The sequence below is a fragment of the Dermacentor andersoni genome, chromosome 9 (assembly GCF_023375885.2).
Source record: "Dermacentor andersoni chromosome 9, qqDerAnde1_hic_scaffold, whole genome shotgun sequence".
Lineage (NCBI taxonomy): Eukaryota > Metazoa > Arthropoda > Arachnida > Ixodida > Ixodidae > Dermacentor > Dermacentor andersoni.
The window spans coordinates 51,535,740-51,675,414 of NC_092822.1; the positions used below are offsets into that span (position 1 = coordinate 51,535,740).

At 46.9% G+C, this 139,675-nt stretch overlaps 2 protein-coding genes across 2 annotated transcripts; one reads left to right on the plus strand and one right to left on the minus strand.

Annotated features, from left to right (window-relative positions):
* The first annotated feature begins 9,961 nt into the window (after positions 1-9,961).
* On the plus strand, positions 9,962-59,895 carry LOC126528531 (protein lifeguard 1-like). Its single transcript, XM_055069084.1, has 11 exons — positions 9,962-10,082; positions 14,403-14,586; positions 26,227-26,305; positions 28,641-28,691; positions 30,683-30,776; positions 33,581-33,618; positions 41,164-41,209; positions 50,821-50,862; positions 53,830-53,919; positions 55,553-55,600; positions 58,453-59,895. Exons 2-11 carry the CDS (start codon positions 14,442-14,444, stop codon positions 58,612-58,614), a joined length of 795 nt encoding a protein of 264 aa, XP_054925059.1. The 5' UTR covers positions 9,962-10,082; positions 14,403-14,441; the 3' UTR covers positions 58,615-59,895.
* A 22,597-nt stretch (positions 59,896-82,492) lies between these two features.
* LOC129384031 (protein lifeguard 3-like) lies at positions 82,493-134,347 on the minus strand. The gene is made up of 8 exons (XM_055069085.2): positions 134,160-134,347; positions 128,140-128,296; positions 123,054-123,132; positions 120,013-120,066; positions 115,300-115,390; positions 88,873-88,962; positions 87,051-87,098; positions 82,493-82,917 (listed from the first exon to the last, which is right to left on the minus strand). Exons 2-8 carry the CDS (start codon positions 128,255-128,257, stop codon positions 82,756-82,758), a joined length of 642 nt encoding a protein of 213 aa, XP_054925060.1. The 5' UTR covers positions 128,258-128,296; positions 134,160-134,347; the 3' UTR covers positions 82,493-82,755.
* Between the last annotated feature and the right edge of the window lie 5,328 nt (positions 134,348-139,675).

Below are 139,675 nucleotides of genomic sequence, written 5' to 3' on the forward strand. Positions count from 1 at the left end.
TCGTCTCTTTCGCATACTATAAATTCAATTTTTAAGACTCAGTCATTCCCATGACAACTAAAACGAGGTTATTGACATCTCAGTGCTTGGGAAAGCTTGTAGAACAAGCATGTGAAATAATTTTTCCATTAGGGTTCCCTCATGTTTAGTAATATAATCAAGAAACGTATTATATATAATATATTGTGTCTAAAACTGCTGAGTAAATTAATCACACTAATTTGGGAGCCAAACTTCACGCTATTATCATTTTTAGGCCTGCTTTATTACTAATTATTAGCTGCTTCTCAAATAGACAACAGGCTGCATTTATTCAGTTGAGACGAAAAGACTATGAATACTGTTTAAGGTGTTCCGCAACGGTCATTACCCGGCCAAGATTTATATTTGATTCTGATAGATGTTCTCCCTCAGATTATTAATAAATGTGAATCTTCACTTTGTGCAAACAGACGATGCGTCAATACTATATTCTGCTGAATTTATTTGCTCTGAGACTAATACCCAACAAAGAACTAGATGCCATTGTAACCTGGAATATATTCATTATCTTCCATTTATATCACCACGTTTTTTTATATTATTCCATAGGAAAACATATTTTCTTTGCTTCATGAATACTCTTCCCTTTATAATTTTTGATGCGAACTTGAAATATGCTATGCGTTGTGCGCACTTCCGAAGGAAAGCAGCTGATGGCGTTATATATATATATATATATATATATATATATATATATATATATATATATATAATGGCACTTGTGGCACGTCACTTGTGTAACATTTTCCACGACACCTTTATTCACAGCCACATTACCTATTGTATCACAAGGTCGGTCAGTACTCATCTCATGCGATTAACTCTTATACTGCGCATAAAATAGCTTGACATTAGAATATTAACGTTCAGTTCAAATCGCAGCAGTGCGTCTTCGTTGCTTTACATTTTTATTGTGCTCTCAATTTGTCGTCTGCTGAAATGTCATCTTCCCAATGTAGCGGTCATGCAAGCGAATCAGCTTACTCCATGAAGTTTGCTTTCCATTGTTGTTCAGAACGGTAATCCTTCTAGATTTGCGTCAGATAGACATTCTTTCATAATGTAATACGGGTTAGCAGTGGTCGACATATCAATTATTTCTCTTCTTTATCTATTTCGAACGCTCTACTATCTAAAATTGAGCATTCTTTATCACTTGACATATTTTAACAATATTATTTTTCTTACTTTTTGAATTATTGGAAAATTACGTTTCCTATTTGGCTCTCTACAAACTGGTCCATTGCTTACAATCTTAGCAGTGCCGCCTGTTTCACTAACTTTTCTGGTTCTAATACTAGAAAGTTTAGTCCCGTTTAATTGCTGTTTTAACATTATTCTATAACCTTTGACAGGATGCCACCCTAAAGCTCTCAGACATACTCCTGCGTACTAATTCGTATGTCGTTTCCTTCTGTGAACCTAATAAATTTGATTGTGATTCTGACCTTGAATTTCAGTCAGTACATAGTTGAGCGTCATATTACGTATAATGGTCTATGAAACGTGATACGAATCCCAGTTTTTTCTTATAAGGGCACGTAACACTGATCACGAAAATCTTACTGCCACTCAAGTCTTCAGTAACGAACACAATGATCATAGATAAAAACTGAGCATTCTTAATATCTCTTTCGTTGTCGTGAGTCATGAGTATGTGAACTGACGACTTGCTTCACAGAACCCCTATGCATTTCTCTCAAAAGTAGCAAACAGACACAAACAAGAGCGCATTTTGCAGTTAAATATGCAATAATTTATTGACTGCAATGTCAGCCTTGATGCCGGTCGATTCGAGCTCTAAGTACGCGGAAGCGCAGCAGCACTGTGGCCGTTATTCTAGCTCGACGTTTACGTACAAAGTGTCGTTACAAATAAGTCCTCTGCTTTCGATCTCTTCCAAGCTCACTGGCTTACTCTGGTGCCCCCTGTTGCAGCAGTCCGGGGCAGGTTTCTTCACAAAGTCGCAATCGTCGCCGACGCACACGGTCAACCTGATGTCCTTCTCCTGATCCTCGGTATGCGCGAGGATCACCGTGAGCTCCTTGGCGAACGGCCAGTCGAGATAATCGTCCCATTCTCCGCTGCTCAGAAACAAAACGAACAATGCTCTCACTTCGCCCGCGTCGTCCTTCTGCAGCTTGCACTGGATACCGAAAGTGTAGCCGCCTAGCGTGTCCGTTTGGCTCTCGATCGTCTCCTCCACATTGCAGCCCTCGTCGAGACGCCGAAGCTTGTCGCGTATTCCGGCGATCGGGAACATGGTGACGAAAGTTCCAGGCTTGGAGGCACATCGGTACGGGCCTGGAGTGATTGGCGCTTTCGTCGCTGCTTTAGCCGACAACAACTGTTGCTCGCTGCAGTCTTCTCGCTTGGCTTCGGGTCTCGCTGACTCGGGCATAACCGGGCAGCTTGTTGTGCTCGCCGGAGCAGGCAAAAACACACAGCGGCGGTGGAAGTTCAGCAACAGTGGCACTTCAGTGCTGTCTCACCTGCAGATTGCTTCTCGGGCCGACGCGGTTCTAATATAGCCTTCACGTGGCCAGTTGTGGCGTCATCCAGTGTTTACTCATGTGACGCTGATCTAGGGCGCCGGAGTTCTAGGTCCTCACGCTTCGCTATAGTAACCACCTGCCTGCACTCGCTGCCCATATCTACCTAGCGATAACGACTACGAACATCGCGATACCGTGTAGCGTGTTTCACGGCCGACGAGCAGATATGGTATATGCTGTGCGGTTACCTGTTTCGAAAGGGTAATAAAGCCGTAAATTCCAGTCACCATTGTTTTTTTTGCCATATGACCATAATGTCATGGGTAACAATGCAGGTATCAGAAATTTCGGTCATACTCTCAATGTCCTTTTCATTTACGGCGTTCACTGGGAGCACTTGGCAAACAACACGCTGCCTTGTTGCTTGCTCTCTGCGTCAGGGCCACATGCCGCGCGAGCTTTACTATCTTTTAGGCAAGGTATCGCGTAATGCGGTATTCGATAACAGAATGTCCGACAGCATTAAACTCACGAAGCCAATACTAGAAGCGCAATAAATTCATTCATCAAGTCATTCATTTGCAAAATAACCAGCCTCGGTATAAAGACTGGAACTTGTGGGTAACAACGTGCTAAGGAATGTACAAGGACGGTTCAAAACGAAAGTAAAATATAGAACGCACTGCCCGATAAAGTAGCACAACAGGAGCGGGCGCGATTCATGGCGACTATAGGTAATGTTCCACTACGTTTTCTCGTCAACAAAGCAGTGCATAAACAATCTTTTAGAGCTATTCCTTCACAGCACGGGGCTTGACACGAGGCTGTGAAAGTAGATCTGTAAGATCATTTATTCATATTCACATTCTCACCACTCATAACCATCTTTGGGTCCGGTTTCCTTTATCTCTGCGCAGAGTAGCAAGCTAAAGGAGTCAACCTCAGGGCAACATCTCTGCCATGTCTTAACGAACTTCTCTTATGAATTTGACTCGCACCAATAGTGGTTTCTGCAACGTCATGCGTTCTCAGCGAGAATGTAGGCAACACTGCCTAGAAAAAGTTCTGAGCTTATTTTACTACCTGTAATAATGAATGATGTACATTCATGCGTGTGTTTGTGCCTAAGTTATGAGTCAATTCAGAGAACATGCGGGTAACCCAGCCAGCAACCCTGCCGGTAACCCTGCAGATCGTGCCTTCAGCACGCAAAACCTCAAAATGTAATTTTTAAGCCAGTGGTTTGAGACACGTGGCATGTTAACCGTGTTCGTAGCCGAAATTCGCTATGGCGCTACGGCGTATTTCTTCAAAGGTAGACAAGACGTGCCTGGCGATTTGACACGTTTTAATGATGCTGAAAGAAGTTTGCTTTCTCTGCAAGGTCCACCATGGTGGCTGAGGGACGCGTTTGTCGCCAAAATGTGCAGCACGCCTCTTGTCCGAATAGCTCACGTTGCATGAATACTTTGTTTAGCGCAAAACGACAGAGACAAGAAAGACGACAGGACAAGGCGCTACTCTCAACTGACATCATTTTATTGCGTCACTCCTTTATAGACCGCTCAAACCAGAGGAACATGCGCAGTGAGCACCATGCGGTGGAGCCACCAACATCCGATCCCAAGAGCGCACTCATGCGACAGAATCCAAAAAACCAAATTCAGCGCTGTACAAGGTTAACGAAGGCACACTAATGCACTGTGACCCCACTGACTGAATGAAAAAAGCTTCCGATAACTCTCGGGCGGTGGTGTCACGGCTCTTTTTCAAAATCGTGGTATCACGAAACATGGGTTTGCACTTGCATGTTTTACAATGCTCAGCCAAATGGGAACCTGTGCCTGTTGGTATGTCAATTTCAATTGTCAATGGCAAAGGTTTAACTTTCACACATGAGCTATCTAGGGACGGTAAACTCCAGTTTTTAGATTTGCAGCTATCCTTACAAACAGGCCACGCCTGTTGGATGTATTCGCCACGTGCACGTAAGGAACTTTTACCTTACGCGTCTGCGCACTCAAAGACTGTGAAACGCGCCATTGCTTTGATGTGTTTAAAATCTTCCTTAATGAAATCTTGTCATCACTCTGCGAACATGAGTTTCATTGCTCAGTTAAATAGGCTGCAGGCTGCTGGTTACCCAAGTGTGGTGGTGACGTCAGTCTCGGAGGTATTGCTTCAGAAACTGAAAGGGAAGCGGCACAAAAGTAACCGCATCACACAAAAGAAGAGGCCTGAAGTTGTGCCGTATTGCCACAGAGTGGCTCACAATCTAAAGAATGTCGCCACTAGATACCAAATTCCGGTAGTGTTTTCCGCTCCTCAGAAACTGTCAATGTTGTGCAGCCGTATTTCTAAAACAAGTAAAAAACCTGATTGTGAAAAGAACCACGTGAAGTTTGTAGATTGCAGAGTCGGTGTGGTTTATAAGATTCCCTTGTCATGTGGCAAAGTCTATGTAGGGCAGTCAGGCCGCTGTGTTAACGAGCGCCTTAGAGAACATGAGCGATCCATACCAACAGGCACAGGTTCCCATTTGGCTGAGCATTGTAAAACATGCAAGTGCAAACCCATGTTTCGTGATAACACGATTTTGAAAAAGAGCCGTTACACCACCGCCCGAGAGTTATCGGAAGCTTTTTTCATTCAGTCATTGGGGTCACAGTGCATTAGTGTGCCTTCGTTAACCTTGGACAGCGCTGAATTTGGTTTTTTGGATTCTATCGCATGAGTGTGCTCTTGGGATCGGATGTTGGTGGCTCCACCGCATGGTGCTCACTGCGCATGTTCCTCTGGGTTGAGCGGTCTATAAAGGAGTGACGCAATAAAATGATGTCAGTTGAGAGTAGCGCCTTGTCCTGTCGTCTTTCTTGTCTCTGTCGTTTTGCGCTAAACAAAGTATTCATGGATTCGCACCAACTAGCCCGCCAACGCATTGTGCTGAGCTCACGTTGCCTTGTTGCCTCATAAAAGCTTCGCGCAGATCGATTTCTAAATTTCTTGGAACCTACATATTTTTTTTTTGCTCACTTAGGAAAGTCTCTAGCACCAGTCCATGATACTCTCATACTGCAGTATTTTAGATCGTGTTGATGAACACTCGACCCATTAAACTGTATCCATAGATATATTTAAGTACACTCTTAATATCAGTTCTGGGCCTCATAAAGTCAATATATCGATTATTGCTAGCAAGCTAGGACACTGTGTATAGTTTATTTGTGTCAGTGAAATTGCTCGGCAGATCTATCCCGGTGTACCCCGCTCTATGAAAACAATTGTTTATTTGCACGTAAATAAAATATAGTGTATGACACCCATTCCATGGCTTAAGTCATGTGCTTGAGTGACTAAAGACCGAAATTATTGCAAGTGCTTACTACAGAATTACTCTTTATCTTTGTTCTTGTTTTTTGAAGGAAGGACGCTCCTATAATGTACCCACGTATTCTGCACAAAACTGACTGTTCAGGAACGTTCAGGAACATTCCCTTATTTTTTTTTATTCAGAAATATCAGATGATATAGCAACTATGCATCACTCGGCCACAAAATTTTTTCGCAGACTGGCGAATACAAGGCGGCCAGTTCAACAGACGAATCCGTGGCCGGTTTCCGAAGCCCTAACTTCGCCATGCTTACACTAAAATGTGTGCCGTCATTCCAGTGTGACGTGGCTTGTTGTATCCATGAATCCCGATACCACTGTCTGCCGCCCGCGTGTTGCCTTAGCGGAGTGTGTCACCGAGTGCGCCGCACAACCATGAGTTAGTTACTTGGAGTTTAATGGCGCACAGGCTACTCAGGCCATGCTCCGCCAGGCATGGCTGGCTACAAAGTTAATGCCGGCAAAGGTTCTTTCTTAAACTGGCCGAGCTGCAGCGTTGCAGAACTCAAGGAGCTCTACGGTCAGGTAATTAATACGCGAAAAACCGTGGCACAAGTACATAAAGAGCCAATAGAGCGCAACCTTAAAAATTTAATGATCGTAGCATTGTCGAGAAAGGTCAAATTGCATCGAGCTTTCATTGTTTGTCGAGTCAGCGTACACCTGGACTCTCTTCAAGGCTGTTTTCAAACTGCTGAACTCGTGTCAACCACCAACAATGCCGTCACGTTGACCTCGCGCGTCTGTATTCAAAATTAAACACGAAGCGCGGCAAACGAGTCACGTAAGCTCACATAGAAAGAAAACAAATAGTAAACCTGGCCAATGGTCAAGGATTTGACCTAACGGTCATCGAGTGGGGAAGCCAGTTCTATTTTAACAGGAACTGACCATCGCTACTTTCATTTGGCCGCAAGTTTATCCACAATGCGTGACTCGAAACCGAGGCGCGTGTTTGTCACCCGGCAAACATTTGCTTTCTGCCGATGGTTTGCAAGCGTTATCGTATGCTTAATGTGTGCCTGCTGCGTCATGCAGCATAAATGCTTCAAACATGTGACCTATACCTCCGCCGTGCAGAGTCCTTTCACCCAGCGTGAACGAGCAGTGATAACAGCTAGAACCGTGACAGGAGTCATTTAAAAAGCTCCGTCAGGCATAAAAACTATCCTTTCGATGACGCGCACCATGAGCGCAGCGCTAATTTTTCGAGCGTCGATCGTCTCCCACGCCCCTTCACAATAAGCCACCGACACACCACCTGAGCTTTTCAACATCAGTTCCTTGTCTTCCGTAATCTCAAGTGAAGAGATAAGAGATTAAGATGGGACTAAAGGCTTCGAAGTCACCCACTCCAGGACCCTTTCGGCCTGCCAGCAAGGGTGGCGCATTCATCACGACGATCGGATTTCCCGACATCTACGACAAATTTCGCTCCCTCAGCACGAACCAGTCCATTACGGACACGAAGACCTGCACTCTGGGAGGTTACACGCTGGCCGTTCAGTGCAAGCTGACGATGGACGAGAACGGAGCTGTGACGGTGCTGTTCGTCGTGTACCTGAGAGACGGCGAGTGGGACAACCACGTGGTGTGGCCCTTTGAAAAGCAAGTCACGCTCGTCCTCGCCCACCCCAGGGACTACTCGAAGGACATCTCGTCGCCGATACTGTTGGACCAGAAAAGCATGGTGAGGAAACCGGAGCCGGGACATGGAAACCCCGGTGGTTGCAGCAGCCCGGTGCAGTGGGAGCAAATTGATTCTAGCGGCTTTATTGTCAACAAATCGGTGTACGTGAACATCGAACTCAAATAGTGCCCATAACGTTGTTCCGTTGTTTTTTTGATGAATCATCTGTTTTACTGATTAAAGCAACTGCATCCAAGGGAGATTAAATTTTGGCATTGATGTCTATACCTTCGTCTACACACCGCTAATATTCTGTATACGGCTAAATATCCGCATGATAAGTGAAATGCTCAGTGAAAAATGCTTAGTGAAAAATAATTCCCGCCATGCCCGCCGCATTCCCATAGCGCGAAATGCCAAAAACGCTCTTGTGCACTGCATTGGGTACACGTTAAAAAACGCCAGCTGGTCAAATACGCCTCTCCACCCATCACGAAAGAACAATGGGAGGAATCTCTCAAGAGCAGCAATCTCCACATTCAACTCCAGGCTGTCCAGAGGGCCCACGACATTGCGGAGGGACTTCATCTCCCGGTCCCCTTGTGGGTGGAGGCCCCGATTTGACCTTCGGGAGCCTTCGGCTTTGGCTCCCCAAGATCTCAGTCCCTCAGGTCTCAAATAAAGTTCCTGTCATGTCATGGTCAAAATACTCCGGAGCCCCCAACTGTGGCGTGCCTCATATTCAGATTGCAGTTCGGCACGTAGAACCTAATTTGCTTTAATGCATTGTCTGCGAGTAACTTACGTTTCGGAAAGTTTATGCGACCACGCATCAATTTTTTTCGGAAACCAATTTCGAATAATTACGACAAGGACATGAATAACATGTACACATTCGAAATGTTCTGAAACAGGCTAGCGCGCTGTAGCAAATTCAACAAATAATTTATACGTGCGGTGCCATCGAAGTTTTGCAGAAATTGCGGCGATATACCTGGACTCGTGCCACTAGTGGACCCAGGGCTCGCAGCTTGGCTGAAAAAAAAAAGTTGCTTTGTGCTTTACCAGACTGCAGGTCCCATGCCAACTTCCCCTCCCCATTAGGGGCAGGTCCTTCCAAGCGGCTGAAAATCCAGCAGTTGCCAAGCACCTTGCCGGGAGCGGGCTTGTACATTTTTTTTATTCTTTTTTTTTTACTGGCGGGTACTAGGTGGCCCAAATCTTCTGCCATTAACAGCAGCGGAAGATGCTCGACTGTTTCACCGAAACTGTGGCGAGGCAGGGGGTGGCCAGAGACCTTCGCAAATCTCTGTAGGTCCCCTCCCCCCTTTTCGAGATGAAAAGCAACGTAAACAAACGAGCGCCTGGTCGTGGTACGTTTCAACCATTAGAAAAAAAAAGGCAGTGTGTTTTCGGCGGCACCAGGATTCGAACCTAGTACCTCCCGCATACGAAGCGAATGCTCTACCATTTCATCACCACTTTTTCTTTTTGGTGGAATTCATTACAGTAACATGCTACACGATAAAACATGCATTCACTAATTGCGCATAGTCATAGAACACGGTGCACAATCACAGTGGCGCTGACGCTGGGCCGGTTTTAGGTACGAGGGTGCATTTCATACAGATGGCTGTGCACATAAAACATGTTTATGATGAATGTGATTTAGAACTTACTGGTACTCCATCTTGAAGAGGTGCTTATCCTTACCACCCTTCTAAAGCGGTGCCTGCATGACCTCCTAGAATTTCACCACCCCTGCGGCTGATGGGAAAGCGGTTGGAGACCCAGCTCGACAAGCAGACGGCCCCGAAAACATGGGTGAGGTTCCCAAATTATGCCAATAGCTCTAAAGAAAGAGAATCATGAGCCATTCCACTCTGTGAATGTGGAAGACCAGCGAAGCTGTTTAGCACATCACAAAGAGGTAACACACAATTTTGAACAACGATACGAACGCCTTTAATGGCTTGATCGGTAGTCATCGTGACGAAACACATTTATTTTTATACATCCGCGTTCATTCGTGTTATACATTGGTTATATACATTCGTGTTTTCATTTCGGGAGATATTGAGCCAAACAATTTGAGACCGAAATCACCGCAACGACTGGCAGTGGGCCAGTGCCGTCAACGCCTTTGCAGAGGGAGGGGCAGTATGGGAACGCTGGTATGACGAGCGGCAACGGTGCGAGCTGTGGAAGAAGACGACGACGAACGCGCGAGCAGTGGCATGAGCCGCTGCTGATGATGATAGTTATTGCTCGCACATATTTCTTGACGGACACGAAAAATACACGGAGCCCCAGTCATAAGTGGCTTCACCGTAAGGTACAATCCCTACTGCGACAGAAGCGACCACAGTGCCATATTTCCCCGGAGTGATCTTGGCATGAAATTCTGCTGTGGGTGTGTGCCATGAATGGAATTCGCGAGGAGTGAGGAAGACAAAGAGACGCCGGCTGCCTAGTCCCACTGTTCCACCAGCGGATTGCAGCGTCGGTCTACTGACTTTACCAGGTGAGGCGTTTCCGCTTTCCCTTCCTCCAGTGCAGGGTAGCAAACCAGAATCTTATCCGGTTAACCTCCCTGCATTTCCGATCCCTTTTATCTCTCACGGACGCTGGGTCCTGGCATGGTTTCGCTATGAACACGCGTCAGCCATCACTACACTCCACTCAAACAGTCTACTAGAGAGTTTGCGACCGTTTCTGGTCGAAGACTAGAGGATGTCTATGGATAGCCTAAAAACGTACGATCTTACACTTTTTACCAGCTGATATCTGCAGCTATTCCGTATGGAATCTCGAAAAAATACCCTTCGACAGTCTTGGTATCGAACCCAATCTACTTAATTGATGCACTTCAGACCAACAGTATCGTGGAACCGTTTCGCGGCATCGCCGTATTGCTCTCGTGAGAGGATTATCAAGTTTATTAAATCGCCAGTTGGATACAACCCGTTAGCGCTTCGCCACTAGATAGCTAGTCGATTTTTGCTTCAGACATAATATACTAATTGTTCAAGTCTCGCACATAAAATTATTTACGTTCCCAGCCCGCACACCACGTGGTTTTTTCAACTCTTAGGCCTTTTAGCAGATTAATGGCTCAGGTAATGATTTTAATCAATCATTTTTATGTAATGGCACAGAATAAATACATAAATGTCGATCATTGTCAGGGGAACATTCAGTGATAGAGAGTATGATCGCGACTGAACGAGGACGTAGAAACAGACACACCAGAGACAGCGCTTCACTTTCAACTATAGATTTTATTTTCACCCGCATCGATGTATATATACCGTGTGAGCGGAAACAACCGTGACAGAAAAAAGAACATTCAGTGGTGCATATCGATGAACCGTACACGTGTGCAAGTCATGGTGAAAACACATACTGCAATGGTTACAAAGATAAATCGAGGAACCATATCTCTTTCAGATAGCGACACCGAAGGCTTGCTCACGCACCTTTCCTGTAATTTCGCAATTTCGTAGGCTTCCACAATCTCCCTTGTCATCCTGCTTTGAGCCCTATAAAGAATGGCAGGAACAATCTCGGCAATGAATACCCAAATGACCCGAGATTACCCTAGTGACTTTATATCGATGCTCTTTTATTCTCTCATTGATGTCATCTGCCGGCTTGACCAACATACGTTCTTTCACACGAAAGCAATGGCATAGACAAAGTTAAGAGTGCAAGTTACAAATCGTTTGCCATGTTGAGTAGAAAATGCGCGCCTTTTGTTATTCTCTGTATTAACCTGTTTGCATAGCTTTTGAAGACGCTCAGGGGCAGAGAAAGCCACGTCCACCCCCAATTTTGCCGCCATTCTTCCCAAATTATATGAAATGCAATGAATATATGGTACCACAGCAACTTTCTTAGTTCCAGAAGTGGCACTGCTTCCATTCGATGCATTTTTACACTTCCTGCTCAAGCCCTCCGCAACAGAGGTGAGCATATGCATCGGGTAACCAGAATCTGCGAGGCGTTTGGCCTGATCTTTGAAAGTGGCTTCCACTTGTGGTCACATGATTTCGCCAGTGCCACTGCAGGAGCTAAGAAAGTTGCTGAGGTACCATACATTCATTGCATTTGTCGCATTTCATTTTAGTTTGGCCGTTGACTGTCTTATAAAGCATCACGAGATGGTGTAACTTACGGCGCTCATACAATGTTGGGAGACTAGACCTTCAACGGAGATCAGAGAGTGACTCTTGTCTTCAGAAGGCGCTAAAGGTAAACCTTAGTGTTCCTTTTTGTACTCTTTCCAGTTTATCTGTATCAGTTTTTATGTGTGCGTCCAAAACGACATGCACCATATTTAAGTAGAGGACTCACCAGTGACGTACAAGCAACTAGTTTTGCATTACTCGTACAATGTTCCAGACGTTGTCGAAGCAACCAGAGTCTTTTTGAGGCTGAGAAACTGTGTTTTAAGCACAAAATGCTCGTGGTCCATTGTCAGCGACCTTCAAATGACCTTGAGCCAAACGCCAGAGCATTCATTAGTGTCACTCAAACGAGAACATCCGGGCAAGTTGCGAGAACAAAGCGAGATCATCCGGGCAACCAGTCAAGACCGCATTACATACGCTAGCTTCTTCCTAAACAAGTTGCAACAGATATTGCTTCCGAGTTCTTCCAAATGTTTATTCACAATATCGCTCAAACTGTAACTTCTAGTACGCTGAAGTTTTATTTGTCATTTCCAATAGGCGACATTCAAAAGGCATATACACGGCACTATACACTTGATTGTCATCTTTTGGCGCTACGACAGAGTTGCCTGCGCTCTTTTCAACGCCAGCGATCCGTGAGGTCCGTGGCGCGTCTGGCAGTGTCCAAGCCGGTACCGCCCGGCCCACCGCGGATGGCTGTTTGACCGAGACGAGACTTGTAATGAGGCTCTGCCTGAGAAAGGAAACTGTTGCGTCCATATGGACCAGTGCACAGTATGGCGGGGTACGGTGTTGTGTGGTGGGGTGTGCCGTTGTAAAAGTGACCCATTTTAAGATTGTGGCTAGTATGATTTCCAACCAATCTGCTTTACCGGCAGCCATTTCATGCTTACATCTACTCTCTATTACGGGAGAGGCAGCCTTTTTTAATTATATTTACGCCTGTCGACAGGCATAACGTCGACATTGATAATTATATATGCATGCGATAGTCGATTCCTTTTTATTTCTATTTCTTCGTTACGGTCACATTGGAGCACTTAGGGATATTAAGGCTCATCCTCCAGGTGTGGCACCGGTTATAAATTGATGTTAGAGAATTGCTTAACAGCAATTGATCCTCTTTATATGCAATGGCCTGATATACGATGCACGATTCGCTTAGGAGTTTTGCAACGGCGCCCACATAGCTGAGGAATCAAAAGCAACAAGCGATTGCTTGAATACAGTAGCTTTTATACAACAGCTCGCCTTCTCCAGTCAATCCGCCATTCCATGCTCAATATTCTGTTTGTCGTCCAGTCACGTAAGCTACGCAGCATCGGGTTCAGTCAGTACTCGGAAGTGAGACCGTGAGACCGTTTAGGATCACCGAGTGCTGATGACGCCCGTCTTGTACCCGCCGCGGTATATATATATAAATATATATATATATATATATATATATATATATATATATATATATAAACGAGAAGAAAGGGGGTGCGTTCGGTTCCCACCTGCGGCAAGTTGTTTTTTCATCCACTTTAATTTCCATTATTTTATCGTTACTTTATTTCATTTATTACGGACATGCAATTACGGACATGCAATATATATATATATATATATATATATAATACTGCACCAACAATGGGGCTGCCCGGCCTTCCCAACTTGGCTGTATTATAGCGCCTTACAGCTTGCTTACGGATTGCCACACAGGCTAACCTGAATGAGCAAACCTGAATGCGCAAGTTTTCCTTGCTGTAAATTTGATGCGGATGACTCGGTAATTCGAAGCAATCCCTACTTTGTTCGAGCGGCCGGCAATGATTCTGATGGCCTTCAATATATTCGCGGTGTTAGAGAGCACAAAAAATGCAGAAGGCTATGCACATAGTTCAAGGCTGCGTTGGGCAGAAACCTCAGCTTGGCAATTATGAAGCTGGTAACGATAGTACGACGCCCAGATTGCGTACTTCTGCGAAAGTATGAACCAAGGAAGGAATCGCAGTTTAATCTGACCTGTTGGCACATGTGTGCCGATGCAGTTTCTTTCTCCGGGATTAGGGTAGAGCATCATGGGGGCGAGAAGAGGGTGCAGACAAGGAAGGTTGTAGATATACACGGAACGGGTCCTGCTGCCTGGGAGTTCGGGGGGCCCCCGTTGCGTATTGCATGCTTTCCGTCCTGCTTTTTGCCGGGAAAAGCTTGTTGCCACTATACAATAGTGACGCGTTATGGTGACCACACGTCACTAAGACGTCAACGGCTTTTCGTATGCTCCGAAATCACATTGCAGCATCATTTCCCTGAATCTCACGTCGGCGAATTGGTGTGCGAATCCAAACGTGGTCACCGGGTCCGTATTACACAAAGCGTCGTCAAAGATGGTAGTGTTGAGTACTCGGTCGCATGCTCATTTGTGATGCGCCAGTCGTCAAGTTGTCAAGCTTCTTCGGTGCGGGAGTTCGGCGAGAACGTTCGGCTAAGTCCCGATACGTGACGACACCTCTTGCGCCAAGCGCTATCAATGTAGTTCCTAGCTGGCGAAAAACAACCACTGGAAAAAAAAGAAATGCATGCGCGCGATGGAGTGCTCTTTTTCGTTACCGTATAGTCATGGTACAAAATGACGTCTTCTGTTTTGCCCGCGTACATTACAGATTCGTCGCCTGGGACGCTTCTCTAAATTTTGTATCAAGATGAGACAGCCCGCCCCCGCCTACGGCCGCGCACCTGGCCCCGGCTTCGTCCAGAGTATGGGGAGGCCATCTGATGTCGAGATGGGCATACCTCCCGCCGAGCCCCCCATGGAAAACCCCTTCGCCGACAAGTACGTGCGAATGGGTGAGTTCGTGAACATCACTCCTCTTACAAGTCGTTCTTAGTTCCACGTACAGCCGAAGACTTTCCGTAGGCGGAACGTTGGTGGGCGAGAAGTGCTCTCGAAAACGTTCGGCCCTCGTCTTCCGGACGCAGCACCCATTTGCCGATCGCGCTTGTCCACATGCAGCAAGCGGACAGGCGATGCGCCTAATAGGTGCGTGTCTACAAGATGTTGCGCAAAATAAGAATCACAGATATACCGGACGATGAGCAAAACGAGAACAAGGCGAAAGCAGGAGCCAACGTTTTGACAAGTGGACTTGTCTTCTTCCGCCTTGAAGAAGACAAGTCCACTTGTCGAAACGTTGGCTTGTGCTTTCGCCTTGTTCTCGTTTTGCTCATCGGCTTCAATTTCCATCTCCCGCCTTCCCCGTGTTTTCCCTAGATAGACCGAAGTACTTTGTCATACCGCTGGATCTCTCGAACTAAAATTTTGAGCATTTCGTGACATTTCGTGGTGGATTGATTGCAACGCGGCATTTGGGTTCCTTGCTTGCCTGTTTCGCGACAATAATTAAGAAAAGGTACTTGTGGCGATGCCAAACGGGGAGTGTGGAATTGCCACAGGCATTTGAGCGCACACTCCTGCTTATTATTCTTTAACGGGACCCAAGGCCACTCTTGGTGGCGGCAGAGAGCCCCTTTGCATGTACACGAACCAACAGCAAAGGGACGGCGCTCTGCGCTCCTCTGTGACGCCTGCATGACCATAACGTTCCTGCATACCACCAGCACTTACTGCTACCGTGCCGACCCCCGCAGGGGCGCCTGCGTCAGCAGGCGTTTGGTGTGCTGCGACACCACGGACCCGAGCCCACGAGGGTTGGGCCCTCCCGCGTGTAGCCGTGCGTGGCTTAGCCGTGTCCGGAGAAAGGGGGATCCTGGGGGTTGAGCCGATGCCGGATGTTCGGACCTTTAAGGCCCCCCGGCGGAGGCAACACACCTCTTTGGCCTCTGCTTCACGTAGACGGCACCCCCGGACTGACCCACCCGGGGGAAACCGGTAGTTGCCTTTTCCTGTCTCTCTCTCCCTCCAGCCTTCGTCTTTCTCTCACTTTTCATCTTTCCTGTCCTCTCCTAGCTTCCGCTTGCTTCTAATTTTTCCAGGCAGCAAGGGTTAACCTTGTGTGAATAGCCAACATAGGTTATTTCATATTTGGTTATAGTGGTAATGTACAGCTGGCGTTTGCAGGCCGTGTTTCACAGGTCCTGCAGCGTCCCCTTGTAGGACTCCACGGTGGGTGGCTGGCGTACTGCCGAAATCTCACATATCTTTATGGATAGCTCCTTTCCTTCACTCCCTGATGCCCTCAGAAAAGAGGGCGCACCGATGAAGTGTTTCAGTTTTCCGGACGCCAAGTCCACAACTTCCCACGTTTCCATGTAGTTCACTCGGAAAAACCCAGCAAACCAGTGCGCACCATTTCACCGTTCCTTGTATAAAAGACTTTGATTGATGTTTTTGGAGCCGGTTATAAAGCGACCAGGATGGCAAGCGGTGATCTCCTCCTGGAGCTCCGCGATAAGAAGCAATACGAGAAACTGCCGAAACTAGTGTCAATTGGGGAGACCCAACTAACAGTAACCCCGCACCGTACTATGAACACCACCCGCGGCGTTGTGTCGGACGATGACTTGCTGGAGCTCACTGAGGCTCAACTCTTGGAGGGCTTCAGTGAACAGAATGTAATCAATGTCAAAAGTATTAAGATTAGGCGAGATGGCAAAGAAATCCAAACCAAGTACTTGATAATCACCTTTGGATCAAGTGTCCTGCCCGAGTCAATCGAAGCAGGGTAAATCAAGCTCCGTATTAGGCCATATGTGCCCAATCCGCTCAGATGTTTCAAATGCCAAAGTTTCGGCCACAGTTCGCAAAGCTGCCGAGGCCGTCAAACCTATGCGAAGTGCAATGCCCATGAACATACTTCTGAAGCTTGCGAGAACACTCTTCATTGTTTAAACTGTGAAGGGGAGCACGCCGGATACTCGCGGTCGTGCCCACCCTGGAAAAAGGAAAAAGAAATTGTGACGATAAAAGTAAAGGAAAACATAAGTTTCAAGGAAGCACGCAGGTGGTTTTCATACCTACCCAAAAAAACCTTTGCCGATGTGACGCGTCAGGGGGCAGCGACACAACGGCTTCCGGCGGCTGGCCGACCCACAACCAATGAGTCGGCAGTTACGCCATCTGCCCCCGCGGCGGTTGCAGCTAGCGCTGCTCCGTCAACCCAGAAGAAGGGACCATCGACCCCGAAGGTGGGCGCAGCCAAGGCTGCCTCAACCTCCGAGGCCCCTTCCAGCGCTGGCAACAGCCGGCGTAGCCCAATCCCACAGGCAGCCCCATCGACATCCGGGCTGGTGGGCGCAGGGGCCTTGCCCTCCGAGGCGAGGCTCTCTCAGGAAACTTCTCGCAAGAGCGCGTGTCCTGCGCCTCACAAGAGGCAATGGACGCTACACCTATCCTCACGGCGCACCAAGCGCCTAAGGGGCGGCGAGGTTCCCTCGAACGCTCCAAAAAGAGCAAACTCCCCGTTACAGGGCATGGAAAGAGCTCTGCAATCTAAGGCATCACTTCTATTTCCGTATACACAGCACCAATTTACTTTAAATATGGATACACAAATCAATGTAACGTCGGAGGTCAACTTAGAAACCTTGATGACGTGCAAGAACTCATCCACAAACACAATCCAAAAGTGCTGTGTTTGCAGGAAACACACTTAAAATCCAAACACACCAACTTTCGCTGAAAGTATGTTACGTTTCGCAAAGATCGCGATGATGCCGTCGCATCATCGGGTGGTGTTGCCATTGTCGCTCATAAAAGTATAGCGTGTCAACATTCACAGCTACAAACGCCCCTTGAAGCAGTGGTGGTTCGAGTTGTCCTACTAAACAAACTCATCAGCATTTGCTCGCTTTTCTTACCCCCGAATTGCCAACTAAACAAACATGAATTTCCGTCCTTGATAGATCAATTGCCAGAACCTTATGTTGTTCTTGGTGATTTCAATGCACGCAGCAGCCTCTAGGGAGACTCTCGTATAGATGCGCGAGGTTGTCTCGTTGAACAGTTCCTTTTTTCTACTGGTGCGTGCCTGTTGAATAAGAAGCAACCCACATATTACTGTCTTGCAAGCAGAACCTTCTCTTCAATTGATATTAGCATAGCTTCCCAGTCTATACTGCCTGAACTTGAATGGGAAGTTACTATAGCAATCCTTGCGGGAGCGATTACTTCCCCATACTGCTTATCATCATCAGCCTGGTTATGCCCACTGCAGGGCAAAGGTCTCTCCCATACTTCTCCAACTACTCCGGTCATGTACTAATTGTGGCCATGTTGTCCCTGCAAACTTCTTAATCTCATCCGCCCACCTAACTTTCTGCCGCCCTCTGCTACGCTTTCCTTCCCTTGGAATCCATTCCGTAACTCTTTATGACCATCGGTTATCTTCCCTCCTCATTACGTGTCCTGCCAATGCCCATTTCATTTTCTTGATTTCAACTAAGATATCATTTACTCGCGTTTGTTCCCTCACCCAATCTGCTCTCTTCTTATCCCTTAACGTTACACCTATCATTTTTCTTTCCATAGCTCGTTGCGTCGTCCTCAATTTAAGTAGGACGCTTTTCGTAAGCCTCCAGGTTTAATGAGAGCAGCATTCCGGGCAAGTTGGTAATCCATTGCTTAAATGATATTGCGCGACATAAAAAACGACACGGACGTGAGAGAAGACGACACACGTCCGTGTCGTTTTTTATGTCGCGCAATATCATTTAAGCAATGGATTACCAACTTGCCCGGAATTGGTGTGTAGTCTTCTCTCACGTCCGTGTCGTTTTTTATGTCGCGCAATATCATTTAACCTCCAGGTTTCTGCCCCGTACGTGAGTACTGGTAAGACACAGCTGTTATAAACTTATACTTATAAACTCATACTTAAACCCATACTGCTAAGATCACCTAAACAAAAAGAATATCCACCACAGGCTCCTAGGTGGAAGATTGATGCAGCTGATTGGGAGAAATTTCGAACTCCTACTAGTATCTCATGGCCTGACATGTCTTCGTTACGAATTGACGCTGCACTGGAGTATTTTACAGAGTTCATGATAGATGCCGCATCTAAATGCATATCTGAAATGGCTTGGCTTGCAAACGGCGTGTTCCGTGGTGGAACGAGGACTGTAGAATCGCTCGTAGGAAACAGAACAAAGCGTGCGAATTGCTACGCGCTTCTCCCACTGCAGAGGATCTTGTCAACATTAAGAAAGTAAAGTCCCAAGGCAGGAGAACCCGCCGACAGGCCTGAAGAGGGAGTTGGCAAAAGCTTTTATCGAGTATCAACTCGTACACAAATGAGGCCAAAGTCTGGAACAGGGTTAATAGGATAAGAAGGCGACAAGCATATTCACTCCCTTTGGTAAACACACAAGGCGATACCCTGCAAGATCAGGCAGACTCACTTGGAGAGCACTTTGAGAGCGTGTCGAGCTCAACCCGTTATTCTCAATCCTTTCTCATATATAAACAAATAAAAGAATGCAAGCGAATCATACGAAAATCCAGACAGAATGAACCCTATAACCGGCCTTTCAGTACTTCCGAGTTGAGAGCTGCCTTGAACACATGCAAAAGCACTGCACCGGGACCTGACAGAGTCATGTATGACATGATCAGAAACTTACATACTGACACACAAGTTACACTACTCACACTTTTCAACACTATTTGGGCTGCGGGATACCTCCCATCTACATGGAAAGAAGCGATTGTGCTCCTTGTTCTGAAGCAGGGAAAAGACCCTACCTTGGCAGCAAGTTATCGTCCGATAGCTCTTACAAATTGTCAGTGTAACGTTTTTGAAAAAATGAATAATCGCAGACTCGTACATTTCCTTGAACTCAACAATATGCTCGATCCCTGTCAGTATGGCTTTAGACAAAGGCGGTCGACAACCGATCATCTTGTGCGCATTGAAGGATATATCCGCGATGCATTTGTACACAAAGAGTATTTCCTCTCGATATTCCTCGATATGGAGAAGGCATATGATGCAACATGGCGTTACGGTATCTTGCGAGACTTGTCGGGAATGGGCATCTGTGGAAATATGTTGAAAATAATTGAAAGCTACCTGTCCAATCGTACTTTCCTTGTAAAAGTCGGCAATGCACTGTCACGTCCTTTTACGCAGGAAACTGGTGTACCCCAGGGAGACGTGATTAGCTGCACTCTTTTTATCGTTAAGATGAACACACTACGGTGCTTCACCACCGGCCATTTTTTATTCCGTATACGTAGACGATATACGAATAGGCTTCAAATCCTGCAACCTCACAGTATGCGAAAGACAGGTACAGCAGGGCTTAAACAAGGTGTCCAAATGGGCAGACCAAAATGGATTTAAAGTCAACCCCCACAAAAGTTCTTGTGTTCTCTTCATAAGAAAGAGAGGCCTGGTCCCAGATCCTTGGGTAGAACTGGGCAGACAACAAATTCCTGTGAACAAAGAGCACAAAATTTCTTAGGGTTATACTTGACTCCAGGCTTACTTTCAATCCTCACATAAAATATCTTAAAGAAAAATGTCATAGAACAATGAACATACTTAAAATCCTATGCCACACAACGTGGGGTAGCGACAGACAGTGTTTATTGAATATTTACAGGAGCTTAGTTCGATCACGACTGGACTATGGTACCATGGTTTATCACTCTGCCGCACCGAGCGCACTAAAGATGTTAGACCCCGTTCATCATCGGGGTATCCGCCTGGCCGCTGGCGCCTTCAGAACACGCCCTGTCGAAAGTCTATACGTAGAGTCAGATGAGTGATCACTTCATTTTCAGAGAACGTACATCAGCTTTACCCATTTTCTTAAAGTTCGCTCAAATAAGGAACATCCGTGTTTCACAACCGCTAATGACTTGACATTTGAAACACTGTTTCGTAATAGACCCTCCATGAGAGCACCTTTGTTACTGCGTGTAAGAGCGAAGAAATGGATCCCCCAATTCTCGAACATCGTTTAATGCCTCCAGCTAAGCCATTACCACCCTGGGAGTGGCAGGTGATAGACTGTGACGTGTCCCTTGGAGAGGTCACAAAGCACGCACCTGACCTTGAAATCGCTATGCATTTCCGTGAACTTCAATCGAAGTACTCGTGCTCAGAATTCTACACAGACGCGTCAAAATCACATTCTGGCGTATCTTTTGCTGCTGTTGGTCCCTCATTTTCTGAATCTGACGTATTGAGTCCCTTAACAAGTATCTTCACTGCAGAAGCCTATGCAGTACTGTCTACAGTAAAACATATAAATAAATTAAAACTCGATTGAGCAATAGTATTTACAGACTCGTTATGTCTTGTAAAAGCGTTAATTTTTTCACAAAAACATACAAATCCTGTCTTCAATGAACTCTACTCTCTCTTATGCAATATATCTATCACATAAACATGTAGTAATATGCTGGGTGCCTGGCCATAGCAGCATCGAGAGTAATGTACTAGCTGATAAAATGGTCACATCACTGACATCACTAACCACCTTTCCTGCGGCTGCTGTCCCTGTCATAGCTCTGAAGCCTTTTTTAAGAAAGAAACTGCGACAACACTGGCGACGCATGTGGAACGCAGAAACAAACAATAAACTGCAGGTTATAAAGCCACAGTTAGGTTTTTCGCCCTCCCCAACAAAATCTCAGCGAACAGATGTCCTACTCTGTCGCCTCAGAATAGGGCACACATTTGGTAACCACAATTTTCTGCTTACTGGAAATGAACCGCCAAACTGTAGTCGATGTGGTGAGAGGCTGACCGTCCTCCACGTCCTCTTGGAGTGTCGGAAAACCGAATCTGAAAGATAGAAACATATTCCTCTTGCATATCATTATTGCGTCCCTTTCCACCCAGCTATGTTTCTTGGTAAAGAACCGGTTTTTAACACCAAAGCAGTCCTAAATTATTTAAATTATGTCGTCCTACATGTTATCAGCTCATTAAATTCGTAGCGCATTCTCTTTCCAGAGGATGCCGCTGTGACAGTTGATTTGTACAGCGCATGCCGCCACGCCCTTGTGTCTCAAGGGCTCTTACGAGGCAGTGGTGCTCTAGGGAATTTTAGCATCTTACATATTTTTATATCGTATCGTTATTTAGCAATGCACCTTAATGCTCATAGTACACGTCATTGGTCATCGCCATAATCTTATTATGCGTACATTTTACACAATTTACAGCGACTATTTTTAGACCCCTTTACAGCCACGTCACACCAACTTCATAGAACCCATCACTCCACCGCGAAATCATTAACCCTTGCGTGGCGCTCTTTGGCCATACCTGGCCCTTGCGCCAATAAAAACCACACATTCATTCATGCTACCATGCCGGCCGCCTTCCAGCTTAGAGTGTGCTAGCCAATCCATGCCAAGTCCGTCCCAGCCCGTAAGCTAGCTTCTTCTGCCGTCGTCGAGCTTTGAGCGCGTTAACTGTTCCACGTTAGATGCCTCCATCTGGCGTAGATCACCTCATGCACGCAAAGTAGGGATGTAGACGGTCCTGTAACGGTAGAGGGATAGAGGTCGTAAACGAAAGCGAAAGGTCGCTATTGAAGATGCACTGTCGAGTAATCTATGTTCACTTCCATTGGTATAAGCCCCTCTAGAATGTCCCAAAACATCCACTGTTATCTTGGTGGGAACATTGATAACTCCGAAAACAAGTGTATGTTCAAAAGATGAGTCGCGAAGGCTCCTTGAAGTTCGGTCATGACGTCACATATATTCATAGCGTCTGCTCAAGCCTGCATAATTTCCTATACATAAAGATCGACAAGGCCGCATCCTAAAGGAGTGAATAATTGGGCCGTTGCCACGACGACCCAACTACAAGAATGTAGTTCGATGTTCGTGTCTTCACGGCGACGTAACAGAGATGAGGTTTCGGTACAAAGTAAAAAAAAAACGTTTTGCCTTTATTTTCCATTTCAGTGTGCTAAATCCGGCCATAAAATTAAAGAACACGAACATTTCAGAGAATATCTTCTCGGATTAAAATGATTTTGTCTTGGTGTGGATAGTGTGTTCATACTTCCAAGGCTGCATTTTAATCGTGATAACACACTTGGCCACGATATTCTTCACTCTCGCCAAGCGGCGAATCACGGCAGCGACCGATGCTTGTGCACGTCCCGCTTGAAGACGCAATGTCAATCACAGGTGCGTGGAAAGTCTGTGCCAGATAACGTACGAGACAAAGCGGTAAGTTTTGCAGATAACCTTCAACAAAGTTGCGGACATAAAATTTTGCGCGGTAGTTTTCTGGGCAATAGCCAATTTAAATTAATACATAATTGCTTAATGATGGACACAAGAGACATGTCGTGGCAGAGCTGAATTGATACACTGCTCAATGCATAGCCATTCGCTATTTAAGGCATTCCCATTAATTTTTTTTTTACTAATAGCCACAAGAAACGTGCTGCGAAATTCATTTATGTGCCATATAACTGTTTTTTTCGGCGCACTTCTTTTTCTCCAGAGCGAGAAGATAATTACCGGTAGGGCAGTGTGCGATATGTTTGACTGTGGATCTCGAGTTCAAGGTTCTCGAAATTTGGGCAAGCCGCATAGTTTCTACCAAGGGAGGTTATACGTTCAGCACTGGCTGGCTTAAACTATGCAAGGCCAAGATTATTTCTAAAATTGATTACTTAGGCTCTATATAGCGAATTTGCATACTTAAGATTGTGTTGGTTATCGCACAAACTGTGATGTCCACCACTGGTTATATAGCTTGGTCAGTAAACATTACCCTAATGTCTCAAATTCTCGATAATATCGAGCTGTAGACCGTCTCAAAAACCATTGTTATATTTCACTCCTTCCTTCCATCCTGTTTACGCGCTATGCAGCACAGTCAGTCCGATTCGCAAGTCCGGGCCAACATGTACGGAACAGCACAAGTTATATTTGGACATAGGCTGTAGCTTTATTCAGATGCACGGACTCGAATCTCCAGCATTTGTACCATAACTTCTTTCGTTCTAATTCCTATCATTATTTGCGCCGAGTTAAGGAAGGTGATGACTCTCCAGGAATTTGCCTGGAACCTTTGCTACAAAACTGTGCTTTCGCTACAAAATGTTAGAACACATTATCGCGTCCCACATCTACTCTCATCTTGAAGACAGCAATTTTTCTTACCCGCAACAGCGCCGTTTCCAAAAACGATTTCCTTGTGAAAGCCAACTAATGGAACTCAAATCAGACTTCCACGTTGACATGAACAATAATAAACAAATTGACTGCATCTTTCTGGACTTTTCGAAAGCCTTCGATCGCGTAGCCCATGGTCGCTCGATATCAAAGCTCTCTGCGATTAAACTCGACTCACTAACCCTATCATTGACTCGTAATTTTCTTTGCAATCGCGAACAGTTCACTGTTGTTGACAACTTTTCCTCTCCCCTGTCTGACGTTACCTCCGGTGTACTGCGAGGCAGTGTACTGGGACCTCTTTTACAGTGAAGCTCTATATGGCTAGGATCTTTGAATAAAAAAAAAATGTGTCCGAGATGATTACAAGAAGAAGACGCGGCTGTCGCTCTGAATGTTGTGATCTTCCATCTACGTATAAACTGCATTACCATTTCCGCGTGATGCCACCGGTCGCGGCGGTCGCTCTGAACATTGTCGTCTTATCGACCACGTCATGACGCATGACCTGCATGGCTATATATAGAGCTTGGGATGGTGGCGCTGCTTCGCTTCCCCTGTAGGGTCGAAAAGCATAATAAAACGCAACAGTGTTCCCACCAGTGTTCCCACGTCTACCTAGCGCACCCCGATGGCAAGTAGATTGTGTCCTTCCTGTTGGAACGGTTTGGAATTGAGTGCCACATGGACGGCAATGTCCCTTCCACGAGTCACCGGTCGTGTATAGATTCAACCGTTGGCGAGAACGTGCTTAGCACAGCGGTACAACCGATCGCGGTGTACCACAGCGACCACTACGCTACGGTTACTGTGATAACAAATCGGACAAAATAAAGGCTGAAAAAACCACGAAGTTACGTTTATACGTATTTATTCAATCAATGTAGCGATAACCGTATAAATCAAGATAGTTGTTAATATAGGCATCCCAGTACCGCTTCGCTGGTTATCCTTCTTCACAGTGTGGAAGGGCACTCACTTTTTTAATTTACATAAGCCACTTACCGAATAATATATCCTCTGCTGTACGATTATTTCCCGACGACTGCATTGTATACCATTCGATTAACGGTTCCGCAGATCACGTGGCCATCCCAAATCATCTTGTACAGTGATTGGTGTGCTACGTGGCACACGCGGCTAAACGTGTCTAAGCGCGAAGTAGTTTCCTTTTTCTCGAAAAACTGTTAACTGTCACTTTTCTTATCAGTTCCATTCTAATGTCACTTTTCTTATCAGTTCCATTCTAATATAGTCGACTACACGACAGAATATAAGTACTTTGCCGTTCTCCTTACGCTCAATCTTTCGTGGACCAAGTACGTCACCTCCATTTCAGCTAACGCCTCCAAATCATTAGAATTCCGGCGCCGCAACTTAAGAGCTGCGCCTTCTCCACTGCGAAAACTGGCTTGCATAACTATTGTATGGTCACAAATTGAGTTCGCCTCTTGTCTATTGTCTCATCATGAAATATACGTCATGGAATTCCTTGAGAGCATGCAGAATAGCGCTAGCCATTTCATTCAAACAAATTATGATAATCAGTCAAGTCTAACCCCAATAAAACTCGGCCTTTCGTTGCTGCCAATAACCAGTCGCCGTGATATTTCCCTTCTGTTATTATTTCATGGATTCCTTCACACAGTCGGCTTATCCGTATCAAACCTGAAAGAAAAGCATCCTCGACGTCTCAAAGACTTAACAATCGGTTCAGCTACACCCCGATTTATGGTAATACTACACAGGCCTTTAATTTTTCAGCTTTGCCCCGTGCGGTCCGTTTATGGAACGCTGTCTTTCGCAATCTTGTAATCGATCAGTATCATTTCAACCGTTTAGTACGTCTTGCCTTCTTTTCTTTTCTTTCCTGCATTTCTCTACAAGCTAATCAAAGGATTTCAGTGAACCTGATTCGTTATTTTTTTCTGATATTGCAGTTGCTATTATCGTATGAATGTTCCATACTGCTACAGACAAAATGATTATAATGCTGTTTTGTAAACGTGTTATTGTGTTTACTGTTTTTAATGTTGCTGCTCTTAATGTTGCGTTTGCTAATATCGTACTGATGCTTTATTTTTTGTTTGCTTCCAAATTCCTTACGAATATGTTAACGTACTTCTCCCCTTACACAACACCTTCTAGAAGGCCTGTAAGATGTTTGTAAATAATATAAAAATAAAATAATAATGAAACAAATATTGCGATATCATAGAATGCAGTGACATAAAGAACTGCTTCTGCTAAGCAAAAAAAAATAATACCGTACATAGTTTCCAATACTAAGTTGTGTCTCGAGCATAGCTGCGTCAGACGAAGCATTCCTATTCATGAGCTTCCTTTTTTTTTTTTTTTTTGTTACGCAGGTTTCATCCGGAAAGTGTACGCGATTCTCTCCGTGCAGCTGCTGCTCACAACGGCCCTTGTCGCTGCTTTTGTGTTTGTGTAAGTAAGCAACACCGTTAACACATTTGTTTTTTTTTTTTTTTTTTTTGCGTACCTGAGTGTTCGTAAACAAAGAAAAAAACGAATATAATGATGCATATTAAAAAGAAAAGCGTTGAGTTCTATATCGAACAGCAACTATTGTGGCAACATAAAAGCGACACTCAGAAGAAAAAAAATATCTTCCAATCAAATAATACCAACGTTATCTTTATCCTTTGTAAGGGTAATTGGGCAGCCTACATTAGTTTCAGCGAATGCGTGATGGGATCTCGCGTAATCGCACGAGAGCGACAACGGACGGGGAGCCGGCGGCAGCAAAACCATTTCGAGAGATTCTAGGCGTAAACTGGCCGCCGGTAACATCAGAAAAAGAACTCTGCGTTAGCTGCGCTACCCAGTTTGCGATTTATAGGGATGATGCCGCGGTGGCCTTCAGGAAAGAGACAAGAGCTTACTTGATGAAAATCGAGATAACGAATCGCAGGCTTCCTCAAGGCGGAATTCAGAAGTGTGATAACCGCGCGCCCTTCTCAAGGGTCGCAGCAAGATAAGGACAGCCCAAGAAGCGATGGAACGGGAAATGATAGGCGCCACGTGGGGAGACTGTCGCGGTGATACTATTGGAAAGCACACGCACGCAGCTTATATCTTAGATAAGATTAGGTGGCACACTTTATCTGTCGAGCTCATATCTAAATGCACAGGAACAAAGAAATTGCTTGGCTCGGCATCCAATGCGCCGAACTTAATAAAAGAAGGAAGATAGTCTTCCGACCTTATGGAGACTATTTATTTCATTTTGGTCAATTTTTCACATAAATAGTGGAAAATTCGAAAAAAATTCCTACTGAAGCACTAAGTTTACGACTATGTAACCTAATCAAGAAATATCGCAGCCCTGTGAGCTTTCGCTATTCAGACGTATAAAGTGGCCGACAATTACGTAACATGCATCGCTATAATTATATACCTATAATTTGTGAGTATGTCTCTTGCGAAACGCTCGTAAGCATTGTTACAACTACAATTAAGCTCTGAACTCAAAAATTATATTTGTCCTGATAGCTTGATCTAACAAATGGCAGTAAACAGTAGCGATATACCTGTGATTCGTAGAGTTACGAATTTCAATATTTGTGCTCCAATTTTGTTACACCGAATTTCGACAGCATTGCCTGAAAGAAACTTTAGCCCTAAATTAAATCTTTGTTGCCCACAATCGGTTGAACTTAATTCCTCCGTTTAAATGGACTAAGTTTTATTCAAATCACCTTAGTCGCTGTCGAAATAGAGTATTGCTTGGTTTCATATATCATTGCATAAAGAAATTCCAGTAGGCACCAATGTAAAGCTACGCGGACAGGTCATTTAATGCGTATACAATAGACATGCGCCGCCTATAAGGGCAACTTAATGAACGTCAAAGGACGGGAAGCAAAATACAGAGGGCAAGCAATTAGATCACGTTAGCGCTGCAAGTTCATGTTAGCGCTGTGAAGCCACTCTGGGTATTTTTCAAGGACATCAGGATGTTTCCATTAATAACACGGAAATAACTACCATACTGAAGATGAGAAACTGAAGGTGATCATGGGATGATCAAATGATGATTCAACAATGGTTGTCGCACGTATGTGCTAAGGCCAGTTTTTTATCATGTTCGATTGGCTTACTTGCTAAAGTACGTATTTGTAAGCACTGGCAGGTAATGCGGATTTCAATGCGTGGAAAGTCAGGCGTGGATCAGAGCGCAAACGGGGATAGCTGCCAGTATAGTTGACATTACGAGAAAAAAGTGGAGCTGCGCAGGTCACGTAACGCATAGGGTAGATAACCAGTGGACCATTAGGGTTACAGAATGGGTGCCAAGGGAAAGGTAGCACTGTCGCGGACGACAGAAAGTTAGGTGGGGTGGTGAAATTATGAAATTAGCAGGCGCAAGTTGGATTCAACTAGAGCAAAACGAGAGCAATTGGAGATCGCTGGGAGAGACCTTCGTGCTGCATTGGACATAGAAATAGGCCAACGATGATGATGATGAGGATGATGATGATGAGGATGATGATGATTATGATGATGATGATGATGACGACGACGACGACGACGACGACGATGATGATGATGATGATGATGATGATGAATTCTCGCGTGCATAAAATTAAACAGTTTAAGTGGGAACCATTTTGGTTGTGGCTACACTTCCATCTTTAAGCTTGTCTCGAGTGTCTCGTGTGTCTAACATGTAGCCCAGATGCGCTGGGGCAATGAAGACAGTCCGCACAGAGGTCGTGGTACCAACGTGGTTAAGCAGTAACTTATTTGTCATTCGCAGGCCGGAACTCAACAAGTTTGCGAAGATGAATGGCTGGATTAGTCTTATCTCGTAAGTAGAACGAGTTTTTACGTGAACTCTAGGCCCCAGCATCTACGCACCGCTGCGGCTTTTGGAGGTTAGCGCCAGCCGTACACGCCGGCACCGTGTACTTCGCAATGCGGCTTCCGAGGTTACACCGGTGCTCGTTTCCTCCTTGCGACGAATGTTTTTACAGATTGGGCTATACGCTAGGAGACTAGAAGGTTACGCGTAATCAAAGGAACGAAGCCATCATTCTATGATGATGATGATTGGCATTCTCGTTAGAACGGTGCGGGGACGAATGTACGCCTTGCCTACTTATTTCATTCATGTTTTACTGCATTTATCACCCCCTAGCATTCTGCCTATTCGATCTCCATCTTTCGTATCGGAAGCCTCCATCACCATATTGTCGATCATACCTACGCTTGCAACGACTGCGGTTCTGTCAAACTTTTTCCTGCTTTTTTTTTCATCAATATTCTAAAGTGCTCACGAGTGAATCCTTCCATTTTCTTTGAATCCCAACGCCTTTGGAAGGTGGACATTTCCTACCGGTCTCGCTAGGTGAATACCTTGGCATTAAATTACGACGTGCTGAGCCCTTCCCGTGCTTTTTATTATTTTTTTGTAGCAGACATTTTCTTCATTCTGTGGCGCATAATCTTTTTCGGCAACTAGCTCGGGCCTCAAAAGGCAAGGCACTGTCCTTTTCGTTATCAGATTCTTCCCTCCCGCTTTCTTTCTTGCCGTCTTTGTAAATCTCTATTGACATTGTTGTCTCCATCTATTGCGTCCAATTTACACTCTTTGTTTCTCTCACTTGCTGTTTTACGACTCCTGGTCACTTTATTTGCACTTTCAGTTACCTTGTTCATAGTTGCTAATTTTCATGACTTTTTCCTTCATTTGTATTTGCAGATATTTCTGCAGATATTTCTGCAGATATTTGTGGACCTTATCCGAACATTTATTTTCATCCATGTTCCTCAGTATTGCTCTGAAACTCAGCTTGCTCTGCGCTTCAATGACTTTGAAAGAAGCCCAACCTATATCCTCCTGCAAAGCCTGTTTTTACTGCAGAGTTGCTATTCCTTAACGTCTTGCTTCTATGTTTTACAAGCTTATCAATTTCCGGCAATATAGATAAAAGGATTCAGTCCATAAGTTGAAATTCCATTTTGAACAGTCACTAGAATTTAACCCGATCTTTAATATGCGACAAATTTAATTCAAATCGATTCAGCGGTTATTTAGACAAGCGTTTCTGCACTTCGGACGTACTTGAATATAAAAGTGGCATTGGAGCTAAAGCTCTTGTGTTTAATCTTGCTCCCGAAAAGTTGTACGGAAAAGCTTGACTTCAACCGTCTTACTGTTTGCCATGACATTTTATTACACTTTCCTGTGCTATCTCTTCGTCTGATCGCTGCAGCACGTCTGAGAGTGGAAATTTTCTAAACAAACCTCCTTGACTTAGTGCAGGGCAAATCTATGCGAAACAGAGATGTATTGTAGAGTTTATTAAGTAGTTACATATCGAAATTCGCGCTAGCTTAACGTTTCTTCTACATGTAAGACTGTCGTAGAAGGTGAGAGCGGGCTGGCAGAGGGACGAGTGATATTGCCGCCATTCCGTTCTACAGCATGCAACACGCCTACTCACGCCCACTCACGCCTACACGCCTACTCATATGAATAAATGTAAAGGCAATCGGCTCGACATCTAGATGTGTTATCCGAGTAATGGGGCACACATGACTTGCACCAAATGAAAGGGGCGCAATTCTGCCATCTGTCGCAGGCGATATTAAAAATGAGAGAAATCCGTCTTCGGAACCTGCAGCGTTCGTAAAGAAAGTGACAGTTCACGTAATTTAGGGGGTTTTCGTCAATAGAAGCTTTTCGCGAAACGGTTCACTTATTGTGTGGTGAAACAGGTGGGCTGCTAATTCGACCCGAAGGCTTTTGCCGTGCGACGTCACCACGCTACACTCCCTTCTCCTATTTACTTCCAGGTTTTTAGCAGGCCTCGGTCTGCTGCTTGTTCTTAGCTGCTGCGGGGACCTGCAGCGCACCTTCCCGATCAACTTCATCCTGCTCTTTCTGTTCGTAAGTATTACCGATACGCGCCGTGGTTGCTCAGTGGCTATGGTGTTAGGCTGCTGAGCACGAGGTCGCGGGACCGGATCCCGGCCACGGCGGCCGCATTTCGATGGGGGCGAAATGCGAAAACACCCGTGTATTTAGATTTAGGTGCACGTTAAAGAACCCCAGGTGGTCGAAATTTCCGGAGTCCTCCACTACGGCGTGCCTCATAATCAGAAAGTGGTTTTGGCCCGTAAAGCCCCATAATTTAATTTTTTTTAAGTATTACCGAGAGGTAGGGGGAGGGGGGGGGGGGGGGAGGTCGCACGAACTTTGCTCGGAAGTCACGTGGCAGCCAACGAAAGATGGAATGCAATAGATGATATGAACAAAGTTAAAGGGACTTGAACAGAGAGAAATGTCAAGTTACGCTGGATTAGTACAAACATTGCATGACGTTGGATAAAAACCCTAGTCTTAGTGCAATCGTAGGCTTGCTAAGTCCTTGTTTCAGATCGTGTTTTGCCAAAAACCAGAAATTGATGGTACGTGGTGGTCTTACATTCGAGCCCCCGCTCCAGGTTTCTGTGACGTCATAGTAGTCTATTCAAATTTATTCTCCAGGAGAGTGTGCTTTCTAACTGCAAAGAAGAACGCCATAGTAATTGCACTCAAGACAACTTGGGTACTTCCGAGTACTTTTACTGCCCAGAAGCGGCCGAAATGCGGGAAAGTGTCGTGAAATCATCGACGTGCTGGTGATTTTATGTCTATAGGTTTGGCGCGAGACACGAAGAAGAAAATTCCTACTCCATCGTTTTTTATTATTAAGCAGTTGTTTACCGCTTCCTAAACGCCAACGTAGATGCCGCTGCTTTGTGTAAGTACCTGATGCAATTAAACAGTGTCACGTTTGGTAGACCTCGCACGTAGACGTGGTTGATGACACTGCCTCCTCTCGATGCGAACCATCATTAGCTGTCATCAAGCGTAATTTAGCAACGCCTACGCAAGGCGCGACGTCGCTGAATCATCATATCCCAGTCTGGCAGATGATGTATCGGAGCTCTTGCCTGCTACGACTTCGGGCAAGGTCACGTGCTTCCTCCCTTATTTCACTGTCATCCTTTCAAAGCGCTGTTGGCAGGTTGCACGCGATATTGGTTTCGCATTAGCGCTCTTGTTTCGCGCAAAACTGCGCGATTTGAGCTTGTCAGAAGCACCGGTAAGTAACCGAATCGTCGTTCTTTTGTTGGCCACACGATTCGTTGGCTACATAATTCCGTACGCCTCGAATTGTAAGGCTCTCGGTTCTCCTGGGATCTGCGACGAACCACTACAGTCGGCGCTTACCGTGGAGCAGAAACCGTTCGTGTGGTGCTCTGATGGCAGCGTGCGAGCAGCTTGCATGCCAAACGTAAACCGCCGTGTTGCTGCGTACGCCGCTGCAAGTCGAGTTCCGCGTGCTCGTCGTCGTCGATCAAGAACTGCAGCAGCGTGTCAGAGGTGTCATGTTCAAGAAGCGCGCGAAATGCGGTGGCGGATGCGGAAGCGAGATGACTGTAGATGTGTCCCAATGTTCGAAACTTGCGAATAACGAATCGAATAGCGTCCTAACCGATGCCGTCTTCGAATCGAAGATTCGTAAATGCCAGTACATTTTAGAACACTTTCCAATTGTTCATAAAGTCACACTGCGCCAGCCGAAAATAAAATCTGAGCAAAAGTACGCAGCGCGGTAACTTATTGCGCCCCTTGCAACGTTGATAACGCTCGTGCAATTCGTGACCGAAAGCACCGGGCGCGCAACCTTACAGAGAGGGAAAGTACGCTAGATAGATAAATATTGTTTAGGGACAAGAAAGGGTGTTTCTTTACAGTGTGTGCACTAAATCTTTTAACACCCTTATAGGCGCATAAAGTGCGGCTATGTATACTTAGTCGCAACATGACTGCTTGTTGGCCTAGTTAGTGCTTGCTAAAAGACATGTTTTTGCCGCAAGTTAACCGACAGAAAAAGAAGACACATAAAGACAACGCGGGCAGCACTTCCACCTGGTTTAATTTGGGATGTGACCCATGAATATATATACACATACACGCATACGCCAGCTGTTCACAAGTCTACGTTACCCAGCGGTCAAACAATCTTGCTTCGTATTTGTGGAGCACGATAGATGTATCGCTAATGCAATTTGAACCTTTCTTTCTTTATATAGTAAGCTTCCATTAGCTCACCAGTTGGACCAGCTGGAAGTGCTGCCCGCGTGTTGTCTTTATGTGTCTTCCTTTTGTGTCTGTTAACTTGCGGCAAAAAAACTCGTCTTTCAGTATACTTAGTCCATTGTATAACATCTTCACCTCTTAAGTGTAAAGCCAACCCCGTGATGGTGGCAAACGAAGTCTTCTTTGTGGGCGACGTTTCCGCAGCAAGTAAACACGATTACATCTAGAACAACCGACACGATAACTGCGTGAAATACACTTTAATAGATGCGTATGTTAGACTCCCGTGTCAGATGCTCCGGTGTGCACCTTATTACCAGAATTATTACCCATTTAATGCAAATAGTAATAACTAAGTATAATTAATTTTCTGTACCGTTTTTCTCATCGAACGTGTAGTCTGGGTCCCTGTCGCGTGCAATAAACTTTTTCTAGCGTTTTGGGTGAGGAAATTGGCCGTCGCAGAAAGCAGCACCTTTAGCAACGTAATTTTTGAGAGCTGGCTTTATCACTCGAGGGGAAAATTCACGTTCATTTTGTCCAATAAAACCCGGTTCAGAATCCCATAATCCTGCACATTTCTATCGCTTCTTTTCTTGCAGACGTTCTTCGAAGCGCTGGGATTGTCCATCGTATGCGTGTAAGTCCGCGCTCAATCTTCGCGCAGCCCTGCTTAAGGACGCTGGAGACACGCGAGCGGCGACGTAGGTTGCTCGTAAAAGGTTCGCAAGGTGCATGTAAGCGCGAGAGAACGGCTGGCATAATTGTCCTCTAATTTCGAAACGGTGATAAGAATAGCGAGCGTAATACAGATCGCCGCGACACCCGCACTGGTATTTCGCTCGTGACATCTTGTCCATTCCAGCCGTGGCCTGCTGGACCTCACGGTCCGTGCGATCGACTTTGGGGGCAACGCTTGAGCGCACTGAGTTAATTGTCTTAAAGGAGCACTCGTACATAATTGCAAAGTTGAACTTTACCACATGCATTTCGCGCATAAAATGATCACACTCGGAAAGTCTGAAGGTTGCTAAAGCGATTATGGTAATATAGTTCCGGGCTCAGATTGGTCTCAAAATGCCGAACGGTGTGGGGTCGACGTCACTGTGACGCCATCACATTCTCTCTCCATGTAGCAACGATGCTGTCGTATAATACGATTTCCTACCAACGCTGTCTTCCGATACTCGCCGTAGACGGCAAAGTAGACGGCTGAGCCGGCATTCTCATTCCAACACTGAGAAGGACGTCAAAGAAGACCACTAAGGTGGCTGTTTGGGCATGTTGGAAACATGAATGCAGCTTTTTGCGCACAAGATGAGGACATACACGAGCACAGGCTTACAACAAATTTTGCAACTCTTCGCTCGTGTGCCCCAGCCTCTCCTTCGTCCTCGTCTTCTGCGCAAAAAAGCTGCATTCATCAAAGAAGACGTCTTCGCCAAGACAGCACCGAATTCCGAAACTATGCCAGCTACGGCGTATTTTTGAGCCCCTCAGATTGCAAGAATAACCTAAATGAAGATGAGGGAAACCCGCACCACCAAGGTATAGCAGGTTTAAGCCAATCAAAATTAAATGAAGAGGGGTATAAACCCAAAGTGTAATTTGAGGAAAAGCCAATTGTTGAAAAATAAGAACCGAGGTAAGCCAACAGAAAATGTATATCATTACAAGTAGGGGACAGGAATGAACGTCGGAATACCTGTCTGCATTGGCTTGTGGCATGTGACGTCTCGTGTTTCGTCCAATTCATTATTAGGTCACTGAGCATGAGGAAAAACAGCGAAAAAAGGGAAAATAAAGAAGAAAGAATTAGGACGGCAGAAAAGGGCAGGGCCAGAGGCGGGCTGCAGGTCCAGCAGGATTCCGGACATCTGGAGCAGAGCTTTGGGTAGGCCGGACTGTACAAGCCTGGAGACGTGCTGGCGTGTAGAAGGTTCCTCTAGACAAAACGCAGTGGTATACTCTTGAAGGCTCGTGGGATGGCGTGCTTTCCGTACATGTGACCGGAGGTCTCCGGTAGGTGCGACTTTATGTCAGGTATCAGAAGCACAGTGCAGTCCACTTAACTGCACCATGCTACAGTGCTACGTGCTGTGCAACCAAGATGGCGGCTTAGTGGCTACGGTTTCGCGCTGCTAAGCACGATGTCGCGGGATCAGATCCCGGCCGTGGCGGCTGCATTTAGATGGGAGTGAAATGCAAAAATGCCTGTGTCTCATGCATTGGAGGCACGTTAAGGTCCCCAGGTGGTCGAAATCAATCCAGAGTCTCCCACTTTGGCGTGCCTCATAATGAAATAGTGGTTCTGGCATGTAAAACCCCAGAATTCAATTGAACTTCTTATCAGAATGCTTAGAAATTCGATGGCAAGGTCGTCTGCGCACAAGAACGCGTAGTCACGGGTTCCTATGCGCTTAGTGTAAGTCAAATCGTGTTTTACAGCCAAACTGTTAACCTCTAAATGGTCGGTATTTTTCATGTCCGCGTGCGGGATTTGGCTCACACAAAAACAAACGGCAGCTAGAAGGCTTTGTGCTAAAGTTTCCGCGTAAAAGAATTGTGTTTTTCGTATATTCGAATTACAGTCCGATGCTATTGTGTCTGCAGGTTGGGCTTAAGGGAACTTTGCGAATTGTCTGACGCACTTTACTTCGATAAATTCAATTAGTTAAATAACGCACTTACGCCATACGAAGGGCCTAAAAGAATGAGGCTATATGCTGCGCTAACGGCTCCGTCACTTATTCGACTTATTCGAATAACCGAAGCTGTGATTTAAACAGCGAAGCTCTTAGTCGCCCGTTCCGGCGGCGAGCGTAGGCGTTATCCTGCACAAAAGACGGTTCTTTCTTTAGGTGGTTGTTTTTTTTTTTTTTTTACCATTCGCACGCGCAAAAAGATTTAAACTTCATAAATATCATATGCTTTCCATAGCGTCTTCCTGTCGACGCCACCTGGCTTCACCTCGCAGAGGTATCTTGCGATCGTCGTCTAGGCGGTTCCAGGCACCTTTCAATGCTTTGGCTCGAAGCTGTCGTTAGCGGTTTCCTTTGCCGTCTACGTACACTGTCTCCACTGTTGACCAGACTGGGAATACACCATAAAAATATATGAACGAGAGGGCGGCGTGAGCTGCTTCTCGTTTGGGTCGTGTGTGGCATGGTAACGATACACGGGCCAGGAGCGCACCGGTATGTGATGACGTCATTACGCGTCGAGCTCCTGCAAACTGAGACACACATTACTTCATATGAACAAGTAGCATAATTATTTTTAGCTTGGTCGTGGGTTTGAGAATATCTTAGAAGGAGAGTGCGCTCCTTCATTTTGTATCAGTTACTGCATTATTCATTTCCAGCCAGAAGTTATTACACGTAGATTGGACCCACAGTTGTTTCGCTTAAAAATAAAAGGTCCACCTCCATTCTAATTCCATTCCATTCCACCTCCAAATGGGGAGGTGAAGTGAAACTGTTCCTACGTTATGCAAGTACCATCACCACAAGTGACGTACATCACGCACGCATGCGCGTGTGCGGAAGTACAGCATACCTACTGATTCCTCTAGGCACCCTGCCGCACTTAAGTAATTCAATTTTTTCGAACTAAATTGCGTCAGACATTTCGTAAAGTACGACTTACGCACAAGCTGCAGACATGATAGCTTCGGACTGTAATTCGAATATGGGAGAAGAATGACATCGTCACGTGGCGACATCACCTGATAATGTAATACAATGAGGTCATCCCGTCAAACATGACGTCTTCGTCAGGTGGGGATGTCTCTTGATGACGTCATGTGCTGCCTTTTGGAGGAGCAGCAAACCGTGCGCTTCCCGCTTCTTTGCGCTGTCTCCGAGATTGGTCCATATTTTTGTGTGAGCACCGCACACGTGGACACGAAAAATCCCGGCCTGTAATACAGAGCTTTGTTGAGAAACAGCTGCCGATAACAAAGTCGTCAGTTATACATAAGATAGACTTAAAGTAACTGTCATACAATGTTGCCGTCGAAGTGCTCGTGGCAAGCGGCAACAAAAAAAAAAATGCATGTGCGGGTCTTCTTTCTTGTTAGTTAATTCGCTGTTACCTGTCTCAACCTACACTCAACCTCTTTGCTCGAAGGTTTAAGGCGTGTCATCACGCCTTAAACGGGATAAGAAACAGTTGAGGGGACGATATATAGTGTGCATGGTGGAGCAGAGCGATCGTGTTAGTACCGCTTCATGCGAAGCAATAATACCTACTGCTTTTTATTAGCCTTATCGTGGGATAATTGTTCATTCGTAGGACGCCGCAAAGCTACGCTGCCGGCAATATACGTGGCGTCATGAATAGCGGAGGACTCCAGATTTATTTGACCAATCGAGACACTTGCATTGCTTATGGTGAAAGAAAAGAACGCTTTAGAATTTAAAAAAGAATGAAAGAAGACAACCTGGAAGGAAGCAATCAAGTATTCAAGTTATTTTGCTGCCAGTTAAAAAGCAGAGGTTTCTACACTAATTACTAGCCGAAACTCTGGCACTGCGATCATTCAGACACCATGAGGGTGCTGTTTCCTACATAGATTGTGTGATCGGTGGTGTGCTTCTTGCAATCAGTGACCGATTTGAGGGCTTATGTGTGCCAGTTGTTTCAGATTTAGAAATCATCTGGTGCTGCCTTACAATAAAACTTAAAAAAACTACTAATAGGGGTTTGCTACCGATCACCCTCAAGTCCTTTCTCCTTTTGCAATGACCTGTATGACAACTTGAACCAGATAACAATACGCTATCCTGGAGTGCCAATATATCTAATGGGCGACTTTAATTTTCGAAACATCGTATGGTCCCACATAAGTTCGTTTTCCTAGACCTCGTCTACTGAATGTGATGAGTTCATTACACTTTGTTCTGACTGAACCCTACTATATCTGATGCGACAGGATTTTAAAAAATAATCGAAAATTTGAAAATTACTTCCTCCTGCGGTGTCGATGAAATCACCACCAAATTCTTAATTAGCACAGTTGAATATTCGTCTATCATATTGCAATATCTATTCTCGCAATCATATAACTCTGGCATGCTTCCGCTATATTGGAAAACAGGAAAAATCATTCCCATACACAAATCAGGTGACACTCATAATCCCTTTAATTATAGACCAATTTCTCTTACCTCAGTACCTTATAATATTATGGAACATGTAATCTACACGCATCTCATTAACTTCCTTGACGAAAATAATTTCTTTACTCCTCACCAGCATGGGTTTAGAGAAAACTTCTCTTGCGAAACACAGCTTATAACATTTACAAACGATTTACACTCTAACCTTGACGCAGGCTTCACGACGGACTGTATATTTTTCGATTTCGCTAAGGCATTTTACAAGGTGTGTCATGCCCTACTCTTACACAAACTAAGCATTTTAAACATGGACCCTACATTACTTAATTGGATCTGTAGCTTTCTTACATCGCGCTTTCAGTTTGTTTCTGCTAATGAATCTAATTCCTCTTTCGCCCCTGTCGGCTCAGGCGTCCCTCAAGGATCTGTCCTAGGCCCACTTTTGTTTCTTATACACATTAATGACTTACCTACTAATATTTCATCAAAGATATGTTTATTTGCAGACGATTGTGTGATATACCGCAAAATTTCCAATGACTGTGATGTGACAGCTCTACAAACTGACCTAAATAACTGATTGGTGCAGCACGTGGAAAATGCAACTTAACATTAAGAAGTGCAAAACTATGAGGGTTTCTCGTACTAACTGTAGTTCTCCTAATTATTCTCTCACTAATATATCACTCGAATGTGTCACCTCGTATCGTTATTTAGGAGTGACCATAACTAACAATTTGTCTTGGAAATCGCATATTGATATTATGGTGTCCAAAGCTGACCGCACTTTAGGGTACCTGCGCCGAAATTTTTCTCGTGCACCATCATCATTAAAACAATTACTATATACCACTTACGTTCGCTCGCAACTTGAGTATGCTTCATCAATATGGGGTCCCTGGCATTCATCACTAATACATACACTGGAAGCTATACAAAACCGCTCATCCCGTTTCATTTTAAATAACTTCAATCGGACAGCAAGCGTAACACACATGAAATGTTTATTAAGCCTGCCTCTCTTATCCGACCGCCGAAAACACTCACGCATTTCTCTTTTTCACAAAATCTATTGCCATAACACCTTTTTACACACTCTTTGGATCAGGCCAGCACCTTTCATTTCTTCTCGCCGTGATCATAACCAGAAAGTTAGCATATCTCATTTCAATACTATCATGGGCGCAAATTCATCCTTACCAATGACTATCAAAGACTGGAACTGCTTATCCCCTTCATTAACAGGCATAATTAATCCACTTATGTTTAGAAATGCACTTGAAAACGAACTTTTGTAATATACTTACCATTTGTCTTGCCTATGTGTATGTACGTTTCTCTATTGCAGCGTTTTCATCAGCATCATGATCAAAAAGTTAACAATGCATTTTGTAAATCTACTGTACATATGTTTTTCGAACCTCTTTACCATTGTGTACACCACATTTGTATTTGTATCTTTTGTACCTCTGTTAGTTATCATCGGATGTCAACTCAAAATTTGGAATTACTGCTGTTATTTATTTTGTTTGAGTTACTTTTACCGATGTTTACATTGTATTATCTTAGCCCCTCCCCTCTATAATGTACTATGTACCTTGAGGGTAAAATAAATGAAATGAAATGAAACGAATAGATTTATCTAATTTTCGTGCTTGTGGCTTCGTTTATTACGCTTTATCTGCCTTCACTGGCCCAACATTTCAAAGCAATCAATACCTTTTTTTTTCATCCATCGCGCAGTAAGACGCTACAAACACGCGTAGAAGGACGAACTACAGGCAATTCCATTTACTTCCCAGCATTCCCACGCTGGTTGAACTGCCCTGCTTGCAGCTACCGTAGACAATAGCGCCACAGTCCCCTCTAATAGCTCTATGATACTGTATACGTGGTTAAAAGATGTGCGCTTATAGTCACGTTGCAACAGACATGCCTTAAACCATGGCGCTTGCGTGGCGCCGTCAAAGTTTGTTGGCTTGCTCTATAGATGCAGAGCTTTCCTTGAGTGCGGCAGCAATTATATGGACCATCCAGGCGAATTTCCGGCGTCGCCATCGCCGTGATGTTCTGTATAAAGTCAAAGTGTGATGACATCGCGCACGTGCGCCGTGTGCTGTATAGTGCAATGGAAAGCGCGCGACAGTAAGCCGAGAAGGATGCCGGCTTGCTGCGGCGCGGCGCCTTCTCGCGCGCACACGGAAGGAAAGCAGTGAGGATGCACACCGATCTCTCGCATGGACAAGGGAGGGCAGAGGAGTCCTTTGCGCACAAGAGGGAAGGCGGCGAAGAGGGGCGGGACAACGCAGCCTGCGGCTCAGCCTCCAATCCGGCCGTGGCTGCGCACAGTGCGGCTAAGCGCGGCCGTACGTGTCTACAGCTTGGAGCTAAGCTGCAGTGGGCTCGAAAGCTGAGACACGAGGTAGCTGATGGCATCGTGTACACCCGTGAGCAAAAGTATACGGACCACAGGGTCTCCGAAAAAAACTAAATTTCTTTGCCATTCGTGTGCACAAAGTGAAATTGACAAGTAGACTGGAAAGTTCCCAATGCTAAGTTTGGACTGCGGTCCTCAGTTTCAATTTGGATTCGGAGGCTGTGTAAAAAATCGACTTTATCGCGCAATCGCTGGTCCGTATATGTTTGCTCACAGGTGTGCGTCGTGTTATTGCATGCCTCGTTCGCGTTGAAGCGAGAGGCAGCACGACTGGGAACTCGCTCGCCGCTGCTGCCGCTGTTCATCACGCCAGAGTTCTAACAGTTCTAACGGCCAGTGTCCAAGGTCGTCGAGTGAGAAGCGGGCCTGTGCGCGCGTGACAACGTGCTTAGTAATGCTTACACCAGCCCTACAATACAAATCCACTAACCTTACGGCGTATAGCTGCCTCATTATCTGCTATCGCAATGAATGCTTCAGCTTTTTGGTGAAACCGCGACTTTTTTTTTCTGTTTTTCTTTGCACCTATTTTTTGCGGAATTTTCTTGCTTAACTTATACAACATTGTCAGCGCTAAAAATGAAACGGGAGCGCATGTGATTCGGGATCACGTTTTCTTTTCCAGGTTTTACAAGCGCGACGAAGTTTTCATGGCAGTAGGAGTAACAGCGGTGAGTCATCAAAGGCGTGTTCGCATGGAACACCCATCACTGTCAGATTTACGTTACTATTGACGAGAGGGGAAATTAGCATAGCAGGGACGCAATAGCGTAAACGTACACGAGAATGCCAGAAAATGTGTCGAAGCCAGTATTTGTGGTTACACCTTGGAAAAGTATGTGCACTGAAAAAAATTCACTGGATTTTATTGCAGTGATCACAAGACTACTGTTGTTCTAACGCAAACGTGCGTCTATGGTAACAGCCGACTTTAAGCTACTGGTAAACATATTGCCGTTTATAGATTTCCGTCTCAGCAGAGCCATGGCCGCTCGCAGCAATGCTGATAGTGGCATTTTATAAAACAATGTCGCCCCAAAGCACCTTAGACAGGCGTCCAGCAGGGGCGTATGCGTTAGCAGTCATTTGGTGCGTTGCGACACCACGTACGCGAGGACGCGAGGATTGGACCCTCCTGCGTCTAACTGTGCGCGTCTTAGCCGTGTCTGCGGAAAGGATGATCCTGGGGGTTCAGCCAATGCCGGGTGTTCGGACCGTTAAGGCCTCCTGGTGAAGGCAACACACCTCTTTGACCTCTGCTTCACGTAGACGGCACCCCCGACTGACCCACCTGGGGGAAATCAGTAGTTGCCTTTTCCTGTCGCTATCTCCCTGCAACCTTAGTATTTCTCTCTCACTTTCCATCTCTCCTGTTTCCACTTCGTTTTACTTCCAATTTTCCAGGCAGCAAGGGTTGACCTAGCATAGTTTATCCATCCTTGGGTCTCTTATATTAGGCTGTAGTAGCTACGCACAGCTGGCATCCGCATTTCCTTCGGGTCTCGTAGCGTCCCCTTGTTGGGCTTGGTGGTGGGTGGCTGGTATAGCCTCCGAAATTAAACAACTATTTATGGATTTATCGTCCTTGCCCCGTCTGCCTGATTGCCCTTTTACCAGAAAAGGGGTGCACCGAAGAAATCCTCCCCATTTTTGGTCAACGCAAAGAAACCTTCCCACGATTCCACGTCATGCATAGTGAAAACCCTGAAAAGACACACATGAATGATTCCTCCCTTCACTGTTTCCAAATTTCTAATTGATGAGCCAGGTCACGGCTACAAGGTAACGAAATTGGCCAGCGGCGACCTCCTCCTCGAGGTTCGCGATCATAACCAGCATAAGAAAAAACGTACAAATCACAATTCAATGTACAAATCACAGTCAACCCACACCAATCGATGAACACATTCAAAGGTGTAATTTCTGACGGAGGCCTATTCACTTTGACCTAAGAAGAGCTCCGAGAGCGCTGGAAAGAAAAAACGTAACACAAGTACAACGAATCAAGGTCAAGCGAGACAACAGAAATTTCCACGAAGCATCTAATCCCCCCACATTTGGCTCCAGTACTCTCCCGAAACCCTCGAAACAGGATATACGAGAATCCGAGTAGGACCGTATATTCCAAACCCCCGTAGATGTTTCAAATGCCCAAAGATTCGGCCATGGCTCGCAAGGCTGCTGAGACCGACTGACATGCGCAAACTGGGCCGACCATGAACAAACTTCTGATACGAGTACTGGCGCCCTGCACTGTCCAAACTGCGATGGTGACCATGCAGCACATTCTCGATCCTGCCCTACATTGAAGCAAATAAAGAAAGACATCATCACACCAAAAGTAAAGAAAGACATGTTTCCAGGAGGAACGGAAGCGTGTTACTATTCTTCATACCACAGGGTATACTACTGTGGTGCATAAGGGGACAACGCCGCAGCAGGCTCCGGCATCAGCCCGGTGCACAAAAAGTGTGGCTGCGGCCGTGCCGTCATTCCCCCCGGGGGCAGCAGCCAGCGCTGATTCGCCATCCTAAAGGAGGGCCCATCGACCTCTGGGTTGGTGACCTCCGAGTCCCTGCTTTTCGAGGCAAGGCCTGCTTTGAAAACACCCCACTCGTGTGAGCGGAGGTCCAGTGGCTCCCAGGAGTCGAAGGACACAACCCGGAGCCAGACGGTGCATCCTGCACCTCGGGAGCGGCGACTGGACGCGGTTTCGTGAACTGACAAGTCTGCGCTGGGATGATGTCCATGCACTTAGTATAGACTACGCAGTAGCACATATAACAGCGTTTGTAATTGATGCTGCATCACTATGCATTCCCCAAACAAACGGATCTCCTTCGAAACGACGTATTTCATGGTGGAATGATGAGTGTAAGGAAGCGCGGAAGAAGCAAAACAGGGCTTGGAATCTCCTACGTAACGCCCCAATCACAGAGAACCTGATCAACTTCAAGTCGATTAATTCAGAAGGCAGAAGGACACGCCGCCGCGCTAAACGGGAAAGTTGAGAAATATACGGTGAGTAGCATCACTTCTTACACAGACCAACTAAAAGCCTTGAACAGGATAAACAAAATGAAAGGCCGCGAAACTCACCGTACACCTTTAGTAAATACACAAGGAGACATTCTTGAGGACCAGGCAGATTGTCTAGGAGAACATTGCGAGCACATTTCATGTACGTCCTATTACACAGATACATTTCTGAAATACCAACAACAAGCACAGCGACTGCCTCTGGGTCGGAAGGGGACATACAATGACGTATACAATCGTCCATTTACTATGTCAGAGTTCCAGGCCTCATTGAATTGCTGTAACAAGTGCGCTCCAGGAAGTGACAGAATATTGTATGATATGATCAAACACACCCTTAAACCCACAGGGAAATACTGTCGCCCTTTAGCTCCATGCATTCCTTCCGCCTGGAAAGAAGCAATCGTAATTCCTATTCTCAAAGAGTGCAAGGACCCTTCCTCGCCTAGTAGTTATATGCGTATCGCTCTGACAAGTTGTCTATGCAAGCTCTTTCAGAAAATGATTAACCGGCGCCTCATCCATCTTCTTGAAAGCAGTAAAATACTCAATACCTTGCAGTGCGGTTTTAGGGAAGGTAGATCCACAATAAATCACCTTATCCACATTGAGACAAATACCAGTGATGCGTTTCTGCGCAAATAGTTTTTCTTGTTGGTATTTTTAGATGTGGAGAAGGCGTACGACACAACTTGGTGCTTTGGAATCCTCCGCAATTTCTGTGAAATGGGTGTCTGAGGCGATTTACTGAATGTTATTCAGAGCTACCTCTCCTATTGCACGCTCCATGTTAGAGTTGGTAATGTTCTGTCTCATCCTTTTACGCAAGAGGCTGGTGTTCCACAAGGTGGTGGGCTGATCTGCATTCTTCTTATTGTCAAAATGAACTCGCTCCACACTCTCATACCACGGACTAAGTTTTATACTGTGTATGTGGATGACATCCAGATAGGTTACGAATCATGTAATCTAGTATCCGCGAGACACAAGTACAGATTGGCTTAAATAAGTTGTCTAAGTCAGCCGAGGAGAACGGTTTCAAACTAAACCTTCAAAAAAGTACGTTTGTCATATTCTCTAACGAGAGATTTATACAGCCGGGCCCCGTAACAGATCACAACGGAGAACGACTATCTGTAAGCCGTGAACATGAATTTTTAGGCATCATTTTAGACTCCAAGTTAACTTTTGTCCCGCACCTGAAGTATATTGAGGTAAAATGCCTCAAGACTATTAACCTACCGAAGCTCCTGTCACGCACCTGCTGGGGAAATGGCAGAAGGTGCCTTTAAACTTGTATAAAAGTCTAATATTAACACGCCTTAACTACGGAGCATAAGTCAATAATACTGCTCGACCTAGTGCTCCGAATTATGCTAGACCCTATCCACCACTTAGGCACCCGCCTTGCTACTGGCGCCTTCAGGACTAGACCTGTGCAGAGCCTGCACGTCGAATCTAACGAATGGTCTCTACACTTCCAAAGGGCATATATAAGCTTTTCTTATGCCTTTAAGGTAAAATCACCTGTAGATCATCCATGTCATCAAATTGTTCACCTATCCGCAGCCAGGCTGTTCCGTAACCGCACAGCCACTAGGCCTCATCTGTCCCTCCAGTTGGAAGCACTGTTAGAAGAAGCAGGCGTCCCTCTTTCAAAGGGTATCCTAATGGTTCCTACTAGGTTTCCACTGCCCTGGGAGTGGCAAACTATCCATTGTGACATCTCTTTGAAATATCAAAACGAGCACCATATACATTCGCATTTTCTTGAACCTAAGGGCGAAGTACTCCTGTGCTGAATTTTATACAAATGCTTCGAAGTCTCCTCCTGGTGCTGCTTACGCAGCTCTAAGACCATCGTTTTTAATATCCGGTACACTGAATCCATATACAACAATCTTTACGGCAGACGCATACACTATCCTCTTTGCAGTTAAACACGTTAAACAAACAAATCTCACTATGGTTGTGTTTACAGACTCATTGAGTGTGTTACGAGCCCTAATGAGTTTACGAAAATGTAAGAACAATGTTTTTAACCAACTATATACATTGCTACGCACTGCTTATATGGATAAACAAGTCATTATTCTTTGCTGGGTGCCTGGCCAGAGTGGCATAAAGGGCAATGAAGCTACTGGCGAGAACGCTAGCTCAGTAGCTTTTAGCGACACCGACGCAAACATGCCCATTCCAGCCACGGACCTTAAACCATACTTACGTCACAAGCTGAAGAAGCACTGGCAAGAACAGTAAGACTCCCAGATATCCAATAAACTGCACTTGATCGAACCCAATCGGGGCACTGTATATCGGAGAAAACAACACGATACCAGGAAGTGTTTCTTTGTCGATTAAGAATAGGTCATACCTTCGGCACCCACGCTTACCTACTGAGTGGAAGTGATCCTCGCTCATGTCGAAGGTGTGGCGACAGACCTACAACTCTCCACGTCCTCGTCCAGTGCAGGGACGTAGAAATTGAGCGTAAAGCATACTTTCATTCTATGTATCATCAGCGTATTACACTTCACTCGGCATTTTTTCTTAGTGACGAACCGCTTTTTGACCTGCAAACAGTTTTTAGCTTTTTAGATCAAGTTAGCATCTTAGAAACCGTTTGGCCGGGTCGTGTGCAGCACAGCCTCGCCTTTGAGGCTGTAGCTGCAGTGACATAAGTTCTTCCAGCACGTTCCTCTCAGCTCTTGCTTTACTTCAAAAGCCATGTGGAGGCAGTAGCGCTTGTCCGCATCCTTTAATATCAGTTCTTCTTATCGAAACTTTTATCCCCACCTTGTTTTTTATCGTGAGTCATTGTCATTACTGTGATACTTATATATATTTACGCAGTTTACAGCGACCCGTTTTCAGGCCTCCTTACAGCCACATCACATCTACATTTGCAACTCAATTTGATCGTTGCATACCCGCCGTGGTTGCTCAGTGGCTATGGTGTTGGGCTTCTCAGCACGAGGTCGCGGGATCGGATCCCGGCCACGGCGGCCGCATTGCGATGGGGGCGAAAACACCCGTGTACTTAGATTTAGGTGCCCGTTAAAGCTGGTCTTCTGCGGTCGTCAAATGGCTTCGTCCATCTTCTTGCACAACGGTCGGTTGCCCTTAGTCCAGGGCCCTGCTGGATGCTGCTGCCAGTTGTGCTCGCCGAATCAAACCTTCTTGGTCGACCCGGCGATCGCTGGAGAGCACTCCCTCCCATTGCTCCGCACTCAGGTTTGGTATAACGGGTACCAAGTCTATCTTTTGGCATTCCCACGTTATGTGATACAACGTGGGTGTTTCGTGGCACCAGGGGCATTTGTCAGTGTACTGTGTGGGATACATTTGGCTGAGTATGTTTAGGTTCGGGTACGAGCCCGTTTGTAGCTGCCTCCATGCGACAGAGTCCTCTCTGCTAAGGGTGTTGTGCGTTGGTGGAGAGAGAGAGAGAGAGAAACAACTTTACTGGTCCATTATGAAATGAAACGCGTTAAGCGTCTGATGGGGTGGCTCCCTCTTCGCGGGCTCCATATGCTTCCAGGGCCGCCTGGCCCCTGTGGATCAGTCGGAGCTGGTCTTCCAGGGCGGGGCTGGACAGCATGATCTCCCATCGCTCGTAAAGGGTGGGGATAGCAGGGGGGCTAGTTATGGGTATAGGTGGGGGGTGGTGTATGGAAAAATTGCACTCTCCTATGACGTGCCGAAGGGTGCCTAATGCATTGCAGTGAGGACATGTGTTCTTATATCACTCTGGGTATATCTTGTTCTGGAGGCAGGGGTGGGGAAAGGATCCTGCTTGGATTTGCCTGTATATTGTTTGTTCGGCTCTGGTCAAGGAGTGGTGGGGGTGCGGGAATGTCTTCCTGCCGTCCCTGTAATATTTGACTATATCTCTATAATTTGTGATGGGTTGCCATCCCCTTGCCTCCTCCTCGTTGGCCCGGGAGTTTAGCGCTCGGGCCTGTTGATGAGCATATTCATTGCCCTCAACTGAGGAGTGAGCCGGGACCCAAACTAATTCGATCGCTTGTTTAGGAGGCGTAGCTTTACCAAGAATTTTTAGTGCCGCAAGGGACACCCAGCCAGATCTGTAGTTCTTGTATGCAGCTTGTGAGTCCGTGACGACCTTGGTGACGTTTGGTTGCAGGAGTGCGAGAGCTATCGCTGCTTCTTCTGCTTCCTCCGAAGACGGAGTGTAGATTGATGCGCAGGTGACCAGCTTTTCTAGCCCGGTGACCACGACTGTTGCCCTCGTGGAGCGTTTCGATAGAGAGGCGTCTGTATATAATACAGTGTCGTCTTGCTCCAGGGTCCTGGAGATGGCTCTTGCCCGGGCGTCGCGTCGTCGGACATGCCTTGTGGGGTTCATGTTGCGTGGTAGTGGTTTGCATTCCAACTTCTCACTCAACTTTTCGGGTAATTGGTCGTGGCGGGTGTATTGCGATTCTTGCCATCCTAGCTTGCGAAGGACGCTTCTGCCCGCCTTGGTCTGGCTAAGGCGTACCCTTTGATTGGATAGGTGGGCTTCTACGAGCTCGGCTACTGTGTTGTGGACTCCCATTTGAAGTAATTTTGTCGTGGATTAATTTATGGGAATATCCAGGGCCTGCTTCGTGGCTTTCCTGATTATTGCGTCAAGTTGTAAGACGTCCTTCTTGAGGAGCTGCAGGTACGGCACTGCGTAGACGATTCGTGAGATAACAAAGGCCTCAACGAGGCGCAAGGTGTCCGCTTCCTTCAGACCCCTCCGCCTGTTGGCCACTCGTCTGATCATGTTCAAGATTTGGTCTGACGTGAGCTTCATTTTTCTAATCATGGCTGTTGCCCTGCCGTCTGCCTGGATCAGGAGACCCAGGATCCTGAGTTGAGGTACCGGGAGGATCCGGTTCCCTTCCAAAGTGATTTCTATGTTTTCTGCTTGTGTCCTTGATGCACGTGGTCTGACAATGGTCAGCTCCGATTTTTGAGGCGAACAGCAAAGGCCACATGTCTTCACATAGCTGTTGATCGTGTCAGCCGCTTTTTGGAGCGTGTTTTCCATCCAGCCATCCGACCCAGCCCTCGCAGTCCAGAGGGTGATGTCGTCGGCATATAATGCGTGGCCCAGACCATCTATTGATTCGAGAAGCTTGGGCAACGGCAGGAGAGCCATGTTAAATAGGAGGGGGGAAAGGACCGAACCTTGCGGCGTTCCTCGATCCCCCGGGAGATCGGTTGGGATGTCTCCTCTCCTATTCTGATCCTTGCCGTTCGGTCACGAAGAAAGTCTCGGATGTAGTTGTAAGTTTTCACTCCACAACCCGTGTTGCGCAGGTTGCGGAGGACGCTTTCATGTGTGACGTTATCAAAGGCACCTGTGAGGTCTAGCGCTAGTATCGCTCGCGGCGCTTGCTTCGTTGCTCGCTTAATTACCAGTTCGTTGAGTTGTACGAGAACATCCTGGGTGCCCAGGTGCTGCCTAAAGCCATACGTTGTCTCTGGCATCTGATCGGTGGCATCAAGATGTCGCTGCAACCTCTTAATTACCATACGTTCCATGACCTTCCCCACGCAGGACGTGAGGGATATCGGTCGCATGTTGTCGATGTGAGGTGTCTTCCTAGGCTTGGGTATGAAGCGGACTTCTGGCTCTTTCCATTCGTGTGGAAGATTGCCAGAATCCGAGACCCGGTTCATATACTCGAGCAGCTGTCTGCGGGCCTTGTGCTCGAGGTTGTTAAGTAACTTGTAGGTAATGGTATCGGGTCCCGGCGCGCTGCCCCTGTTGCTCTCGGAGATTGCCGACATCAACTCGGTGTCAGTGAATGGCTTGTCTAACGCTTCATTGGTAGGTTCTGCGTAGTCGGGAGGTGCGATATCACCCTTCTCCGTTTTCAGGTACTTGGCCTTCAGGTCGTTGATGAGTTTGTCGGCACCCCCAGTATAGTTGTTGAGGGTGCGCGTGAGGCTTCGATTAGTGGCGCTCTTGCTGCCGAGAGGATCGATCAGGTGACGAAGGAGGCACCACGTCTTCCTGGTAGAAAGGGTGCCCTGCAGTCCATCACACACGCTCAGCCAGTTCTCTCTGCACAGCTTGGACGCGTATTGCGTTGGTGGATACCGCTTTCTGCAGCCCTTGTAGCAATTTAGTATCGCTGAATAGTCTTGGGGTACAGGTTAGGTCCCCTCGAGGTCGCCTACGTGGGATGCTCGGTAATAAGTGTACTCTCGAGCTATCCTGTCCGCCTCTTGGTTTCCTGCCACTCCCGTGTGTCCCGGCGTTCATACTATCGTATGCCTAATTGGTTCTTCTTTTGCTTGTCGCCGTGTTATGTGGTCTCCGGAGCGGAGTATGCGGAGCGCTCCGTGCCCTATTCTGCCGCGTAGGTAGTTGCGGCACGCCGTTTGTGAGTCTGTAAGGATTGTTAGAGACCTGGAAAGCATGCGCGGCTTGGTGCCGGGTCGGCATTTGCCGCGACATACTCGTATTCAAACTTCGCCCCACATTTCTTTACGGGGCGCTGAACTCTGACGCGTAGTGGGTCCCGCTCGTTTCGACACTGCCTCGATTGCGCTTCGAAAATAGATCACGAATATCCCGAATTAGGTGCGATTTCGAGCGTTTTTAAAACGCGGGCGATCATTAAAATGTGACTGCCTTAAAATGTGCCATTTAGACGACTGCCCCCAAGGCACTAAAGCAGCTAATTATTACTTTGTTAATTAATCGTCTGAAGCGCACGTTATCAGCGGCAAAGTAGTCCACCTCACCCAGGAACTCGTATGTAAAAACGCAGCGTTCGCTGCAGTCATTAAGTTTTTATATAAAAAATATGTATGGTCTAAAATAAAGACATTGTATAGGGACAGTAATATGTCTGCCTGCATAGCGGCCCTGCGTGTACCTTCATATCTTCCCACCGCTACGCAAGAACTCTCTAGCATGCTTAGTCGTACACTGACCTTCCCATTGGTTGATCGCTGCCATTTTAACGTCAATTTCAGACGTCGCTTCAGTTCACATGTTTCCCTTAATTTTTTTTTCAAGAAATACTGTAGACCAAAACAAGACGCAGTTGTGCGCATCGCAATGACGAAAATTGCTTTTTTGAATAAGGCTGCATCTGGTGCGATAAGCCGCTGCAGTCCTAGCTCAATGACTTTAGAAGAGAACGTATTGCTAGAATCTGCAGAATGTGCACGTTCTGCCTTTATTGCGCTGTGAGAGCCTAACGGGACCACGCATCTCTTTTTCTCTTCACAGACAGTGTTCATCCTGCTGACGATTTTTGCGATGCAAACCACCGTAAGAACGATTTTGTACTTTTTTTTTCTTTCGGAAATGAATTGGCCCTAAGCCACATAGAGAAAGCGCGCACAGGTAAAACCTGGGCAGCTTACATGACCGCCGTTCTCAGGTAGGCTCCATAATTACACTTGAGCGCGCCATCTCGGAGGCCATGATCTCACTTTAAATCACCATTGCCCTCGTGCTGCATAACATGCAAACGAAAAATTTGAAGGACGCCTAAGTGGAATCTTTAGCTCAGGCCCAGCTCCTATGCGGCCTATTCAAATGCATGTAAAATGCAAAAGCGCGTTTCAGAGATAACGCCTGGACCAATTTTAGTGAAATTTGTTACATTTGAGAGAGAAAGTTAAATTGTAGTGATTGTCAGAAGCGGAATTTCGATTTAAGACCTGCATTTTCTTAAATGAATATTAAAGTATTCGCCAGTTCGAAAGACAGACGGACGAAGTTTACAAATTAATAGCTCTGAATCAAGAACAGATATCGCGGTTCTGTAAACGGCACCCATTAGATCGTTCAAAGTGGACAAATTTGATGTGTCAAATTATATTGTAGGTTAATTTGTTACGTTGCGCACAAGGGTTCTGCAAAAGTTGTATTTCCGTATTACCGATTTTTTGTAGATTCATACCCAACAAATCAATTTTGTTCGCTTTAGAAGTGCTATCAGATGCAATTCATAGACTTGAGATATCATTTTTCCTTGCTGAGTTCCAGAGTTGCGAATCTGATGGCTTCGTTTTATGAAGATTTTCGATTTTTGCCCATTTTTAATAAAAAATGTACAGCCTCAATCGAAAATTCGGAACTACTGGTCAATACACATTTAAAGTTGTTTTGTAAATGCAACAAGCCTCGTCAAACTTGGTGCAGGGGCTGCCGAGAAAGACGAATTCTCCTTTTACATGTATGTAGATAGGAGCACCCGAGCTAAAGCTTCCTCTTAAGCTTCGCCTTTAACAGTTGAACGCGATAGCATTCAAAGATCACTGAGTGCTTCTCACGCTTCCCGGCAACTTCAGCTTACGTAACCGTAATGTTCACCAGGAAACGCTGCATTTTTTTTTTTTTTTTTTGATGGTGCGCATGGAACCGAGGATGCCGCGCCGCTCCTACTTAGACGAACCTCAAACGGCAGCTGGAAAACGCTATCGTGCTAAAAGGGGTTTCTGTTTGAGTTTTCCCGTAACATAATTATGTTTTCTCGTGTATTCAAATTACAATCCGACACTATCATGTCTGGATGTTGTGCGTAAGTGGTACTTTACGATTTATTTTTGCGTATTTCGCCTTGAGGAATTAGATTAGTTCAGCAGTTTCCTTGCGCCACATGGAGGGCATGCGTGGTTGAAAATTCTTTCCGGCGACGCGACATCTGATGCCGACGCAGGAAATTCTGTGACACGAGGCCATTGCGAGAAAAGCACGCGAATTGTTTTCATTACGTCCGCGGTAGCAGCTGTGTGACGGGTGCAGCAACGTCAGTTACATTCTGCGCGCACACGTCTGCTCGGGCTCACCTGCGCGCAACGAGCATCAGCGGCTTCTTTATTGTTTTCGACCTTCCACCTAGCGCAAGTTGTCCATTGAGATCAAACGTTTAAAAAAATAAACTGGATCGTAAAATAGGCAGACTAGATATAAGCTTATGAGAGCCAGATATGATAGCTTCGAACTATAATTTGAACGAGTGAGCAGACATAATTCTTGCATAAGAAAGCTGAAAAAAGTAAAGGCGCCCAGGAAGACAACTGTTCATGTGTCGTCCGAAAAAGGTAGATTTATCATGTATGATTTACGGGATCCATATATAACTAACACTTGTATATATATATATATATATATATATATATATATATATATATATATATATATATATATATATATATATATATATGTGTGTGTGTGTTTGTGTGTGTGTGTGTGTGTGTGTGTGTGTGTGTGTGTGTGTGTGTGTGTGTGTGTGTGTGCGTGTGCGTGCGTGCGTGCGTGCGTGCGTGCGTGCGTGCGTGTGTGCTGACGGAATGTTTCAATGGGCCGAACGTAGGGATGCGAAGCAAAACTTCGCGGTTCTCTCCGTTTCATTTGCCCAAATGTTTCGCTCACCAGACCGATGTTTATATATGGACTTGGAAAATTTATCAATCTTGATGTAATAGTTCTGCAGAAACCCGCAAGGCGGAGAGAAGTAATTAATAAAGGAGAAATTAGCCATCCATTAACGTTTAGTGATATTGTTCAAGTGCTGTGCACCAATAAAGTATACGTGCCCATTGGTGCTTGAATGGTAACCCATATACGTGCTTAATGCGTTATCTGACAGTCTCACAATAGTCTAGATAATACGTCCTATGGACATACACGCTTGTTCTTACACAAATGGCGTGTACGCGAGAAGAAACAGTTAAGCGACCTGAAGATGTTGCTGTTTGATCAAGTATGGACGTTGAAGGGACGTTCGTGAGTTTACAGGGCAATGAAGCGCAGGTACGACTTCTGTCGTATGATGGTGCATTGTGTACATCCACGTGCGCGGAAGAAAATGCATGGCAGGGAGCATCTTACCAATGCACAGTGTTCAAGAACATTCTCTCAAGGAAAGCGGTATACAATCTAGCCAATTGACACAGACCACATAATGCTGGTTGGTGTCGGACCCCCAGCTTTATCAAAATGTTTCTTTATCTTTGACTTACCCCGTAACTTCGCCGCGTTTGTGGTGTGATGAAAAATAGTTAATTATACTGCTTGATTTCGTTTTTACCTAAATGCACAGTCACTATAACTGAGCAACATACATTAATCTTCTTTATCATGCAATGATACCACCCCGTCCGCCCTTCCATTTTTTTCATTCCTGGAAAGGCTTGTGCATGAAACGAATAGACAAAAACGACTGCTTCTCACAGCCGTCAAATCTTATTTAGTCCATAAGCGTCTTCTCTCTGTCTCTGTCTGCAGATCGATTTCACGGGATGCACTGTCGTCGCGTTTGTCACCCTTATACTCCTGACGATCTTGGGAGTCGTGGCTGCGCTTTTCCGGTCGAAAGTACGTACAATACGCCAAGAATTTAAACGTCTCTCACCATCCTCGCCTTGTTCCCTAAAAAAGACGCAAGGGTGACGTGAGAGACGGCGCAGTGTTTCGTAACTGTTTCCTTCGATGTCTTCATATGTGTGGATTATTCTTTTCATCATGAAGTCAGGCGGCAGAATTGATTTGCTCGGGGTATTTGTCAGGGAAGAACACGGCATCAGAAACAAACCTGATGATCTATGCACACGTTAGTGCCGAAACATCCATATGCACTTCAAGTAGAGTCACGGGTAGTCGAGAGAAAATTGGCGAAAGAATAAGAATAAAAGGAAAGCGTGTAAAGAAGCGGCCTGTACAGCACGCATTCAAGCGCACGTTTGATTAAGACAGGTTACCAGTTACTCGCCATGGTGGGGTAGCGGCTTAGTAGCCCGAGGTCACGGGATCGAATCCCGGCCGCGCCGGCCGTATTTTGGTAGGTGCTTAATGCAAGATGCGCCCATGTACCCTGCATCGGGTGGACCTTAAAGAGCCCTAGGTAGTCTCCCCCACTGCGGCGTGCTTAATAATGATATCAAGATTTTGGCACGCAAACCCTACAATATTCTTAGGAGACTAGTTATGCATAGCAAGGTTCGTAACAGCGCAATACAAGACAAGGACACAAGAAGGCATATAATGACACGGTGCTGATTTGAGCCGTTTTATACCTTCTTGTGTCCTTGTCTTGTATTGCGCTGTAACGAACCTTACTATGAATCCCAACCAACTGGCCCAACTTGTCGTTTTGATGCAGTATATGACTAGTCATGCAGTGGCCTGGGTGAATCTACGAGTATAAATATTCATTGGAGAACGACTTTGTCTGTATAACGACGCATTCGAATGCGTGATTCGTTTTTTTTCGATGCTTGTAACATGACTTCGAATTGATTAATATTTGCGTCCTTTTGTGGTACTGATATTTCTTTGCTTGTGTGTTGGCATGCGTAATTATTGCTTTAATAATGGATATCTCTCCCCTCCATCGCCTCTCAACGCAACGATAAATTAAACAAGTGGAAGCTGCTCGCGTTTGAGAAAACTTCGTATAACTAGCTTCCTTTTAGTTTCCTGCCACGCGCGCAAATTTCTTATTATTAGAATGAACATTTAACTTGATGTACAAAGGATCGCTAGTAATACTCACCCTAGTAGATGCACTGTGACGCAACGTTGTTACGTAGTTTTGTTGAGCCGTACTTGGGAAAGGTATGTCAGCCTTATTGTGCCCTCCCTAGCCTGATCTAATTCTCGGGCCTGAGTAGTTTACACTGAATAAGGTTTGAACGAACGCTCAAAACGAGACACTCAGAACATGGTGCACGTAACGAAAACATTGGCTTGAAACAACGCTTACTATAATGCAGACTGAGATTGTATGACAGTCCTCATTATTTCGCCAGCCCGGATTAGCAACGTTGAAATATATCAAAGTCGTTCCCGCAAATATATTTCCCTTTTTCGCGCCAAACAAATGCTTTTGAGTGGTAGTGCCAGAATAGCCCTACTGTGGTAGAAGCGGGAGTGTGTTTCTGCCTTGTGCGTGCATTATACACATACCCAATTAGTGCTTCGTGTCGCCTGCGTGTGTGTTCTCTTTCAGCTGCTTCAGATGATCTACGCCTGCTCCGGAGCTGCATTATTCTCCTTTGTAAGTTGACTATCTCATTTTGCAGATGCACATTGACAGTCTATAAATTCGAAGTTAATATGTTACGACCAGTCGCGAGGTTAGCATACAAAAGGAGCTCGTTCCGCCAACACCTGCTGCATATATATATAAGTGTTTTTTTTTTCTTCCGAGATACACAACGATGTTCTGCAACTTTGACACCAGCAAAGTACTTCGCCGCACCCTACATTAGCACTGTGCGCTGTAGTCCAGACTCAAAGTACGAGCTCAGGAGAATAATGCGCCACAATTGCACGTAGTGCTGCGCCTTGTTCTGTCTCTCATAACGTTTTGAGCTTGGTCACACGATGATGCTAGCTCAGTTCAGTTAATGAAAACACAATTATACTTAATGCAATGCAAAAATAGGAGCAGTAGACTAGTTGCCTAGGTCCTCGTCCAAAAACCATAGTTTGGTCAGCTTAGGGAACAAAAATGTGGACACACGTCCCACTACAATAGCAAAGCATTCAAAAGCAGCCCGTTTCGAAAACACCCGCTGCAGATTTTTCTGTTATATCGAAGCTGCATACCTCTACTCCACAAAGCATTTATCGTGTAGTGGGCAAAACCTCAGCCTATCACACTGAGAGGAACGTGCCGCGTATGCCGCTGCGTTCTTTGCAGTGCCACCAGATGACGCTCGCCTCCGCGCGTCGGCGGCGGCGCTGGCCGTGCGGGGGAAAGAAAAAAAAAGAACCAGAAAGCTTGCCTTAACGCATAGCGCTCGCCGAAAGCGTTTCCCGGTAAAGATTGCGAATGCATACGCTGCAGTTGCTAGGAAGTAGCAAACTGTGGCATACGACGCAGGGAGGGACGTAGATACCCTTCCACGTGTAAAAGAATCGTTATAGCGTTATTGAAAGGCCACGCATAGTTGGGACTATCAAAGAGCAGCGTGAATGCATGGTGAGTGGCGACGGGAACGGTAACGTCAATATGCACAACGGCGTCATGCTCGGGCTAGGTAGGACGCAGCGGTTCCTGCCCAGAGCAAGCCACCCCCACTCACAGTTAGCATGCCTGAAGAGCTGCGCGAATACGATGAGCGACAAACGGAATAGCAACGTCGATATGCACAACGGCTTCGTGCTCAGGTTGGGCGGGACCCAGTTTAGCGCTACGTCACATTTGTCTGTAGGGTCTGGTGATACCACAGCTTTGCTGGCCAACCAATTTTACAGCGTGGATAGGAGCCCCTTATTTATTTATTTATTTATTTATTTATTTATTTATTTATTTATTTATTTATTTATTTATTGTTCTTCCGAGATGCACAACGGTGTTCGACAACCTCGACATTAGCAAAGGACTTCGTCGCACTGTACATTAGCACTGTACATTGCAGCACCGATTCAAAGTATGAGCTCACGAGAAAAATAAGCATAGTAGTTTTATCATTGGTGTAACCTTGCAAACATTCGCTTACTAACTAAATGTGTAAGCGTGACTCAAGGAGGACGTAGAGCGGAAGAGGCATACAGGGACAGCACTGTCTTTGTGTGTTGGCTTCTTTCTGCGTCCTTGTTCAGTCAGTCACGCTTATACATTCTATCATGGATTGAAACCAACTAGCCCGCCAACGTTTTTTAACTAAATTAACCAGCACGGTGTCGCGCGCGCACAGGTAAACGTGAACGCATCTCGCTTGGCGAGCGCAGAAACTTGCAGTCACAATTCAGGCTAGAGTAAGGAATCGCGGTAGCAGTAAGTGAATTGGCCCTTGTCCATCTCTCGCTTCAGCGCGAACGAAACCTCGAAAGCACAGCGCATACGAAGTTACCGACACCACACGCACAATCAAGAACGTGAACAACTAGGCCACCGGATTTGCAGGCTTATTTATTGTCCAACCCTTACAAACGCCGCAAACCTGCATTTCGCTCTCCTTTTTCTATTTATAATTTCCTTATAGCGCCAGCTTTGAGGCCGATCCCGAAAGGTGCGCGAGCTGTCACCCGCCATTTCGCTTTGCCGTTAAAAGCAAGCTGCAACGTGTTTTCTGGACGCGCGTGAGACCGCAGCCACGAGCGAAACGGGGCGGAACGGGTGTGTCGAGTGGGCGCACTCTCGCCGCCGGTCAGGCACAAGCGAAAGACAAAGACGAGCAGTCAAATCGAGCTGCGCTCCAGCTATCGTAAGCCGCCGCAAACATACCGAGATAAGAGAGCACAACACATCGCGGCGCTGGCGTCAGTCCAAGCCGGTCTAGTCTAGACCATGCTGCGGAGCGTTCGCGCTATGGCTCGTTCACACCGGCGACTTGAGGTCGCGCGACCATTTGCGACTCGCGATCAAAAAGCGACCGAAGGCGACTGATGTTTACACCGGCAAGCCCGGCAGAGCGCGACCCGCTAGTCGCAATCCCGGAGATTATCGTTCTCAGCGAGAACTCTCGGAATTCGCGCCGAATTTGCCGCGACGCGCGAGGAGGTCCGATGTAGACATTGAACGATCACTTCCGGTGCTGAAAGATCACTTCCGGTGCGCCACTGGTCCAGTTTTGCGACCTCGGTCGCGCGACTGAAAAATCGCGCAGAGAGCGACTGGCCCAAAATGGTCGCTTTTCGGGAAAAGCGACCGTATGCGACCATTTGCAACTGGTCGCTTTGCGATCAACTTGGTCGCGCGACCACTGTCAGTCGCCGGTGTGAATGAGCCCTTAAGCGTGCTGACGGCTGTACGTGCATGCCTCGTACAGAGGATCGCGTGTACAATTAAAGAAATGGCTTAATGCACATATAAACGTAAACTGAGCTGCAATCGAGTAGCGGCGGCATGCAAGTAGATAAATGAATGAACTAATGAATGAGTATTGTTGCTGTACCCAGTACATCGTCATCGACACGCAACTCATCACGGGCGGCGCAAATCGGGCCTACTCACTATCGCCAGAGGATTACATCGCGGGCGCCCTGGGGCTCTACCTCGACGCCATCAACTTGTTCCTCTACATCCTGCAAATAATGGATCACTTGAAAGGCGACAACTGAATTGGAAGGGGGTGCTGCGGCCTTTGTCGCCGTCTCCACCTCCGTGCGCTTTGCGGCAGGCAGGACTCACTGCAGTGCCCAACGAGGGGGGCGAAGCATTTTTGGCGCCCAGTCGTCGTCAGCGCCTCCTACGATAAAGAAAATTTTAGAACTGCTTTGGTGCAAAAGACGCCCGTGATTTTAGTGAATAATTAGAAACCCACATAGCCCCTCGCCGAGTAAGGTTTCGCTCAAAGCACGCGCTCGGTTTGATTACCTGATCCACCCACGTTCTCCCTGCGGAAATATTGTACGCGATACATTGATGCGCAGTTTACGCGGTTCTGCGGTTTCCGCGAAGGTCGCACACTAAGCGGCAATCCTCTCCTCCGCGCCAGCTTGGTCGCGGCGGAAGGAAAGGCTTACCGCAAGGCAATTTTGCCTTTGCGTGTAGCTAAAGTTCTCCGATTCGATGTCCTTCCCATTTTCTTCAGTCGTAGATGATGTCGAACTGATACAGTCCACACGATTTTCCCGAGAAGTTTGATGCGAGCAGCATTTGGAAATAATAGGGTGCAAGTAAACTAGTATGCGTCCGAATCTGTGCCGTCGTAATCCCGAATATAAGCTTCTGGATTGATACCACAAATGGAACCAGGGTTCGCTGCTTCATGTATACGCTTGTTAGTGTGACTCAGCTTGACTGGAAAATGTCATAGTGCGCAGTGAGTGTTGTGGCACTTATTATACAGGAGGGATGAGATAAGCACGTTGGCAGGTAGGAAGGCCTCAGGCCGTTTGCATAAATGACTACAGAATTGGTAAAGCTTTCTTGTGCGCCGCCCAACTTCCTTTAGGCATCGGGAACAGCTGAATGGTGGAAGTTAAAGCTCTAGACGTCGGATTGTTAAAATGTATCATATAGCATTGTCGGTGGCATGCGTACATCCAGTACTAGTTAGTGCTCTGAAGGAGCGGTGGTTGTTTCGGAATAGAGTTGCGCACCAAAAATTCATGCACATCGAATCCTTAAAGACACCCTGAAACACTTCTCGAGGATAGTGAGAAAATGTTGCCGATCGGTCGCAGAGGGTACATACAGCACGGAATTTACAATCCGCTGTCAAACACAGCGAGAAATCGCTTGCTCTCCCTTCCTCACCGTGGTCACGTGGCGTCATCTAAAGCACCAATGATACAGCCTTATCTCGTGATCGCGAGAGCATTCTCCATTAATGTATAATCGCTAATTTGTGGATTAAATAAATGAAAAATGTTGACGTGTGCAATCGCACAAAGCTACGAATATCGTTTCGTCTTTGCATAGTGCGCATAGCTGCGTCGGATGTGTGCGGCCTCCGAGATGGCCGCGGCGCATTAGTCTACCGCGGCCGCCACTGGGTGTCGCGACAAGCCCTTTCGCTGCCGCGACACTCAACTTACGGCCGGGGCTTTGGCCTCTCTTGGCTTCTCCGCTTCCAGCGCACTATTGGCGGCGAGGAGTTACGGAGTCGCCATCTATCGGAAGCGCCTCGCTGACGTAGTATGAGGGATCACGTGGCGCGTTCCTCATAGGTTTTGCTGTCAGCGCTCACTGAAAACACCACGCACGAGCTCTCCCGGACATTTCTGTACGGACTTTCGAAACGAGAGAAGTTTTTTATTGTCTAAATAATAATCTTGGGCAAACTGAAAGCACAGAATCGTTTACAGACGCTATCTCTTTAACGATTACGTACAGTGGACGCCACTGCGCGCGGTCGCCGCGATGGAGTCTCCCGGACCGGCTTCTTGCGTGAAAGGTAGGTAAACGCTGAGAGCAAACTATGTGAAATACGTTCTTATAGTGTTTGTATAACTAAATGGAGCGTAATAGAATGAAGCCTCAATGCAGCGGTCACACAGAATTGCAGCGACCGACTGCGCATCTGCATGCTTGTCCGCGCAGTTTTGCTTTCGCCGCGTGCGCGTTTTCGCACCGCGTCATGAGCTTTAGGCTGCAGAATATGATCATTTGACAGTATACAAGCAACCATTGTTGCGTGGGCGCTATCAGAGCTGTTCAAAAATAATTTCATTGTAGAGACTTTGACGCCTTCGGGGACTGTGATGTGCCGTCGCGACGATTCAATCTTTTCTTTTTCTTCTAAATTCTTGGACGTTTCAACATTATTTCTCGAGTTGCGTCGCACTGTATGTTTATCGGTGTTCTCAGCGTGCGATTTCGCGCTGCCGCTTTTTTGTAATCCAGTGCATTAGTTTGTAACACAAACATGACCATACGTCATGCTTTTTTTTTAATGTGCTTCTTACCGCTCCCTATCCACTCCTGTAAACTTCCCAGTATCTATAGCATCGACAAGTTCATAGACCAAACCGTCTTGACATTATTCGGGCAGCGGACTCGAGCGAGCGTCTCAATGCGCGTTTTCCGAACATCGCAGACCCGGCGCCGTAGCAGAAATCTTCCTCGCGTCTGTGCTTGCTGCATACCCGAGTTGTAGCCGACGACTGTTTGTCGGTTTTATGTTTCGCGAGCCAAGCTTCACGCAGCTTCTTGTCCTGCGGCTACGTGTGAATAAGGACGACTGTTTGTCGGTTTTATGTTTCGCGAGCCAAGCTTCACCCAGCTTCTTGTCCTGCGGCTACGTGTGAATAAGGCTGACATGGGGCTCCGTTGCGTACGTCCGGTACTGCGGCACCGAGCAGTAGTCTACCATGTTGCGCGCCTTCAAAGGCAGCCACTACCTACTGTAGTGCTTTCAAGCATTGTAAAGGAGACACTTTAAGCGGGAAAATCTCGCCACTAAATTAGGTCCGCAGTGTACGAGGGAATTTAAACTCTCATTTTCAGCTCGCTTCGGCGCTCCCGAAGCAGCCGACGCGGCCGCTATGTCCACGTGATCCCTAATAGGACGTCACGCCGACGGTGGCGCCAGCTGTTCCAGTGGTGGAGCTCGAGGCCAATAGCGGAGACGAAGAGAAAGCTGTGCGATAAGTTCACTTATAGTGGAAGGATTCGAAAAATTTTTGCGGCATGAGGTTCGTGATATGACAGTCGTTTAATAGTGCGTTCATTCTTTATTTATAAAAGTATTTGAAGGCCTCTTTTAGATAAAACTTTATCTCGAGGGCTCCTGTCTTGATATATGGCAGCAGAGATCATTTTCCCTGGCAACCACTGCCCTGATTTTGGAGATTTGTCGCATTTAGAAGAACAATGCTAAATTTAGTGACTGTAGGAACCTGAATGTTTATTTCAGCGGGTATACATTTAGCAAAAATTGTTGGAAATTGCAAATTTTCGGAGAACGAAACTATCGAATGTAAACCATGTAGCTCTGCAATGAAAACTGTGACGTGGTTCTTACAGCGCATGGACACGATCCGAAAGAGACAGACTTAATGCTAAAATCAGAGAGGCCACCAAGCAAGCCCTCGGCATTGCAACCAGCACCAGCAACGAGAAGCTGGGGCACCTGGGCATGCACAACACCCTGGAAGAAATTGCCGAAGCCCAGCAGCGCGCCCAGCTTGCTAGGCTTTCGACGACGCCTCCGGGGCGCACGATCCTAGGGAAGCTAGGCTTTGCTCAACGAAACATAGAAAAAGACATTGCGGACCTCCCACGGGACATCCGCGCCAAGATCACGGTCCGCCCTATACCCAGAAACGTACACCCCGAAAACAACGGGGGCAGACGACAAGCGAGAGGACGATTCCTTCTTAACCAAGCCTTGGCGAACCGTGAACGCTCAGCTTTTGTGGACGCGCCTGCATACGCGGGAAACAAAGCGTTTGCAGTGGCGGTTGTGGACGGCCGCGGATCCATAAGACATACAGCCACTGTAATCGCAAGGAAGCCTGAGCAGGCCGAACAGGTTGCGATGGCTGTTGCGCTCACCGACGACAATTTTTGCCATATCTACAGCGACTCCATAGCCGCTATCAGAGCTTTCCAAAAGGGCACGATCTGCGCACAGGCTCTCAGAATTATTACAAAGAAAGAGATTAAGAAACACGTCATATACTGGTTCCCGGCACACTTAGGACCTAAAATCGGCGACGTCCCCAACCTTAACGAGGCGGCCCACGAGGCTGCGCGCGCGCTTACAGACCGCGCTGCTTCACCCGACCACTCGGAGAACAAGGACGCCCTCACTAAATACAATGAAATCATTAAACACTACTACCTACAACGTAGAGAGTATAGCACGCCACACCGCACGCTCACTCGAGCTCAAGCGGTTACACTCAGAATGCTACAAACAGACAAATACCCCACGCAAAACAGACTACACCATTACATGCCTGAGCTCTACGACAAGTCTTATTGCACCAATTGCAATAGATCCCTTAACGTATATTATTTACTCTGGCCATGCTCGCAAGCTCACATAAACTACGAACAGGAGAAGAGCAAGCTTGAAGAAGTAATCCGGTGCGAAGAACTCGCTCTCCAACTCTGGGCCGTCCAGAAGGTCCACGACGCCGCCAGGAAACTCAACCTCCCGGTTCCGTCGTGGGAGACACCCACTCCATAAGAGCCCAAAGCTATCGTGGCCTGCAGGACCTCTAATAAAGTTGATTTCCTTCCTTCCTTCCTTGTACGTAAATTTCCCATAGACTAAGCGCAGAATCGCTGGCGTGCTTCCTACATAGACTGTTTAGGCGGAGCCTATAGTGACGAACCACGCGTGTTCCTTGAGAACTGGGCCCACCATTCGGCGTCGGTGTCACCTGATGAAAAACGGTAGATCGCAGCTGCGATGATGATGATGATGATGATGATGATGATGATGATGATGATGATGATGATGATGATGAGTTGGACGCATACCCACTGACGGGGATCGGCCAAGACTCGGGCACAGTTTACTTGTGTGTTGAGGGGATGAATTTAAAATCTATAATTTTGTTGCATGAATTGAAGCGAGGAAAGTTCAAAACGGTTCAGTAGCCTGTCATTCAATCAAGGGGAAAAAAGTCCATATAATATAACTGAAGCAGTAAAGGAGGAATGAAATGAATCATACTGTCAACAGTGAAATCGGTTTGATTCAATAAGGACTCCGCTTGTCAAGCAATCATGATAGCAATGACGATTACCTAAAATAATATTGTATGAATATATACGGGGCTATATAAGCATTAAGTAATAGGAATGGCAGAGGAATCGTGCAGGATTGATAAAAGGTGGACGAACTATCTTGTCATGTTCGTTCTCTAAATTAGCTGATTCACGACCATTCCCCCACAGCGGGTATGCGCCAAAGTTACTCGGGACAGCAGCGAAAGCAACTTGGATGGGATAGGATAGGATAGGATAGGATAGGATAGGATAGGATAGGATAGGATAGGATAGGATACACTTTACTGCTCTAATTTACAGGATCATTCAGTGGTCAGACCGGGTACTTCCATCTTCTTGTCGATGGTGACTCCCGTCTTGCAGGGTTGGCGCCCCTATTCCAGGCACCACTGAGCGTGGCTGCTCGTCGGGGCATGGTGTACCAGCCCCCGTTGGAGGCATGGGTTGCCGCTGGAGAACACACTCTCCCACTGCTCCGCACTCGGATCTTCTATACTGTGGAATGTTTTGTTTTTGCTGCATTCCCACGTGATATGATAAAGGGTGGGTTTTGCGCCACACCATGGGCATATGTCCCATGGTGTGGCGTTACTGTATTGGTTTGAGAACATTTTGCTTAGTATGGGGGGGGTAGATTTGGGAAGGTTCCTGTTTGCAGCTTCCGCCAGCAAACTGCCGCTTGTTGATTAAGCATGTTATGGGGCGGGGAGTATTTGACCCTCGTTTCTCTATGATAATTTAGTATATCGGAGTACGTCCGGATCACCGTCATGAAGTCCTCGGGGTCTCTATTTAGGTCCGCTCGGTTACTCGCGAGCGGTCCTATCGGCCCTCTGGTTGCCCTCAATTTCAATGGGTCTCGGTATCCAGAAAATGTTGTGTCTAACTCGTCTTTCGTATATACCGTGTTCGCCTTGGTTGCTAGATATTTCTCTACATATTTTGTCCTAGCATTCCGCCTGGCTGCGTGTAGGTTTGGGTCCATGTTTCTGGGCAAGGACCCTACCCTGATGGTGCTGCGGTACTCATCTGGCAGGTTTGCCGTTCTCTATTTTTCCCTTTCTATTTCTTGATGTCCCAGCCTTTTTAGAAGCTTCCTGCCCGTCGTAGTCTGCTGGAGTCTGAGTATCTGCGACCCTAATTGTGCTTCTTTGAGCTCCTCGAACGTGTTATGGAGTCCGAGGGCTAACAGCTCCTCTGTCGAGGTGTTGGCCGGCAGATGAACAGCAGTTTTGTAGGCTTTCCTTATGACGGCGGCAGCCTGGTCCCTCTCGCCTTTGTTTGTGTTGTAATAGGGGAGGAAGTACGTGATTCGGCTGATTACGAGGCTCCTAACCAGCTTGACTGTGTCTCCCTCTCTCATGCCACTTCTTTGTGGTACACGGGTGATCATGCGCGCCACCTGTGTTGTCACTTGCTTGAGTAGGCTTATAGTGTGTGTGCAGCGGTGGTTACTCGGCACCCACATTTCCAGAATTCTGAATTTGGCATCACAAATCTTTTACGAAAGAAAGAAGAAACCCTACCGCTAGAATAGAACTGGCAGAACTTTCCAAGTTAATCAACAAGCATAAGATAGCTGACATAAGGAAGTATAATATGGATAGAATTCAGCATGCTCTCAGGAACGGACGAAGACTAAAGGCAGTGAATAAGAAGCTAGGAATGGGCAAGAAATCAGATGAATGCGTTAAGAGACAAAGCCGGCAATGCCATTACTAATATGGATACGATAGTTCAAGTGGCTGAGGAGTTCTATAGATATTTATACAGTACTATTGGCACCCACGACAATAATAGAAGAGGGAATAGTCTAGAGGAATTTCAAATCCCACAAGTAACGCCGGAAGAAGTAAAGAAAGCCTTGGGAGCTATGCAAAGGAGGAAGGCAGCTGGGGATGATCAGATAACAGCAGATTTGTTGAAGGATGGTGGGCAGATTGTTCTAGAAAAACTCGCCACCGTGTATATGGAATGCCTCATAACCTCGAGCGTACCAGAATCTTGGAAGAACGCCAACATAATTTTAATTCATAAGAAAGGGTAGGCCGAAGACTTGAAAAATTATAGACCGATCAGCTTACTGGCGGTTGCCTACAAAGTATTTACCAAGGTTATCGCAAATAGAATCAGGAACACCTTCGACTTCTGTCAACCAAAGGACCAGGCAAAATTTCGTAAAGGCTACTCAACATTAGACCATATTCACACTATCAATCAGGTGATAGAGAAATGTGCGGAATATTACCGACCCTTATATAAAGGTTTAATTGATTACGAGAAAGCGTTTGATTCAGTCGAACCCTCAGCAGTCATTCAGGCATTGCGGAATCAGAGTGCAGACGAGCCGTATGTAAAAATACTCAGATATCTATAGTGGCTCCACAGCCACCATGATCCTCCATAAAGAAAGCAACAAAATCCCGATAAAGAATGGCGTCAGGCAGGGAGATACGATATATCCAATGATATTCACTGCGTGTTTACAGAAGATATTCAGTGAGCTGGATTGGGAAAAATTGGGGATAAGAGTTAATGGAGAATACCTTAGTAACTTGCGATCCGCTGATGATATTGCCTTGCTTAATAACTCGGGGGACCAATTGCAATGCATGCTCACTGACCTGGACAGGCAAAGCACAAGGGTGGGTCTAAAAATTAATCTGCAGAAAACTAAAGCAATGTTTAACAGCCTCAGAAGAGAACAGCAGTTTAAGATAGGCAGCGGGGCACTGGAAGTGTTAAGGTAATACATCTACTTAGCCCAGGTAGTGACCGCGGATCCGGATCATGAGACTGAAATAATCAGAAGAATAAGAATGGGCTGGGGTGCGTCTGGCAGGCATTCTCAGATCATGAACAACAGGTTGCCATTATCCCTCAAGAGAAAAGTGTATAACAGCTGTGTCTTACCAGTACTCACCTGCGGGGCAGAAACTTGGAGGCTTACGAAAAGGTTTGTACTTAAATTGAGAACGACGCAATGAGCGACATAAAGAATGGTGGGTGTAACGTTAAGGGGATAAGAAGAGAGCAGATTGGGTGAGGGAATAAACGCGAGTTAATGACATCATAGTTGAAATCAAGAAAATAAATGGGCATGGGCAGGAGATGTAATGAGGAGGGAATATAATCGATGGTCATTAAGTGTTACGGACTGGATTCCATGAGAAGGGAAGCAGGGGGCGGCAGAAAGTTAAGTGGACGGATGAGATTAAGTTTTCAGGGACAACATGGCCACAATTAGCACATGACCGGGGCAGTTGGAGATGCATGGGAAAGGCCTTTGGCCTGCAGTGGGCGCAGCCAGACTGATGATGATGATGATGATGATGATGATGATGATGATGATGATGATGATGATGATGATGATGATGATGATGATGATGATCAAATGATTGCACCAATCTTTCTTGCGCTGCCAATGAGATTTGCGAAGAAGTTAGCATAGGGACCACGGGTCCTTCGGCGTCTCTTCGTCTTCCATCTTCCTCGCGCTTTCTATTCATGGCGCATGTCCACCGGGTAGTTTCATGTGAAGATTACTGTTACGGGAAATTTAGCACTGGGGTCCTTAAGCCAGAGTTAAGCCAAACTTTGAATCGAGTTTTTCTTGTCATTTAGCCTGCTAATAAAGCACGACGCAGTGTCTTTCACTACTTTTGGCTTAGCAGCTATGTGCCTCTGCGCCACATACCAAGGCTCAAGTCAGGAGTTCGGTACACAGCAGAGCATTTCGACAGGGACGAAGTGCGAAAGACGATCTTGCGATCACTGGACGAGTACTGACATTTCTCCCCCTTTACTTTCATCGCTTCGCCTATCCCCCACCGTGGGTTTGTGCCGTTGAATAAAGTATCATCATCAGCACAATTTACTCTTCTCTTGCCGAAGATGAATTCCCGAAGCAAAAGCATACTTCATGGCGCATGGCGCCATCTGCCTGTCAAAGTATTCAGTATGTACCAGCATCCTTGGTCATGACCGAAAGGAAATGCGTCAAACCGTGCATCAGTACATCATTGCTACGGAGAGGATGGCATGTTGAAGACCGTTTTTTTTTTTCATATTTCATTTGTAAACATTTTTTTTTGTACTTTCGCGGCTTCATGAAAATAGATTTGCATGATCACTTTTACAAATATTTTTGTTGTACTTATAAATAATGTTGAGATGTAGGCAACACCTACCAGTTAACGTAGCAGACAGGAAAGGATTCCATTATGTTTCCAATGCGAACCTCGGCCAATCTCGCTCGTGGATACGTGCCACGAGCTAAACACGGCCGACACCGACAATTTGACTTGGTTCCCCGAGGGCCCGTGTGACGGCAGAGAGGCTCGGCCTCTCTGTCCCGACGTGGGAGAGGCCCGCATCAGCCCCAGACTGATCCCTCATGACCTAAGTAAAGTCCTTCATACCATACCGACAACTTGCACACACATGTTAAAGAGCCCGAAGTGGCGAAAATCATTCTGCAAGCCTCATATCTTCACCGACAGGTCTTGCTTTCGACAGAGTTCGGGCTACCGTTTGCGCAGGTCGCCTTACTCGTCCGCGCTTTTCATACCGTGTCGAACGGTTAGCACTCAGCACGTCAGCAGGACGACACACAAAATCAGACACGCCATACAGGATCAGAAAGCAAATAACGGGTCGGCTTATAGTTAGCCACCTGTAGCACCCAGACACGCAATCGAGGGGAGGTGAGGGGGGTGGTATAAAGGCCCGGGTCCTCCCCTTCGCAAGCGAAAGAGAAATATAAGTGAAAGCAGTGATGAAGGCAGTTATCTCCGGCTAGAGATATACGCACCTGCACGCGTAAACAAATTTCTCCAACATTTTTAACAGACAGGCATTACCATTATATCTAAGCTCATCGCTCCGACCCTGGCAAGAGAGTCTGGTGTCTGTTTCGCAATTTCTTTTTTTTTTTTCCTCGAGACAATCGGAGGAATTTTGTTTTGGATGCACGCACAGTGACCGATTTCGGACTGAACTGCAACGTACCACGGAAGCATCGTCGGCGCACAGATATATCGGGCCAATTAGTCTTCCAGTTCTTCATAGGAGCACTACGGGTGAGCCTCGTCCATTTCCTATATCGAACGATTCGCGAACTTCTTTCGAGGGCCGCCTTGCAAGGCACCGCACACCGGACTACAACACTACACAGAGCTTGCAATTTGCCCTGCCAATGCACGCACACAAGGATAACCGTAAGTTGCAGTTGCAAGTGAGCAATGGGGAAATCACCCTTCCTCAATGATCAGGTTGCACGAAGCACTAGTGACGAGTCGGATAATGTATCAGCTCCCTTTAATTTCCCCCTCGATATCACAGCTGGAACGACTTGAGGTTCTGCACAGAAAGGGCCTGAGAAGGGCTCTTGGCGTTCCGCAGACTGCTCCTAACAGAGCAGTACTTTGTGAATCTCTATCGAGACCTCTTAGCCTAGTCGCTTCACAAAGGTTATTGATGCAAATTGGCCGCCTCAAACAGACGGCAGCCGGCCGAGCCCTTCTACAGCGCCTTCGAAAAAGATCTGCGTCCCGAGCGTACTTGGCACTAAATACTCTTGGTTACCTGGGTCTTGACACTAGAGGTCGAACTAAGAGGTTGAAACCACCTTGGTCATTCGCGAGCCTCGATTGTTCGTTGACAATTCCTCACATACGCGCTAAGCGGAATTCTCCTCTGGCGGCAACGCGTTCGCTGGTACTGGAACATCTTGAGTCTGAATATGCACGTCATCTTCAAATCTTTACTGATGGCTCTGTGGACAAGGTCAAAGGATCTAGTGAAGCTGCTTTTCACATTCCCTCTTTGAAGTATGATTGGTCGGTTCGCTTCACTGCAGTCGTGTCCTCCACAACGGCCGAAAGCGTTGCCATTGAGGCAGCTCTAAAGAAACTACGGTTTTGTACGCCTCAACCTGTTGTCATTCTTACAGATTCAAAATCTGCCCTTCAAAGGTTAGAGCACGGGTTCCCTACTGATGCCTTATGTCTTAGCTCCCTACGCTCGGTGCACAATCTCCATATCAAAGGCTTCTCCATACGTTTCCAATGGGTGCCCTCGCACACAGGTATCATAGGCAACGAGATGGCGGACAGCCTCGCCCATAGAGCGCTGTCTGGGAATCCATTGAGAAGAGTGCCTCAAGACGACAACAGACTCTTCAGAGAAGCAGTGTTGTGCCACCTCAGTTCTTTGTGGAGCTCACCTCACAAGCCATGTGTGATCAAGGGCCTCAAAAGAAACCAAGCCACCTTACTGCTCCGCATTCGCACGGGCTCTGCTCGAACCCCTGCGTGGATGTATAAGACTGGCCTGGCGTTATCACCATTATGTTCAACGTGTGGTGTGTGCGGTGACATAGAACATTACCTAATGTGCTGTACGGTGTATAACGCGGAAAGGAAGGTGTTATTCGGGTCCCTCAAGAAGACAGGAGTTCCTCACAGCTCTTTTCAAGACATTGTTTTCCCGCGCGGGAACCAGTTGTGTAGGAAGGAGGTCTCTCGCCTTCTTTTAAATTACCTACAGGACACAGATTTGGCCTCCACATGGTGAACTGAGGAGGGACCATTTGTATTTTGTGTGGTCTGTGCAGGCACGTACGCAGGATTTTTTTTCGGGGGGGGGGGCCCACCACCTCCATCATCATCATCATCATCATCAGCCTGTTTTATGTCCACTGCAGGACGAAGGCCTCTCCCTGCGATCTTTAATTACCCCTGTCCTCATCCAACCGATTCCAACTAGCGCCCGCGAATTTCCTAATTTCATCGCTCCACCTAGTGTTTTGTCGTCCTCGATTGCATTTCCCTTCTCTTGGTACCCATTCTGTAACCCTAATGGTCCAACGGTTATCTAACCGGCGCATTACATGACCTGCCCAGCTACAATATTTTCCTCTTGATGTCAATTAGAATATCGTCTATACCTGTTTGCTCTCTGATCCAAACCACTCTCTTTCAGTCTCTTAACGTTATACCTAGCAATCGTCGTTCCATCGCTCTCTGCGCTGTCCTTAAGTTGTTCTGAAGCTTCACTGTCAGTCTCCAAGTTCCTGCCCCATATGTCAGCACTGGTAAAATGCGCTGATTGCACACCTTCCTTTCCAATGATAATGTTAAGCTTCCAGTCAGGAGCTGGCAATGTCTGCCGTATGCGAACTCACCCATTTTTATTCTTCTGTGAATTTCCTTCTCATGATCAGGGTTCCCTGTGATTAATTGACCTAGGTAAACGTACTCCTTCACAGTCTCTAGTGGCCGACTGGCGATCCTGATCTCTTTTTCCGTTGCCCGGCTATTTATCATTATCTTCAACTTCTGCATATTAATATTCAACCCCACTCTTACAATCTCTCTGTTAAGGTCTCCAAACATTTGTTGTAACTCGTCTGCATTGTCGTTGAATAGAACAATGTCATCGGCAAACCGAAGCCTGCTGAGATATTTGCCGTCGATCTTTACTCCTAAGCCTTCCCAGTTTAATAGCTTGAATTCTTCTAAGCACGCGGTGAATAGCTCTGGAGAAATTGTGTCTCCCTGTCTGACCCCTTTCTCTATAGGTATCTCCCTGCTTTTCTTGTGTAGAATTAAGGTAGCTGTAGAACCTCTGTAGACATTCTTACGCGAAGGACGAGTCAGTAAGACGAGAAACTATTTACAGTATATATTTACAACAACGGTTGCAGCTCTGACCGGTTAGATTCACAGCGCGAGCCCAGTTCGTTCTTCCTCCTCTTTTCTGGAGTGATGGCGCCTACGCGCCTCGTTCAAACAAACAAATACCACACGCATGTAGCAATATTCTCCAAGCTTTTTACGTAAGCGTCCTGTACTCCTAGATTACCTAGTGCCTCTACGATTGCTGGTATCTCTACTGAATCAAATGCCTTTTCGTAATCTATATAAGCCACACAGAGAGGCTTATTGTACTCTGCAGATTTCGCGATAACCTGATTGATGACATGGATGCGATCCATTGTAGAGTATCCCTTCCTAAAGCCAGCCTGTTCCCTTGGTTGACTAAAGTCCAGTGTTTGGAGATTATTTTGGTAAATATTTTATATAATACAGGGAGTAAGCTAATGGTCCCATAATTTTTCAATTCTTTAACGTCTCCTTTTTTGTGGATTAGTATAATGTCTGCATTCCAGTTTTCTGGGACCCTTGCAGTCGATGGACACTTCGTGTAAAGCGCCGCCAGTTTTCCAAGCATTATGTCTCCTCCATCTTTGATTAAATCGACTGTTATTCCACCTTCTACTCCCGCTCTTCATCGTTTCATGTCTTGCAGGGCCCTTCTGACCTCATCGCTAAGTATAGGAGAGTTTCTGTATCCTGTTCATTACTGTTTCTAAGTGAGGTATCGTGACTCCTCTGGGTACTGTATACAGGTCAGCTTAGAATTTTTACGCTGCTTTTACTATATCTTCGAGATTGCTGATAATATTATCCTTCTTATCTTTTAGTGCATACATACATCATGGTTTGTCCTATGCCAGGTTTCTGTTTTACTGATTTCAGACTGCGTTCAGTTTTTACGGCTTCTTCAGCCTTTCTCATGTTATAGGTTCGAATATCAGTTATTTTCGCCTTGTTGATCAGTTTTGACAGTTCCGCGAGTTGCGTAACGCTGTGCGGCCGCCAGTCCCATATAACCGCGTAGAGCGCAGGACTCTGCAATTCTAGACGTACTGCGCTCAACTTTCGCGGTGAGCGCAGTACCCACATAAGCACAGCAGAGAAGTGGCTACGTGTGGCGGTTCGACCGATAACTGTAGAAGCGTCATTCAAAACAAGTAATTGTTCTCCACTTCCGGCGGCGTTTTCTCTACTTCCTTTTTAAATAAAAAGATGTTGCTCCATAAATATTCTCACAAACAACGGTTAACATTTTTAGTATTCGCTTTTGCTTGCAGTTCGGTTGTTGCCTTGGCTCTCTCCCTTAGTAGATCGCTTAATTTCTCAACTCCTTGCGATTTTTGTTTCCAGTTGCCAATTTTGCACGAAAAGTGCTATGCAGTTAGGGAAAAACAGACGAGGTAACGGGCGACATTGATCTTGCTTATGGGCTTAAGGGTTATTGCAGGGTTTCATGATGGACGCTCTTTCACATTATTTTATTTGCCACCTTATCTAACCCATACCACGTGTATATGGTTCCGGGCATCTGCCAGCGTCGCGGTGAGTCGTAACTCAAGGAAATAATGAAGCAAAGGGATAAGTTAAGCGCAATTGGCGTTCTCTCCCGCCGCAACTCGTTCCATGAGAGTACAGACCAGCTGAGTAACAGCCGCATCCCTCTCCTGGTCCGAGGATCAGCCTAAACAAAGAAGGTTGAACTAACAAAAGCAACAGCTATGCGCGTGACGGTTGAATAGATGGTGACAACTGAACACATCTCGAGTTAATCGCGCGGGTGCGGAATCTATGAGAAAACTGTCCTTCACATTGCAAGAGATGCCGATAACTACCGCCATCTAAAAGGAGTGAAAAAGGCAGCATAATGCTGACCGATGAAAAGCTACCAAGTCTCAACATTGATCTGGCGGCGCTTTAGGAATGTGTGAGGAGTGGTGGCGTGGGAGGGGAGGGGGGGGGGGGGTATGCCACTTGATTTCGGGGGGGGCCCGGGCCCCCCCGGGCCCCCCCTTGGGTACGTGCCTGGGTCTGTGTCTGATTATGCGATTTACTTATTTTAAGTGTCGCTACGGTGGAGCAATTGCCGGCAGCAACTGCAAGGCTAATCCCGCCAGTAGCCTACAACAACTCAACTCAACTCAACTCAACTCTGCGCAGCCTGCCTTTGGATTTTACGTCGAAGAAATGGGAACGGCAGCTGATCCCACGCTAAAAGGGGATTGTCAGGCCTGCATGCCGAAATCGCAGACCACTCGAGGCAAATAGCTCCGACGTTCGCTATACGCCAAAGAGCTGCCACGTAAGCTACGCGACGTACGCTCTAGTTCAATGCGACAAAGGACCTGCGCCCTAAAGTTCGCACACTCCTCAAATTATTGATAACGCTTGACACTGAAGAAGGCAAAACATGCTTGCGGATTATGACTGCTCGAGAGCGGCTTCATCGGCTGGATCTCATGTCCATTCACTGGGTGGCAGCCATTGTGGACGAAGTTACCTCCGTGTTTACGGGGAAGACGTGGCGTATGAAAATCGCGATGTGAAGCGAGCAGTCCATTCCGGGGCAAGAGGACATCTTCTCAAAGAAAACTGCAGCAGATCCAACAAGTTGGAATCTATACACAGCGAAGATTTGTGTGAGTGAATAAAGAGTTGAAACACGAGCACACTCACGCACGCACGCAAACACACACACAAGCGTGGGCGCAGACAAACCACACCAAGCTTTTTGTTAAGCAGAGTTGCTGACTAGTTGCGAACGCATTGAACGCATCATGGTTTCAGAGGCAGCGTGCACATACGAACGCAGCGCAATTCGAACCCATTCTATCCGCAAGAAGCGTTTACTTCGTCATTACTGCGCAGCGGCGAGTGCACGAAAGCGAGCTTTCTGGTTCTCTTTTTTTCTTTCCCCGCACGCCCGGCGCCGCCACTGCCACGGACGGACGGGCGGTCATGGATGGATGGATGGATGGATGGATGGATGGATGGATGGATGGATGGATGGATGGATGGATGGATGGATGGATGGATGGACGGACGGACGGACGGACGGACGGACGGACGGACGGACGGACGGACGGACGGACGGACGGACCGACGGTTGGATGGATGGATGGATGGATGGATGGATGGATGGATGGATGGATGGATGGATGGATGGATGGATGGATGGATGGATGGATGCATGCATGCATTCATGCTATGAGCATCCCCTTTGAAAACGAGCGGTGGGTTACGCCACCAAGCTTTTGTTCCTATTTTTCCTAATGTTGTGCACATATTTTTGACAAAATACACCAGCACGAAGAATTCCCTGCATCAAAATTTTTGAACTATCACTGGGAACTCTGTTTTTCTACGCCTCCATCGTTTGTGGTCTCCCTAATTTTCTGCCACCAAGCCTCCAATCACCTCTTGCTAATCTCTATTGCAGATATGTTTACTTTCACCCTGCTGACCCTGAACCCAAGGGTTTCAAAAAGGCCAGAGGAGCCTAAACCGGCAGCTGGGTAGATAAGAACGTGCGTCTTCGTCGTTTATAATTACGCATTCTAAGGCATCCTGATCTCGATTCGAAAAGTAAGGGCCTTCCCTTTGAGTTATCATAAATTGTTTGTTTCCAGATTTCGTTTTTTTTTCCTTCGAGGTAGTTACTCATAGCAAGCTTCTTTTCCATTGCCGACACCCAGGAGATTGTCTCAGCCTCGCTCACTTTGCGTTTGACGTTCTTTGCTGCCATGTTGCTGACCAACAGTGGTCGCATACTTGCTGCTAAGCTTCCTGGTTCTTTTTCTGCACTCGCAGTCAATGTTGTTACTGTACAAATAGCTGAACAGTCTCGCAACCCGCTTACTTTATTCCGTATTCTGCAGTCGTTCTTCAAAATCAATTTTACTCTCGGGCTTTCCTCAATTCAAAACTTCTCGAGCCCATATCAACCTGCACAGCTTCATTATCAGTCTTCCCGTGAGTGCTCAGTGCGAAGCACCCCACGGACCATTGGTTGTCATCGAGTACTAATGGCACCCCTCACTTCAAACAAACAACCGCATTTCCGTATGTAAGTCCTGGAACCATTACACCTTTCCACATAACCCGGAGCCCCTCGCGCCTTATATATCCCCATAGCGTTCTGTGTTTCACTATGGCCGCATTTCTCTTCCCTTTTGCCATTAGTGTTCTTTCCAGTGTCTTCACATATATATCTCCTTCGTTTACTAATACACCAAGGTATTCGTATCCTTTTACTCGACGCATTTACTTGCCTTGTATTAACCCTTTCAGACGCCACTTTATTCCGTTGATTGAAAACTTGCTTTCACCACATCTCTTGCATCTTCAGAATCATAGAAAGTGTACAGCTGCAGAAACGATTAAGAATTTTCAATTGTTTAGCGAGTTTTGTCAAGTTTACAAAATTTCGACTCCATGCGAAAGCTCACTGCAGGAACACAAAATATGAGCACATGTACTATTTCGTGTTTTGGAAAGCTTGAAAAGCGCTTATCCAGCCACTTGAAAATTATGCCTAGTGCATGACATTGTAAAGAAACAATGAAAGAAGTGAACCCGCTACATACAACATACTGACACAGAGTAAAAACACCCAGTCGTCTACCTTCCCACTCGTTTTGCTAAAACATTCTGCACGTTATTCAAAATTGTAGCACAGTTCCAATAATAAGCGTTTCAAGATGTATGAAACACATATTAAATAACATTACATTCATCAGTGCTTTTGCTATTGATGCGCTCTCCTGCCGCGCACAATTGTGTAGACAGCGTCTCAAAGGGTTAACACTGTCTCTTCACTGTTTTCATCGAATGCCATAAAACCTGATTTTTAAAGCTAAATTTGAATCCTAAATTCTCGTCTTCCCGACCACAGACATCAGCCAGACGTTGCATATCTCCTAGCTTGTTAGCAAGCAACACGATGTCGTCCGCGTAAAACAAACCTGGAAGCTGCTGCTCAACTACTGTGCCAGCTTGCTTGTACGAGAGGTTCCGATGTTGTTTCCATCTAGCGCCGTTTCCATCCTTATCACGTACACCGTAAACAACAACGGCGATAGAGGGCACCCCCAACGCAGTCTCTTGTCAACTTTCTGCTCGCTCCTCATTCCTTCCCCTTCAACAAAAGCGCTGTTTTCGAGGTAAATCTCCTTCAAGAACCGTGTGCAGTCATTGCCTATACCTTCTCCTTCGAGAATATCCCGCAAAATGTTGCGGTCTCCGTTGTCATATGCTCCTATAATGTCTAAAAAGGCCACATGTAACGGTCTCCATTCTAGTTTCGATGTTTCTAAAGATTGAGAGAGGATAAATAAGTTATCGGCCAGACGCCTACCGATTCTGAAGCCATTCGGAATTCTCCAAATATGCCATTTTGTTCTGCCCGTACCTTGCACTTTTAATTTAATTGCCTGCATTCCTAACCTGTTATTGTTAACATGGATGGATGGATGTTATGAGCGCCCCTTTGGAACGCTCGGTGGGCTGCGCCACCAAGCTCTTGCTATTTACTGCCTAAGGTCCTACCTAAGCTAAGAAAAAAAATCAAACGAGCGCCATCTGGTTCCTTTTAAAAGCGAAGCTTTTAGAAGGGACTGCATTAAAGGCAGCGCCATTATTGCAGTCATACTGTTAAAAGCACGTAGGTAGCAGACGGCTTGGCGTAATAGAATGATCGTGCCGTCTTGTCATTCAATATCCCAATGCCACTAAATCGGCAAGCGTATAAGTTGTCGCAAAGCATATATATATATATATATATATATATATATATATATATACCTTTGTTGGTGCTTTTGAAGCACCGGATCCGAAGAACTACTTATACATGTAGAGTTCAAAGAATACAAGCACGTAGGTAAACACAACCAGGCATTACTTACGTTTCAGCCGCGGTACCGGCCTTCGTAGGAGTGATTATTTATTTATTTATTTATTTATTTATTTATTTATTTATTTATTTATTTATTTATTTATTTATTTATTTATTTATTTACATAAACTGCGCCCCACCGGAAAGCCTCGCTACGTGCCTGGTATGTGGCCTAGGTAGGTGCCCTTTAAGGGCAACGTGTACTTATAGGGCGCCTCACCAGGCCACATATCAAGCTTTGGTTATACGCTGGAAGTCGTTACTTGCCCTTTAGGGAGTGTTCTACCGCAAGATTTTTTTTTCTTTTTTCAAATTGGTTCCTTGTTAGCCGAGATATAGTTGAGTGCCGCGAACACATGATTTCAGGAGGCGGGCGTCACCGTCAACATAGACGATCTGTCCACTTGCCACCGTCTAATCTCCGCAAACGAAAGTCCTTGCCTGCGTTCTCCACTGCCGGAGCTGGAGGATGACGTCACGCCTACGTCGCGGGTCCCGCCTTCTTTCTTTCTTTCTTTCTTTCTTTTCTCGCTTTATTGCTGTGCGGCGCACTTACGCCGACGGTCTCGAGCGCGATCTGTCGCGTTTGTGTCGTTTCGCGCAGCGCATGATTTTACGCGCTGTGCCAGCGCCTCCTAAGATAGCAAAAGGCCGGTGCACTTCGATCCGTGACGTCACGCTACTTTGCCCGACTGCCATAGAATCGAATGGAGACGACGCTCCCGAGTAAGCCAGCGTGGTTTTCACGTCACCGCTTTCGTTACGCCGGGCTTGGCAATGCAAATTTCGGTCCAAGTAGCACGACGTGTAATAAAGCAGGGTACACTGGCCTGCGCTCTAGGAGGTGCTGACTCGGCACAAGAACACCTGACTACACCTGCGCGAAAACACGCGATAAGTCTTTATTACACGAACACTGATACAGACGCAAGCGAATCACGTGACATTATGGCGCGCTGGAACACGGTAGAAAATTACATAATTTCGCTCTCTGCGCAGGCCACTGCGTGAACACGGAAAGAAGCAGACGAAGCGGAAGCACAACTCTCCTGCTACGGTACGAAGCAAAACAAAGACGCGAGGCATTCGTTTTGTAAGTTTTATTATTTCTCGAAACACTACTGAAGCGACAGATCACACAAATAAATTCCCCTCTCGGCTGGCGAGATAAAAGATCGAAGAACCCGGAACTGCTGTCGTAACACGTGACCGCGCAGCCGGTAACCATGGCAGCAGCTGCCGTGCCGAGATAATGGCGCGAGAGGAGAAGCCGGAGGGCAGTGGGCGGGCGTAATGGCGACTACACGAGCGGGCATCGTCCTTGCCTGGGCTACGCAAACAAAGTGACTGATGATTTTCGAGTACTGTAAGTTTTATTGAAACCAAGAGCAACCGCTTCACGGTACACCGCGCTATCATATCTTGATTTCGCCAGCCGCGAGGGCAAGGGGAACAGTTATCTTTGCCTGTGCCTGTGCCCTGTTGTCAGACTAAACGCCGCACTCAACAGCCGCATCACATCAGGGAGGAGCTTTGCTCCGATGCTCACTCTGTTTCACGCGCAGTCATGCGAACCAGAATTAGAATTTGGAGTAGGGTCGGAGCACACACATGCTAGAACTATTCCAAGTGAAACTGTGTAGAAATGCGACTGCCCCTAACTTTTGAATACAAACGCACACACTAACTGCAGTCAATTAAAAGTTAGTTATTCCATGTTAATTAATTGGGCTGCTGATAGCGATAATTATCATCTCACTTTGTGTCCTCCTGTCCACATATCTTTTGTGCACAGGTGGTCTTCACGTGCCTCCCAGTGCCTAATTTTAAGAAAACTATAAAGCTTAAGTTTGAACACCCGGTAGAAAGCGGTCGGTTACAGAAAAAACATAATTGCTAATTACCCAGCATTAATAGATCTTTTTTTATTATATACATCATGCTGGTGCATTATTAGGTAAGCATACCTAGAAAAAGTGCTACACATTGCTTTATAGAAATGCTTAATTTTTGTCTTATAATGAAGAATAATTTACAAGTTGGTTCGTAACATTTTAGTAAATCTAATGAATTGCCCCAAACGTGAGAGAAAGAAGTTCGCATTTTTGTTGTTTACCATTTAAGCCAGAAGTAGGTTTCGTTCACTTCTTACGACATATTTACAGCGTTAAAGCGGGAACACACGCGCTGACAGATAGGATTGGCGATATAAACAATTTTGCTGTAAACATAATCCTGCTCTGGTGAGCAACAGCGAGAGAAACTGAAAGGAAACACACCCACTCAATGCGCATGCGTACCCCGCAGGCGCAATCTATTTATTGTTTTATTTTTATTTTATTCTTACTTTATTTTTTTAGAGAGGGACAGGGCAGCTTAATGGACTTTCATGCAGGTTCAACTTCTTTTTTTGAACGTAGAATGCTGCATGAACATTATTTTGTAATCTTTAACAGGTACTTACCAATCCCGTGCACACTGTTCAATATTTATGCACGCTCGAACAATCTGCAGTCATATTAAATTAAACTACGAGGTGTTGCTTGTCATAACCGCGATCTGGTTATGAGGAAGGGTCGACGTAGTGGGTGACTCCGAAAATTCGAACGACCCGTCGTTCTTTAACGTGCACCTAAAGTTAAGTAGACGGGTGTTCCAGTAATATACAATATGGCCTAATATCGCAATAGAGGTCATCTTCGTCAAATTAAGAGTAAGCTTTAGCGTGGGCCCGACTCCGATGCCAACTAGTCAAATACATATAAAAGGCAGAAATGCCTTTGTCAGATAACCTCTGCACCGATGCGAAATGACGTTTGTTGCATTTAAGAAACAAAGTAATATTTTCGCGTCTCTTGAAGTCGAATTTTAATTTACAGCTTGAAACTATTGATAACAGTGTTTTTTTTTTTTTTAATTGTAAGCTTACAAAATAAATGGCAGCACGAAGCCTACAAGTCCGTAACTCCGCAACAAAAAACAGGTACCGCTTCTCTGTAAACTGCAAGCGCTATAGCGCCTAAAGAGTAATAATTCAGTGCAATCAAAGAAAACTTTATTCTGGGGTTTCACGTGCCAAAACCACGATTTCATTGTGAGCCATGCAGACCGTAGTGAGGCACGCCTCTTCAATTTTCACCAATGGGGTTCCTTAACGTGCGACCAATGCATAGTACGCGGCCGTTTTTGCATATCGCCCTCGTCGAAATGCGGCCGACATTCCCGCGCCATTGGGAGTGCGGGTCGCTGGGCCCGACGTTCACCAAGGAAGAGTGGGACGCGCTCCTGCGAAGTCCTGTCTTTGAGGATCAAATCCTGGCCGTCCAGCGCGCCCGCGATCGGGCCGGCAGACTAGATCTGTCAGTCCCGTCGTGGGATTAGCCGGGTGCGCGTTTTATCGCGCTTTGCTGGACCAAATAAAAGTTTATTCACTCACTCACTCACTCCCGCGCCATTAATAGGCTTAGCAGTGCAACGGCATAGCTATCACGCCACCACGCCGACTGAAATTCAGTATATAAATTCTACAGTTTGCGTGAATACGCTGCAATGCTGACAAGGGTCTTGCGGTAGTTTTACTCGCATATCATTGGGATATGTGAGAGCTATGTATATTACATCAATATTTTTTTCCGAATAATATGACCTATTAGAAGCTCTTCATAGTTATTATTGCAGAGCTGCATTGTTTACACTCTATAGTTTCGTTTTCAAAAATTTGCAGTTTCAACAATTTTTGATAAATATATATCCGCTTAAATCAAAATTCGGCTCCCTACAGTCACTACATCTTAACGTTGTTCTTCTGAATGCGACAAACCTCCAAGATCAGTGCAGTGGTTGCCACGAAAAATGATTTCTCTGTTTCCGTGTATCAAGATAGGAGCCACCCACCCCACCCCAGATAACAATTTCTCTAAAAAAAGGCTCTCAAATACTTTTCTAAACATAGAATGAGCCCACTATTAAAGGACGTCATATCACGAACCTCACGCCGCAAAAATTTTTCGAATCCTACCACTGTAAGTGAACTTATCGCACCAATGCCCATCTTTCGACGCGGAGAAGACAAGCGAGGCCAAAGCCCCAGCCGAAAGTTGAGTGTCGCGGCAGCGAAAGGGCTCGTCGCGACACCCCGTGGCGGCCGCGGTAGACTTATGCGCGGCGGCCATTTCGGAGGCCGCACACATCCGACGCAGCTATGCGCACTATGCAAAGAAGAAACGATATTCCTAGCTTGGTGCGATTGCACACGTCAACATTTTTCATTTATTTAGTCCATAAATTAGCGATTATACATTAATGGGGAATGCTCTCGCGCTCACGAGATAAGGCTATATCACTGGTGCTTTAGATGACGCCACGTGACCACGGTGAGGAAGGGAGAGCAAGCGATTTCTCGCTGTGTTTGACATCGGATTGTAAATTCCGTGCTGTATGTAGCCTCTGCGACCGATCGGCAACATTTTCTCACTATCCCCGAGAAATGTTTCAGGGTCCCTTTAAGGATGCGATGTGCATTAATTTTCGGTACGCAAATCTGTTCCGAAACAACCACCGCTCCTTCAGAGCATTGACTAGTACTAGATGTATGCACACCATCGACAATGCTACGATGCATTTTAACAATATGACGTCTAAAGCGTTGACTTCCAGCATTCAGCGCTTCCTGACGCCTAAAATAAGTTAGGCGGCGCACAAGAAAGCTTTACCAATTCTGTAGTCATTTATGCAAACGGCCTGACGCCTTCCTGCCTGCCAAAGTGCTTATCTCATCCCTCCTGTAGAATAAGTGCCACAACACTCACTGCGCACTATGACATTTTCCAGTCAAGCTGAGTCACAATAACAAGCGTATTCATGAAGCAGCGAACCTTGGTTCCACTTGTGGTATCAATCCAGAAATTTATATTCGGGATTACGACGGCACAGATTCAGACGCATACTAGTTTAATTGCAGCCTATTATTTCCATATGCTGCTCGCATAATACTTCTCGGGAAAATCGTGTGGGCTGCATCAGTTCAACATCATATACGATTGAAGAAAGCGGGAAGGACATCGGATTGGAGAATTTTAGGCACACGCATGGGCAAAATTGCCGTGCGGTAAACCTTTCCTTCTACCGCAACCAAGCTGATGCGGAATGGAGGATTACCGCTTAGCCTGCGGTCTTTACGAAAACGTGCAATCGCTTAATCTCGGCAATGTTGTACGTATAACATACAAATATTTCCGCAGGGAAAATGTGTGTGGATCAGGTGAACAAATCGAGCTTTGAGCGATACCTTAGTTGGCGGTGGGCGTATATGATGGTTTCTAATTATTCACTGAAATCACGGGCCTCTTCAACGCCGAAGCAGTTCTATATATATTTTTTTTTTAATCGTAGGAGGCGCTGACGATGACCGGGCGTCAAAAACGCTTCGCCCCCCTCGTTGGCCACTGCAGTGAGTCCTGCCTGCCGCAAAGCGCACGCAGGTGGAGACAGCGACAAAGGCCGCAGCGCCCCCTTCCAGTTCACTTGTCGCCTTTCAACTGGCTGATCATTTCCAGGATGAAGAAGAAGAAGTTGGTGGCGTCGACATACAGCATCATCGCTCCCACGATGTAGTCCTCGGGCGATAAGACGCCCGCCCGGTTTTTGCCGCCCACGATGAGTTGCGTGTCGATGACGACGTACTGGGTACAGTAATAATATCATTCATTCATTCATTCATTCATTCATTCATTCATTCATCTATTTGCATATTGACATGCCGCAGGTACTCGAATGCAGCCCATTTTAAGTTCGTATGCGCATTAAGGTATTTCTCTCATTCATTCAGTTTCATTCATTCATTCATTCATCTATTTGCTTATTGACATGCCGCAGCTACTCGAATGCAGCTCATCTTAAATTTGTATGTTCATTAAGGTATTTCTCACTCATTCATTCATTCATTCATTCATTCATTCATTCATTCATTCATTCATTTATTCTTCTATTTGCATGTTGACATGCCGCAGGTACTCGAATGCAGCTCATTTTAAATTTGTATGTGCATTAAGGTATTTGTCATTCATTCATTCATTCATTCATTCATTCATTCATTCATTCATTCATTCATTCATTCATTCATCTATTTGCATATTGACATGCCGCAGCTACTCGAATGCAGCTCATTTTAAATTTGTATCTTGCATTGAGGTATTTCTCATTCATTCATTCATCTATTTGCATACTGACATGCCGCAGCTACTCGAATGCAGCTCACTTTACATCTATATATATACATTAAGCTATCTCTTTAGTTGTACACGCGATCTTCCGTGCGAGGCAAGCATGTACGTGAGGGCACAAGAGCATGATATAGTGTCATGTTACAGATAACTGAAAAGCACCTTGAGAATTATACGAAGAGGTGTATTATTCAGTTAAACAAGCCCTGTAATAGAGCAAGGTTCTTCATAAAAGCCGATATCCGCTTTAACCTAGAAGTGGACGAATCAGCAATATTTGCGTATTCTAGAACGATTCCTTGTTGGGCTATAGTTAGTTTTGCTAGCTGAACAAGCAAATTAGCGCAGTAAAAGCGCTTGTCCTGCCCTCCCTTTCTCGTGTCTGTGTCTTCTATTGCACTAACGCATTTGTTCAGCCCGCAATATTTACGAACGAGCGCTCATGTAAATGAATACCTCATCTGCAAAACGGGCGCGCCAGAGAACAATTATGCGCATTTCTGCGCTACAGCATTTCGGGTGGCTAAAAGTTCAATTACTTGACTCTGCTGGAAAATGAGCTCTCGTAGACATTTCGATTATAATGTGGCATTATAGTTGGTGACAACCTAATAGCGCAATGCAAGTTTTAAGCATAAAACACGCAGTGCACCAACCATTGGCGTCCGAGTGAGAACTGCGCCTCGCCATTCCCCTCACCTGTGGGAAATGCTATATTGGCCAAACCGGGCGCTGTCTGAATGAACGCTTGCTAGAGCATCGCAGGAATGCTACTTCACTAAGTGGCGCTGGTCATTTAGCCGACCGCATTCGCCGTTGCTCGCACAAGCCAGCATGCAAGGCGTTTTTCGAACGAACATGTGTGTTGCGCAAATATAGCAATCAGAAAAACCGGGAAATTTTTGAAGCATTTTGTATCTCCAATGAAAATGATTACTGTGTCAGTGATCCTTCTGTTGTACTCAGGAAAAAAGAACTCGATTATCTCAGGGCAAACGGGTGTGTCGAATCAGCGAGCTAGGGCGGGAGATGAGCAAGATTGTACTGAGTGATGTAAAAAAGAGAGGGAAAGGGTTTTTTTTACTTTTTTTTCACTTTTTCCTTTTATTCCTTTCTTAGTTTGGTTTGACACTTCTGATGACTGTTGCCTAGACCAAGGAAATATTTTTGAGTGGTCCTGCGCACTAGCAACCCCCCACTCCCTCCCCCTGTGTACATAAAGCCCTGTTTTCCATGAATAAAATTCAGTTGAAGTCCGGCGTTCGTGTTGTCTTCCTCTTCTCGTCCGTGTTCAGTTGTGCGATGGAACGATGTTTCATAATGCTAATCATAACCAACTAGCCCAGCTGTCCATACTTAGGGGTTTTATATGCCTGAAGAAGTATACGGCGCAAGGCGCGAGCCTATCACAGGCATTCCCTCTCTCCGCAGGAGAAAAAGGGTGCGATTGCGAGTTCGCTCGCCTCGCGCCCGCCGTTTCTCGCCACTTCAGGCCCCGCAGTCAGATGGGAAGGCTGCGTTTGGTTAGTTCTGCCGAAGAGCAGGCTGCGTTGAAGGAATGGCAGCGGGAGCGGGCCGCACGCCGTGCGTTCGGCCGAAGAAGAGGCGGCGTTTCATGAACGTCGCCGCGGGAACTCGCTCGAAAACGGGCTCGTCGTCGACGTGCCGACCTCGCCGCGAGGGAGCGCGAAGCCGAGGCGTTACGACAACGAATAGCCGCGGATACCCACCTTCGCTTGCACCCCTGTTCCCGGTATACGTGAGGGGTTATCATTTTTGTTTTGTTTGTGTTATTTGCCTGCATGCGCGCGCATGCCCGTTTCCAATATTAATTCTCTCTCTATCTCTTTTCATCTTGAAATCTGATGCTTCGCCAAACGACGCTGCACAGCAGTGAGTAGCCTATCAGAAAGACAAGATCGTTGTACACTTCCGCTCGTTTTGCCTGAAATAGGCATCTTCATCCTAGCCTTAACTTACTGTTCCTGTAGTTGGCTGTTGAGCAAAACAAAAAAAAATGTCGGCCAATTTCAGTACGAATTTTTCCCAAGATACCTACATTAGATCTAGAGCTATGAGAACACTCGCGATCAACTGGAGACGAAAACGAAGGCGGCGTCTGACGCGGACGCCGAAGGAGAAGGCTCGAGATTTGTGTCGATACACGGACACAATCCTGGCGTAAATTTACAGCCCTTAGCAGCTTCGCTGTAAAAGTAAAGACAGAAACAACACGCATTTCCATGTCACTTCTGTTACTAACAAGTTGTCCGTCTACTTGTCGGTATTATGGGTTTTGTTAATATTAGTACGTCGGTAATCAAATGTTCGGAAAGTGTGCGTGCATCTTCATGTTGGCATAATCGTGGTGTACGTTCCTTCCCTTCTTCCTGCTCGAGCACCGTAGGGTCCTTGCGAGCACGAGCCGATTCTTTTTTTAGGTACTCCTTGTCATAGTAACAAAATCAGGTATTGTATCTGCCTGGGGGCAACCTTGCAGGGTTGCAACGCCTACAGTGACGAACGTTGCGAATGTTATACTCTTCTGTTCACAGACCAGGTACCACATTGCTCAGTGAACTTAATTATTCGTAGGCCACTTTCGCCTCGAGTAAATTACGGAGTTCTGAGGTAGTGCGCAGAAATTTCGACACTAACTTCCAACTTCTCCGAAAGACTCCACATGAATGACGTAGAACTTGTGCTCTACCCATTTCGTTCTAACGTTTTTTCGTTAGAGTCATGTAGAGTACACTGGCGCATTAAGCAAGGAACTAATCATCGTGAATTACAGCGCGCTCCGGAACGAGTACAGGAAATGACAGGAGCGCAAAGCTCGGTGCTTGGCATTTCTTGTCCTTGTGTACGGTGCGCGCCGTAATTCACAGTAGCATGGAACAATAACTAGCCTCGTTTCTGACTAATAACCGTTCGAACTGAAACCGGCTCGCAATTCTATTCCGCCAGCGAACGTTTTGCGCCTTGCTGAACAAACTCCCTATGCTTAGGCTGAAATCTTGTGTCATGCCATGTATATGAAGCTTTGTCCCGTTTGTTTTGTATTCAAGTCGACGCCACACCACGTGAATATTAATTGTCGCTTGTGATGTACGTTTTGTTCAGAGCACTTTGCTATGGTACTGGGATGTGTATGCGCATTTCTTTTGAATTCCCTAAGCTGACCAAACTATGGTTTTGGACGAGGACCTAGGCAACTAGTCTATTGCTCCTATCTTGGTATTACTTTAGGTATAGTTGTGTTTTAATGAACTGAGCTAGCATTATCGTGTGAGCAAACTCAAAATGTTATGAGCGACACAACAAGGTGCAGCACTACGCGCACTTGTGGCGCATCATTTTCCTGAGCTCGTAATTTCGGTCTCTTTCACAGCACACAGTGCTAATGTACAGCGCGACGAAGTACTTTGGAGTTGCAGAACATCGCTGTGCATCTCGGAAGAAAAAAAAAATGTGCAGCAGATGTTGGCGGAACGAGCAGCTTTTGAATGCTAATCATCTGACGGGTCGTAACATATTAACTTCGAATTTGTAAACTGTCAATGTGCATCTATACAATAAGATAGTGAACTTACAAAAGAGTATATTGCAGCTCCGCCGCAGGCGTAGACCATCTGAATCGTCTGAAAGAGAACACACACGCAGGCGACACGAAGCACTAATTGGGTATGTATATAATGCACGCACAATGCACACACTCCAGCTTCTACCACAGTAGTGCTGCTCCAGCACTGCCTCTCAAAAGCATTTGTTTGGCGCGAAAAACGGAAATTTATTTGCGGGAACGATTTTGATATATTTCAACGTTGCTAATCTGGACTGGTGAAATAATGAGGATTGTCATGCAATCTCAATCTGCATTATAGTAAACATTGTTTCAAGACAATGTTTTCGTTACGTGCACCGTGTTCTGAGTGTCTCGTTTTGAGGTTTCGTTCAAACCTTCTTCAGCGTAAACTACTCAGGCCGAGAATCAAGTCCGGCTAGGGAGGGCACAATAAGGCTGACATACCTTTCCCAAATGCGGCTCAACAAAACTACGTAACAACGTTGAGTCACAGTGCATCTATTAGGGCGGCTATTACTAGCGATCCTTTGTACATCAAGTTAAATGTTCATTCTAGCAATAAGAAATTTGCGCGCGTGGCAAGAAACTAAAAGGAAGCTAGCTTTACGAAGTTTTCTCAAACGTGAGCAGCTTCCACTTGTTTAATTTATCGTCGCGTTGAGAGGCGATGCAGGGGAAAGATATCCACTATTAAGCCAAATATTGCGCATGCAACACAGAAGTAAGAAATATCAATACCTGAAAAGGAAGCAGATATTAATCAATTAGAAGTCATGTTACAAGTATCAAAAAAATATATTAAGCATTCGAATGCGTCGTTATACAGACAAAGTCGTTTTCCAATTACTATTTATACTCGTAGATTCATTCAGGCCACTGCATAACTAGTCGCCCAAGAATATTGTCATATTGTTGTAGGGCTTACGTGCCAAAATCTCGATATGATCATGAGGCACGCCGAAGTGGGGGAATCGAGATTAATTTAGACCACCTAGGGCTCTTTAACGTCCACCCAATGCACGGTACACGGGCGTATTTTGCATTAAGCACCCAGCAAATCGCGGCTGCCGCGGCAGGGATTCGATCCGACAACTTCGAGCGTAGCAGCGCATTACGCCACCGCAGCGGCTAACTAGTGTCCCGTCTCAATAGAGAATTTTAGTGCGTCCAGTATTCCGGCAACCGTGGGCTGTTTGCCGGATGAGCGGGGGCGTAAATAAATAATCCTGTTCATAATTACGCCGCTGCCGAAAATTTGCATCAGCAGCGAAGTAGAATATAGTAGGTTACTGCAATTTTAGCTCTGCGCTTGTCTGCTTGAGCTCTATGCCACCAGGTGGCTGCACCTCTCCGGCGGCTCACACTTAGGCCCCCGCCCATCCGGCAATCGGGCCAAACCACCCCTGTTTGCTGGAATAGCGGACACGCTAAAAGTCTCCAATAAAACGCGCGCTGGCTTGTGTTCCGTATGGGCCTCCTTCTTTTCGTGCAGTCACTTTTATTTTATTTGTTTCACCAATTTGGTCTCGGCTACCCGTGACTCTACTTGAAGCGCATGTGGCTGTTTCGGCACTAACGTGTGCATAGATCACCAAAATTGTTTCTGACGCTGTGTTTTCGGTGACAGCCAGCCCAAGCAAACCAATTATACCGCCAGACTTCATGATGAAAAGAGTAAACCACACAATATGTAAATATCGGAGGCAACAGTAATAAAACACCGCACCACTTCTCGCGTCACCCTTGCGGGTTTTTTTTTTTCTTCTTTTTTTTAAGGAACATGGAGGGGATGGTGCGAGGCGTTAGAATTCTTGCTGTAGTGCACGTACCTTTGACGGGAAAATCGCAGCCACGGTTGCCAAGATAAACAGCAGTATTATGAGGACGCAGGAGACACCAAAGTATACAGTGAAATCGATCTGCAAACAGAGAAAGACAGAAGAAGGAGAGAAAGAGAGACTAAATCAGCCTTAACGGCTGTGAGAACCAGTCATTTGTGTCTATTCGATTCATCCGCAAGCCTTTCGAGGAATTAAAAATACGAAATGCGCGGGGGTAGTACTATATTATAAAGACTATAAATATATAAATGTCAGTTATAATGACTGTGCAATTAGCCAAAACGAAATGAAGCAATATAATTAACTATTTTTCATTATACCCCTGACTCCGGAAACTTACGGCGTAAGTCGAAGATACGGAAACATTTTGGCGAAGCTGCGGATTCGACACAAACCAGCGTCGAATTTATATATATACAGTTGCGATACAACAGGCGCTTAAGACAGAACAGTACAAATGAAGACGAACATCAGGGTTTGGCACGAATCAGTTTCCGCATTGGTCTCTGGCAGCGCTGCTCTTGCAAACACAGTGTAAACAGTCTTTCGTCTGTGCGTTCCCACAATTAACATTTTGGTGGAGCTTTGCGATCCTCGTCCTCGGCACGGAGCTCCGCAGCGGTCGCGACATTGAGCTGGCCACCATACCTCCCGGCGATGAGACCCCACCAGCGTCGGCTACGACTCGGCAGACTGCTCCATGTCGTGACGCTTCCACAGGCTCACGACCTTGGCCTGTTTTCCGGCTTGCACGGTACCGACGTCAAAGAGTGAATCATCCGTTACGAGAGCGTCAGCGCTCATAACAGCTGGGATCCAACGATCATGCTCGCTAACGTCGTTTGTTACCCCACGCATCTGGTACCGAGCCCACGAAAGCTAATTCACAAGCTGGGGCATTTTCAAAAATAAACTTCACGAACAGTTCGACGACCCCTTCGGGCGCACAGTCTCAGCCAAAAAAGAAGTCCTTGCTACGCGTGCTCAGAGCCTAAAGAGGTCTCATACATAGTAGACGTCCTGGCGCTTTGCCGCGAAGCTGAGAACAAGATGTCTCAAACAGACGAAGTGGCGCATATATTAAATGGTATCGCAGACGACGCCTTTAACTTGCTGGCTTTCGGCAACGTCTCCTACAATTCACGCCATCATCAACTAACATATGCCACAGCTTCGAACAAGCGAATAGACTGCGCATCACACCCGACATCGTGCGCCTCCCCAATACCGCTGCTATGTCGACTTGTGCGGACCATCCTCGCCATCCGATTCCGCCTGACAACCTAACTACAGTGTCGTTCGCCGCGAGCTCGAGGCAGCCTCTTCCACGCCGTGGCCTGGCCACGATGCAGATTCACGTGTTACCATTCGCGTCGCAAAATCCTGCAGCCTGGTTAATCCAGGTGGAGGCCATCTTTGACCTTCGGCGCATTACCTCGCAGCGCGCGAGGTTCCTCCACGTTGTCTCGGCACCCCTACAGAGGTGGTTGAGGAGCGCTGATACGTAGAGTACGCACCCCACGAGACCACCCCCCTTTCGACAACTTCAGGACTAAGGCGCTGCAGCGCAAGTCTGTCTGTGCGCAGGCACCTGCAGCAGCGTCTCAACGAAGAGAAATTCGGCGACCGTCGACCGTCGGAACTTCGACGTCGTACGCGGCGGCTCCTCAGTGAATGTAGGCTGGACGCAAACAACCCGCTGCTGCGTGAATTGTTCCTTCAGCGTCTGCCACAGAATCTTGTGGCCGCCTTGGCTCGAGAAGGCATGTCCCTCGACAATCTTGCAGAGCTGGCCCACCGCATAAGAGGTACGGTGACAACAACGACTGTTTCCCTGTCGCACCTCGAAGATCGGCAATCTCGCATTGAGAAAATGATTGGCCATCTTGCTGAGACCCTTACTGCACTGTATACGGTCATCGCCCCACCGTCGTCAGCGCAACCGCAATTGCCGCCTTCTGGGTCCAGTTGCCGTTCTGGCCCTCGTCGCGGCGCGTATTGCTAGTATCACAACATATATGGAACTGAGGGGCCGGTTTTTCACAATCATATCATAAGCGCCCAACAAAGACACCAAGGACAACATAGGGGAAATTACCTGCACTAATTAACTAAATTAAAGAAATGATAGATTTACAGAAATGAAACAGGATCAAAACACAACTGGCCGCAGCTGGGGAACCATCCCACGCCTTCGCGTAGGCGCGCCCGCGCGCACGCACGCACACACGCACGCACGCACACACACACACGCACACACACACACGCACACACACACGCAAACACACACGCAAACACACACGCAAACACACACGCAAACACACACGCAAACACACACACACACACGCACACGCACACGCACACGCACACACACACACACACACACACACACGCACACGCACGCACACGCACGCACACGCACGCGCACACGCAGCTCGAATGTCTAGCGGTAGTAGAGTGTCGACGACGAGTTTAGACATTATGTGTTCGTAAGCAAATTCACAATTGTAAAAGACAATTCAGCGATTGCCCGGATGTTTTCGAAGCGGTGCCTAAAGCACAAATTCGCACGGTGGATCATTCGTCTTCAAGAGTACACCTTCCACGTGCGACATTGCTCCGCTGCTCTGAACACACGTCGCCGATGCTCTCTCTCGAAACCCGAGCGTAGATGCCTCGCACAGAAGGAAAGATGGCTGCACTTTATTTTCCCAGCTAGACATTTACATGTCCAACGAAAAGACAAACCTCAATAAAAATCATGGCTTCATTGGCAGTCACACCGACGAACTCCAAGTTTTCGATGCTGGAGGACAGGCTATACCGTCTCTACCGGCAAAAGAATCGATGTGACGAACACCACCGCTCCCTGGTCCTTCCCGCCCGTATATGCTCCCAAATATTGAGCGCTATCCATGGCACACCAGGAGGAGGACACGCCGGCCTGTGAGCCACTCTGAGGAAGGATCAAGAACGCTTCTGGTGGCCAAGAGTGAAAACGAGTGTTCGCTCACACGTGGCGAGCTGCAAGGTGTCAGCAGCACCAACGAATAACAGGGTGCCAACCTGGTCTTTCCTCGTGCCAATTCCAGTGCCAGAGGCCGTTTTTGACAATGGCATCGAACTAATCGGCCCTGTTCCCACCACAGCAGCTGGCGACCGGTACATCCTAGTTGCCGTAGACTACCTGTCGACATTTGTGGAGGTGGCTGCCATGCTTTCCCTCGCTGCGAGCTTCATCGTCAGTTTCCCGCAGCACTGATTCGAATGGAGGCGCAGACTACCAAGGAAGCTGATCTGGGATAAGGCAACCACTTTCCGAAGCCGCAAGCTTCCGGCCTATCCCTCCGCGGCAGGGGTCGGGCACCACTTTGCATCGGTCTACCATCCGCAACCCAATGGTCTCACCGAAGGATCAAATCAAACCGTCCAAGCTCGGTTGTCTCCGTACCGTAAAAAAATTGGCAGTGGCTTAGCTCGGCTATGCCAGGATATACGTAGGGAAAGCTAAGGCATAGCATGGTTAGCCTTGGTTAATCTTGATTGCAAGTCCAGGTTAGTCTGGTTGTCTAGCTATGTGGAGGCGTTTAGCCAGTCGTTCGGCGCGCTGTTCGTCTATTTCCTGGGCGATTCATTTTCTCTTCATCTCGTTGCGATGTCGATTCCAGGCCTCCTCCTGCTTATCAGAATTGTCGCCGTCCATACTGCCGCCTCAACTGTGGTTGCGGCGCACGCTTGTGCGCCGATATGTTATCTATGTTATCTATGTTATCCGACATGTTATCAGGCACGCGACGCAGCTGGCGAAGCGAGCAGAGGCGGGCGCAACAACGAGGAACGAGGTGTGACCACAGAACACCTATACAAACTTAGAGAAGGGAAACTGTACCTTCCACAGTGCTACGGAAATAAGCGTAGCGGTGGCGTCGTGAACTAAAGTATGTGACCACAGGTGGCGCTGTACAACAGGAAACGGAAACGGGGTTTTGCACACGCTTTACCAGGTGTTCTGTGGCTTTACTGGGTTTCTGGCAGCTGCACCTCGATTGTGCTCCCGCCAGTTTAGTTGCTGTGTAGCAAACGTAGCGCCTACATATTTATGTAGGCGCTACCTTTGCCACACAGCAACCAAACTGGCGGGAGCACGATCGAGGCGCAGCAGAATACATGTAGCGCTGAGTCATATCGAGTTAAGGCACACTCTGAACTGACTTTTAAGGGCATCCCGAGTAGTGCCGCCGCGCTCCAGCTGTTGCATTTCGTGTAGGGCTACTGACAGAATGCGGTTTCCAGATGGCACGATGGCCTCGACTGGAATAAACGCACACGACACCAAAGATTGAGTAAGCCTGAAAATATTTTATTTGCATTTTACAAGTACAACAAAAAGCACACGTCTACGCATCCACACAAACGCGGTTACATAGTCAAGAACATAGTCAAGAGATGGCTCATTAATAAGGGTAGCACAAACGCACAAGAAAGAAGACCTAAGCTACAAAACGTACGGTCGGCTGCTAAGTATAATAATTTCCCTGTCACCGCGTGTCACTTTTATACAGCATCTTTACAGCACTACCAGGCCGGGTAGTTTGGCGAAAAGAACGCAACAGCTTATACGGCCGTCAGCTGCCTCTTCCTTACGGGTGTCATAATTATCCTAATCTCCGCATCAACGTCGTGCAAGTTCGCATACAGGTATCTGTATCTGAACCATATGTGCCAGCTTAATACACGTGTAGTGAAATTATAACCACTGAGTCTTATCAAACGTATTGGTTTTGCAAATGCGCATTACAGCTGACGGAACGACATACTGTAAGTGAAGCACAAGAGAACAAGGACAAACGGAGGATACAACACTTGAAGAAATGAAGAATTAGTAGGCATACAGCAAACAAGCGATGACGGAGAACACACAATGATGCATCGGGTGTACTGCGACATCGGTTTGCGTACTTACGGTGTTATGGAGATCAACGGCATAAAAACGTACCTTCAAGCGGACTCCCTCAACCTCCGCCGCATTCATTATGATAATCAACGCCTAAACAAAGTGAGGCACTATTCTTTGCCAAGAGTAGACCTTCTTACAGCAAGTCTATGTAATGACTCGCAGACGAAACCAACATGCTTTCGAAAATGTTTTACCGCCGTAGTATTCGAACGCCAACGGCCAGGAAACACATCGATACCAATAGGCTGTCGGCTGTCGGTGGTTAATCGAGCACAAAAACCTTGACGCTATGACTAAAAAGCAGCTTCAACAATCAAATTAAAAGAAAATCAACTGCCTATTTACCTGAGGTAAAAAAGCATCCTTAGACACCTCGATTGTTCATGTCAATGGTTTGTGTAAATTAAAAAAATCAGCATGTTCAGCGCCCCTAGCAGAGAAAGCACAAATTAATGTATTCGACCAAATTACAGTAGCTCCACTTGCGCGCTTACGCTGAAACGCGCCTCGATTGATTTTTCGCCCTCTGTGGCCATTTGTTGAACTTGAGAGTGTGCGGGGCCTGGTGTGACGGCATACCAAACGGAGGCGGCGGAAAGGCACGGCGCTGTGCAGCGGCGGAACACCTGTGGCTCGGTGCTACTAGTGGCGCATGCGCAGTAGTGACTAGGCAGCGAGAGAGAGAGAAATATTCGCGGCGAGACGCGCGTTGTGGCGTCATGTGCCTCCTCGGAGCACCATCACGGCGAAATCGCAAGTTCGTGGTCAGTAAAGCTTTCGCTTCAAAACAATAAACCGGGTGAAGCTGGTTGGGACGAACACCTACAAACAGCCGCGTATGCCGCCAAGACTTCATTTCAGAGTTATGCTAGGACAACGCCATACGCAATGGTGTGAGCACAACTGCCGAAGTTGATAGGATCATGTAGACACGCTCGTAAATGCTGCCTCCTCCGTGGCAACAGAGACGTTGTTGCGCAATATACGAGCCGATGCACGCAAGAGAACTTACCGCGCACGACAGTTGCAGAAGCGCTATTACGATCGGCGTCAAGCGCCCAGCGGCCAACGTACGAAGTTGGAGACGAGGTGTGCGTCAAGCGCCCAGCGCAGACACCCAATCCGAAACTATGTGCAAAATATGAGTGACCTTTCGTGATCACCGAACGGCTGGGCCCAAATACTTGACGTGTGAGCTGTACAACTTACGAAAGTGGCTCGGAGAGGCGCCGAAAAAAAAAAGAAATTTGCCGCACACGTGTCCAGCCTAAAGAAAATGGTTTTTCTTCAGAACTGGCATCACAATGCTTGCTTCACGTTATCTGAGCGAACGCAATGTGGCCGAGTGTGGGGAAGCTGAAGACAAGAGGCAGAGGAGGGAGAAGTTAGAATAAAGTGGGCGATCACAGGGACTGCCTGCTGCTTCTCTGCTTATATATATATGGGAAGTGTTCAGTGTCAAACTGAAACATATAATGGCTATCCAGACAACGTTCGTGGCTTGTACGGTGATGAACATGTTTAACGGCACAAAGGCTACTATGGCAATACAGCGCCAGAGCAATGGTGATTTATAGGAAGATCATGGCCTCCGAGATGACGCGCTCAAGCGTAACTATGGAGCCTACCTGAGAACGGCGGTCATGTAGACTGCGTAGATTTTACCTGTACGGGCTTTCTCTAACGTCGCGCTGGCTTAGGGACAACTAATTTCCGCAATAAAAAAGTACGAAATCGTTCTTACGGCGGTTTGCATCGCAAATATCGTCAGGAGGATGAACACTACCTGTGAAGAGAAAAAAAAATGCGCGGTCCTGTTAGGCTCTCACAGCGCAATAAAGGCAAAAAGTGCTAATTCTGCAGATTTTATCAATACGTCCTTTTCTAAATTTATTGAGCTAGGACTGCAGCAGCTTATCGCAGCGAATGCAGCCTTGTTCAAAAAGGCAATTTTCTTCATTGCGATGCACACAACTGCGTCTTGCTTTGCTCTACAACGTCATCATCATCATCATCAGCCTGGTTACGCCCACTGCAGGGCAAAGGCCTCTCCCATACTTCTCCAACAACCCCGGTCATGTACTAATTGCGGCCATGCCGTCCCTGCAAACTTCTTAATCTCATCCGCCCACCTAACTTTCTGCCGCCCCCTGCTACGCTTCCCTTCCCTTGGGATCCAGTCCGTAACCCTTAATGACCATCGGTTATCTTCCCTCCTCATTACATGTCCTGCCCATGCCCATTTCTTTTTCTTGATTTCAACTAAGATGTCATTAACTCGCGTTTGTTCCCTCACCCAATCTGCTCTTTTCTTATGCCTTAACGTTACACCTATCATTCTTCTTTCCATAGCTCGTTGCGTCGTCCTCAATTTGAGTAGAACCCTTTTCGTAAGCCTCCAGGTTTCTGCCCCGTACGTGAGTACTGGTAAGACACAGCTATTATACACTTTTCTCTTGAGGGATAATGGCAACCTGCTGTTCATGATCTGCGAATGCCTGCCAAACGCACCCCAGCCCATTCTTATTCTTCTGATTATTTCACTCTCATGATCTGGATCAGCAGTCACTACCTGTCCTAAGTAGATGTATTCTCTTACCACTTCCAGTGCCTCGCTACCTATCGTAAACTGCTGTTCCCTTCCGAGACTGTTAAACATTACTTTAGTTTTCTGCAGATTAATTTTTAGACCCACTCTTCTGCTTTGCCTCTCCAGGTCAGTGAGCATGCATTGCAATTGGTCCCCTGAGTTACTAAGCAAGGCAATATCATCAGCGAATCGCAAGTTACTAAGGCATTCTCCATTAATTTTTATCCCCAATTCTTCCCAATCCAGGTCTCTGAATACCTCCTGTAAACACGCTGTGAATAGCATTGGAGAGATCGTATCTCCCTGCCTGACGCCTTTCTTTATTGCTCTACAACATTTCTTGCAAAAAAATTAAGGGAAAAATGTGAACTGATGCGACGTCTGAAAGTGACGTTAAAATGGCAGCGATTAAGCAAATGGAAGGTCAATGCACGACTAAGCATGCTAGAGAGCTTTTGCGTAGCGGTGGGAAGATATAAATGTACACGTATGCCGCTTTGCAGGCAGATATATCATTGTCCCTGTGCAATGTCTTTTTTTGGACCATACATATTTTTTATGTAAAAACTTGACTGCAGCGAACGTGGCGTTATTACAGACGAGTTTCTAGGCGAGGTGGACATACCTTGTCGCTGATAACGTGAGCTTATGAAGATTATTTGACAAAAAAATTCATATTTAACTTTTTTTAGATACCTTGGGGGCAGTTGTAGAAATGGGACGCTTTAAGGTGGTCACATTTTAATGCCCACCTGTGATTCAAGAACGTTCAGAATCGCGCCTAATTCGAGATATTCATGAGCTCATTTTCAGAGCTCAGTGGGACCAATATCGAAACAAGCGCGACCTGCTGCCCGTCAGAATGCAGCGCCCCCCCCCCCCCCAAAAAAAAACAAAAATGTGGGGCCAAGTTTCAATGGCAAATCCTGACCCGAAACACAGCCGCACAAGCTTGCCATGCAAAGTATGCTGTATAGATAGCTTGCACATACGTCATCGCAGCCGCCATCTTTAGGTACTGGCACGTCGAGAAGAAGTGCCAGTGCCTAATTTGGTTGCCATGGTTGCCATCAAGAAACGTGACAACCTGACATCACGATGGGCCCATCTTGTGTCGAACGACAAAGCGATAACCGTGATAAACCGGTGAAAAACAGTCGCCGTCAATGTGCAAAACAATGTGCGCGTGATAATACAATACATTGACGTCATCGTAGCCGCCATCTTTCGGTACTGGCGCAGTGAAAGGTGCGTCCGTGACGTAACATGAAAGCTATCTATTGGTATAGCCGCAGCGACTGGCCGAAACGTACAATTTCGAGCTTACTAGGGCTTATCATCACGGTGCGTGTCCGTCTGGTAAGTGTATATCCCCCTAAGTGTATATCGTGATTTGCCAAGCAGCAAACGTTCACTTGTCAGTCGGCGCTCGTGCGTCCATTCCTTGTCCCTCGTCTGTGTTGCGCTATGCATGTACGTAAAAATCTCAAATTAGGTGCGGCTTCCAATTAAAAAAAAAAGAGTAACGTACGTAAAATGTGACTGGCTTCAGATTCACCATTTACGCAACTGTCGCTAAGGCTTAAAGAAGTTAATGAATTGTTGTTAATTAGTATTTCGAAGCTCACAATATTAGTGGTAATGAAGGCCCACCTTGCCTCTAAACTCTAAAGAAGCACCTTTTGTCTCCTGAGAAAGGGAACATATATGGGTGCACTAAGACATCTGAGAAATGCAGTTCCTACGGCTAAGTCTCGTGACATTGTGGAGAACCATAACGCGATAGGCACGTAATTTGGTTGCCATAGTGCCGTCTTCGAAAATAAGTGATAGAGAAATACACTCGCGACGATCAGGTAATTTTATTCCGTCCGAAAACTCATTGTTCTTTGCGTAACAGACACGAACATAACTGGCCAGGCTGGTGACGTCACCTGGTGGCACAGATTTCCACAAGAAAGGATGCACACCTGTTAGTGCAACCATATCGCACTTAGCTGCTGTTGTAGTGTTAAAGCGACGTTGACGTAGATGCCTATTTATTTGTTTATGTATTTTTTTAGTGGTGGGGTGGGGGGCGGCGACATATGTGCTACATAATAACGCATGCCAATCTAACGTGCTTTGATATGACATAGTTCTAGAAAATACCACTATCAACTTTGTGGCGGCCGGCCATCGCTTTGCTAACACGGAAATCCGTTAACGGTAATACGTTGACCGGACAACTGAAACCACGTTATCAGCGACATTTAGCGTGTCCGATATTGCGGCAAACGGGGGTGGTTTAGGTGGATTGCCAACGTGAACAGACGGAGCGGTGCAGCCACCTGGTTGCGTAGAGCTCAGCCAGACAAACGCAGCTAAAATTGCAGTAACCTACTATAGTCTGCTTCGGTGCTGGTGCAAACTTTCCGCAGCGGCATAATTGCGAACACAATTACGCCGAAAATTTACACCACCAGCTACGAAGAATATAGCAATAGGCTTTATGCTTATGTGCTTGAGCTTTGCACCTACAGCTGGCGCGACCAACCTGGCCGCTCACGTTTACGTCCCCGCCCATACGGCAAACCGCCCGCGCTTGCCGGAATGCCAGACGCACTAAAATTCTCTATTCCGTTACTCGTACGTTTACGTTAGGAGAACAGTAGTCTGATGATCACTGCAACAAATATTTAATGCACTTTTTTTCTGAACGCACGTCGTTTTCCGAGATGTAACCACAAACGCTCCCTTTCACATCCACATTTTCTGGTATTCCAGTATACGCCTACGCTAGTGCCTCTCTGCTATGCTAATTTCCCTGTCGCCACTCAGAACGTATATCTGACGATCATCCGTGCTACTTCGAACACGCCTTTCATGACTCACCGATGTTACTCCTAATGCCATAAAAACTGCTTCGACCTTGTAAAACCTGCAAGAGGAAACGTGGTCTCGAGTCACATGCGCTCCGGCTTCCATTTTTTTGGCAATTTTTGCACAAGCGAAAAAAGAAAATTCCGGTAAAAGAAAGGTGAAAAAAATGGAGAACGCTTAAGCTTCGCCTTCAAGAGTGGAACGCAATAGCGTTATCGCACCTCGTTCGCACCGCCCACTCATTCGCTTGGCATGCTCTTGAGTCACACGAAGACACGCGGTGAGCGCCGAGCAATGCAGCGTTCGGCGCTGCAACGAAACGTGCGCCTGAGCAAGCGTAACGAACAAAAGAACTCGGTCTCTCGGGGGGAGAAACAATCTACGCAAGCCAAACGTCGTGATCGCCACGGACAGCCGGGCCGCGATGCGCCATGAAGGCGGACGCGATCATAGGGCTGATGCCTCGATGGGATCGTCATCTATCTCGCTGGGAGCACCACGCAGGCGCATGACTCCTCGCCAGCAGCACGGCAAACATCGCAGGGGACGCTTTCTCACCAGACGCGCTACGGCGCAGCGATCACGTTAGAGGCGTCCTGCATCGGACGCTTCACCTAGGAATCGCACTGTGAGCGGAAAGAGGACCAGCGCCGCCTAAACACGAGGGTTCGAGTGACACACGCTGGAAGTTGGAAGGGGAGAGAGCGAGAAAACTTATTAAACGCAAGGGTATTGGGGAATTCTCGCCCCGGTCCCCGCACGGCCCCAATGCGTTCAAACGAGACGACGGGGAGAAGCGAGCGAGTGGCGAGCCACCTGTCAGATCAGCGCCATGCATTGCGAGGAGGGGGTCTCCGGTGTTTGCCGCAAGATGGCTCTGCATGTGCGCCTAGCGCCGAAGAAATGTAGCGGAAACGTACTTCGCTACTCGTTTAACTGCGACTTCTGTAATTTACATGCTCATAATTACCGATCTACACCGCAGTATAACTTTCTACGGCACCTTTCTAAGGCAACACCGCATTCACTAGAGGCGATTTTGTCCCGCTTTGAGCCATCGAACTCATGGCTGAGTGGTAGCGACTCCGTCTCAATCTCTGGACCCTGGTTCGATTCCCACGCAGCCCATCTTGCAAGTTGTTTTTATTTATGAATTGCCTTCCACCATTTTTCGCTCATGGTCAACGTCACCGACACCGGCTTTTCTGCGACACGAGGTACTTAACTCTGTCGCGTTAAAATGGACGCAGTTTCACCCCAAAGCGAAAGCATTAATTGCGATAGAAAATTATCATTAATACACCGCAAGGTCACTACGTTCGTGAGCTGTAAAGCTGCTGTAAACATTAACAAGCACGCTGTCACGCACGCATACGCCAATGTGAGCGCATCTCACTCGATGACCGCGGATAATCGCTCTGAGAACGCTGACGTAATGAGCAGCAGCAGTAGCAGTGCGAACGAATTCCCCTTCGTGCTACCTCTGGCTTCAACGCGAAGCAGGCGCACAATAACACAGCGTACACGATGCCGTCAGCTATCTGGGGTCACTTATTATTCGAGCCCACCGCAGCTTACCTCCAAGATAGGACGTGCCCAGCCACGGCCGGAGTGGAAGCTGAGACGCGTACTACACTCCTCCTGCAACTCTTAACCAACGCCTCATTGACAGCAGGCCTGTGCACTCTGCTCTATGACGTCATGCTACTTGGACCAAATTTTCCACTGTCATGCCCAGCCTGACGAAAGTGGTGACGTCTAAACCACTGCGGCTTACTTGGAAGCATTCCCATTAGATTCTAAAATTATATGGCAGTCTGGCCAGGTAGCAGGACGTCATGGATCAAGGTGCACAGGTTTGTGCTTTCTAGGAGGCGTTGTATTAACGCACGTGCAGATCCCCCTTTGCGCTTCCTCGCGCGCGCGCGAAATGTAGGCACGCGCCCTCCCCGCAATTCCTTCCTTGCGCGCTCGAGAAGATACTGACACACCAAGCCAGCATACTTCTCGGCCCACTCTCGCAAGCTTTCTCTCGTACTACAGCATGCGGCCATGGTGTTATCGCACTCGGCATTTTATACGGAACATCACGCCGACGACGACGGCGGCGGAAATTCGCCTGGGTGGTCCCTATAATTGCTGTCGCAATAAAAGAAAGCTGTGTGTCTATCACACTATAACCGAGAAATAACACTACCTCTGCCAACAGCTGTGTGCTTCGCATCTAACATGATTGTAGGCCTTCTATATCTTGCAGCATGACTTTTTATGCTTCCTTACTTTTTACCATGCATGGCAGTTCATATAATTACTAGAAGGAAGCGTGGCGCTCGTGTCAACGGGAGCTGCGAGCAGGACAGTTCAGCCAGCATGGGAATGCTGGGAAGTACATGGATTTGCCTGCACTTCGTCCTTCTGGCTTTATATGGCTTCGTGACTTTGGAAGCGGATCAATTTTCAAGAAAGTGTTGCGTTATAGCTAATTAAATAAACAATAATAAAGTTGACCGGCAGCAGGATACGAACAAAGGATCTCTAGCACGGGAGCCCGATAAAGCCCATCACGCCACTTACGCATGTAGAAGCGGAACAGCTGCAATTAGAAGCGATTTTGCGTGCTCGTGGAGTCTTAATGCCCGACGGCTTTAAAAAGACTATAAATTGCTTTGAAATTTAGGCCAATAAAGGCAGATAAAGTGTAAAAAAAGCAAGCCACAGAACGTCTGAAGGATCACACAAATGCATGTACTACCGATCACTCCCGTGGTGGCAGAACGATCGCAGCGCCAAAGTTTCTTCTAGTAATTATTGCAAGAAACAAGATGTTTTTTTTTCTTTTTACTGGCAGCAAAATTACTTGAATACCTCCACCTGCCATGGTTGCTTAGTGGCTACGCTGTTGGGCTGCTGAGCACAAGGTCGTGTATCTCTCGCTTCAACGTGAACGCAACGTCGAAAGCACAGAGCATACGAATCTGCCGGCACTACGCGTGTTCAGTAAACATCGCAGATCGCTGTGAACAAGAGTTCCGCGCGGGCGCGCACTTTGGCCTCGACGCAATTCGCTTCCGCACGGCCGCGCTGTAAGCAGCAGCGGCTAAAGCCCCTTTACGGCCGCCGTACAGTCGCCTAGTTCCTGTGACTCTACCAGGCCCCGCACACTCTCAAGTTCAACAAATGGCCACAGAGGGCGAAAAATCAATCGAGGCGCGTTTCAGCGTAAGCGCGCAAGTGGAGCTACTGTAATTTGGTCGACTACTTTAATTTGTGCGTTCTCTGCTAGGGGCGCTGAACATGCTAAATTTTTTAATTTACACAAACCATTGACATGAACAATCGAGGTGTCTAAGGATGCTTTTTTACCTCAGGTAAATAGGCAGTTGATTTTTTAAAAATTTGATTGTTGAAGCTGCTTTTTAGTCATAGCGTCAAGGTTTTTGTGCTCGATTAACCACCGACAGCCGACAGCCTATCGGTATCGATGTGTTTCCTGGCCGTTGGCGTTCGAATACTACGGCGGTAAAACATTTTCGAAAGCATGCTGGTTTCGTCTGCGAGTCATTACATAGACTTGCTGTAAAAAGGTCTACTCTTGGCAAAGAATAGTGCCTCATTTTGTTTAGGCGTTGATTATCATAATGAATGCGGCGGAGGTCGAGGGAGTACGCTTGAAGGTACGTTTTTATGCCGTTGATCTCCATAACACCGCAAGTACGCAAACCGATGTCACAGAACACCCGATGCATCATTGTGTGTTCTCCGTCATCGCTTGTTTGCTGTATGCCTACTAATTCTTCATTTCTTCAAGTGTTGTATCCTCCTTTTGGCCTTTGCTCTCTTGTGCTTCACTTCCAGTATGTCGTTCCGTCAGCTGTAATGCGCATTTGCAAAACCAATACGTTTGATAAGACGCAGTGGTTATCATAATTTCACTACACGTGTATTAAGCTGGCACATATGGTTCAGATACAGATACCTGTATGCGAACTTGCACGACGTTGATGCGAAGATTAGGATAATTATGACACCCGTAAGGAAGAGGCAGCTGACGGCCGTATAAGCGGTTGCGTTCTTTCCGCCAAACTACCCGGCCTGGTAGTGCTGTAAAGATGCTGTATAAAAGTGACACGCGGTGACAGGGAAATTATTATACTTAGCAGCCGACCGTACGTTTTGTAGCTTAGGTCTTCTTTCTTGTGCGTTTGTGCTACCCTTATTAATGAGCCATTTCTTGACTATGTTCTTGACTATGTAACCGCGTTTGTGTGGATGCGTAGACGTGTGCTTTTTGTTGTACTTGTAAAATGCAAATAAAATATTTTCAGGCTTACTCAATCTTTGGTGTCGTGTGCGTTTATTCCAGTCGAGGCCATCGTGCCACCTGGAAACCGCATTCTGTCAGTAGCCCTACACGAAATGCAACAGCTGGAGCGCGGCGGCACAATTTAACTCAGGGCAACGGCGGCGTAATAAACGAAAGACCGCTCGGGATGCCCTTAAAAGTCAGTTTAGAGTGTGCCTTAACTCGATATGACTCAGCGCTACATGTATTCTGCTGCGCCTCGATCGTGCTCCCGCCAGTTTGGTTGCTGTGTGGCAAACGTAGCGCCTACATAAATATGTAGGCGCTACGTTTGCTACACAGCAACTGAACTGGCGGGAGCACGATCGAGGCGCAGCAGCCAGAAACCCAGTAAAGCCACAGAACACCTGGTAAAGCGTGTGCAAAACCCCGTTTCCGTTTCCTGTTGTACAGCGCCACCTGTGGTCGCATACTTTAGTTCACGACGCCACCGCTATGCTTATTTCCGTAGCACTGTGGAAGGTACAGTTTCCCTTCTCTAAGTTTGTATAGGTGTTCTGTGACTCTACCATATTCGACAGCCGCTGGGGGATAACCTCCCTTTCCCTCGCCCACCGCTGGACCTCGCGCGCGACGGGAAAGGGCGCGCTTCCGGCCCACCTTCCTTAGCCCAACGTTACGAGGCTAGGTTCAGTTTTCAAACTTCTGTGACTGCGCGGACCCGCCACCGATTTTCGCATCTCGTGGCGCTGCTATCGCACTTTGCTCGGGTAGCGCGGCTGGCCCGGCGCGGACCTAGCGACACTGGCGGTGAAGCACTCTGCTCTCAGAGCTCTCAGCGGTTGTTCTTCACGTGGCTTAGCGGTATTTTTTGCTGCAGTGTCACTGCTTTCTGCGATTGTCTTAGCCTAGGTGCGTAGTGCGGTCAGCAAGTGAACAATGCCGACGTGCTGTGTGCCTGGCTGCACGAGCGGCTATGCGACCGATAACAACAAATCAGCCCGGCATTCTTTCTCTGCTCCCAGCGACGAGACGCTTCGTTCCGCATGGAATAGGGCCATTCCGCAAGCCGACAAAGAGCTATCGGCAAAGTCTAAGGTTTGTGACATCCATTTTCACGACCAATATATCCTGAAAAACTACGTGCGTGTCATCAATGGAAATGTTGAATCGCCCCGTGGAAAATGGAGCCTCGTTGAAGGTGCCATCCCAAAGGTTTTCCCAAACCTACCTTCTTACCTCTCGAAGCCTCCCCAGAGGAAGTGGGAAAAAAAAGATCGAACATTCAGAAGACTACCTTTGAAAGTACTGTGCCGGGTATCGGAGAGTACAATGGCTCGAACAGTTAAGACGTTGAGCTCGATCTGGGCATCAGTTCTGCAGCTATTCAAGAGCTCTCATTGAGTGACATAGAGCTCGTTGAGCTGCCGCCTTCGTGGCGGCGGAAAATTTCGTTTAGAAGCAGTAGTGGTACCTTCATTGCATTTTTCACGGCCAGCTCGACTAGCAGGATTTTACAAATAGAAAAATGCTTTCGCATAGGAGACGAGAAGCTGGCCACAGCAAGCGCACGCGGGCGCGCAGCAAAGGTGTACTCGTGTGTCAGCATCACCACTATTGACGACCTGCAAAACCTAGTAAGCACCGTTGACAAGCTTCCTGTTTGTTAAGGACAAGATGCACATGGAAGCAGCTGCTGCACGTCTCGTAAGTGCAAGGTCCTTTCGCTGCAGGCAACTTGCGCGTTCTTCCGCACTCAGAAGAAACGCATGCAAGGAGACGCGTCTAGAAATAAGGAACCACAAGCGCGGACACAGAAAAACATCAAAAATCTCAAAAGGAAGGAAATGAGGGCAGCGGCAGCAAGAATTGCATTTTCGGCAATGTGGAAAACTTGAAAGAGCAGTTGTCAGCTAAGGATTCAGTGCAGTTGAAAGAAGCACTTGGATCACTTCCATCAGTAGAGCAACTGGCTTTCGAGACATCTCTGAAGTGAGTGCAAGCCAAGGGCCCACAATGGATGCGGTACACAATGATGTGGGTGATGAACTGCCTGCTACTTCGAATTGCAAGGGCGAAAGCATATGGCTTGCTGCGCAGTATGAAGCTTCTCCCACTTCCCATAAGCAGTCGACCCAGTCAGATAGTTTCAGGCGTACCTTGCGAGTATGGCTACAATGCAGTTGCCCTTGAAACAATTCGCGGTTTCTTTAAGGACAAGCCTCTTGTGCAGAGGTGTGGAACACTTGTGCTAAATGAAATCAAACTAAAAGAGTCAATTGACTTCAACAAGTCAACTTATAAGTTTGCTGGATTTGTCGACTTTTCGACTACAGAAGGACAAAACAGTGCCATATCTGCGGACCATGCATTAGTTATTATGTTCATCCCTCTGTTTCATAAATGGGTACAGCCAGTCGCAAGTTTTGCCACAAGAAGTGCGGCTCCTGGTTTTGTGCTTGCTAATTAAGCTATTTCTAGAATGTGTCTCGCAGCTTGAACGGCACAGTGCATCAATTATTGCAGTCGTTAGTGATGGTGCAATAGCTCAATGTGGACCCATGTTGGAGTTTCTGGCAAGCTGGCCAGTCCAGTTAACAAAATTGCGCTAACTACCCTCTAAAGATAGACGTTTTCTACACTTTCTCCACTACTTTCTCCACTTTTCTCCACTAAACATAAGGCTATACAAGCATTTAAAAAGGGCATCGGTAGTCACATTAGTAAGTCGCTGAGTCGAAGGAACCGAGCGCTGCCAACGCAGACCTGCACCCGCGTAGAGCAGCTTGCGGCGCTCCCGCCATCTGGCGGCCAGCCAAGGAATGGAGGCGCCCGCAATACATGGCGCTTACGGAGAGTTCGACAACTGCACCTAGTCTAGTAACGTTGCCTTAGCCTTCCTCGCTTGCAGGCACGTGATGGAGCCTCGTTTGCCGGCTAACCCTCGCGCACTTTCACTCGCACCTACAGCATACGGCGTGCGACGACTTTATCACCTTGGACTCTCTAGAGAACCTCACGGCAACGGCGACGCCGACGGCAGAAATGAGCAAGGAGTGTCTGTATAATTGCTATCGCAATAAAAGAGATGAGGGCTACATCATATCTTTACAGGTCTTTTTGCGCATGCTGATCTAAAAAAGAACACCGCGCGAGTTACGTTAAGCGCACCGGAACGCGTGACTACGCTTTCTTGCGCGCAGACGACCTTGTCATCGAATTTTCAAGACTTGCGCTAGGCCATCATCTTGTTTGGGCAGCAACGGAGCTTGCATCGCTCCTGACTTCGGTACTGTCTTCGCGAAGTTGTCTTCTTTGACGTCTTAGTCACAATCGGAACCATGATCAAGATAGCCACTGTTTCTTTAGCCGTCTACTTTGCCATCTACGGCGAGTGTTTGAACACAGCCTTAGTAAGAAGTCGTACCACACGCACAGCATCGTCGCTACATGACGTCAGCAAACTTCGCTATACCTCGTGACGTCATAATGGCGTCGACTACTGATAATACAGCATTTTGAGACTAATTTGGGCACCAAACTATATTACCACAAGCGTTTGGCAACCTTAGCACTTGGCAAGTGTGATCGTTTTGTGTGCGAAAGGCGTGTAGTAATGCGCAACTTCGTAAATTTATCTCGGTTTTCCTCTACGGCAATTAACTCGGTGCGCTTGAGCGCAGCCTCCGAGATCGATCGCACGGGTGGCGAGTACTAGGAGGCCACGGCTGTACTGGACAAGAGATAACGGGCGAAATACTAGCGTGAGTGCCGCGGCGATATATATGTTAGGCTCGCTGTTCTAATCACTGTTTCGAAATTAGGGGAAAAACTATGGTAACTGTTATCGCACGTTCACATGCACCTTGCGAGCCTTTGGCGATGAACCCACATTGCCGCTCGCGTATCTGCAGCGTCTTTAAGTAGGGCTGCGCGAAGATTGAGCGCGCACTTACACGCACAGTCCGGCCATTAACAGCGACTGGAAGATCGTCTGCGAGAAAGGAAGATGGGCAGGATTAGGGATTTTGAACCAGGTATTATCAAATACAGTGAAGGTATATTTTAACCTAGGGTCATAAAATCAACTCGCAATAGTTACGCCCTTTCAGGGTCCTGCCTTTCTTCCACGGTTAATCCCTTCATCCTAAATGTTACAAAAATTTTACTACTGCACACGGAGGCACGTGAACCACACTTTCCATGAGAGACGCCGTACTAATCATTCACTACAATTAGTCATGTTTCATTATTTACAATAACATGTGCATTAATTCTGGCAAGCAGGTGCGCGCTGAAATATTTGACGCGCCAGTGTATTCCTCGCAGTGATCGGGTCATTTGTTGTAGCTGTCATCGTGTTTACCGGCTCCGAAACGTCGCCCAAAACGAAAACTTCGTTTGTTGCCATTAAAAAATTGGCAGCACACTTAAGTGGTGAGCATCTTATCTAAAGTACTAGGTATATATAGGCAAACTTTATCCAATCGTTAGGTTATTACACTATTTAGTATGCACACTGTAAAAAGAAAAGCACCCTTTCGGACTTCTCTTCTCCCCAAACAATAATCATCTATCTTGCGTATACCTTTCTTCTGATGGTGCGCGCCCGGTGCTTCCAGTCACGAAGCGCATGCACGTTATCAACGTGGCAATAGAGACTTTTAGCGTCCCCGCCATTTCGGCAAACGGGGGCTGTTTGGCCGGATTACCGGATGGCCGTGGGAGTAAACGTGAGCTGCCGGAGCGGTGCAGCCGCCTGGTGTTGTGCAGCTCAACCAGGCAAACACAGAGCTAAAAGTGCAGTAACGTACCTTATTCTGCTTCGCTGCTGGTGAAAATTTTCGGCATCGGCGCAATTGTGTTCACAATTACGCCACTTGTGAAAACCTACACCCCAGCTAAGAAGAACATAGTATTTGGCTCTGTGTTTAGGTGGCTGAGCTTTGCATCACCAGCTGGCGCCACCAATCTGGCCGCTCACGTTTACGCCCCCGCTCATCCGGCAAACCACCCGCGCATGCCGGAATACTAAAAATTCCCTAATGCCAGTGTTAAGTTACCGCGCTGGAGAACTCCAAGGCTACGCCTTCGAGTGCGCTCGGGAGCGACACCTCTGGAGCTGTTACGTTTCGCCTACGACGCGCGGTATTGGCGGCGAGGAGTTACGGAGTCGCCATCTATCGGAAGCGCCTCGCTGGCGTAGTATGAGGGATCACGTGGGGCGCTCCTCATAGGTTTTGCTGTCAGCGCTCACTGAAAACACCACGCGCGAGCTCTCCCGGACATTTCTGTAAGTACTTTCGAAACGAGAGAAGTTTTTTAGTGTCTAACTAATAATCTTGGGCAAACTGAAAGCACACAATCGTTTACAGACGCTATCTCTTTACCGAATACGTACAGTGAACGCCACTGTGCGCGGTTGCCGCGATGGAGTCTCCTGAACCGGCTTCTTGCGTGAAAGGTAGGTAAACGCTGAGATCAAACTATGTGAAATATGTTCTTATAGTGTTTGTATAACCAAATAGAGTGTAATAGAACGACGCCTCAATGCAGCGATCGCGCAGATTCGCAGCGACCGACTGCGCGTCTGCATGCTTGTCCGCGCACTGTTTCGCTTTCTCCACGCACGCGTTTTCGCACCGTGCCATGAGCTTCAGGCCGCAGAATATGAGCATTTGACAGTATACAAGCAACCATTGTTGCGTGGGCGCTATGAGAGCTGTTCAAAAATAATTTCATTGTAGAGACTTCGATGCCTACGGGGACTATGATGTGCCGTCGCGACGATTCAATCTTTTTCTTCTAAATTCTTTGACCTTTCAATATTATTTCTCGAGTTGCGTCGCACTGTATGTTTATGGGTGTTCTCAGTGTGCAATTTCCCGCTGCTCCTTTTTTGTAATCCAGTGCATTAATTCATAACACAAACATGACCATATGCCATGCTTTTTTAAAATGTGCTTCTTACCGCTGCCTTTCCACTCCACTGAACTTGCCAGTATCTATAGCATCGACAAGTTCATAGACCAACCAAACTGTCATGACATTAGTCGGGCAGGGGACTCGGGCGAGCGTCTCAGTGCGCGTTTTCAGAACATCGCAGACCGGGCGCCGTAGCAGAAATCTTCCTCGCGTCTGTGCTTGCTGCATATGCGAGTTGTAGCCGATTACTGTTTGCCGGTTTTATGTTTCGCGATCCAAGCTTCACGCAGCTTCTTTTCCTGCGGCTACGTGTGAATAAGGCTGACACCGGCCTCCGTTACGTGGCTCCGGCCCTGCGGCACCGAGCAGTAGCCTACCATGTTGCGAGCCTTCAAGGGCAGCCACTACCTATTGTAGTGCTTTCAAGCGTTGTAAAGGAGACACTCGAAGCGGGGAAATTTCGCCACTAAATGAGGACCGCAGCGTGCGAGCCAATTTAAACTCGTTTTCAGCTCGCTTCTGCGCGCCCGAAGCAGCCGACGCGGCCGCTATGTCCACGTGATCCCTCCTAGCACGTCACGCCGACGGTGGCGCCAGCTTTTCCAGTGGTGGAGCTCGAGGCCAATAGCCGGCGCGTATGCAACGGACGCCGGGGCTTCGTTCAAAGCGGCGGACATTTTGGCCCGTTCAGCGCTGCCGCAACGCCTCCCTGCCAAGCGCGTCCAGGCATGTTTCAGTGCCACGTGTCTTCGTGTGTGCATGTTGGTGCCCACGCTTGTCAAAGCGCGGCAGCCGGGGAGAGGAGCTCCCCCAACTGTGAAGCGAGGAGGTCTGACCGGCGCCGGCCCGGCGGATGCGTCACCTACTCGTCTCAACGTGCCCGGGCGGCGCCGTCACGTGCGCCTCTCCAAGCCGTTCCTGCTTGCCCTCTACTCCGAGAGTATAAAATCAGCAGCCCACGGACGCCGAGAGAGTCTCCGATTTCTTCCGTTGAGTAACGTGCTCTCCCGTCTCTCCACTTCGGTCGATCTGACCGGCCGCTCTTTTGCGATGCTAGAATAAACAAGTTGTTCTGTTAGCAGTCGACTCATCCTTTGCCAGCACCTTCGCATGCTTCCAGTTGTGCCCCAGGCCGCCAGGCCAACGCTACCCTTGGGGCTTGCGACCCAGATGCAACAACTGGTGCCAGCGGTGAGATTGCTACAACTGTCTGCCAGCGGTGAGATCGCGACAACGGAGGCCAGCAGCGAAGATATGCGGTTGACTGTATGCTGTGCAGCACAACGACCATCCGGGAGCAGTGCAACGAGCCCTGTGTGATGACTGATTGCCTGCAGCGGAACGACTGCGCTGAATTCTTGGTTGCGAGGTTTGGCGAGTGCGGAACTTTCTTCCTCTGAGTTTTGCCAGGCTTTTGTTAGTGTCAGAAACAGAGTTGGTAATTGTGGTTGTCGTTGCTGCCGGCTTAGTTTTCGGAAAGCAGCATTCAGAGCAGCCATGGATTTGAAGTCGTTGCGCAAACCGAAATTGCTGGAGCTTGCAAGAGATTTGGGTCTGGATGTCTCAGACAAACTCAGAAAACCAGAACTGCTAAGGGCTATTCTTGAGTTAGAAGCTGAGGATGACGAGCTGTCGGAATGCCTTGAGACCATTGAGGAGAGGGAGACGGCAAAAAGACAGGAGCGCGAACGAAAAGAACAGAAAGAGAAAGAAAAAGAGGAGCGCGACCGTCAACACGCTTTGGAAATGAAGCGTCTCGAGGTAGAGATGGAACGCGCTCGTAATGGAAGTGAGGCACACGGTGCAGGAGAACGAGTATCGTTCAAAATGACTGACCTGATGCGGCCGTTTAAGCTTGGAGAGGACATTGGTTTGTTCCTGGTTAACTTTGAGCGAACGTGCGAGAAGCAGGGGTTCTCTCGGGAAACGTGGCCACAGCGCTTGCTCACTTTGTTACCCGGCGAGGCGGCCGACGTAGTCGCTCGCTTGAAGAGAGAGGAGGCAGATGATTTCGACAAAGTGAAATCGAGTCTGCTAAAAAAGTACAGGCTGTCAGCGGAGGCTGACAGCCTCCGCTGAGTCATATACAGTGAGTCATATACAGAGTTTGCCTATAGGCTAATGTCAAACATGCAGGAGTGGCTCAACGAAGAGAAAGCGTTTGGTGACCACGAGAAAGTTCTGCAGTGTTAAGGCTGGAACAGTTTTATAGTTGGTTACCTGAGAACGTGCGGTACTGGGTCTTGGATAGGCCAGACGTTAGTTCGGTGGCTAAAGCCGCTGAGCTAGCCGAGGAGTTTGTGACGCGTCGGGCTCGCGGAGCTAAGGATGGTCAAAAGGGTGAATTTGGCTCCAAGTTTGAGAGGCCGAAGTTCACACCCATGAGAGCAAAGGGGAACACACGTAGTGCGGATGCGAGTGAAAGCAGTCCGACCGAACCTAAGTAGACGGCGGCAGCCGAAGCCGAACGCAGAAAGCGGTTCGAGACGAGGCAAGCGCGCGTGTGTTATACGTGCCAGAAGCCGGGTCACTTTTCGGCGCAGGGTCCGGAAACAAAAACAAAAGTCGTGTTTTTGTCATTATGCAGCACTGACGAGAACATGAAGCTTCTCGAGCCTTACATGCGAGACCTCCTCGTGAACGGGAAAGAGTGCCGAGTGCTTCGCGATTCCGCAGCTACGATGGATGTAGTTCACCCCTCTTACGTAGAACCCGATATGTTCACGGGCGAGTGCGCATGGATCAAGCAAGCCGTGGAAGCTCATAGCGTGTGTCTGCCCGTAGCAAAAGTGCTTATTGAAGGACCTTTCGGAGCGCTTGAGACGGAGGCCGCAGTGTCATCTATGCTGCCCCCCCAGTACCCGTACCTATTTTCGAACAGGTCCGATCACCTCCTGCGCGAGAAGGGGCTTTTGTTTGGTGAGGCTAGCGTTCAGGCCTTAACCAGATCGAAGGTTCGGGAGCTCGCTGCAAAGGCGGTAGTTGCGGGGCCGACGTTGTCGAACAATGAGAAAGGGCCGGAGGCACAGCAAGCTGATATTCAGAGCACGTCCGAACTGAATAAGCTTGAGCCTGTAGCGTTGAAGGCACCAGATACTGGAGAGGAAATGCCCGACACGGGAAAGTTAGAAGAGCTATCTGCAGATTTGCTCATCGCGCCTACGTCAGATGGACTCAATAGGTTGCTAAAAGTCAGCCGGTCGGCTTTGATAGCCGAGCAAAAAAAGGATGCCAGCCTAGAAAACATGCGCTGCAATGTCAAGGAAGGTATCGCCAAGAAAAATGCTCGTTTGTGGAAAGAGGTGGGGTCCTGTACCGGAAGTATCTAGACCGCAGGGGAGTGGAGTTCGATCAGCTGATCGTGCCTCAGTGCTACCGCCAGGATCTGTTGCGCTTGTCGCATGGGGGTTCGTGGTCCGGACACCTAGGAGTTAAGAAAACTAAGGACCGTCTCTTGCAAGAGTACTATTGGGTGTTTTCGGGACGCAGACCACTTTGTGAGGACATGTGACACCTGTCAGCGGGTGGGCAAACCAGTGGACAAATCGAGGGCGCCGTTGAAGTTGGTACCTATCATTACGGAGCCTTTTAGACGGCTCGTTATTGATACAGTGGGAGCTCTGCCGGTAACAGCCACGGGGTACAGACACATTTTGACTGTGATCTGACCAGCGACAAAGTTCCCTGAAGCAGTGCCGCTTAAAAAACTCAGCTCAGTTGAGATAGTCAATGCACTACTGTCCATATTTGCGCGAGTTGGTTTTCCTGCGGAAATCCAGTCAAATCAGGGCAGCGTGTTTACTTGCGATTTGACGACAGCCTTTCTCGACAGGTGCGGGGTAAAGCTGTTACACAGCTCAGTGTACCGCCCACAGTCGAATTCCGTGGAGAAGCTCCACTCCGTCATGAAGCGCGTGTTGAGAGCATTGTGTTTTGAACAACAAACTGACTGGGAGCTGTGTCTGCCTGGGGTGATGTTTGTATTAAGGACCGCGCCGCATACGGCTACGGGGTTTTCACCAGCTGAACTAGTGTACGGTCGCTCGCGTCGGTCTCCGCTTCGCATGCTTCGAGACGGATCACTGCCCTCTCCAATGGCTGCAGACCACCTCTTCCACAAATGGCCGCCTCCTGCGCTGGAGCCTCGCTTTGCAACAATATTCCTTTGAGGTGCGTTACAAAAAGGGGAGTCTCAACGGTAATGCCGATGGCTTAAGTCGAGGCCCCTAACGTAGGAATCAGCCTCAAAGTTATTTGTTACTGATCTTTTTCTTCCTGAGGCAGGATTTCTGACATATTGCTTTTGTTTAGTGTTTCAAAGTGATGACGTGCTTTCTAGTGCAATTTTCCAATTTGCGGACGCGTTCTGAGTGCTGCTAGACTACTGTAAGGAACTAGGCAGTAGTATAAAAGGGGAAAGAGCCTGGCAGGGCTTAGTGAGGGTTGTGCCGTGCTTGCTGACTGAGCGGTTGAGTTTCGGCGTAGTTCTAACGCTTGTTGGGAACGACAAACAAAAATGGCAACTCTCCCGAAGTCACTTTGCAGTGTCCTGTGTGAACCTGAACGTGAGAAGGAGGCCTTCTCTGCGCGCTGCGCTCAAGTAACGCCGAAGGACGACCGACTTCGGTTATGAGCATCATCGAGCGACATCCCTCCGGACAGCGGATGCAGTCCCCTGACCATCGGTATCTCCTTCTCCCGGCGGGGCGGTCTGTTACGTTTCGCAGACGACGCGCGGTATAGCCGGCGCGGATGAAACGGACGCCGGGGCTTCGTTCAAAGCGGCGGACATTTTGGCCCGTTCAGCGCTGCCGCAACGCCTCCCCGCCAAGCGCGTCCAGGCATGTTTCAGTGCCACGTGTCTTCGTGTGTGCATCTTGGTGCCCACGCTTGTCAAAGCGCGGCAGCCGGGGAGAGGAGCTCCCGCAACTGTGAAGTGAGGAGGTCTGACCGGCGCCGGCCCGGCGGATGCGTCACCTACTCGTCTCAACGTGCCCGAGCGGCGCCGTCACGTGCGCCTCTCCAAGCCGTTCCTGCTTGCCCTCGACTCCGAGAGTATAAAATCAGCAGCCCACGGACGCCGAGAGAGGCTCCGATTTCTTCCGTTGAGTAACGTGCCCTCCCGTCTCTCCACTTCGGTCGATCTGACCGGCCGCTCTTTTGCGATGCTAGAATAAACACGTTGTTCTGTTAGCAGTCGACTCATCCTTTGCCAGCACCTTCGGATGCTTCCAGTTGTGCCCCTGGCCGCCAGGCCAACGCTACCCTTGGGGCTTGCGACCCAGATGCAACAACTGGTGCCAGCGGTGAGATTGCTACAGAGCGTATGCAGCTTAACGGCGATTTTAGGCGACTGCGCCCGGGAACCCCGAGGCGTCATCCCGCTTCCGCATCCGCTATCGGGATTTCGCGCGCTTCGTGGACCCGGCACACGCTTACACGCTGCTGCAGTTGTTGATCGACGATGATGAGCTTGAAGGACTCGGCGTGCGGCAACGGAGACAGCAAACACAACGGTTTACATTTGTGGTGCAAGCTGTCCGCACGCTGCTGTCAGAGGCAGCGCCCCACATGAATGGCGTCTGCTCCTCGTTATGTGGCGATTGTGGTAATTGTGTGGATTGTGGTTCGTACTAACATAGCGTAAAATGGTATTTCTCTCTTCAATGTCCACTTACCGTTGTGCGTTCCATTTTTGCATCGCATCGTTCGTTGCCTGCCAAGTGGCTTGCGTTCAAATTTATTACGCCCCCCCCCCCCCCCACCGTTTATACTTACAAACAGAAAGAGCAGGAAGAGGTTGATAGGGAAAGTGCGCTCCAGGCGGCCGCAGATGAGAATGGACGCTGTCGCCAGGTATCCTGCCGCCCTGCAAGCATGAATAGATGGATGGATGGATGTTATGAGCGTCCCCTTTGGAACGGGGTGGTGGGTTGCGCCACCAAGCTCTTTCTATTATACTGCCTAATGTCCTACCTAGGTTAAACAATAAAAAAAGAGAAAAAAACGCTATGAACTTCCACTACCAAATTTTCTGACCCCCTATCGCTAACTTTGCTTTTGTACGTCTAGTATTTTGTCGTTCCCCTACTGTTCTTCCACCAATCTTCCAATTGCCTCTTACTAATCTCTATTGCGGACATGTTTACTTTTCCCTTGGTCTCGCTGAATCCAAGGGCTTCAGGAGGCCAGTGGTGCCTAAATGGACCGCTGGGCAGATGTCTTCACATTCTGATAAAAGATGCTCCATCGTTTCCCTATAGCTTTACCGCAGCAAGCACGTGCTTCTTCTTCCTTCTTATATCTCGCTCTATAGGTACTTGTTCTAAGGCATCCTGATCTCGCTTTTAAAAGTAATGTGCTTCCCTTCGAGTTATCATAAATTGTAGACCGGAAAAGTGAGTGTGCCGAGGCGACGTCGCGCGGCAAGTCTTCGGGTCGTATTAGCAGCCCGCCGATCTCACCACAGAATATGTGAACCGTTTGATGAAATTTTCCATTGACGGAAGCCCGCAAAATTACTTAAAGGTGTCACTCTTTTTCACAAATGCTGTAGCTTTCCCAAGACGAATTTCTTTTCACTCGAATATCGCCTGCGATAGATGGCCCAAATCCACCTCTTTCAATTAATCCACCTGATGTGTCCCGCATTTCTCTCATAACACATTTAAATGTGGAGCTGATTGCCTTGCAGGTATTCATATGAGCACGCGTGTTGTATGTTGTCGCATTGAATGTGGGCAGTGTCCCTCGCACCTTTCCCCCTTTCCACGTCTCCCCCCTTCTCCGAAGTCTTACATGTACGAGAAACGTCAAACTAACACAAATTTCGAAGTATCACTCCTCAATAAACCCTACAAAATATGTCCGTGTTACGCATAGATTTGCTCTGCACTGAGTGAAGGAGGTTTCTCCAGAAAAATTTCACTCATCAGCCGTGCTGCACCACTCGAAGGAAAAGATCACGCAAGAAAATGTGCAATACAATGTCATGACAAACAGTAAAAGGTGGCTGAAGTCGAGCCTTTCCACAGACGTTTTCGGCGACGAAATTAGACGCAAGAGATTAAGCTCGGGCCCAGCTCTGATGCCACCTATTCGAGTACGCCTAAAACACAGAAATGCTTTTATGAATAACACCTGGTCCGATTTTAATTAAATTTGTCGTATTTTAAAGCGGCCCTTGCCGCTGTTTATCGAAGTGGAGAAAGGCATATTTGAATTTGAAATGGGTATTTCAGAAATACTTCGCCGCAAAATACTTCAGTGCGTTCAGCAGAAGCGGAGTTATTGGCAATCAAACACAGCCTTCGCGGTGCTCCCGTTCCTTCTTCAATGTTTTGCAGGATGGGGTGGGCCCACAACGCTCCGCCTTCCAAACGTCACCGTGGAGAGCTGTTCAGATGTCATTTTAAAGGCTTTCGTGCCTACGACGCGATAAACGTAAGCCAAATGCGGTTGTCCTCAGGGAGCGGCAGTGCGCTAAACCAGTGGACTCGTGGCGGCACGCCTATTAGTGGTATACTTGGGACATGTATAATACATCGGCTTTTGTCCGTTTTTAGACGTACTACTATGTAGATAGAATTGACGTAATTCTGATATCATTTTTATTGCTGAGTTAGAGTTGTAAACTTGACAGTTTCGTTTATGGAAAGTTAGCGATCCTTAACAAGATTTATGAAGAAAATTGGCAGCCTCATTCACATATCCGCTGGCAACAGTTGCTAGATTTTAGCTTTTGCTTTTAAATGCGACAAACCTAATCAAATTCGGGGCCATGGTTGCCGAGAAAAACGATTTCTCCACTCGCATGCATTTAATCCCCCGTGCTAAAGCTTCCTATTCAATCGAGCTTGAGTGTAAAAGAAAACAGTTATCTGCAATAGTAAACTTTTCACTCGTAGCGAGAACAGACCTTTTGTAAGCGAGAAAATGACGACCATAAAGAAATGTAGTGGCGCCATCTATTTGAGACTCTCGTACCTATCATGTGACGTCAACGCTGCCTAATTCAAGAAGAGCAGAAGAGAGGGAGGTCTCGTGAGTACTACGTCAACTGGTCAGTTTTAGCGCGTGCTGTTTAAATTGAGGTGCAGCAACGGAACCTTCGGCAGCGATTTTCCACACACGAAAGTCATATAGTCGCTGAGAGAAAACTGTGGCAGGCTTCTAGGCGAATAATCTATCAATTATCTTGTCAGCCATCCCTTAAACAGGGACCGAAAGAAGATATTACATAGGCTGCGGTAGGCCTAATATTTCTCATTTAATGCAATTTTAAGGGACCCCATCAAGAGCCCTATCTGGCTCACTCCCCAGCTTCCAGTATCAAAGGGACCTTTCATCGTCTCTGAACTTCCGGTACCGAGCACCAGCTTTACTGGACGAGATGCGAGCGTGGGCACGACTCAAGAATGAGCGAAAGAATAAATTGCGTAATCGTGCAGAATTACTATACACTACTTAGGGTCTCGTACACGAACGTTACTAGAGGGCAGACTGGTGCTAGTGTCGGCGTTCGCCGCCAGTAGCCCTTCGTTCGTGATTGAAATTCGCGCCTTACGTTAAGGCCATGAAAAACAACTCGAAAGCATTGAGTTACGCTTTGATCTATCTTACATCCGCAATGGGCACAAGGTGCAGCAGAAGGTCCCTGGGCTGACGAATGCAGACGACACAGTGCTACTAATGACAATGCAAGGGATTTAGTTTACATAGACTGGCGAATATAAATGGCATTGCAGTGACGAAGCTAAGCCTTAAAGGCCAGCGGCGATGAAACTCCGCTTGGGCTAGACTGGATATAAGTGCATATCATGTACTAACAAAGTTGGCAAATCCGTAGAGCTGGTAATTGTTCAATTTTCTTTCTAGCAGCCTTTCAATGGCGTCAAAGCAGACGACGCGTGCACCTGGCGGTGAGCGGCTGCGACGCGGATATGGCGCAAGTCCCGGAACCATACACGACTACTGATTCGTCATTTGCGCCTATAGGCGCGCCCAGGTGCGTCGCTCCTTCATCATTTGCAAGTCGATGGGTGTCTTTCTCGGCGTGCTTTTTCGTTGCGCACGTGATCTGAGCTGTTGCAAGAATGCCGACCGGTTGCGTGGCCGTCAGGTTCTCGCACGTACTCGAGCGCGAGCGATGACTGTGCAGTACCCAAATCTGCGCAGGGAAAAACAGGATACATCTTTCCTGTCCCAGCTTTAACGGCGCAAGCGTGCGTCCCGCCGCAGCAGGCAAGTGTGGCGTGGACCAGCCAACGCGCACAAAGCATGCAACCTGCACTTGACGAAGCTGCCCAAACTACACTTAGCGAGCACAGTCACTTACCCGTGCAAAACCTGCTTGCCGAACGCTTTCTCTGGATGACTACAAATACTATAAGCCGCGATGGCGCACGAGAATAAAAGGCAAGTTGTCTGCAGGGGCGATATTCTCTAGCGATGATTAACGGTGGCGCATCATCTTCGAGGCGTATTGCGGGTCTCTACAAGGGGCGCATTGACGTAGACACAGGAAAGCCTTTCTGACACAGTGCCAGAAACCTTGTCAGCGGGAGGCGCATTTTGCTAAGGTCGCGAACGAGAATGCGACCCGGCGGCCATATGTTACAGATGCGGCGGCAAACCAAGCCGGAATGCGATGCCGCCGGAGCGAAACGGCGGGGCGAAACTTTGCAACAGCTGGGAGTCCGGCCATGACTTTACGCCACGCTTTGAAGTCGTCCTGAACCAGTATTTATCGAAGTGGAGAAAGGCATTTGAAGGCCCGAGCTAGTTGCATGAGGATAAAAAACAATACCAGAACAAATATGCGGCCCAACATGCGGAAACTGTGTGCTGCAACACAAAAGAAAAAAAAAAGAAAATAACGAAGCTAGGGAAGGACTAAGCACGTCGTAACTGAATGCCAACATATTCACCGAGCGAGACCGGTAGGAAGTGTCCACCTTCCAAAAGCGTCGGGATTCAAAGAAGATGGAAGAATTCACTGGTAAGTGGTTTAGAGTATTGATGAAAAAGAAAATCAGGGAGAAGGCTGATAGAACAAGAGTCATTGCATAGCGTAGGTGCTTGAGAATATAGTGAAAGAGGCTTCCGATACGAAAGATCGAGATCAGATAGGCAAAAGTCTAGATGGTGATACAAGCTGCAAAACATGAATGAAATCAGCAGGCTCGGCGAATACTCGTCTCCGACCCCTTTAAAAGGAAATTTCAATCGTCATCATCGTCATCAAATAATGGCTTCGTTCCTTTGATTAGGCATAACGTGCTAGTTTCATATTATACAGCCCAATCTAATAAAAATTCGTCGCAATTAAGGAGCAAATGAGTGCCTGTGTAACCTCGGAGACCGCATTGTGAAGTTTACGGTGTGTCTCTATGGTCGGAAACTTCCAAAAGTCGCAGCGGTGCGTAGATTCCGGGGCATAGGAGTTTCTTGCTCGGTAGAGGTGACAGTTGACAAATTTGTTCTACTTACCCGACAATAGTCACGATAAATCCATACAGCTTCGTGAACTTGTTGAGTTCCGGCCTGCGAATGACAAATAAGTTACTGCTTGTCAACGTTGCTACCATGACACCTGTGCGCACTCCTTCAGGTTGCCCTAGCGAATCTCCGCAGGTCAACACACGAGATATTCGATACAGGCTAAGAGATGTAGGCGTGGCCACAACCAAAATGGCTCCCACTTAAGCCGTTTAATTTCCTGCACGCGAGACCTCATCATAAGCCAATATTTATGTCCGCTGCAGGACTAAGGCCTCTCCCAGCAAGCTACAATTACGCTTCTCTTGCGCTAGCTGGTTCCAACTTGCGCCTGCTGGTTTCATAATTTCATCACCCCAGCTAATTTTCTGCCGTTCTCGACAGCGCTACCCTTGCCTTGGCACCCACTCTGCAACTCTAATGTTCCGCCGGTTATCTACCATATAAGAGCTAAAAAAAATGGAGCCGAGCAGGCCATGTAACGCGTATACGTGTTACATGGCCTGCTCAGCTCCATTTTTTTTTTCTCTCTTAATGTCAACCGTAATATTGGAAATCCCCGTTTGGTCTTTTATCCACACCGCTCTTTACACGCATTCAAATCCTCATTATCTGTCATTGCTTCCATCTATATACTTTCGCAGGACAGCCAACTGAACCTCATAAAAAGAGGCCTTAGCACATATGTACACCAACCACTCTTTATCATCATCATTTGAGCATTCGATTATCAGCTTCACTTTGTGCTCGCTTGCTTCACTCTCGCGTGCTCCCCGGTGTTGTTTTCCTAGCACGACTCTCTTCTGTAGCGCCGCTTCTGCGCGTAGACACCGCGATTTGATTAAGCGCCGGCGGTGGGCGGTGTGGTTTCGGGTTAGTACGAGAGATGGCGCGAGTGTTGTGCTGCCGCTGCTAACGCCACCCAACGGCGGTGTTACTCGGGCGCAAAAGGATGCAGCCCATGCCTCTTTGGCTCGGGATCAGCGAACGGTGCGGGCGCGGACCCGCTGCTTCGCGGTACCGTCCTGCGGGAGAACTTGGAGCATTGGAGCAACACACCGGAATGGACAAACGCGATCGTTCAACAAGACAGACTGGTGAGCTAGTTGGTATTGTACGGTGCTATATATATATATATATATATATATATATATATATATACTGTGACCAAGTGCAATAAAGCATCCGTTGTTAGTAGCGGTGTGTTCTGTGTGCCTTCTCCCGTGTCGTGCGTTTCTTTGCGCTAAAAAATATAGAGGATCGTTCGAACGCGCCAGCGTCCACGCGACCGTACACGGGAACGATCAGGCGTTGGTGTCCCGCACGGGGCGAAAATATTCGCTCGATATCCAGTCGCACTGAGTCGGACTTTCTCGATTTGTCGCGCGCCCATCTGCATGTTTTGAATATATATAGTATTTCGGCTAGTAGGCATTAGTGTATGAAAGGTGCAATAAATGTCTTTGCGATTGCTTGATACTGTGTTATCGTTGCTTTGTCCCAAGAGCACCCCACATGTTGATCATCTTGAATATGACAGTTATTGAGTTATTAGCAGAAGTTTCTGGTGTTGGAATGTATACGGAGTAGTTTCGCAGTGCCAACGCGATCTAGTCCCTTGCCGCAATGTATTGCGTTTGCCGTCCTTTGACATTCATTATGTTGCGCTTATAGGCCGCAGATGTCTACTGCATACGCATTACATGACCTGTCCGCGTAGCTTTACATTGGTACCTACTAGAATTCCTTTATCCAATGAGATACGATACCCAGCAATACTCTCTTTCGACAGCGACTAAGCTGATTTGAGTAACATCTACTCTATTTAAATAGAGGAATTAAACTCAACCGATTGCGGGCAACAAAGTTTTAATTGAGTGCTTCATTTTTTCCTCCATTGCTCTCAAAATTCAGTGTAACAGAACTGGAGCACAAAGTATTTAAATTCGCAACTCCCTACCAATCACGCGTAGAGCATTACTGCATACTGCATCTGTTAAAGCAATCTGTCAGGATAAATCTAATTGTTCAGTTCAGAGATTAAGTGTACTTGTAACAATGTTAACGAGTTTTTCGCTAAAGATCAACTCCTAAATTAGTGGCATATTTCGGAGCGATGTAAATTACGTAACTTTTTGACCACTTTAGGCATCTCAATAGCTGACGCTCACAAGACTACGACCTTTTTTTATTAGGTTACAAAGTTATAAACTTATTATTTCAATAGGTATTTTTGATAATCTTAAATTTTGCAAAAAGCATTGACCTAAAATGAATAACTACTCTCTATAAAGTCAGAAGACCTTTTTTTTTCAGATTCGGCGCATTGGATGCCGAGCTAAACGATTTCTTTCTCCCTGTGCATTAGATATGAGCTCATGAGATAAAGTGTGCCCCTAATCTTACCTAAAGTATAAGCTGCCTGCATCTGCTTTCTCAAAGTACCGCCGCATTTCGGTCTCCCAACGTGGTGCCTATCATTTTTCGTTACATTGCTCATTGCACTGTCCTGGACGTGCGATTATCGTACTTATCGATTCCGCCACGATGAAATCTGGGATTCATTATCTTGATTTTCATCTAGTTCTCGTCTCCTACCGGAAGGTCACCGTGGTAGCATCCCTATATATTGCAATTGGATAGTGCAGCATACCCAGAGTTCTTTTTTTCTTATCTTATCGGCAGCCAGTTGACGCCTTACGGTACTGTATCATTAAGTGAAATCTCTAGAAACGGTTTTGCTGCCGGCGGCTCCCTGTCTGTTGTCGCTTTCACGGGATCTCGCGAGATCCGATCGCTAATTCGCTAAAACTAATGTAGGCTGCCCAGTTACCCTCGCAAAGGATAAAGATATCGTTTGTATTATTCAATAGGAAGCTTTCTTTTCTGAGCACCTCTTTTACGTATGCACAATAGTTGCTGTTTTATGCAGAATTCAAAGCTTTTCTCTTTAATATGCGTAATTCTATTCGTTTCTTCTTTACTTACGGACGCTTCTGTACACAAGAAAACGTATTAGCTGTGTTACTCACACGAGTAGAAAAGCAGCGACCACGGCCGTTGTTATCAGCAGTTGCACGGAGAGAAGCGCGTACACTTTACGGATGAAACCTGCGCAGAGAAACAAGAATGAAGCTTAGGAACAGGAATGGTTCGTCTGACGCCGGCGTGTTCCAAACACAACTTAGTGTTGCAAGCTGTTTCTTTCTTATATAGCAGCAGCGGTCGCTTATGTCTTAGTTATTTCTATGATATCGTCATATCAGTTCCCGGTGGGTCATCATTTTCATGACCTATGCGCAAACAATGACACGAATTTAAACGAAAGAAATTATGGGACAGGTCCTGGACATTCGAGTCCGTGCATCCAAATAAACCTACAGCATTTGCCCAAATAACACATGTGCTGTTCTGTACATGTTGGCCCTGACTTGCGAATCGGAGTGACTCTACTGCACAGTAGGTAAATAGGATGGGAGGAAGGAGTGAAATATAACAATGGTTTTTGAGATGGTCTACTGCTCGATGTTATCGAGAATTTGAGACGTTAGCATAACGTTTATTGACCAAGCTTCGTAGCGAGTGTTGGACATCACAATTTCTGCGATAATCAATACAATCTTAAGTCTGGAAATTCGCTACATAGGGTCTAAATAATTGATTTTGGAAGTCATATTGGCCTTGCATAATTTAAGCCAGTCAGTACTGAACGTATGACCTCCCTTGGTAGCGACTATGCGGCTTTCCGAAATTTCGAGAACCTTGAACTCGAGGTTCACAGCCAAACATACCGCACACTGCTGTTCTGATTATTATTATCTTCTCGCCGTCTGAGAAAAAGAAGTGCACCGAACAAAAGAGTTACATGGCACATAAATGAATTTCACAGCACGTTTTTCGTCACTATTACTAAAGAGTGGTCTAAGTGGGACATAATTAATAGCGAATGCTTATGCATTGAGCAGTGTATCAATACAGCTCTGCCATGACATGTCCCCTAATGTCCGTCATCAAACAATTTTGCATTCATTTAAATTTGCTATTGTCCAGAAAATTACCGCGCAAAATTTTCTGTCCGCAACTTCGTTGAAGTTTATGAGTAAAAATTACCGCTTTGTCTCATACGTTATCTAGCAGAGACTTTCCACACATCTGTGATTGGCATTCCGTCTTCAAGAGTGACGTGCACTCACACAAGCATCGGCCGCTGCAGCGATTTCACCGCTTGGCGAGAGCGAAGAATATTGTGGCCAAATGCGTTATCACGATTAAAAGACAGCCTTGGAAGTTTAAACACGCTGTCCACACAAAGACAAAATCATTTTCATCCGAGAAGACATTATCTCAACAGTTTGTGTTTGTTAATTTTGTGGCCGGGTTTAGCATGCTAAAATAGAAACTAAAGGCAAAACATTATTTTTATTTTTTACTTTGCACCGAAACCTCATCTCTGTTACGTCACCGTGAAGACACGAATTTCGAACTACATTGTTGTAATTGTGCCGTCGTGGCGACATGAAAGCGGTCAATACTTGCTATCTCTAAATCCTTCGCTCCATTAGGATGCAACCTTGTCGATATCTATAGATAATAAATTAGGCAGGCTTGAGTAAACGCTATGGAAATCTGTTACGTCATGGCAGTCTGGTGGGAAAACTTCAAGGCGGCGTCGTCAGCTGTGTTCTTCTTTTTTGCAGTTCTTTTATTATTTTGTGGTTATCACATCTCCTGGTAGGGTAAGAACGTATGTTTTGGGATATTCTAGAGGGGCAACATACCAGTACAAGTCAACATATTTTTCTCGGCAGTGCCCCTTTAACAGCGACCATGCTCTAGCCGTTGCTACTTACGTTATACCGTATGACCTCTATTCCTGTACCGGTACAAGACCAGCTACATCCCAGCTTTGCGCGCCCTATAGGCAATCTATACCAGGCGGGTGCATCCAACAGGGAACAGTTAACGTCTTCAGAGCTGGGAGACGGCAGGAGAAGCTAGCTTACCAGCTGGAACGGACATGGATCGTCTAGCGCGCTCTAAGCTGGCAGGTAGTCGGGACGGTAGCAGTAAGCGGTGGCGGTATGTAGGAATATTACGGTCCTGCAGGCTTCACACTGGAGCGCAGAGCATCGTCCCTTTGCTATTCGTTCGGGTACGTGCAAAGGGACTCTCTGCCACCGCCAAAAGCGGCCTTGGGTCACGTTAAAAAAGAAAAGGCAGGAGGTGTGCGCTCAATTGTCTGTGGCAATTCCTCCCTCATTCTCTGCTTGGCATCGCCACAAGTAAACAGGCGAGTAAGGAACCCGAATGTGGCGTTGCAGTCAATCCGCCACGAAATGCCACGAAATGCTCAAAATTTTAGTCCGAGAGATCCAGCGGTATGACGAAGTCATCATCATCAACAGCCTGGTTACGCCCACTGCAGGGCAAAGGCCTCTCCCATACTTCTCCAACTACCACGGTCATGTACTAATTGTGACCATGTCGTCCCTGCAAACTTCTTAATCCCATCCGCCCACCTAACTTTCTGCCGCCCCCTGCTACGCTTCCCTTCCCTTGGAATCCAGTCAGTAACCCTTAATGACCATCAGTTATCTTCCCTCCTCATTACATGTCCTGCCCATGCCCATTTGCTTTTCTTGATTTCAACTAAGACGTCATTAACTCGCATTTGTTCCCTCACCAAATTGTGTTCTTTTCTTATCCCTTAACGTTACACCTATCATTCTTCTTTCCATAGCTCGTTGCGTCGTCCTCAATTTGAGCAGAACCCTTTTCGTAAGCCTCCAGGTTTCTGCCCCGTAGGTGAGTACTGGTAAGACACAGCTATTATACACTTTTCTCTTGAGGGATAATGGCAACCTGCTGTTCATGATCTGAGAATGCCTGCCAAACGCACCCCTGCCCATTCTTATTCTTCTGATTATTTCCATCTCATGATCCGGATCCGCCGTCACTACCTGCCCTAAGTAGGTGCATTCCCTTACCACTTCCAGTGCCTCGCTACCTATTGTAAATCGCTGTTCTCTTCCGAGACTGTTAAACATTATTTTTCTTTTCTGCAGATTAATTTTTAGGCCCACTCTTCTGCTTTGCCTCTCCAGGTCAGTGAGCATGCATTGCAATTGGTCCCCTGAGTTACTCAACAAGGCAATATCATCAGCGAATCGCAAGTTACTAAGGTATCCTCCATTAACTTTTATCCCCAATTCTTCCCAATCCAGGTCTCTGAATACCTCCTGTAAACACGCTGTGAATAGCATTGGAGAGATCGTATCTCCCTGCCTGTCGCCTTTCTTTATCGGGATTTTTTTTTGCTTTCTTTATAGAGAACTACGGTGGCTGTGGAGCCGCTATATATATATTTCAGTATTTTTACATATGGCTCGTCTACACCCTGGTTCCGTAATGCCTCCATGACTGCTGAGGTTTCGACTGAATCAAATGCTTTTTCTTAATCAATGAAGGCTATATATAAGGGTTGGTTATATTCCGCACATTTCTCTATCACCTGATTGATAGTGTGAATATGGTCTATTGTTGAGTAGCCTTTACGGAATCCTGCCTGGTCCTTTGCTTGACAGAAGTCTAAGGTGTTCCTGATTCTATTTGCGATTACCTTAGTAAATAGTTTGTAGGCAACTGACAGTAAGCTGATCGGTCTATAGTTTTTCAAGTCTTTGGCGTCTCCTTTCTTATGGATTAGGATTATGTTAGCGTTCTTCCAAGATTCCGGTACGCTCCGAGGTCATGAGGCATTGCGTATACAGCGTGGCCAGTTTCTCTAGAACAATCTGTCCACCATCCTTCAACAAATCTGCTGTTACCTGATCCTCCCCAGCTGCCTTCCCCCTTTGCATATCTCCCAAGGCTTTCTTTACTTCTTCCGGTGTTACCTGTGGGATTTCGAATTCCTCTAGACTATTTTTTCTTCCATTATCGTCGTGGGTGCCACTGGTACTGTATAAATCTCTATAGAACTCCTCAGCCACTTGAACTGTCTCATCCATATTAGTAATGATATTGCCGGATTTGTCTCTTACCGCATACATCTGATTCTTGCTAATTCCTAGTTTCTTCTTTACTGCTTTTAGGCTTCCTCCATTTCTTAGAGCATGTTCAATTCTATCCATATTATACTTCCTTATGTCCGCTGTCTTACGCTTGTTGATTAACTTCGAAAGTTCTGCCAGTTCTATTCTAGCTGTAGGGTTATAGGCTTTCATATATTGGCGTTTCTTGATCAGATCTTTCGTCTCCTGCGATAGTTTACTGGTATCCTGCCTAACGGAGTTACCACCGACTTCCATTGCACACTCCTTAATGATGCCCACAAGATTGTCGTTCATTGCTTCAACACTAAGGTCCTCTTCCTGAGTTAAAACCGAATACCTGTTCTGTAGCTTGATCTGGAATTCCTCTATTTTCCCTCTTACCGCTAACTCATTGATCGGCTTCTTATGTACCAGTTTCTTCCATTCCCTCCTCAGGTCTAGGCTAATTCAAGTTCTTACCATCCTGTGGTCACTGCAGCGCACCTTGCCGAGCACGTCCACATATTGTATGATGCCAGGGTTAGCGCATTGTATGAAGTCTATTTCATTTCTAGTCTCGCCGTTCGGGCTCCTCCACGTCCACTTTCAGCTATTCCGCTTGCGGAAGAAGGTATTCGTTATCCGCATATTATTCTTTTCCGCAAACTCTACTAATAGCTCTCCCTTGCTATTACTAGTGCCTATGCCATATTCCCCCACTCCCCTGTCTCCCGCCTGCTTCTTGCCTACCTTGGCATTAAAGTCGCCCATTAGTACACATTAGTGTATTTTGTTTTCACTCTACCCATCGCCGATGATGAAGTGCTCTGGTATAATCTTTCATTCTTATTTACGCAACATCTTGTAGACACGCACCTGTTAAGCCCATCACCCATCCGCTTGCTGCATACAGACATGCGCGATGGGCAAATGGGGCGCTGCGTGGAGCAAGACGAGGGCCGAAGTTTTCGTGGGCTTCGCGTGAGCACTTCTGCACCCGTCAGCTCTCCGCCCACGAAAAATCTTCGGGTATTCGTCGAACTAAGAACGACATGTGAGAGGAGTGATGTTCATATGAACTCACCTATTCGCACGTACTTGTCATCGAAGGGGTTTACGCGGGGGGACTCGGGAGGTATGCCTGCCTCGGCATCAGCTGACTGACGCCCGCCGACGCCAGGGGAGGGGGCGGCCTTTCTCATCTTGATGCAAAATTCAGAGAAGTGTCCCAGGCGACGAATCTGTAACGTACGCGGGTAGAACAGAACACGTCATTGTGTACCATGACTGTACGGTAACGAGAGAAAGCGCAATGCGTCACGCGTATACTTCTCTCTCTCTCTCTCTTTTTGCAGTGGTTGTTTTTCGCCAGCTAAGAACTACAATGCTATCGCTCGGCGCAAGAGGTGCCGTCATGTATCGGTACTTACTCGAATGTTCTCGCTGAACTCCGGCACCAAAGATGCTCGGCAACTTCATGGCTAGCGCATCAAGAAGCAGCACTACGATCATTGACGACGCTATGTGTGATAGCGGCCCGATGGCCGCATTCGGGTTAGAACACCAATTCACCGACGTGGCATTCAGGTAAAGGATGCTGCAACGTGATTTCGGAGCATACGAGAAGTCGTTGAGGTCTTCCTGACGTGCGGTCTCCACAACATGTCACTACTGTATAGTGGCAACAAACTTTTTTTCCGGCAAAAAGCAAGACGGAAAGCATGCAACACGCAACGTGGGCCCCCGAACTCCCAGGCAGCAGGACCGGTTCCGTATATATCTACAACCTTCATTGTCTGCACCCTCTTCTCGCCCCCATGACGCTCTGCCATAATCACGGAGAAAGAAATTGCACCGGCACACATGTGCCAACCGGTCAGATGAAACTGTGATTTCACTCCTTGGTTCATTGTTTCGCCGAAGTATGCAATCTGGGCATCGCATCCCCGTTACCATATTCATAATTTCCAAGCTAAAATTTATGTTCAACGCAGCCTTTAACTGTGCGCATAGCCTTCTGCATTTTTTGTGCTCTCTAACGCGGCGAATATATTGAACGGCATCATAATCACAGCCAACCACGCGAACTAAGTAGTGGTTGCTTCAATTTACCGAGCCATCGGCGTTAAATTTACAGCAAGGCAAGCATACAATGGAACATTGAGGTTAGTCTGAGTGAAAATCCATGCGCAACCTACAAGGCGCTATGACACCGCCAAGTAGGGTCAGGAGCCGTGTTACGACGCTGGACACAGCGCAAGGAAAGAGGACGAAACAGTCAGCTCCGGAGACGTAGTCAAGCCGGAGGAGGAAACCTTTCCGAGTTCACCGGCAGAAATTCAGGAAGGAGGGTCAAGGCTGAGGAGCCGCCAACGGAAACAAAGAAAAGGCACTCGAAACTGAGCACCACTAAGCGTGCTAAGAGAAAGACGGGCCCGCAGAGTCAGGGATGCGATAGAGCAGGTAACACGGCCAATTGTAAAGCGAAAGCCACTAATGCATGCGGGGATCGCAGTGCAAGAGTAATAGAAAGGCGCGTTTCTCCTTTGGATGTTTCCGGACATATTGCTTCCGAGCCTCCAAACGAAGGAGGAACGAAAGAGTTGTTCGGCGAGGAGGACAAAAAAAAAGCCAGGGGGCATTTATGTTTCCTCTCGTTGGGTTCTTTTCGAGGTGTAAACCGTATGCCACGGGTGAGCACGGCGTTGAGGCGACGCGAAGTGGTCATATCAGGCAGTGCATTCGTACGTAGTACAATGTCTAGAAGGCATGTCGCCAGTAGGTAAAGTGTCGGGGATCTCCGGCGAGGCGAATGGCCTACGTGCACCTTCTATTTCCTGGTTGACAATGTTGACAAGAGCTTTCAGACTGCGCCCACCTCGAGTACGGCTAAAGAGATGTGACGCAGCCTTAGGCTATTCAGAAGGAAAAGCGGTATACATGTTTCGTGGAAATTCTTTCTTTGTTTTTTTTTTTTTTTAATTTTAGCGCTAGGTTAGACGTTTTGAGATCGAGTGATCGTTGAGATAAGGAAGCTGTGAGCTTTGTCTAGATTGTTTGTTTCAGGAGCTGAGCAATATTCTGAAAGAAATGGTTTTCGCACACAAATTTCTGACACTGTTTTCTCGATATGTCGTTCTCTTTTTTTTTTAAGCAGGAAGGCTTTTTCATATTTTTTTTGGATATACGCTTGCAACGTCAAGCCTATAGGTTATTTGTTAGAGGCCTGTAGTGGCGCGCTTGAATATCAATTAACTTCTCGGAAGTGGTTGGCAGACTTTTTCTTTGAAAGTAAAACACGTTCTTTGGCGGGGCCGTTGTTTAACCGCACAATTTTAGGAAGAGCTTGTACCGTTTCGTTAAGGCATGTCTTGCTCAGACACAGAAGCAAAGCGTTGGTGCGTGACTCGAACGTGTATTCACAAGACGGCAGCGTTTTAGTATCGCGTAGAGCGCGTATGCATTTACGTAGAAATAAGCTCGAACTCGAATATTCACATAGTTTCGAGCGCGCAAATTATGCGGGATTATTCTTTTTTCGTTATTTTTTAGTGCGGGTCGTTTGTGGACGAGCGAAACAAAATGTTAGTGCATCAGTCGCACAAAAGTGGACGATTCGGGTTATGTGGATTGTTCTGAAAAGAAAGCTTTGACTTCACGGCCAGTGCTTAATGTCTCGCACGACTTTCGCAGAGAATCGGATCACTAACGGATCAATGAAGAAAGTCATAGCTAATATGATCCGTAATCCCGCCTAACTACGTTTACATTTGTGCACGATAGCTGCTGAATTTTTAAGTCAGCAAAAGCGCAAAAGCAAATCAGTTAAAGCGAGACGCTTCGAGCATTGTTGGGTACTTCACCACGGTGCGGCTGAGCCCATGGCGTAGTTCTTTTACATTAATCATCATCAGCCTATTTTTATCTCCATTGCCAGGATGACGGCATCTCCCACCGATTAACCATATCTTATGTTAGCTGATTCCAACCTTGCGCCTGCAAATTATCTAATTTCATCTACCCACCTAATCTTCTGCGTCCTCGTCTGCACATCCCTTCCCTCGGCGCCCATGCTGTAATCCTATTGGTCCACTTGTCCATCTGTCCGACGCCTTACGTGACTTGCGCAGCCATTTCTCTTCTCCCAGAGTCATCTAGAATATCGGCTGACCCCGTCCGTTCTCTGATCCACGACGCTCTCTTCCTGTCTCTTAACGTTATACATATACATAGACATATACATATACATATTTCGTTGCATTGCTCTTTGCGCGGTCGCTAACTTATTGTCGTTCAGCTTTTTTGTTAACCTCCAAGTTTCTGCCCGATATCTTAGCACCGGTAGACTGCAATGATCGCACACTTTTCTTTTCAACGACAGACAATGATAAGCTCCAAGTCAGCATGTAGTAATACATGTCGTATGCACTCCAACCTGTTTTTATTCTGATGTAAATTTTCTTCTCATTAACAGGCTTCCCTGTGAGTAATTGGCTTAGATAAACGTACTTCTGAACAGACTTTACAAACTGGACCGTGTTCATGATTTCTTGTTCCGTTTCCAGGCTGTTGAAAATCTGTCTTCTGCATAATAATCTTCAACCCTACTCTTACACTTTTTCGGTTATATCCTCAATCATTCCTTGCGTTTGATGCCCAGTGTTGCTGAACAAGACAACGTCATCTGAAAACTAAGGTTGCTGAGAAATTCACTGTTGATCCTCACTCCTAAGCCTTTCCAGTCTGATATATTGAATGCTTCTTCTAAGCATATAGTGCATAGCATCGGAAAGACTGTCTTCTTGTCTGACCCCCCTGTCTTGACAGACAATTTTAGTACTTTTCCTGTCGAGAAGCAAGGTAGCTATGGGATCTTCGTAGAGATTTACCAAGATATTCACGTAGGCCTCCTGTGACTCCTCGATTACGCAATGCCTACTACTTTACTTAATGAAACGCCTTTTTATAATCTAATCTAAGAATGCCATATAGAGAGGTTGATTGTACTCCGCAGATTTCTCAATTAATTGATGAAATGGACGTGATCCATTGTAGAATATCCCTTCCTGAAGTCAGGCTGTTCTCGTAGTTGATTGAAGTGAAGTGTTGCCCGGATTCTACTGGAAATTATCTTGGTGAATATTTTATACAATACTGAAAAGAAGCTAATGGGCCTATAATTCTCCAATTCTTTATTATCTCCTTTCTTATGTATTAGTATAATGTTTCCATTCTTCCAGCTTTATGGTACATTTGAAGTCGTAATGCATTGCATTTATAAAGGTGCAAGTTTTCAAGCATAATATCTCTTCATTATTGATTAAATTGACTGTTATTTTCTCTTCTTCTGCCGGTTATTCTCTGGACATGTCTTGCAAGGCCCTTCTAACTTCATCGCTAGTTATAGAAGCAGTCTTTGCATCCTGTTCATCACTACTTCCAATGAAGGTTGCGTGACTGCTCTTGGTTCTGTACAGCTCAGTATATAATTCTGATGATATTACTATATGACGTAGTAGTTCTGCGGAAACCCGCAAGGTGGAGAGAAGTAATGAATAAAGTAATGAAGTAATGAATAAAGTAATGAATAAAGAACGGGTGGATGTCTGATTTTCCCCTTTATTCATATTACTATATCATCGAGATTGCGAGTCATTAGCTGCTTATCTTTCACAGCATACGCACATCTTTCCCTGTCCTGTGCCAAGCTTTCTTCTGATTCCATCCATGCCAGTAATGTTTTGCTGCTTCCTCAATCTTTCTGACGTTTTATGCTCTAATATCCCTTACTTCCTTCTTGTTTACTAGCTCTTACAGTTAAATGAATTCTGTCTGATATTTGAAGTTAGGCAGTTTCATGCGCTGTCATTTATTTATTATATCCTTTGTTACTTGGGAGAAGTTGCCTACTCGTTCCCTTGGTGCCTTACCTCTCACTTCAATTAAATCAGTCTTCCGAAATGTCATTCATTACCTCTATTTTATCTTTATCTCCTTCTTCTAAAGCAGCATATTTGTTTTCGAACGCCAGCCTTTTCCGTTAGCCCTCCCTAATAATATTTTGACTGTTTTCTACGTTAAGCACTTGCCTTTCTGGGGACCTTGTTATATCTATATATTGTGTATAAACAAAAGTCCGACAAGTATATGCTCTGAGCCTATACGGAGGCATGGACATCAATCATCGTCATAACATCATCATCGTTTTTTTAGTTTTAAGGGCCCTATTAGATATGCGATATGAGTTGGCAGCAATTTCCCAATATTTAAACATTCCTAGAGTACATCATACAACCTTGCAGCATACGGAAATTATTTAACAAGTATATTCACTAAGGACAGAAGTTGAGTGGAACACACAAAACGTATAACCAGCAAAATTCGATGCCATAATAAATGCAATAAGGAAGCATTTGCTTACAGAAAGAGCAGCGAAGAGCTGAAAGTTAGAAGGTTCACTGAATGTTCCCCGTACAATAATATACATTAATTTACTTATTTATTCTGTGCCAGTACATAAAAATAATTTATTAAAATCATTACCTGAACCATTTATGTGCTGAAAGGCCTAAGAGTTGAAAAACCCACGTGGTGTGCGGGCTGCGACCGTAAATAATTTTCTTTGTGGGATTTCGACAATTATTGTATTATCTCTGAAGGAAACATCTACGAGCTATATTGTGGCGAAGCGCTAATGGGTTGTATCCAAGTGGCGATTTAATAAACTTGCTAATCCTGCGATGCGGCGAAAGGGGTTACACGATATTGATTGATCTCTATTGCATCGATTAAGTAGATTTGGCTCTATGCCACGATTTGTGAAGCGTATCCATTCCGGTTTCTCTGAAAAATGGCTATAAAAAATTGTTAGATCGTACGCTTTTAGGCTGTCCATGGACATCCTATAGTCTTCGACCAGAAATGGTTGCAAACGCTCTGTAAAGAACACACGTCGGGATGGCTGATGTGTGTTCATTGCGAAACCATGCCAGGGCCCAGCGTCCGTGGGAGATAAACGGGATCGGGAAGGAAGGAAGGCTAACCGCAGATAAGACTCTGGTTTGCTACCCTGCACCGGGGGAAGGGAAAGCGGACATGTCTGACCTGATAAAGTCGGTAGACCAACGCTGCAATCCGCTTGTTGAACAGTGGGGCTAGGCAGCCGGCGTCTCTTCGTCTTCCTCACTGCTCGCGAATTCTATTCATGGCACACACCCACTGCAGAGTTTCATGCCAACGTTACTCGAGGAAGTGTGGCGCTGTGGTCGTTTCTGCCGCAGCAGGGATTTCCTATTTCCTTTCCTTTTCTTCAAGTGAAGCTGCTTATGGCTAGGCCGCCGTGCATTTCTCGTGTCCGTCAACAAATCTGTGTGAGCCATACCTATCACCATCAGCAATTGTTGGTGCCACTGCTCGCGCGTTCGTCGTCGTCTTTTTCCACAGCTGACTCCTTTGGGAACGTATGGGAAGGCTGGCTCGCCATGCCAGTGTTCCCTTACTGCCCCTCCCTCTGCGAAGGCGCTGACTGCCGGTCGATGCGGTGATCTCGGTCTCAAATTCTTTGCCTCAGTATATCGCGAAATGAAAACACGAATGTATAACACGAATGTATAACACGAATGAAGGCGGATGTACGAAAATAAATGTGTGAGTCTACCTTTCGTCACGATGACCACAGGTCAAGACAATAAATGTGTTCGTAGCTTTGCTCAAAATTCTGTGTCACCTCTTTGTCATGTGCTACGTGGCTTCGTCGGTCATCCACCTTCACAGAGTGGAATGGCTCACGATTTTCTTTTTTTATAGCAATTAGCATAATTTGGGAACCTCACGCACGTTTACGCAGCTATATGCTTGTCGAGCTGGTTCTCCAACCGCTTTCCCGTCAACCGCAGTGGTGGTGAAATTCTAGGTGGAAATGCAGGTACCACTTTAGAAGGGTGGTAAGGATAAGCACCTCCTCAAGATGGGGGTACCAGTCTGTTTGACTATCACATTCATCATAACTACGTTTTAGGTGCACAGCCATCTGTATGGAATGTACCCTTGTACCTACAATCGGTTCCGCGTTGCGGTCCTCGTTCGCTTGCGCTTGCACCTCTTCTGCGTGTGACTGTCATTGTGCACCGTTTCCTATGACTACGTACAAGTGGTGAATGCTTTATTGGGCTACATGTTATTGTAATCAAAAATATGAAAGGAAAAAGAGGTCATGAAATGTTAGAGCGTCCGCCTCATATGCGAGAAGTACTGGGTTGTAATCCTAGTGCCGCGGGAAACCCACCTACTTTTTTCTCATAGTTGAGACGTACCACGACCTGGTGCTCGGTTGTTTAGATGGATTTTCAGCTCGAAAATGGAGGTGGGGGGACCTATATAGATTCGCGAAGGTCTCTGGGCGCTCCTTGTCTCCCCACAGTTTCGGTGAAAGAGTCGAGCATCATCCGTTGCTGTGGGAGGCAAACGGGCGCTGCCGCCGGGTACTTGCCGGTAAAGAAAGGCACAAGACCACTCCCGCGCAGGCGCTCGGCAACTACGGGCGTTCCAGACGCTTGGAGGAACATGTCCCCATTACGGGACATGCTAATGGAGAAGTTGGCGGCATGGAACCGAAAGGTTCCTTTCCTTTTTTTTCTTTTTTGTGCTCACGACGGTTTTGACAGAAATGTAGGGTGCAGGCTCCTTTCCTCAGCGTATCACTCCTGAAGAAAGCCCAGCACCAGGCCGGGCACACATGTGCCCACTTGAACCAGTGGTTGCCCACGTTGGTGGGAATCTAACCAACGACCTCCTGCCCGCAGCCGATGCTCACTGTATAGCCCATGGCCCATGGTTGGAGTATCGGGCTGCCGGGCTGGGAGAACAGGGTTCGAAACAAATCACGTGATCAACTTGGGTCACTGGGTATGTGCATCGGTATGTGTGCCGCTCTTCAACGACAAAAAAATAATTATTTGACTTGCTAGCTATCAACGTGCACAGGGGATTCGGCTTACACGAAGGCCCACAGCACTTACTCTACTATATAGCGCATTCTAGTCTAGAAAAACACAAAGACAACTTGTTTTTTCTACCAAGCTGCGAGCACCGGTTCCACTAGTGGCACGAATCCCGGTATTTCGCCGTAATTTCTGCGAAACTCCGATGAAGCAGCGTGCAGATCGTGTTTCGAAGTTGCGAACAATTCGCTAGCCTGTTTCAAAACATTAGCACTGTGCACATTTTCTTCGTGTCCTCTCTGTAACTTGAAATCGGTTTCACAAGAATTGACGCGTTATTGTGTAAACTTTCCGAGCACTTAAAGTTACTCGCAGACGCTACTTTTAATAAAATTGGGTTCTGAGGCTTTACGTGTCAAACTACAACCTGAACGTGAAGGCAGGCCGCAGTGGGGGACTCCGGACTATTTTGACCAGCTGAGACTGTCTTTTCTTATTAACATGCACGCAATGCATGGCACACGGGCGTTTTGGACTTCGCGCCCCATCGAAGTGTGGAACTGCCGGGGCCGGGATTCGACCCCGCGACCTCGTGCTTAGCAGCGAAACGCCGTAGCCGCTAAGCCGTCACGGCGGGTTCCCAAATGTGATCTCGCTAATTATATTACGAGTTCTAACAGGACAACGGGCTAAAAACTGCACAGCAATTCAATCGCGCTCTTTGAACTTTTAATGTATGTCCCCCGTACTCTTCCCACTAATTCCGCAAAACACGTACAAACAAGGTAACTCGTTTAGTTCACCAAGGGTACATTGGGTGCCTCATATTGCTTATGATTAAAGAAAAATGAATATCGAAGGGTTGTGGAGCTAACTTTTTGGAACAATCATGTTTAGGCATGGAACGGTAAACTTTCTACACACATCCCTCCTGGCATTGCTCCAATTTGCACTGAATGGGAACTTCAGGAGACATAAGAGTATATCATAAGAACACTGAGATATATAGTGCGGATAAAAACCGGCTCACGCTTCTTAAAATTTTCGGAAGGTATTTTTTTTAAACTGTAATGTATGCACAGACAGTCAACTTTGCATGCTCATTGGCCATAATGTTATTTTTTCTCTCTATTTTAGCCAAGTTAAACTTAGGGGCACTTACAGTCCTTTCAGGAATATGTGTTAAATTACTGGCTGTTTGGCAGTACAAGATCCAGAGTACTTGCTTACGCAATTTAGCGCGAATGCCGTTTGTGAGCACACATTTGAATTTTTGTCTACGCAATACCCATACTCACCAAGAACATGGTGGAACCAATTGACTCGCGGAACACGGGATAATAGGCAGTAAATTAGCTTTCTCGAATCATTTGCAACGACAATTATTGTGCAAGAAGCAATGAACTTTCAGAACAAATCGCCCTGACATATTCTTTGCATTCGCGTACGTACTTTCAAGCGCTTGCGGAATAAAATTTTCACGATGGCTGGAATTTATCCGCACATGTCGACCTTCGCATGATTATTGGAAATAATGTTTCCTCCATTTTAACCAATGCTGGATTTTGGTGGTGGATACAGTTCGCTAAGTGAAACCCGGCCAAATTCTTCGCTCTTGAGCCACCAAGGAGGTGACAACTGATCTGGAGGTGGACAGGATGGACAGTAGGCTGGCGCATCTATTGGAAGCCAAGCAGGCACTGCTCGCGAGATGGAAGACTCAGCGCCATAACAGAAGACTACGGAAGAAAATTTCCGATATAAACAAGATGATGGAGGCTCATTGCAAGGTGCTATGCAAGCAGCAATGGGACGAGCTGTCCGACTTGGTGGAGGGTCAGCTCAAGAACGGTAAAAGCTGGGGTTTCCTTAGGCACCTACTGCACGATGGCAACACCAAGTTCAACCAGAAGAGAGCTTTGGCGAAAGCTGTCCATTTGGCGACCGACTCGACTCCAGATGAGGCAGTCACGGAGCACCTCATAGACAAGTACCTGGAAGCCACGGACAACCCGGTGCCCCCCCCCCCCCCCCCAGTTTCCCGAGTACGAAGGGCGTGACGTACCATCTATGGACGAGGATTTTACCGTGACTGAGGTCAAGCGAGTTCTCGCATCCCTCAACGGCAGATCTGTCCCTGGGCCCGACGGGATCACCAACAAAATGCTCAAGCATCTCGACGACGCGTCAATCGAGTTTCTTACGCACAAGATGAATATCTGGTGCAGCGGCCTCATTCCCAAGAGCTGGAAAGCAGCCTACACAGTACTCATACCGAAGCCAGGTAAGGCGCCGAGCATCGACAATCTAAGGCCCATCTCCCTGACGTCGTGTGTTGGAAAGATGGCCGAGCACGCCATGCTTAAACGCCTCACTGACCATCTCGAGTCTAACGAATGCTATACACACAACATGATTGGCTTTCGGTCGGGGCTTTCGACTCAGGACGCCATGAGACTGATCAAGCACCAGATCATTGACTCTACCTCCGCCGACACTAAGGCTATTCTCGGCTTGGATTTGGAAAGGCTTTTGACAACGTATCGCACGCCTTTATTCTCAAGAGCCTGACAGAGTGTAACGTTGGCAAACGGGCGTACAATTTCGTGCGCTCCTTCCTTTCCTCAAGGTCCACTAGACTCAAGATTGACGAATTTTTGACCCACGAAATCCAGCTTGGGCCAGAGGGAACACCTCAGGGGGCGGTGATCTCCCCGACGCTGTTCAACATCTCCCTGATCAACCTGTCGAGGGCCTTGAACAAAATCCCGAACATTAACCACACGATCTACGCGGATGACATCACCATCTGGTGCTCCAGAGGATGTGAAGGGCAGGTCGAGGATGCTTTGCAAGAGGCCATCGATGTGACGGAGCGGTATCTTATCTCCACCGGGCTAAGGTGCTCGCCCGCTAAATCCGAGCTCTTGCTCTACAAGAAGAGGCCCAGAGGCGGTTCACACCGGTCCTGGAAGCTAGCAACAGAGAGCCACATTACGTTACTCACCGGTAAGGGCTCCCCAGTACCGCGGGTAGACACTATCAGGGTCCTAGGAATGTTTATCGAGTCGAACGGGGCCAATGGAGCCGCCCTCAAACGCATTTGTTCCAAGACCGAAAGCGCCCTCGGCCTGATCCGAAGAATTGCCAACAGGTACCGCGGAATCAAGGAAGACAATCTGATCCGGATTATCCACGCCTTCGTGTTATGCCACCTCGCTTATTCAGGGGCTATGCACAACTGGCTCGTATCGGAGCGCAACAAGATCAATGCCTTAATCAGAAGAGTCTTCAAGCTTGCCCTCGGCCTTCCCATCCGAACGCACACAAAAGACCTCCTCAATTTGGGAATTCACAACACGTTCGAAGAAATCGTTGAAGCCCAAGAATTTTCCCAGTTTGTCAGACTCTCCGGTACCCCAGCGGTCCGAGCCATACTTGGCAAGCTGGGACGTAACCCCACGGTCGTCAGTCTCGACGCTGTGAAGCTGCCTAGCGACGTAAGGTCCAAGATTTACATACACCGGTTGCCACGAAATATGCATCCCACCTACAACGAAGGACGAAGACGAGCCAGGGGTAAAGCTCTGCTCGCCAGTGCCCGCTTGAACAAGGACCAAACATGCTTCGTAGACGCTGCTTCGTACGTTCAAGAAGAGGCTTTCTCCTCAGCGGTCATCG

Bases quoted from the DNA above. Each gene is read 5' to 3' on its own strand.
- LOC126528531 (XM_055069084.1), top strand. From the start codon at position 14,442: ATGAGACAGCCCGCCCCCGCCTACGGCCGCGCACCTGGCCCCGGCTTC. The intron at 30,777-33,580 runs GTAAGTATTACC...CTTTTCTTGCAG, and splicing joins TCATCCTGCTCTTTCTGTTC to ACGTTCTTCGAAGCGCTGGG. The intron at 55,601-58,452 runs GTAAGTTGACTA...TGCTGTACCCAG, and splicing joins GAGCTGCATTATTCTCCTTT to TACATCGTCATCGACACGCA.
- LOC129384031 (XM_055069085.2), bottom strand. From the start codon at position 128,257: ATGAGAAAGGCCGCCCCCTCCCCTGGCGTCGGCGGGCGTCAGTCAGCT. The intron at 120,067-123,053 runs GTGAGTAACACA...TGTCATTCGCAG, and splicing joins GTCGCTGCTTTTCTACTCGT to GCCGGAACTCAACAAGTTCA. The intron at 82,918-87,050 runs GTAAGTTCACTA...TACTGTACCCAG, and splicing joins GAGCTGCAATATACTCTTTT to TACGTCGTCATCGACACGCA.